Source organism: Mizuhopecten yessoensis, unplaced genomic scaffold, assembly GCF_002113885.1.
Source record: "Mizuhopecten yessoensis strain PY_sf001 unplaced genomic scaffold, ASM211388v2 scaffold11101, whole genome shotgun sequence".
NCBI lineage: Eukaryota > Metazoa > Mollusca > Bivalvia > Pectinida > Pectinidae > Mizuhopecten > Mizuhopecten yessoensis.
The window spans coordinates 633,788-753,882 of NW_018408880.1; the positions used below are offsets into that span (position 1 = coordinate 633,788).

General features: G+C 36.8%; 6 protein-coding genes and 2 long non-coding RNA genes across 22 annotated transcripts in view; 6 read left to right on the plus strand and 2 right to left on the minus strand.

Annotated features, from left to right (window-relative positions):
• The window catches only part of LOC110465790, an 8,091-nt gene extending 5,888 nt beyond the window's left edge, over window positions 1–2,203 (plus strand). Inside the window, exons 6-7 of the mRNA XM_021521883.1 lie at window positions 830–978; window positions 1,832–2,203. Coding sequence (XP_021377558.1) covers window positions 830–978; window positions 1,832–1,976 — 294 coding nt within the window. The 3' untranslated portion in view covers window positions 1,977–2,203. The remainder of the gene's footprint in view (window positions 1–829; window positions 979–1,831) is intronic.
• A 2,996-nt stretch (window positions 2,204–5,199) lies between these two features.
• Window positions 5,200–10,567, plus strand: LOC110465818 (C-type lectin lectoxin-Lio3-like). The gene is made up of 4 exons (XM_021521921.1): window positions 5,200–5,218; window positions 5,841–6,095; window positions 8,584–8,757; window positions 10,320–10,567. The coding sequence occupies exons 1-4, from the start codon at window positions 5,200–5,202 to the stop codon at window positions 10,565–10,567; spliced, it is 696 nt and encodes a 231-aa protein (XP_021377596.1).
• Window positions 10,568–16,865: 6,298 nt separating this feature from the next.
• On the minus strand, window positions 16,866–25,662 carry LOC110465773 (retinol dehydrogenase 2-like). Its single transcript, XM_021521847.1, has 5 exons — window positions 25,578–25,662; window positions 24,271–24,590; window positions 21,955–22,216; window positions 20,594–20,757; window positions 16,866–19,208 (listed from the first exon to the last, which is right to left on the minus strand). The coding sequence occupies exons 1-5, from the start codon at window positions 25,622–25,624 to the stop codon at window positions 18,988–18,990; spliced, it is 1,014 nt and encodes a 337-aa protein (XP_021377522.1). The 5' UTR covers window positions 25,625–25,662; the 3' UTR covers window positions 16,866–18,987.
• Window positions 25,230–36,723, plus strand: LOC110465771 (BTB/POZ domain-containing protein 2-like). Of its 2 annotated transcripts, XM_021521846.1 has the most exons (5): window positions 25,230–25,289; window positions 30,700–30,777; window positions 31,094–31,195; window positions 32,991–33,336; window positions 34,245–36,723. In XM_021521846.1, exons 4-5 carry the CDS (start codon window positions 33,065–33,067, stop codon window positions 35,425–35,427), a joined length of 1,455 nt encoding a protein of 484 aa, XP_021377521.1. In that variant the 5' UTR covers window positions 25,230–25,289; window positions 30,700–30,777; window positions 31,094–31,195; window positions 32,991–33,064; the 3' UTR covers window positions 35,428–36,723. The 2 variants fall into 2 exon arrangements, with proteins under 2 accessions (XP_021377521.1, XP_021377520.1); XM_021521845.1 differs by lacking the exon at window positions 25,230–25,289 and having other exon boundaries at window positions 30,690–30,777.
• Window positions 36,724–42,094: 5,371 nt separating this feature from the next.
• Window positions 42,095–64,116, minus strand: LOC110465828 (solute carrier family 13 member 5-like). 2 transcript variants are annotated; one of them, XM_021521936.1, is made up of 12 exons: window positions 63,807–64,116; window positions 59,151–59,300; window positions 53,093–53,208; window positions 52,066–52,314; window positions 50,706–50,837; window positions 50,147–50,230; window positions 47,830–47,940; window positions 47,460–47,563; window positions 46,512–46,648; window positions 45,692–45,853; window positions 43,836–43,973; window positions 42,095–42,840 (listed from the first exon to the last, which is right to left on the minus strand). In XM_021521936.1, exons 1-12 carry the CDS (start codon window positions 63,948–63,950, stop codon window positions 42,643–42,645), a joined length of 1,725 nt encoding a protein of 574 aa, XP_021377611.1. In that variant the 5' UTR covers window positions 63,951–64,116; the 3' UTR covers window positions 42,095–42,642. The 2 variants fall into 2 exon arrangements, with proteins under 2 accessions (XP_021377611.1, XP_021377610.1); XM_021521935.1 differs by having other exon boundaries at window positions 46,512–46,654.
• On the plus strand, window positions 56,461–58,121 carry LOC110465833. Its single transcript, XR_002464671.1, has 3 exons — window positions 56,461–56,597; window positions 57,098–57,390; window positions 57,975–58,121. It is a non-coding gene; the product is annotated as an uncharacterized LOC110465833 (long non-coding RNA).
• Window positions 64,117–76,422: 12,306 nt separating the features above from the next.
• LOC110465826 (solute carrier family 13 member 2-like) lies at window positions 76,423–109,056 on the plus strand. 2 transcript variants are annotated; one of them, XM_021521932.1, is made up of 14 exons: window positions 76,423–76,880; window positions 90,679–90,828; window positions 93,017–93,132; window positions 94,283–94,434; window positions 95,576–95,678; window positions 98,105–98,236; window positions 98,854–98,985; window positions 99,568–99,651; window positions 100,788–100,898; window positions 101,623–101,726; window positions 102,743–102,867; window positions 104,164–104,325; window positions 105,371–105,508; window positions 106,182–109,056. In XM_021521932.1, exons 1-14 carry the CDS (start codon window positions 76,767–76,769, stop codon window positions 106,392–106,394), a joined length of 1,836 nt encoding a protein of 611 aa, XP_021377607.1. In that variant the 5' UTR covers window positions 76,423–76,766; the 3' UTR covers window positions 106,395–109,056. The 2 variants fall into 2 exon arrangements, with proteins under 2 accessions (XP_021377607.1, XP_021377608.1); XM_021521933.1 differs by having other exon boundaries at window positions 94,283–94,416.
• Window positions 109,057–117,370: 8,314 nt separating this feature from the next.
• Window positions 117,371–120,095, plus strand: part of LOC110465832 — a 15,343-nt gene continuing 12,618 nt past the window's right edge. For all 12 annotated transcript variants that reach the window (XR_002464661.1, XR_002464658.1, XR_002464666.1 and 9 more), the window contains exon 1: window positions 117,371–117,408. This is a non-coding gene — a long non-coding RNA (uncharacterized LOC110465832). The remainder of the gene's footprint in view (window positions 117,409–120,095) is intronic.

Consider the following 120,095-nt stretch of genomic DNA (forward strand, 5'->3'; position numbering starts at 1 on the left):
TTAGAATCGTGCATATTTAATGACAATTCAATATTTTATATCAATGACAAAGGATCATGTTCTGGAAGTTGCGCACACACTTGTACCTTCGATGGGCGGAAGTATGCAAGCTTGGCCGGTACTGGCGGAGCGGTGGGATGCATAGTCGACGATAACATTCTATGTGACTCCAACGACCCCTATCGTCACCAGGCCAACATGCTCGTGCACGAGTTTGCCCACACTGTTAAACTTTATGGTATACCATCTTCTATCAAATCACAGGTAAGAAAATGCTCAGGCGTACCGACATGTCATCAAATAGTTTACTTCATAAAACATTTGTTTTGTAAAAAAAAAAAAATATAAAAAAAAGGAATTCTGAAATTCTAATGTTTACCTATGAAGTGATTTCAGACAGACTTCTTGTCTTTAATTTTTATCCATGATTTATATATTATCACACTGTGTGTTCATGGTTTTTCGTGAGAATAATGTTCTCATCGCGAAAACGTGAACATTTACACTAATAAATGGTGTTGTTGTTCTCACAATATTTTTAGTAGCATCATATTGATTTGTTTGTAACGGACTGTTTTCTTACGCTCATCACTTTTTTGTGGATACTATTTCCGGTTCAGGACACCACCTGGCGCGATCAGACGGTTTTATTTTGAGAAAATATGTGCCAAAATGGGAAAATCCGTTCTAAAGTTCTTTTCAAGTCGCTCTCAACTACTTCTGGAGTTTACTCATACTAACAACCCATGATAATGAATGTATCCTGCTACAGGTAGGTGGTATAAGGTAGTATATAGATGATAAAGTTAAATATATGCTCCTGCTTTAGATCACGGCCGCCTACAACCACGCAAGATCTAACCGAATTTGGGACCTAAGTGTATACGCAATGTCGACGGAGGAAGAATATTGGGCGGAGTCCTCTCAGGTCTACTTTAACGTGGAGAAGCTCACCTACACAACCGGAGGAATGAACACGTAAGTATTTAATGTCGCCGAACAAAACACGTGCCTACGTGACGTCAGAAAATACTATAAAACGCTAAATGCGAAGTAGGAGTTGTATATTGCTTAAGATAAGGGATAGAAGGAAGTTGAATAATATTAAAGCTGCAGAGACACTTTTGTGAAACACTCGTTTAAAACCATTTAAAGAAAGAATTATTTTATAAAAATCACATGTTGCCATGCTTTTGACAGAATTGTGAGAGTTGAAAAGTCGAATGTTTGAAAAACAAGAAACTGCAGAGGTCGGAATTCTTATATTTCAAAACCTACATTTTACGAATGTTTCTATACAGGAATGATACAAGCAGAGAATCAAAGTGGGTGTCCAATTTATGTGCTTCAAAGCATATAAAAACTGATAGGGAAAGTTACTCCAAGACAAAAAAAGCATCTCCCATTTTGAAGGGGGGATATTCCAAGTAACAAAACAAAAAAAAACAAAAAAAAAAACTAAAAAACTTTGTCGCGATTATATTAAATGTAGTTTTACCCTTTATCCTTATTGCTCATTTTCATTATTACACCAATGAGTTAATACAAATACAAAAATATGATGTCAAGTTGTACTGCTTATTCGTTTGCTATTTGGATTTTTGCATTTTAGTTTAAAGTTTGTTGTATTCCTTTGTGAACGTTTAGTTGCAGTTTTGTTTGAACCTAAATGACCCAAAACCCAAGAGTACAATCAATAAAACAAAACCCACAAGTACAACAATAAAAACAAAACCCACAAGTGCAACAATAAAACAAAACCCGCAAGTACAAACAATGAAAAAAGATGTTCTAGGAAACAAATGAATTTTTATTTTTTTTCAATTTTCAGTTGTGGACACAGTGGCTTTTGTACCAATGAGCAGGACTCTCGTTATTACTTGTACACAAAGGACGTACAACTGTATAACGCGCTAACTACCGTGTACACAAACAATCACCCTGAGCGACACAGCAATCTCGCCACCTGCATGTAAATCAGCACCTAGTGCTCGTATTCGTGAAGCATTGAACTGTGTAAAAAACTTTTGTTTGCAGCCGGCGACAACCGTGTGACAAAATAAAATAAATGTAAATTGTATACAGTAAAATTTTTATTCGGCATCACGACTCTTTAAATCACCGGAACAAGAATCCATAATCACCAAAAAGTCTTGCCACTTCTGTAAAATAAACGTGTTTGGCTTTCCTATAATGCTTTCTTTCCACTCAATATTAAACAAATTTTTAAGTATTGATCGTACTACCTTTATATCTGTGTATTTGTTAGCTAATATTTTTAAAGAAGAACCTCTTTCAATTGTATATTTTAATTTCGATTTTATACCACCAAACAATAGGAAATTGAACAAAGAAATTTAGGTTTTATTTGGTTAAGTGTCTGATTAACAGCTAAGGTCATTATAAATGTAGGTACTCACATAAATAAACCTATTTTTCCCTTGGAAAAATGTCTCCCTTGGCACCCCTTCTTCATTTGACCTTATATATACTTGTTCCGTCGAGGTTAAACACCGATACAAAAAGCATACACTATTGTGTTTTTATAGGAGAGAGATTATAAGAAACGTTTGTGTATTAATGGCTTTCAGATAAAACAATAAGTCATCGCCAGTGGCACTCTGGCCATCCATTTAAACCACGTTTCAGCTTAATATGCTCTGTAGATTTTGCTTGTTTTTTGTTTTGTATGTTTGCTCATCCTCGACACCCCAGGGGTTACGCTCACTTTCGCCTCTGCACCCCTGTAGTATGTCATAGCAAAATTGAGGGCTCAGTGTGCGTCACCTTGTTGATGAAACAAGAAGACTAATTCGATCCTTTGATGTACATCAAAAGAATCGCGGTCACGAAACGGTAAAAACTGACAGGCTTTGAAGTCGGGTGTCGCTCCTATGTAATCTGCAAATGACGGGTATCGGCCTCGCGATTGGTAAGTGGTTTTTGTTTTTACCTGAGACCAATCAATCAGCTATCTTCATGCATTCGATTTTGCTATGACATGTCCCAGGGGTGCCAAAACAATAACATTCTGTTACTACGAACGGCGATGTTTAATAGACAGGATCGTACGGGTCCCTATGGAGACACCAGCGGAAGACAGAAGAAAGTGAGGAAAGATAGGAACCATGTCCCCTTCGTAGAAGACACGGAAATAAACCCCGAATCTGATACAGCAGTCTATTCTTGTTTTTTTGATATCCCTTAACAACCGAGCAAGAAGAAATCGTCCCCTATTCTGAAAAGGGGCCCGACATTAGTCGCCTGTAACGGTCATGCAGTGGTATGCAACAGGCCTTTTCTTTCCACAAACCTGCAGGGGTTAAGTGAGTGTCTACTAAGTATATTGGATTGTGAAACTGCTTCACAATAACTGAAATTGATTTTGAATGGAGTCCACAATAAATTTCAAATTAGATCTTGTCTATTAAGCAGTGTTACAAATACGTTACTGCCTACACTAACAAACACACAAACAAAAAAGCCACCAAACGAAAGAAAATAATGACTTAAGTTGTACAAATGATTGTAGATCGACAGGAAAATGTAAAAGAGTGTTTTGTTTGTCGGGGTATAAAGTAATCGTAAGCGAAAATGTTCATATGAAGATAGTTGCCTAGGGACGCCATCGACAGGATCATAGCCAAAAATATCCCCACCCATGAAGTTAGATTCCTAAATGTTTTGCCCGTCAACTTACCGAGGGCAGACGGTTAAGGATTTTGTTTCAGGGGTTGAGATTTTTTTGTCTTTCTCCCAAAGTTGGAAATGATTATCCCCCACCACCTCACCTCAAATACAAGAACGGTAAAATGAAACACAAGCGTTGATTTCAAGGTCTTCCAGCAAACCCAATGAGTTTTCTGCTGTATTCAGCAGTTGTTGGTTTGACGTCATTGCAATGTTGACGTGACGTCATGCGATTGCTATGACAAAAACAAATCCCTCGTTTTTACCCCAGGGAAAGACAGAAATACCGTTAAAGTGGGGGTTTTGCGGTGTTGATATATTCTTAATTTTCACGTTTAATTAAATAAGCGCGAAAATTGCCACACGCAAATATTTATTTAAGTTTTATTTAGATTACCTATATACAATATATTTATTTCGGAAACATTATCAATGCGATATATAAGTTCGACACTGCCAACAGTTTGAAGACGAATAAGTTTGGGAAGAGGGTATATAAAATAGAAGAGATATTGCAGATTCAACGTTTTGCAGTTGGATACGGCAGGTTTATTATTTCCCCAAACCTGCGATCTACTTCATAACAAGTTATAAAAACATAATTGATGTAGGCTGATTTGCATATTATCACATTCGGTGCTGTGCTACAAACTTGTATATCGAGCATGCATAAAGCTCAGAATGAATGTATGGAAGTCAATACAGACAATTAAGAATAAATATGATAAATTTCAGGTAAACAGGCTGTGTACTTAACTAAGTGTTAAACTAATAGGAAACTACAGTCCGATCCCATTTTTAGTCACATATGGGCAGCTGTTAAGAACATGTACAATTATTTTATACGTGATACTCGGGTCCGCCGTTACGTCCCGACATTCTGACATATTTAGGAAAAAGCGTAGTTGACGTTTATTTTCATCATAATTATATCAGAAATAAGAAACATGTCAGCATTTAACTTAGTGAGGCAGAAAACGAGGTAAAATCGTTTGAAAATATTTAATGAATGTTTACAGCCAGAGTAAATTGCTTTTGAAACATTTTCTAATTCCGAAAGGCTAGCGAAAGTCATCGGAGTCATCTCTGAGAGGATAATTATAAATTGCTGAACTTTTGTTTTTTTATTTCTTCATATTAATGAAATTAATGAAATAAAATATCTATATCTTTTCTTCTCTCACTCCCCTTCCTTTTTTCTCAGCGGGGTCTACTTAGCCACCCGACTTCATATGACCCTGGCTGTTGCCATGACGTCTAACTTTATACAGACAGACAAACATCTCTATATAGATTCTATATACGGAGTCCCAATGCAAGTTGTATCTCTCAATTATGTATGTTTCGTATTGTGTTTTACATAAACAGAGCTATTTACATACCCGCTGCGGATAGCCTGTGCGGGATTTTATAAGGGAACCAGTACATTTGTTTTGAACGGCAGAACAACTGCGAAAGACATTCGCGCAACTCGTCTAAGTGAATATTTCATTAAAAAGAACAACCATCATGGCCACGGGACTTGCAAGTAAGTATCAATAAGATGTGAGCTTAACCTTTGCATCATTCGAAATTAAATAGTATTTGAAATACGACGAAGTGAAGCAGTGATCACGAATGCCAACTGGAATGTGAAAATTATTCCGTTAAAGCGCAAATAAATATGTCAATGGGAAGCTGGTCATCTCTTATATTACGCTTTTGAACAAAACAATAGAACACTACGTTTATAAAACAAAATGTAGCATTTGATTCAAATTAGTGGATTAATCGTGTATTATTGTTTAGTTAATTGACAAACCATCTTGATGGGAGGGTCAGCGGTATATAGTGCAAAAACTCTTCTGTCATCATTATGATGACATCAACACAGGACATGCATAGCTGATATGAATGCCATCTGAACTTGGGAGTGTTATAAAGTAGATTTGCCATAGAGTGGCAGTTGTATATTGTTGTGTCCAATGGTGTGTGAAACGTCTTATATCATTGTTTGCTTGATTGGGGTGAAATTCACCCATTAATGGGAAATGTTGAATGTTGTTAAATGTTGCTGCAGTTTAACAAAAGATAGTTAACGGATACAACATTCAAGACTGTAACTTATTGAAGGCATATTGGTTTCACCTTATCCGTGATTGTATTTTCAGATAACACAATCGTCCAGGGCACTTTCACTATGTTCCCGGGATACGCCAACAAGTTTCCATCTACTGGCGCATTCGATAAAATAACAAACAGTTTTCTCAAGTGCTTGGGTTTCTGTTTGTTGCATGTTAGCTGCAATGTAGTTTTCTATGATGAGGGGACACACAATTGCTCCGGGACAAGCGACATTGAGATGATGACATTCCTTGGATCTCTCACTGTTAAAAACGGACTGAAGGGTTACCGTCCGTTTTCAGGTAATTTACTCATTAACTATCAGGTTCAATCCCATGCCTAAATGTGACATTTATGAGTGTGTGGTGAAGACGGTATGTCGGTGTATTGGCCTCCTTCTGATAGCGCTAATCCTGTCGTTCAGGGCTTGAAAAATAAACCATGAACATGCAGTTACTTACTGCATCATGTAAAAGTAAATTACTGCAGAAGTCCCCTGCAGAACTAAAGATATTTCGTGTGAAACCACATTTTATTCCCCGGAACCATCGCAACAATTGGGAACTTGATGCGTTTTAAACGACATTTCCTTACGCCTGTCTTAGCAATACATCTCTTTTGGCCTTAATGTCGAACGTTCGCCTTAGTTAGAAAGGAATGGTTCTGCACCACAACATACCAAAATCTTTTAAAATAGTCGTTGTTATTTCCCACTAGACGTTGAGCATTTAAAGGAAACACAAGAACTAGTTAACCCGTTTTTAAGTGTAATGTGACCAGATCAATTTGCAACAGAATGAATATCCTCCTGTTGTTAATTCAGAATTTTGCAACTCAATCTGCTTTTTCATTTGCAGTTATTCTGACATGACAGGACACGCCAAGAATACATTAAAGTCCTGTTAATACGAAGGACAATGTTCTGTATGAGAATATTATTGGAGAAGACAAATACTCCAACAGTCTGCCTCCATACACATACGCGCATGAATTACACACATGGCGGCGCGTTTTGTGAAGGGACTATTTTCCCCGTACACATTCGGGTAACGACAACATGTACATTGTAGATTTATTATCCCTCTTCTGAGTTTTCCCTTTAGGAAAGCAATAAGATAAATTCTCCTAGTACCCTAAAATCACTTGAATCTCTTCATCTGAGGGTTAATCACTCCGAAAAATATGACTACTTCATGCAAGACAGAAGACTTCTCTCTCAGGAGATTGTGTAGGCGGTGTTAATTATATTTCAACCAATAAAAAACATTTGGTAGACGGGGCGTTTTCCGTTACGCGTAGTGACGTAACATATTTAGAACCAAATACAAACAGTGGAAATGGCCGCCGATGTTTTTCACAGCGATGTGATACTTTTCCCCGTTCGAATTCAAGGGATCATACAATTCCCATATCCCTCATACCCATGAATATTACTGTATACTGCTGTATCCCATTGTGTGTCGTAATAAGCGATCTTTCCATGGGACCCCCTGTGCTATATATCTTCTTTTTTCACTTTCTCTCTTTCTTTTTGATGGTATCTCCCTAAGCGTTATAGATCTGCACTTCGTCCGTCCATTAGAAGAGTTGTCCGGAGCATATCTTCTAATTTGGTATGCAAATACATCTTGGAATGGCAAATTGCAGAGTATGAGTAAATAGGTCGGTGTGAGTTATGATTGATCTTTGACCTCAACCATTAAAAACGTTTGCCAGGAGCATATATACTATTGAACCAGGTCAACCATATTTAGTATGAAAGATTATCATATGAAGGCGACGAAATGAAGGTCACTGTAATATATGTTTTACCTTTGACCTCAGTCATTGACAAAGTTTGTCCAAAGCTTATGTTATATAGTAGTTTTACGTGAGCAAACACATTTGGTGTGTAAGTATATCCGGGGATGATAGATTATCCTTTACTTAAGGCAAGTGCATTTAAACTTTGACCTCAGACCCCAATCACTGGAAAAATCCTCTATTAGTATCAGCACCGGGATTTGTGTTACATAAGGTTGATAGTGGGAAGGTCTACAGCTCGGAAAACAAAGACATCCTTGTAGGGATGTGCCTTGTTATATGTCCTTTAAGAAGACAAAGAAGAAAACCCCTATAAGTCGCCAACATGCGCCTCTAGCTCACACGTATATAGTTCACATAACTCTTTACCTTGCTGTCATAAAACCCCAAGCAAACAAACGTATCGAATGGTTAAATAGTTAAACAATTTTAATTCATTTGAGATTTAATATTTTTTCTGATTTGCCAATCAAAATACTTTGCGAGTGTTTAGCCTCGATATACCGTCCGCAAATGTATCATTTGCATATGAATTGCGATAGTTAATGACGCCAATGACACCGACACGTCACGGCATCGATTATTAATAACATCACGAATAATAGCATGAGCCCGAAAGGTCAATGTAATTCCGCCTAACTTTTCATATTTCTGACATCACCAATGCAGTTGCTTGGTTGTTCGTTAACGTCAAAGATTCATCCATTGTGCTCTGTGAAGCAAGACAACTCTATGAATTAATAACACTAGTACGACGTTGTGGAAACGTGCTCACAATATTGTATTCCTACATCAGATCTTAATAGTTGCAACAAGGGAGATAATTATTTACAAAATTAAATATAGGTCGCGCGACACTAATATGTTCTATAATGTGTTTGGGATGAAAAGACGAAACAACGGCAAAGCACAAACTATCTATCCATCGTTGTTTGTTGTAGCAAGTGTGTTGTGAATGAGTAAAACGTAACGATTACTGATTTTCAGCATGTGACAGCGCCGGGTACGCACTGAATAGGAAAACAGGTCAATGTCTGAAGATAGTGACAGAGAACAAAAACTGGGAGGATGCAAGACAACATTGTATGAACGACGGAGGTGTGCTGGTTAAAGTGGATACCACAGAAAGGATAGCAGGGGCGACCCACGTCTCACGCATTTGTAAGACGTTTACTTGTTTTACATAAAGATATTCCTTAAAGATATATATGAAACTAAGCAGGACGCTTAATCCAAAACCCGACATCATATGAAAATATGGCGTTAACTTCGTGCATAATAATAGGTCATGACATGTAAAAATATAAACACACTTGAACCCTAACGCAAATAGGCGTTTCAATTTGGTTTGGTTTCAGTTGGTTAAGCGTTCTTTTAACATCTAAGGTCATTGAAAGACGTGTCTCCGTGTGAAATGTATGCATGTGTGCTGGGACTGGTTTGTTGGTGTATCCCCTTCCTTGCGATAGCGCTCACCTATTTCCGACTTAAGCGTGCTACCTCAATGCAACAGGAACTGTATCGCACCCGATTACATTTAGTATTTAGTATAAGACGGGACTGAACCAATAACTTTCCAAAAAATGGGGTATTGCCCAAAAAGTGCATACACACAATCGGTCAGGACGCAAATAGATAATATCTTAATTTCAAATGTTTCAATGATCGAAGCATTTTCCTTTTTGTCGCTTTTGTGTCCACAAGTAACTCGCTCAAAGTAAATTCCGCAATTCCGCAGGGGAGTTCCCTCATTGGTTACCTATTGCAACATGGAATAACACTGACCTGCAGGGATTGTAAATTATCGTTGTTCAGCATGTTTAATAGATTATTTAATAGAAAGTTATTTTTGGCATTTATAAAAAAATACACTTACCCCTGCAGGTTCGGGGGAAAACTAGGCCTGCTGTATCCAAATGCATGATCGTGAGACGCGACTCATGTGTCCTCCCTGCAAAAGCGAGGGTTGGATGGTTTATTCTTTGTCTTCTGTTTAGAGGACACTAAAGTAAGCAATAATATTCCACTGCTATATCCCACTTTATTACATACTTACTAATAAATACAGGTCTTTTGTATATGTGATACGACACAATTGCTCTAACCCATATCAGCCATCGCCGTATCATACTCAAAATCCGTATCAGCCCTCTCCGTATCACACCTCTTTCAGATAGTTTTTAGTTTTTCCAATATTTCAGAAGAGAAATATATCATCAGATCTATCCGTATTTTATCATAAAGTATGTAATAAACAGAACAAAACATGCATTTTTCCATATCACACCCAGTATCAACCCTCGACAAATATCAGCCCGAGGGCCGAATATTGGACTCTCGGGTTGAAAGTGGGTGCGATATGGAAAAATGCATGTATTGCTATCTATGTATGTGTATAGTAAAAATGGACTAATATGGTGTTCCCTCTAGAATCTTGACTTTTCTCTAATAGGACAATGAAGAGAATGGATCTAACCCTCTTCCCCCCATCAGAACACTTGGGATAATTTTCGTTTCCTATCTTTCTTTGTTCCTATTTTATATATTTTATCTTGCTGACGATGTCTTCCTAGGCACTCGTCCTTATATTACCCTGGCTGTCGCGAGGACGTTAAAAACCAAGCAAGCAAACAAACAAACTTGTAACAGTAAAGCTTCCTATTTTGTAAACGATAATCTTTGTATTTCATACATGTCTCACATTTTGATCCATTTGAAACTAGATCTTAGCGCTTTCGGATCGTTCCACGTTGGAGCCTCTGACATAGCATCAGAAGGCGAATGGAAATGGCTGGATGGCACATACGTTACCGGTATCCCAGGAACCTTTGACAATAACGACCCGACGTTCACTCCCGCACCACCGGCCAACTGTGCTCGTCTCTCTACGTCGCTTCAAGAAGTGTACGACGACAGGTGCGGCGGATTGAAATACTTCATCTGCGAACGAAGAGAGCTTGAAACACTGTAAATAGTCATCCACTCATTTCAGATGCGTTCTCACCGTTTTTAAACATTGTTATCAGGTTATTCCTGTTGTGTTATTGGAATTGGTAAATAAATCAAAGAGATGATGACAGCTACGGTATGTCGTTAAGATGGATTCTCGTCGTTGTGTGTTGAAGGCTATGCCGCACGATTTGTTTATAATCACAACGCTGTAAAATCTGCATACGACTTGCATGTATCGATACGGAAACTGTCCCTTTAAACGTTTAGTAGATTTTTTTTTTTAACATCCTGGACGTCAACAGTAAACAAACGGGTAGTACATACATTTTGCTGTGTGTTAACTATATAAACGGATAAAACTATGAATGATTTACGAACGCTATTTCAAATGGACTGAATCATAACCAAAAGTACAAAAATTCATTATTCAAGGAAGTATCTGATGGACGTCGATAGGGTACATTGTTATGTAATGGAAAATTAAGGCTTTCGTTGATACTTGCTAAATAAACAAAATAATTGTCGTTTTTTTCGAAAATAAAATATTGTCACTAACTTAATGGAACCAATGTTTAACAGGAGTTGAACACTTAATTCATATCCAGTGGTATGTATGTTTCCTAAGTGTTTTTTTTTTAATCTGTTCTGTTGTAATATATTTTCTTGTTTAGAGTTTCATTACATAAATGCAGGAAACGTATTGTTCTCCTTTTAATAGACAAGAATTCCATATAAAACATAACATGAATTACACCAATCAAATATCATTAAGATGGGGTCACCTGCCCGACCACGTGGGTTTTATCCGGTACTCCGGTTTCCTCCCACAATAAGATCTACCGCGCGCTAACATCTGGGCAATCAAGAGTGATTAATATAAATGGAAATATTTTGCTTCATAATTGTTGTAAAATGAATGTTACTTTTTTTTTTAGAAACATCATCATTGTTTAGTATGTTATGCTGTGAAACAATATACCAATTATTAAAATACCGTGTTATCATTTCAAAAATTGTATTTAAGTTTTCTTTCCTGACTACCTCGCAGTTTCGTTTTGGTGTATCTCACTAGGGACGCGTCTTCAATTGGCCCTGGCTATTACCAGGACATTAAACCTTATGTAAACAAATAAACAGTTTTTGACGGGACGTTCATGTGTTATGGTATGGGAGCGTCACCAGTAAAACCGGATCTCAAGTTCAAAACTACACTCAAATAGGACGACGATTACGGCACCATAACTTACTGGAACATGATCAAATGCAGATGAACGAATTCTATCTATCTAAATATTTATCTTTTTAAAACGACAAAGGCAAAGTTCGAAGTGAGCAAAATCTGTGTATAATCAATAAGTTTACTGCCATCTGATTGGTCAGTCAATGAGTATCAAACAAATACTTGCCCCAATCAAACCAGATTATAAGAAATTGTCAATAGATATGAAGTAAAAACAAAAACTGAGTTTAAAATTAAGCCAAATCTGAGCAAAATAAATGTGCGTTCTCCACTCTAACTGATCTGTGGTTTCCGCACAAGGACTTTATGTAATATGATAAAATGTTGCTGAAACTTTGATCGATGTTGAGAAAGATCTATCAAGTACGTCTTGAGAAATAGCGATAACAAACTAGAACCGTCAAACCCAAATAAGGCGGACTGGCGGCCATTGATTTTTCTGATCTGTCTCAAAATAAAACATGCATATTTTGGAACCAAGAGGTGCCTACATTTAAAATATCAGAAAGATCTGTCAAGTTCTCCTATAGAAATAGCGATAACAAACATGAACTGTCAAAACAAACGATGGCTGCTTTGTGGCAATCTTGTTTTTTTATTTGAACAGAGCTGAAATGAAACGTGCACAAATATGGACAAAGAGAAACAAACTGTCGAAATCAAAGATTGTTTCTTTATCAATATCAATAAAAAAAACCATGCACATCTTTTGACTACGGGAACCTTCATATAAAATTTAAGAAAGATCCGTTAATTACTTTTAAGAAATAGTGACATAAACAAGACTGTTTAAGGACAAATGGACCACAGACGGATGACAATTTGATCATCCAATGGCGTCTTTGGATGTAAATATAATGCTCAATCTAATTAACCAAACCAAAGTTATACTTTTTCTTAGACGAATTCGTTGTCTTTCCTTATTTCCATGATGCGACAGCACAGGCTACAACTTAAATAGTCAGACAGGACATTGTCTAAAGATTGTAATGGACGAAAAATCGTAAGATGGTGCTAGAAAGTACTGTGAGAACGATTGAGGAGTGCTGGTCAAGCTGGACACCACGGAGAGGGTTAGCGGGGCAATTCATATCACGCGCATATGTAAGACTTCTTTAAAGTATAGTGACAGTGTTTTAGAGTGGAAAATAGAATTGTAATACTAGCGATACCTTAGTTATAGAAATCAGCTGATCGACGCTGCTAATACGGCTGCCTACGTGAACTAAGCACTATAAAACGTATGGTCTGGTGAGAAATTCGCTACATTTTGTTTTTGTCATAATATCACTGCATGTAGCTAGCAGTGCGTGAAAGTTAACGGCTTTTGACACCGATCATTTGAGACCATTCATAGTGTGTTTAGGATGTTTGTTAATGGGTTTAGCGTCCTTTTAACATATAAGGTCTCTTTTACAACAATGTCATTTAACTTTTATTTCGGGCGAACGTGCCATTACACAGTCTGCTTCATAACATAATTCATGAACACGAACGCCATTTTATTAGCATGTTAATGACTTTTTGGCTATGTTCAAAAAATATCTTTGCATCATGAATATGCATAAGCACATATAAATAGAATTAAAAAGAGAAACATTTAATAATTCACGTTAACAAGAATTTAAATGCATGTTACAGAGCCTTTGTGTACCAAACCAAGTGTGAAATTATTTCCGAACACTAGTAGATGTTGAGATAAGATAAGGATTACAGGATTTTAATTGTTGCCAGATAACGAAGTTAAGGTCTTCATCTTCTTAAGTCACGAACTCGTCGTGAAGTCTAGACATTTTGGCATGTTTATTAATAAGTATCAGTGGCGTTGTTTCGTGCTCCGTACATTATTACTTCGCAAAGAAAGGTATAAAGTAAACACTAAACCTTTCCGGAAAACTAAGTTTCATCTACGGATCATCCCTGCAGGTCAGGGTTTGGGTTTTATTTTGTTTAACAGCTAAGGTCATTTAAGGACGTATCTCCATGCGTGTTGTGTAAGCATGCATTTGTGTATGCGTGCCGACGACAGGGTAGCCTGGATTGGTGCCCTTTTTCTTCCTGTGATAGGTGATAGTGCGAATCTGTTGCCGACTTTATAGTGCTATCTCACTGAAATACACATGCCGAAAGAATCCAGCAACGCATTCCGCCCTGTCAAATTATACTAACAACGGGTGAACCAGTTGTTGACATTACTACAAATGCTGAACGTTAAGCAAGAAATAACAACAACCATTTTTTTACTTTTGGTATGACCCGGCCTGGAGACAGAACCTTCCTTGCCAGGACGAACGTTCAACATAAAGGATTTTGGCCACGATTTTTCATAATTTCATATTTTACGGACATTTGATGCAATAATACGTGTAGTGACGGATACCCAGTTTCTCTCGGTACTCAGATGATAGACAGGCCATGTGACGCCCCATCGATATCAGCCTAGTGAATATGCATATTTTGAACTCAGTACGAGGTCACGTGATGTGTGACGTCACAGTGGCACGACTTATCCATTCTGACACGCCCCCTTTACATACACAAGAAACTTTATTTTTGTCATATTTATATAGTATCTGCATAACAGAGTAAGTAATGACATCAACCAATATATGTTATACGGTCGAACCATTTATTTCCATTCCCCTTAATGCTGAATATTAAGCAGGGAATATCAACTACCATTTTTAAGGACTTTGGTATGTCCCGGCCTGGGGACAGAACCCATTGCCTTCCTCACATGGACGAACGCTCAACATTCAAGCCAAAAGTAAGGCGTTGCAAAGCAATGCGATATGAAATAAAAGGTAGGTAGAAGTAGAAAGAAAGCAAGAAAAAGATCCCAAATATTGCAAAGGGCGCAGCAGATTTATTTTGGTCATTTTTGCCCCATAAAAGAGGGCACGAAAGCAAATTATGCAGAGGGTTCACACAATAGTCGCCTCCTACATGCATCGGATAACAACAGGTGTGGTTTTGAAGAATACATAGAAGCTGTTACCTAATGCATGTTGTAAACGACAACTTATGTGAAAACCTCCAGAAGAATTAGAGATTTGCTTCAGTGCTCTCTTCTTGGGGACACACACATACCGACACAACAGCAATATAGTTGCTGCATATTTTCCAACAATTGGGACCTGTTAATCAGCTTTATGTTTTTCTTCGTTAAAATTCCCTTTCTTGATAGCAACATCCCTGCTCCCTTTCCTTCGCATTCATGATCTCGCAAAGAAGTATGTTATATTTTTTTCTGCGTGTAATATGAAGGTCAATATTTTTGCATAATGCTCATTAGAGTGCCATGCAGTTTTGTTGTCACTTCCCGAGTTCTCGATGTGAGAACGTGACATTACTTGAACTCGACTCAAATTGGTATGGCGGGTGACATCGATGAAGCAGAAGAACCTTACCCTTCCGGAACACCTGGTCCTATTCTCCTATTACATTTTCAGGTGTTTCCATGTTTAGCTTTCTATTGTTCATATTTTGCCCTAGGGTTATCGATTTTGAGTTCAAATCCTCATTATCTTGTTTTTTTTAGACTTTAAATGACCTCAGCACTTAATAGGATGTTAACTCTATCAAACCGATATTTGGTTTGGTTTGGTTTTATAATATGAAGCGTCCTTCTAGCAGTTTATGTTATTTAAGGACGAGTGTTATGTATGCCTGCATATATACAAATGTATGTGTACTAGAGGCGGTATATTGATGTATTTGCTTAATTGCGGTTGCGCTGATCTGAGGACGACTTAATAGTGCTAACTTACTGAATACCATGCTGAAAGGCACCTAAATTTGTAGCATCGCATTCCACTTGTTTGGGCCTATTACAAACCATCCAAAAATAATTAGTTTATGACTGTAAGGTGATGGCACCCCAACAGAAACCTGAAATCGAGGATGAATTTTGTGTCATTTTTTCTTCTGTGAACATTGGTGAAAGAGAAAAGACCTGCTGTATCCCTGCATGCGTGTCGTAAGAGGCGACTAATGTGCCCCCTGCAAAATCTGGAGGTTCCTTGCAATGACATTAACCCTCCCCCTAACAAGAAGACAATGAAGCTAAAACACCTGTAAAATAGAGGCTTATTTATGGCGTCAATGACAACTAAATCACCATCCGGTTTGACGCCAGTCTTGATCTTATGGTTGAAAAAATCTGTAGGTTAAATTATATATAAAAAAAAAGATGATCAAGTCTGTACATTGGTCCTTGATAAAAAAAGTCGGTTATTTGACCCTCTGTGAAATCAAAAAGGCCAGCAATTTAGCATACAACTAATTACGTTGTGATTGACACAAGGATTGCCAATAGTATTCCCTGTGTACGTTTAAAGATTAATATATAATCTATTCCTGGTTTAAATCCCAACGTTTTGTAGCTATGGACCAAGTTCATCCTTGACGTTACTCTAGCTCATGAATAACTTATCTTGTTTAAAATCCCTTAACAGTCTATGCTTCGGTAGGCGGATAAACTTTTCAAAGGTCAACTCCCAGCAGATGTATATTTAAGTATGACGGCTACTCCACTCTGTATCATACAGTATATATGTCTACTATGTTAAAATAATCGAAAGTATTGTCATACAATGGTAAAGGCTGGTGGTCTACCTGTGCTAGCTCTCTTAACTCATTCACCCCCAAATACACAATTGCGTTCTTCCAATTAAAAGGTTGGAATAGTCCATTCTAAAATTTCAGGAGTGAATGAGTTAATGTCATCTGATAAAAAACAGCTGTCATGTTTTCTCATAAGGATTTAAGGTTGCCACCCAAGTGGTATATTTTTCATTACCAGTAAATGTTCAGAGCCCTTTGTGAAATTGCCCAGAATATCAGGTTAAGGGTCCTCGTTCCATTTTACAGTGATTCTTCGTAACAAACAACAGCAACAAACATCCTCCTCACCCACTAATGACTGACTACCATGATAGTTGGACGCCCTGTAAACAGCTATGACTTTCACAGTGTCAACGTAGAATTTCCAGATTATGTGCAAAGGTAGAAGCCAAGCGAGAAATGTGTCACTTAATGCTTCATATGATTATCAAAATACAAAATAAGTAACGCACAATGAATATGTGTTATTCTTATATTTTCAAACAAATATTATACTATAGTCAAATACATCGAACTACAACCACAAACTCAACCATTTCAGTATATGACACCAGTTTGTAACCATTACTAGTCCCCGTCAACATTTAAACCACTCGGTATGTCGCTTTACACCTCACTTTGAAGTTGAGGGGTACTGTAACCCCCGGGCGAAATAGTTATCTGAAGCACTTACAAATGTATATCTGGCATATTTTTTTCTACGAAACTGTACAATGTCAAGATGATCTTGAACTTAAATCGAACAATAATGGATAAGAAAGACATTGAAACAGAAATAAGACGTCATGTTACTGTACCATATCGTAAAGCATTGGTGCAAAACGGTTTACGGTAGAGCTACAAATGTAGGTGATACAATATTCCGGTTAGTACACAGACATGTAATAAAAAATCCGTATAAATAAATAGCCATTGTATATTTCATAATAACATTATATATGTATGAATATAGACAAACTGATAAGATATGCGTACGCGTTATATAATACAGAACATTATGTTTCTTGAGGTATCCATATGTAATGGGACGAAGACGTGAAGCATAGTTGTTAGGGCGCCGGCATAATAATCAATGGATCATCGGTTAGGATTCCGCAGCCGGCATTATGTTGTCCCTCAACTCGAATGCCTATAACTGAAAACAATCTAGTCATGTTCGACATATCGCAGCCTCACAAAACACACGAATACACTGCACGCATACATCTTGCACATAGTGGAGGTCGTCCTTGAATAACCACCCCAAATCATGTTCGAGTATCAAACACGGTATGTGGTTGTAGAACCGATGTCGGAAGGTAAACAGAGGTTTGTATTCAACTTCCCGAGTATAGGAGCATATGACAATGGAGATAACTAGGGTATTGGTATAGAATTGAGAATGCCCTCAAAAACGAATGATCAGCTTCAAAAATAAGGAACATGATATCGAATGTATGCTACTGACAGAGGTTCACGCCGCACGTTTTAACAAAATAAAACAGCACTGACAAACAATTCGTTAGTTGTGTTTCGAAAATGGCGGCCAGCGAAATTTGTTCCGTTTCTGTTTGCTAAAATGTATACAAGAAATATTCAATATAATACACCTCGTTTCATCGCCATCTTGCTAACCGCCAATATATTGCATTGTCCATTTTGCTCTTTATCTTAACCAGTCCTTTACATGTTTCCCTCAATTTAACGCAGAACTCCTCTATAACGCCAAATTTTTTCTGGACAAATGATGGCAGTATAACGAGGTTTTACTGTTTTTATGTAAGAACCAAATCTATCGCCAGAATGGAAGACTAATACCTACCCCGCCTGCACCAAGTACTGCAGGATTGTTCTCTGAGAACATTTTAAACAAACAAGGTAAAGCATTACAAAGCAATCCATAGTTCCTCACTGGTAATAGTGCCTGTGTACACTTACCTCAGGATATAGGTCACAGTGACTTACTTCTTGTACTCCACACTCCGTCAGTCACGACCTAATTGTATACATGTACCAGATTTGATTACTCCATTTGAAACAGTATGAAAGAAATATGCTATGCCCCAGATACAATGGTATGGAAAGGTGAGGGCGTATCATTGTAACAAGTTTAACTGTATTTCATCAGTCTAATATATATATATATCGACTCGCAGTATGTAAAACCTTTCATAAACGATTAAAAGATTTGCAGAAAAGCAGTCGGAAACGCTTTGTGCCTTTCAACAGTTCACACAACTGGAACGTTCCACTATATGGAAGCAATACTGGCATGTTTTATATGGATAATTATGTCTGCATTACAGCCATGTCCTTTTTATAAGTACATAACGGTGTTGCCTTTACCAAGCACCCTATCAATATACTAGTGTGTGTAATAGAACGCACGTTTACTTTGTTCGTGTGTACTACGTCATCCAAATATGTGAACGCGATGTACATTTACTGAATAAACAAGATTGCCACAGGCTTTTGTCTCTGCATTGTTCATACAATTATGTTTGCGATGTCAGCCAACAGACCAAGGCAAAGTACATATCGTCGGAGACTTCCTGTCATCCTTTTTTCAAGACGCTTTACCAACGAGATAAGACCTAGATTCGTCCCTTTGGGGTCGGAGACGTTGCACAAAGTAAAAAGTCCACCAACCACTCGGGGAAATATGTATTAAGAAAAATCAACGAGTTGGAATCATACCCAACAACGTATCTCATCAGTGGGTATCTGGCGGTCACAGCATGTTCATATGAATCGACGACTTTGTATAGTTTGGGCGACTCGAACGTCTTGATCATGTCTCTAAATGCTTCGTTAACTGAAATCAATAACAATGGTTTCGTGTTAGTATGATAGGTAAGCGGTAAACTGGCCAATTAACCATACGCGATGATATAATTAATTGTTCCCTAGGCATCCAGGCAGTGTAACAGTCTATAACACGTTCAAATTGTACTGGCCGTCATAACAAAGGTCTACAAAACGGCGATACAACATAAAACAACTACTGTACAACCAAAGTTGATCAAAATCGTCAATGTCTAAATTTTGACCATGCAGAGGCTGCAGCGGCCACCTTGGATAAGCAGTTGCCAAAATAAAGATGTCTTGCACATTTGTGCATGTTGAGCAATACTCATACTCAGGTTCACTTTAACTCGACTTATAGTTTCTAAGACACCACGTGAACAAGTTCACAGTGGAGGAAAGAGAAATAATACGAGGGTTTTTCCAATAAAAGAATCACCGCACAGCTCCCGTAACATAGGTAAAACAGCAAGCGCCTCGTCAAACTGCAAGCGCATTTAAAGAACAATGTACGTGCAAATTTTCGACATCATCCGACAACAATTTAGCAAGTTGTCTGTTGTTGAATGGAGTGTACTCATGACAATTGTAATGATGCTAAGTGAAGGTTGAGAATAAAGGGCAAAATACGCTTCTATATTTAAGCATGGTGTGTTTTACAGATACCTGCATACAGATACATGCAGAGTTGTGAAGCATAAAAGGCATCTATTTTGCCTTATTGACGCACGGTCAGGCATTTCAGTTGTTGCAGCATCAAAGAAGAATGTTGCTGCTGTGAAAGCAATAACTAATGAGGATGGACGTTATACTGAGAAAGAATGGTTCGCATATCAAAAGGCGATACACATTACATCAACTACCATTTTAAGGATTCTGTTACATGTATGTCCCAGCCTGGGGACAGCCACGATACTCCACGGGTTACGCTCACTTTCGCTCTTTGGACCTCAGTAATACATGTATATGTCATAGCAAAATCGTAGGCTACAGTGTAAGTGTGCGCCATCTTGTTGATAACTCAAGAAGACCAGTTTGATCATTTGATGTACATCAAAAGAATCTCACGTTCGCATAACAGTAACATTGATTGGCTTTGAAGTCGGGTGTCACGCCGCTGTAATTTGCAAAGAGTAGGTATCAGCCTAGCGATTGATCAGGCTTTTTTTCACCCGAGACCCATCAAAAAATCTAGCCGTGTGCCTTCCATTTTGCTATGATATATTCCAGGGGTGCAGAAAGGAAGAGTGAGCGTAATCCGCGGAGTATCGGGGAAGGCCCGGGGACAGAACCCCATTGCCTACCCTTCTTGAGCGAACTCTCAACACTAAGGCCAAAAGTGTGAGTCATTTGAGTTGAAATAAAAACACAACATTGCATAACATCTATACGTACTCTTGTCGGCGTATCCCGTGCCATAGTACTCCTTCGTATCATCATCAAGTTTCTCAAAGTTGCTTGAAACAGTTTTTGTGATAAGGGGCAGATCAGTGAAACCTGTGTTGAAGCATCCTGGCTCTATGATATGGACAGACACCCCAGTCCTGTAAAGTTCTCTCCTGTAAACAATAAACAAAAACACCGAAAGAAAATTATATTTAAGCGTAAGAAAATGTTACGGTGACTCATCGGATCATCAGTGGCTGATACAGTTGGCATCATGACAGGAGTCACATGTGGAGAAGGAAACCGATGTACTTTTGTAATCTTGCTTTTATACCGACATGAAATTGGGAAAAAACGTCGTTCAATCCTTATATTTACATTCTAAATCGTTAGCTATGATTGACCTAAACATAGATATTCCCCAATACTTTCGATATTGATGTGTCTGTGTTGTCTGTGCAAACGATATTTTTAGGAAAGTCTAACATCACCAAAGTGTTTGCTACTAACGGTTGTCTAATGCTATTCGATGCAGGAGGAGAAGCTTCAAAGTGACGCTGATCAAATTGCTTTCATAGCTCTATGAACACAATTTCTTCTGGTAATGCTTATAGAGGAACTTGCTATACAAACGTTGATAAATTTTGCATTTCCCTCTTATTTTGTATGTATGCATAATATAACTCTGAGGAATTATTGAATAAAATACTGTTTTGACTAACATCTGATTATTTGTACGATTTGAAAAATATCGGCGGCATGTTGTTATCGGTAGTGTGGCAGATATAAATAAAAATCCCTTTCCATCCATGTATAGAGACTGTGTTGACATGTTCCGTATTACACAAGGAAACATTAGTTTAAGTGTGTGACAAATCCGGTGCACTGACTTTCCGAATAGACACTGAAAAACAGTTACTGACTTACTCCGCCCTATATAAGTTATATTTACATTTTCTCTGCATTATTCCATTGCGATGCGTTGAGAAGGCAAATGCTGTTGTGATATGTTAACAACATTTGCTATTGTGACGTCATCAATCTCTTCGACTCTTAATTTGCTATTCAATGAACTGTTCGACATAACTAAATATAACCTAACTACTCTGTCAAAATGTGAATATAAATAATGAATATTTAGCAAATATTGTTATGGTCCTATAATACACATTTCTATTGCTGACAAACTTACATTGAAACTGGATTACATAAACAGAACTACTCACATGGTTACATTTGTTTGACACTATCGTCTGTATGAAATTGTTTGGTTGAGTACCTCCGGTTCGTCATATCCGGCAGATAACTTTACATATACTAGACACAAAGGGATCATTGGACGGTAAAAATATCGGCTATTTAATATTTACCTCAGAGTGTCACAATATGCTTCGGCAGCAAATTTAGAAATGCTGTACGGCCCGACGTTCGTAGCGGCTATCTTCCCGGAACCACTGGTCATATTGATGATACGCCCTCTAGATTTTAAGACAAGAGGAAGAAAAACACGTACCATCCGAACCATCCCAAACAGGTTAACCGACAGGGGGCGCTGATAATCCTCTTCTGATAACCACGTGGCTGGTCCAAAATGTCCCATGGTTCCTGCGTTATTTACTAGTGCCCAAAGCCCTATATAATAACACACAAAAAAACCTTGTACAAAGTGTACGAAACTGTTTGATGAACAATCCGTAAGTCGTTTGTCTACATATAGACACATACATATACATCTAATATAATCATAACTATCAGGAATACCAAAACATCCGCTACACTATAAATAGCAAACAAACATTAAATTCCTTGAAACTTATCTTAGGATTAATTTCTGAGGTAAAGCAAACTAGAAGAGTGATCATTCGTTCCCTGCACCCCTGGAAATATGTCATGACACAATCGAAGGCACAAATTTAAAGAAGCTAATTGATTGGTTCTAGGTAAAAACACTGACCAATAGCTAGGCTGATACCTCACCTTTGAAGATTACAGAAGAGCGACACCCAACTTCAAAGCTAGTAAATTGTACCGTTATGTTAACGCGCGATTCTTTTGATGTACATCAAAGGATCAAACTAGAGAACTTGTATCATCCACAAGTTCAGGGCCTTAGATTGCAATCATGACGTATCCAAGGGGTACAGAAAACAAAAATTTGTATCGCTATATAGCCCTAAAAATGGCAAATGCATGCATTGTACATCTTTCAGTATGACGTTACAATTCAATATGAAGCGTTATTGCATTTCATTGAATTTGGTACATTCCATTGATATTCATATTGACCATAAATACCTACTGAAAGCAGTTCAGTGCTTGATTACGGACTTGCACAATTAAATCAGCCAATCAGCAAGTGTTTCGTACGAATGAAATTCCTGTACCTAAAATTTGTTCCGGTTAAATACAGTGCCTCTAAGTATTTTAAATGGATAATTGTTGGCATACTTTTCATTGAATGAGTTCTAAAGATGTTTAACATTTCAAAATCTATAGTTTTAGGTAGATTTTAATATGTGATGGCGGATCTATATTGGATCAAAAGTGTTGGGGTGTTCCCGCCCCGCCTCACCGGTTTGGCTTGTAAACTTCCGGTTGTCAAAAACAGACGCCTGTTGCGCTCTTATATGCTATCAAACCTGCCAAAAATTCCCTTTGAAGCATTTTGCATGTATGTATCTATGAACCTAGACAGTTGTCACACGTGTTAAACTTCGAATTTTAAAGCTATCAGCTCAAGCGCTTAGTAATAAAATGTAGAAAAATGATTTAGTTGTGCGAGTCCTTTAACGTTTCCGAGACATAAGACACGATAGATATAAGAGAGGATTTTTTTTATCTATAAAACAAAATAGCAGTCCAGTTTTCATGATATATTCCTTATAATGTAGAGTTTACAACCTTTACAAGTTATAACATTAAAACACACTGTATTACAACGTCAACAAAATGTTTTTCATGCGTGAATTTTATTAAAGGTAATTTAGAATTTAAAAAAACAACGTCAAAATATAACAATATTTTCACAAAATACCATAATACCATAAATTCAACATACAAGGAGAAACTATACTTCAGCGTCAACAAAGAAAAATATATACCACACCATTCGTAGATTGACAGTGTCAACAAACTGGGAAAAAATATACCGAAAAGTTAACACAACACAAGCGGACAAATCTACCACGAAATCAACAAACAATGAAAAGTATACCACGATGTCAACACACAAGGAAAGTTATACCACGAAGTCAACAAACATGGAAAGTTATACCACAAAGTAAACATACAATGAAAGTTATACCACAAAGTCAACAAACAAGGAAAGTTATACCACGAAGTCAACAAACGAGGAACTTATACCACAAAGCCAACAAACAAGGGGGAAATATTCTTCAGCGTCATCAAATGAATTAGACAATGAGGAAATAAGCAAAAGCAATAAACAACATTGTATTAAGGGTAAAAATACAACGGGGCCAGACGTGGATTCGAACCCAGGATCCTTCGATCCAGAGACCAGATAATGTCGCTCTGACTAAGATGTATCTGGCGAGCAGTAGTGTTGTGTCAAAGTCACGCTTCAAATTTAAGGGGAGGTAGCTGTAAATGTATGTGCAAAAATCTAGTGTAACATTCTTCACGGTTTTTGCTGCAGTGAGACAGAGGGGTCTTCAATAGTTTACCTGTATTCTCGGGCAGCTTCGATTTCACAAACTGATACGCCTTTTCGATACTTTCCATGTCGGTGACGTCTAGAGCTATGGGCTCAATCGTGTTGCTTGTTTTGCGGTACTCTTCTAAGGTGTTTGTCGTAAAGCACCCGGCAAAGACGTGCACTCCTAGAGAATCGAGCCTGCTAGCCAGTAATTTCCCAAATCCTGAGTCGCACCCAGTGATGAAAACATATCTCCCCCGGATGTCTTTTAACTTGAAGCTTCTTTTGATCCATTTTAGTACGGTTATTACCAATATCACTCCGATGATCTCCAAAAACATCACTATTCTGCAATATTAAATTGAACAAAAAGATGTTATATGTGCAACTACCTTAGATACAATCTGTGAGTTTGGAAAGAAAAAATATAATGAAGTGTCATTTCTTATCACGAACAGTACCAGTGAAATACCAGGAAAATCCATTTAATAAAAACTTTTACAGTATTTTCACCAGTGAACTATAAAAAATGTATCCTTTTCATAAAACTTATGATATTACCACCATTGAAGGAACTGTCCATTTAATAATTATTTTGATAGCATATTCACCAGTGAAATATAAATAAAATATCCATTTCATAAAAACTAGTGTTACATTCTTAAATAAAAACCATACAAGAATTTTTTTCAAGTTACCTTGTTTCCATGTCATATTTTTATGCAATATGAAAAATTAAAAACTCAATATTGAAATGACCTAAACATTCATTTAACTGTACCCTAAATTATGCCAGGGGAGGGGAAAATATTACTCGGAACACGGAAGTTAATTGATTAGCGGTGGAGGGGGCGGGGGTGAAGGTGATTGTCAAGTAAGAAAGCCCATTAGACTTATAAATATGAAGGGAAAAAAGTCAACCATCCCCCAAATGAATATCTGGAAATATTCGGGGGGGGGGGGACTATCCCAATTACACTCCCGTTCCCCTCCACCGCAGACTGTTCCACCGTGTGCTACCACACTACTGGTTACCTCTGTAGACAGGTATGTAAGGAAAGTGGTTTATGTCAGATTTATGTCAGATTCAACTTAAAATGACTAGCTGTGCAAGGAGTAGCTACTGATCATGGGCGTATAGTGTCACTGATCCCATTACAGTAATAGTGTATATGCTAACTTGTTTTTTACGCATCGCTGGGCGTGCGGCTGCACTTCTACAAGTTGTAAACTTACATATGTTAAAATGCGTTTAAAACGTTTATATATTACACCTCTATGCTTTTTGCAAGAAAATTGACTACAAAAACGTAAACTGAATATATATTTACTTACTTTTTAGAGCTGTGTATGTCAACTTCCGGTAGTTTAGTAATGCACATATATTGTATACATTGTATATGTGTGTAACATGCGCAGTCTGAAGCCGTAAACACAGAAATACACGTATACAGGCCTGGTGGTGTCTATGGAGAATGTGTAGTCGTGGGTACCCATGTGTAGCATCGAATAGCGCTAGAGAAATGTGCTAGGTTTTTTAGTCATTTAAATTTTGTATAATTTTAACTATTCAGTATATACATAAACAGCTAGCATGTTCTAGTGTTGAATATCTGAACGTGACAACTGATAGGTTTATATTACATACCTCCTTTAAACATAAGAATTCAGAATATATCCTAATTTTATATCCAATTATATAGGGCCTGGAAATATGTGAAGCACCATCATGGGTTGAAACACAGGGACCTGATAGTTTGTTACAGCTATATATCGACCTCAACTGAGGTGTTCAGAGTAATTTTACATTTTTTATGGGTTCATATCAAGTTTCGGTAAAAATGGCAATACTTAAATGATTGGGGTGACGTTTATTCCGAAGCAATCATTCTTCACACAAAAGCGTATGTCAAATTATGGCTGTTACAAATTCTCAGGTCCCTGTGGGTTGGACTACTGTTCGTCGTTAATCATTCGCCGTAAAACACACAAACGTAAATTCGAATACGCTAGAAAACTGCGTGTAGAAGCACAAAGTTTGAGTTAAGATAAACATGTATCATCGGTTCACTGGGTTTTTTATGATAGCTACGGTTCACTGATTGATGAACATACATACACTTGTGAAATGTATATGTGTGAAGAAGGAAAGGGGAGCGGGGAGGGAGGATTTCTATGGAGTGAAAATTCCCATCAGTTTATTCCCCATTAAGTATTTGATAGCATACTTTTAACATCAAATGTAAAAGTACTTCTTACCAGATATAAATAATTAATAAATTAAAAATAACGATCAATGGTATCTTGGGAGCGAGTGAATGTTTGGAGGACAAGTTTTCCACATGCTCCGCTAGAGAAGTATTAAGGGCCAGATTTTCTTTCAATCGTCATTATGGCGGGGACATCAACCAACAATGTATATCAGCAGAAAAAAAACAAGAGAAATTGTGTATACGTTAAAAGTTATGTAAAATAATCACTTCAAAACGTACAGTATCAATATCACGTTTCAGAATTAGCATAAGCAAGTTCACAACGTCATTGTCTATCGTTAGCAGTAATGCACGCATTGCACTGACGCCACATATAGATCCAACAAGATTGCCTGTGCAATACAGTTATTAAATAGTTATAATCTTTAAACTTTGCTCTACGACATCCAAGAAGGCCACGAAAAGCCATGTTGTATTTGGATCTAGCAAAGTACAGTTCATATTTTTCTTTTCAGAAATTATTAACGAAAGCTGTAGTCATATCGGATGAAATAAATAATTTATGATTTTAGTACATTTGGCAGTGGTACGGGGATCAGTAACACGTGTTCCGTGTGGAGTTGCGTTCATTAAATTCAGTAACTCAAAAAGTACGGGAAAACGTAACATACAGGTATGCTCACCGGCTTAAAGCGACCCATAGAAGATATATACTGACAAAGACAATATATTCTATATGTAAACGGAGTGAAAAACAAATCAGTGGTTCGAATCCCCAGGTGCAGAGACGGTAAGAGATGGTTATTCTCGGAATATCGACGATTGGATTTCACACTCACGGGAGCTACTTAAAAGCGTCTTCAACCGACAACACTAGTACTGTTGAAGCGCCTTCAAGAGACAACGAGCGTCGCCACACAAAATCTTTCAAAATATCGAATAAAGTAAGCGAGATCAGAAGAAAGGTTGTTAGTGTGACTTTAATACACCTCTATACCACATTTCAGCTAGATATTTGAAAAAAAATGGCCGAGTTATTATGATAAATTGAATTTTTACGATCGGCGGCGTTGCACACGTGTAGAACTCTACAGATCGTGAAACGTCATCAGACTTTACCTCCAAAGTTTAACTATATATACAGTAAACGACATCAGAAGACGTGTTATTCATAGGACTATGACACAATGTCGATATTTGACAAAAAAAATCATGATTGCACGACTACGGTTGCACACCTATGTATAGAACTCTACAGATCGTGAAGCGTTTTCAGACTATATCTCTAAAATTAATCTAAAAGGTAAGCGACATCAGTAAATATATTATTCATATTACTATAACACAACTATATACCAAGTTTCCGGTCGATACAAACAGGAATTCATGTTTGGACAATTCAGTTCTAAANTTATTGATTAAACAATACATTTTTAAAATGAAATGTCTAGAAATGGAACTTAATATAACAAGTTTAAAGAATCACATTCTTTTTTAACTTAAATCTTATAAGATCTTGATAATAAAGCGTACAAACTGAAAAAATAATATAGCATTGCTTAATACAGTAGAAAAATGGCTTCTCTTATAAAATAATGTGAACAATTATAATTATCATTATACTATACAGAAAAGTTTGCATACCCCCCCCTGTGACTGTGTATGTGTATGTGTGTACAGTATATAATTGGTCTCTTGTAAAGAGGTGTCCGTTGTGAAGAGAATTGTAATCAATGTAATGTATGCTTGTTGCTTTGTGTGTAAATTTGTTGTTTATAAAAAAGAAAAATTAGATAAAAAAAAAATTAAAAAAAAGTTTCCGGTCGATATTTGAAGAAAATGACCGTGTTATTGTGAGGTAAAATTTTACGATGTACAAGTATATGGTACGTACTTCGCATAGCTAGACACGGCCAACATTTAACCCGGATTGAATTGCTGTGTTAACACTGGTATAGGTTGTATATCATTTTGTTTGTTATTTTCGGGAGAACGTTTTCACGTACGCAACTGGTTTTTTTTTAGTGTTCCGTATTGTCAACATGTCATTCGTAGAAGCATAACAGTCGGTTTTCTTGCACACATGCTTTGGGAACTTTTCAACTTTTAGAGCTTTATCAAACATTGACCATTCCCGCGCGGCCAATTTAAAGCCGCCGGTACCTACGATACGTAAATGTACATAAAGAGTACTGCGATTGTTGAATGCTGAATGAGCTCGGGAACTATGTGTTCATTGTTTTGGAATTGATGTTTTCCAAAATTGTTGTTTATCCACCTTTTAGAAATGCAGATTTGCGCAATCTCGGTTTAATCACTTTTCTAAGTACATACAAAATGTAGCATCTAATTTAATTCCGTGGTACATCATGAGTATACTGCGACTGATGAATGGCCATCCTCGATACTCCAGGGGTTACGCTCACTTTCGCTCTCTGCGTAGAGCGTAAGTGAGCGTTACCCCTGGGGTATCGAGGATGCTGAATGGTATAAAGTATCTACACCTTGAATCAGATCGGAAACTCGAGAAGTTTGAAGCTTGATGTTGTGATTCATTGTTTTGCAACCTTTTTGTAAAACACCCTACGCTTGATCGTTGGTTAAACCTTTTCTGACCAATACGTCTCTATGCGTGTTCCATTAATCTTTTGTGAGATAGTAATGAATTTTTATATATAATATTGATTCAAAAAACCTTCTTTGCGTTGTTCTGTTATTGACTACACATAAACGGCCCTTTTTAGGGCCACCATCTTCCTTAAAAAGTGCCGAGAAACCCGAAAATAACGCATCCCTCCCACTTGACTGTTTACTATACTGCTCATGAATACGTTTTCAGTAAAAAAAAAAATACGGATCATCTAACATATTGTTAAGTCTATGGCCATAAGTTATATATTAATTCTCGGAATTAGATTAGATCACAGGGGCTAGCAACGATTTAAATGGGATAAGAATCGTTGCATTGCTAGCCCCTGTGATTAGGTCGACGTCCATGATTAATTTAAGTAAAAAAATGCTATAAGTTAATTATGTATTGAATTTAAGTTAAGGTTAAAGCGTATTTCTGCTGGTGCAAATGTTTAAATATAAAGTAATAATTATAATTGTTAACGTATAACTACTTATACAATACCAGCAAATCAGTGAAACAATATGTTTATACAGCTATCCAAAGTCCTACATGTACGTACACCTAGGATAATTTTTAATAACAATAATAATAATAATTTATTTTATTCAAATGTCACATATTGATCTACATATGAAAACAAGTAAAATGTACATAAAACTAGATCAATATCTAGCCAAAGTTAATCGACTTATTAGTCACTATTTAAAAGGCAATAATATGCATTAGAATATATGACAAGCCGAGAGCTTCATACGTGTACTCATAAAACTTTACCTCACGATAACTCGGTCATTTTTATTTTTAAATATCGACCTGCAACTCTGTAGATAGGAGTGTTATAGTCATATGACAATAAGTAATATATCTTCCGTGCTAGTTGAATCAACATGTGCATATGATCAATAAATGGTTAAGTAACAATTTAAGAAACTAGCAACTGAACTGACGCCTGCCGGGAATGGTCGGTACGTGTTTCGGTACAGCGACTGTGATACAGTGTTAAAAGAAAATATATATCACGCCTTTCAACATCGAAAAATTATCGTTAAAATTTGATAATTTGTTGAACAATTAATTGTGTTGAGTGTACCTCGTATGCTGAATTGTAAGTGTACCCACAGGCACTTGGAATTAGGGAAAGGGAGAAAAGTATATAAGCATAACGAGCTATGCCGGTCCTTTTTAATACTTTTTTCATTGTTTTTAATGCTAAAGGCTAAACTCAAGTGCCTGTGCACGTGGTGAACATCACTAACTAAATGGGCTCTATTTATAGACGTACATTCTATTGATATCTAACAATACATTAAATGAAAGCCGAGACATTTGTTTTTCCATTAGAGTAAAAAAATAAAATAGGAAATGATGATGTTTTTCTTTTTGAAAACAAAAAAATGCTTCATTTTTGGTATCCTAGCTAGCTGGCTCTCGTTAACGTTTAACGTTGCTGGCTGCCTCCAATACAGACGATGTGCACTCGTCAAACATTATCCACGTGCAGGATGTATTTGGAGAAATTAGGTGTCAACATCCGGAAAATGAGAGCACGGAGGGAGCCTCTAAATTTATAATCATCATCCCGTTTCCGGTGTAATTGTTTCTTTCTCAGGTGTGCAGACGAATTTGACACCTACGACGACAATAACACCCCAGAAGCTGCTGACATAAGCTTATGTGTACATAACAGGTATGTGTATGCTGGATCTGATGCCGTGGTCGTCTTGTGATCAAACAAGGACGAGTTGCACATAATGAATTATAATTTATTCGCTCAACATTTAGCACATATACTGTAATCATAAACAGGGGGAAAATATTTAGCCACTGACAGTGACAGCAGTGAGCAGAGTAGTAGTATGACTAATGTATGTCATATTACGAAATTACGGTAGCATGTGTCATACTTCTGATTAGTGCGATAAATGGATCCTGTCTTCGGTTTTATTGATGTCAGACTTATTTTGATACTTGTGTTAATAAGGTGTTGTCATATCTATTTTTAGTGAACTCTTCGTGGATTTAAATGAAGCAAAACCCATATAATAGTTGTGCACGCATTAAAGAAATGGATCATGAAATAGGACGACAACACATCTCTATACACTGTAGGTACAGTATGAATTGACACATATTTTTAATTATAGATGTAAGCATTTTAGTAATGCTGTATTAAATGAATATGTGTGTGTAACCAGTCCATACACTATCGAAAGTGAACTGGATTAAGTTAGCCAACAGGTTCATAATGTTGAACAAGAGTTTGGAGGTCCCCAATTTGAATTCCAATCTGCCTGTTACATTTGTAACATGAGAAAGAGAAATGCAAGGCCAGACTTGGACTCCAACCCTGAACCCTGCAAACTCTAGATGGAAACTCTACCAATTTGTAGCTGCCTGATTGCCGACAATCGACCCAGCCCAGTTCTGTTATATTCCTCTCCTTTTTCTAAGTCTTTGTCCTCATGCAAAGACAACACAATTTACAAGTTATATTTGGATACATCCCCTTCCTTAGTGCTTGAAATGTCAGTGTTAGCAAGCTTGCCAATTTTGCATCAGGCGAAAGAAAAATGCATAGTCAGACAGAGATTCAAACCGGGACCCTCCAAACTCTAGATGGACATGTACGCTCTACCAATTTTGCGATCTGCTCACCGATGATTGACCCAGTCTAGTTCCTCTGCACATTCTGTTACCCTGGCTAGGGTTATTAACGGAGTAAAACACGGAAAGAGGTACATTTTGTATACCTGTCAGGGTATGATGCTTATGATACATATCACGATTCACATATCTGCTCCAAAGGTCAACTTCATAATGATCAAAGGCAGGATTTAACAGAATTTCATCATAAATTGACTGAAATAAATAGAGGATATTTAATGGTGTCTTCAGTAGTAACAAATATATTTCACTTGTGTGTCAAATATTTTGCTATTTTACACTTGTGCTGTGCCCTCGTGAAAAATATCAAAATATTAGCCACACTCGTTAAATTACTTGTTATTACTGGAGACACCATTCAATTTTCTATTTATTCCATTTTTAGAGCATAAAACAAGAAAAATGTAATGCATTAAAAAAGGGCGGGAATCAGAAGCGTAATAATGAGCGCCATATTATAATGACGTTACGCTTGACAAGACTGCGCACCATTTTGAATGGGATATTCAACGCAATTCCGAAGTTTTCTGCTATTTTCTAGCATGATTGCTTTTAAAATATTGTTAATTGTATACTTCTGCAAATACTTACGTGTACATGTGTACCAAACATTTACCATAACAACCACTTATTCTACCGACGCTTCATTTGAATCTGAACAAATAAACATTGCCTTTGAATGCAGCGAATAGAAGTTACCGTTATGACTGGTCATGCTGTGATAATATCACTTTTGATATTTGTCACAGTGTGATAGATATCAGTTTTATCAAGTTGATAGAATCCGATATTTCACTGGCAAAAATGTAATAAAAATTATATTTTTGTATGCTTTTTAGTACTTTTGCGAAATGGACCACATCTTTACTGAAGGGTTCCTGAAGAATAACTGAATAACTTAGTCCCTGGGTTATAATATTGTAACCTTTGATATCCCCTCCTTATTACAATATATACAACTGCTAAGCTTGAAGATTTGGTTACACACACATCATATGTTGCCTGTATTGACCTTAGGGACTGGCCCTACAGTATATATATATAACCCCTAGGATCTAACATTGATAATCTTTCGTACTGGTAAAATGTATATATGGTAATGGTAATTATCTATGCAGGCCCTCTGGGCCTCTTGTTTAAGAAAAGTAACGAGAAAATCAAACTTGTTTTGTTTGTCCTAACAAGGTCTTCTTGTGTTACAATGCTTTTAAACTGACCATTTCTTTTCTGTTTTAGCGAGGAGCCTGTTCAGATGTACGTCATGGGGAAAGCTTCGTGAAGACTTGCTGTAAGACCCTACATTCATTGTTATGGCAGGCTTAGATACAGGAACTGTAACGGGTGACATTTTACAGGATTCTGTGAATAAATCTTTGACAGCATTATGTTTGGATGCCAGTTTGTCGGACATCAAGTTCGTGTTTCCAGAGGAACCTGGCAAGGTTGGAATTCCTGCCCACAGGTTGATTCTGGCCATGCGCAGTGCAGTTTTCAGGACAATGTTTTACGGTAGTTTGCCAGAGAGTGGACCGGAAGTGAAAATTGTTGATATAGCCAGCGATATTTTCTCATCAATTTTGAGGTATATATAACGATCAATGCAGTTTTTGATTAAGGTAGAGCATCCTACCACTTTTCTACTGTAGAAGGCTTGGACATTTTATTTTCCTGTTAAATTTATGTTACATGTAATGTATTAGTCCCCTCCAGTTCCTGATCAGGGTGGGGGTCATATGCATGGCGACTTTAGGTTCGCAGTTCTTTCATCTGTCCATCCATCTGTCGGAAGAGTTTGTCTGGGGCTTATATTTTCAAAACTGCTTCATCTGCATGTAGTAACCAGATAGATTTGGTATGAAAGTTCATTTTGAGATGTTGGAGTTTGGAGTACAAGAAGTAAGTCACTGTTACCTATGATTTTACTTCAACTTTTGAAAAACTTTGTTTGGAACATATTATAACTTCTTACTTCACCTGGAGTAACCAGATTTGGTATGCAAATACAATTTCGGTTCAAATAAGTGCTAAGTTAAAGAAATCCTGATGTAACTTGCATTATACATGTATCTGCATCACCCAAAGAACATTTACAGTGCACAATCGTTAAGTAACTGTGACCTTGAAGCTGCCTTGACCTCAAGGGCAAAGGTCAAATAAGTGCAAAGTTTTCAGCAACATCTTGTCTGGGCCTTAACTTTTAAACCGTTATTATTTATAAAAACAATATTTTTATTTGTATTTAATTTGTTAAACATTGTTATTATTTATATTGAAACATTTTTATTATTTATATTGAAACATTATTATTATTTATATTGAAACATTATTATTAGTTGTATAAATACATTATTATAATTTATATAAATACATAATTATTTGTTATATAAAAAACCTTATTATTGTTTGTTTAAATACATAGTTATTTGTTATACATGATCATTCTTTATATAAGTACGTTATTATCATTGTTTGTATACATGATCATTTCAGGTATGTGTATTCAGATGAAGTATCTATCAATGACGAAACTGTGATTCCACTTCTCCACGCATCCCAAAAGTATGAACTGTTGACGTTGCTCCATGAGTGCGAAAACTATCTGGAAGGTGCATTGAATGTAAAAAACGTATGCACGATCCTGAATCACGCAGCCTTGTTTGGTATGGACGATCTGATCAAAGATGCTTTGAGTTTCATTGAGATCAACGCAGCAGATGTGTTCAAAGAGGAGTCTTTCACTTTTCTCACTCAAAGTAACTTTGCTATGGTGTTGAAGAGTGAGAGAATCGGAACGGCAGAGATCAACATCTTCAATGCTGCGATTCGCTGGGCTGATGAACACTGCAATAAGGAGGAAAAGGCCATAAATGGTGAAAATCGTAGGCAGGCATTAGGAAATATGTTATTGCAGATCCGGTTCAATTTGCTTTCTTTAGAAGATTTCTCCAATGTTGTCGTTCCGACAGAAGTTTTGACAGATGATAATGTTCTGAAATTTTACAAACTTTTCACGCAAAAACATTTTGATACTGACACCATTGCAAATTTTATCAAAACTCCAAGGTTAGAGTACCCTCCCTTAGAAGTAAATCTTCAGACACTGACGCAAATACCCACCTGTACATTTGTACAGTCCGGTGGAATCAAATTAGGCTTGATTGGGGAGAGAGGGGTACAGAGTTTGGAAACAGTCTCCGTTTACACTACTCAGCCAATGAAAATCAGGCAGTTAGATTTTGTTCCCACTCCAACCGGAACCCCGGATCACCCTAAAATAGGTCACAACCCCCAAGGGGAATTCCGAATAGAACAAGCCCTGGTTTACATAGATGATGTCTCCAATGATATTGTAAAACCAATTTATAAGGGTAAAATTCCCCTCGGTCAGAAAACTTCAATGAAGTTTGACCTTATTCTTCAGATTGGTGATTGGACTAAATTGGCCATTGGTGTGAGCAAAATGTGCAGTATTTGTGGCATCATGGTGGCCCCAGAATATAATAAGATTCCAGAACAGTACACAAGGAATAGACACGGAAACTCCATAAAGTCCCCCAACACTAAATCTGTGGCTGCATTTGGGGGCAGCTTCCAGATAGCCACGTCTGGTCAAAATATTATCAAGTCTATCAGGTTTGAAAAAGAATATCCCATGAATTTAAGTCTTTCTTAGATACAGTAGCTATCCTGTAAAAAGATATAGCCAAGCTAACCTTTGGTTGGAAAAGAAAATCCAATGAATTTTAGTCTTTCTCAGAATCAGTTATCTACCATGAAATAAGAGATAGCAAAAAACAACATTTTGTTGGAAAATAATATACATATGTACCATGAATTTAAGTCTTTCCTAGACATAGTAGCTATATAATGTAAAAAAAAATTACAAATCCAGCATTAGGTTGAAAAGGGGATTTACAGATCAATAACGTGATCGCAAAAATATGAGCCGCAGAATAATATGACTTATTTAACAGAATACACTTGCTTGTTGTTGCTTGATTATGCTATAATAATGACTTAAACTCATTGTTCGTATGCCGAATATCCTGTCTCTGCTCAAATTGGCTTCCAGTGTCATCATTCTAAATTTTGATTTGCAAACATTTTAGCCTGTGTCAATATCCCGTTATACAGTATAATCCGACTGGACCCTTGTTTTGATAAACCTTTCCTGTACTCGGCATATCAATCAAGCTTCCTAGCATGTGCAAACATGTTTTGATATATATGCTTTTTTGTGCATAATGCTAAAAAAATTGAACTCATTCTATCAAAATATTTATTCAAGTTTATAAGAGCCCACTGTGGAAATTTGTACTCCCTTGTAATAATTAACATATATCGATATGTAACTTTTAATATTGCACATGGGACCATTAAGCAGATCAACATATAGGAATTATGCCACATATAAACAGCTACAAAAATTGTTGTACAAATTTTAAGCGAATGCGTGCTTAAATGGAACAATTATTTTCAGAAATAACAACATGGACTTAGTGTATAGAATGTTTTTCATGTAATTGGATTCTCACCAGTTGTGATATCATAAAGGGAATTACCCCCGAGCTAAAGTTTACTTTTTAGATACATTAATCAAGCATGGGGATAACCTGCATAGAGTGCGGGGTGGGTTGTCGATAACTTTTGATGTCTGACAGCTTCAGGGCCCTCCCTGCCCTCCCCCCTCAATCCCCCACCCAATACCCTAGGTGTTACCCCTGGCCTTTAGAAAGTTTCATCCCCCCTCCCCCCATCAATAATTTGAAAGAAACCCCTACTTCTCTCTTTTGTGTTAAACCCCCCCCTTTAAGGGTCTCCCAAAATAATAAATAAGCGTTATATAACGGCCCCTTAATTTTGACTGATAATGATCTCCATGTCACAAGAATGATATTCCATCTTTTCGTATTGCAGAGTTATCTGCTCTTGTGAGCAGGTATTGATTGTTACGTCATTTGTTTGTGAGAGTAACATCATCAATTTTTAATGACATAACAATCAATACCTGCTCACAAGAGAACATAACTCTGCAATACACAAAGACGGAATAGTCTGGAGAACAATGCACCATGTATTTCCTTTCATTTTTATAACAGGGTGGTTACTTTTTTTAAAATGAAAACAGTATTGACTGGACACATTTGAGGATTGTGTGTGTGGCATTGCATTAAGACAATTTCAATCTTTTGGGTATATACATATTTTAATGTTTTGTAAATTTGTGTTTTAAAAAAGACAATTCTCAAGATGAACCTAAAACTTCCAATATCATCTAATAATATCAACATAATGAATATGTTGTATGTATGATGTATGGTTGAAGAGGTGTGTACATGTATTAACCTGCATTATCGTCAGTTGATGTACATTTTACACATTCAAAAAATCACACATGAAACTTAATGCTTATAAAGGTCGTAATTTTTTCCGTTTTTATGTTACATCTGTGTTGATGAGAAAGCTTTTAGAATAAAGTGCTGTTGTTAATAGTTTAATCCTACTACGATATTGATATCCCCACATATCAACTTGATCTATTTTACAATAATTATGAAACAAGTTTGTGGAATTATATTATTATTATTACATTACAGGATGCATGGTAGTACACAGGTGGTCTTTAAATGTAGGAGACAACTGAGTAACAATAGACTCATTACCTGTCCATGTCCGATCAGGGAATCAAACCCTGGCAGTCTTGGTAAAAGAAAAGTGCGCTATCCAGAAGCGGGGGCCCGGTAGGTGACCCTATACATTTTCATGTCTGATCGGGGGATCAAACCTGCCATGGATCGGGTGGAAGGTGAGGGGTAGGGGGTGAGGGGTGAGGGGTGAGGAAGGGGGTTAGGTTACCCCATACATTTTCATGTCTGATCAGGGGATCAAACCTGCTATGGATCGGGTTGAAGGTGAGAGGTAGGGGTAGGGGGTGAGGGGTGAGGAAGGGGGTTAGGTTACCCCATACATTTTCATGTCTGATCAGGGGATCAAACCTGCTATGGATCGGGTGGAAGGTGAGGGGTAGGGGGTGGGGGGTGAGGAAGGGGGTTAGGTTACCCCATACATTTTCATGTCCGAATCAGGGAAACAAAATCTTGGCCGTCTTGGTCACAGACGAGTGCATTATCCAGCAGGGGTCTTAATGTGGGAGGAAACAGGAGTGCCCGTAGAAATTCCACATGGTCGGGTAGTTGACTCCATACATTTTCACGTCCGATTAAGGAATCAAACCCCCATGGCTGTCTTGGTGAAAGGAGAGTGTGCTATCCACTGCACCACCTGACCACTTAATTATTGTTTGTAATTGTAAGATGTTTGCTATAAACAAACGTTTTTTCCAACATCTTTATTAATTGTTTTAGCAACAGGGTTTGTCAATTATTGTATTTTATTTTAGGATAGTGCAATAGATGTTTTATTGATTTACTTAATATTATTTACTATTTTTATTATCATTTTTTATTTTTCTTAGATGGTTACTATCTTTGATGTGTTTTTATGTACACAGCTATGTGTCTTGTGTACACAGCTATATTTGAAATGATTAAGACAGTTTATGTAATACTGTAATACTGCTTTTGTCTGTAATTTAAGGATTCTCTTGCCACTACCAAAAACTGTAACTACATGAAGTATTGGAAACTATTTAAATCATTACTGAGAAGAAAAATCATATCTTACAGGACTTGATTGAGAAATAATAGGCCTAGGTTGAAATAAACAAAATACAATCAACAGTAGTGTTTTCAGTGTCGGTGAGACAGGACTGGGATTCGAACCAGGGTCCTTAGACTATTATTCTATCACTCTGACTGATCCTGGCCCAATAGTTCTACAGTGACATTCAAACAGAAGTTAAAGGGAGATAACTGTATATAGGAATAATCACAGTACGCAGTGTCACTACACTGGGATCCTTATTATGATGATTTTACACCAGATTCTGTTTCAATTTGTATTTATAAAAGAAATCTGAGAATTTTTCAATTTTTTAGCTCACCTGCACGAAGGGCAAGTGAGCTTATGTCATGGTGCGGCATCAGTCGGTCAATTTTTCTTTTAAACAAGCTCTTCTGAAGAACGAACAGGCATAGAGCCATAAAATTTGACTGAAAGCTCCGTTGGTAGTATAGGAGCCTGACAAAGTTTAAGAACGAAAATGACCTTGACCTACTTTCAAGGTCACAGGGGTCAGGTATGTCAAACTCTTCAAATGACTTCTTCTGAAGAACTGAAAGGTATAGAATCTTTATATTTGGCTGGTGGCTTCCTGGGATAGAGCCTGACAAAGTTAGAGAATGAAAATGACTTTGACCTATTTTCAAGGACACAGCGGTCAAAAATGTCAAACGCTTCAAACAACTTCTTCTGAAGAACTAACACAAATATGTCAAATTCTTTAAATGACTTCTTCTGAAGAACTAAAAGGTATAAAACCTTAATATTTGGCTGTTGGTTTCCTGAGATAGAGCCCCACAAAGTTTGAGAATGAAAATGACCTTGACTTTCTATCAAGGTCACAGGTGTCAAATATGTCAAAAACATCCAACTGCATAAAATTATAATATTTGGCTGGTGGCTTCCTGGGATAGAGCTCACCAAAGTTTGCAAATGAAAATGACCTCAACCTACTTTAAAGGTCACAGAGGTCAACAACATTTCAAAGGATTTGTTCTGAAAAACCAAAAGGAGTGGATTCATAAGATTTGGCTGATAGCCTCTTGGGATAGAGCCAACAAAGTTTGAGAAGGAAAATGACATTGACCTATACTTATAAGGTCACAGGGAAAAATATGTCAAACAACTTCTGAAGAAGAACCAAAAAGCATAGAATCTTAAAATAATATTTGGCAGGTAGTTTCAACAGATGGAGCCGACAAAGTTTGCGAGGGAAATATTTGTAGTGCAATATAATATTTAATGAGAATATTTTGCTATGACTGCTTAAATATTCAGGTGATCCATACAGGCCATCTGGGCCTCTTGTTTTTAGCAAGATAGCCTCTGGCAAACTAAAATTTAAACCTCAAGACAAGATTTAATTAGTCTTCTGTGAATTGGAAACAAGTTTAAGATCATTTTTATCACATGATAATACTATAAACAGCTATACAAGTTGTCTCGGGTCGTTTTTTAAACCTTAAGTTTTCACTTCATGGCGTCCTTTTCTGAGATGTCATGATACATTCTTGGAGCTGGTTTAGTCATTTCAATAATATTTTATGACATCACAATGTAATGTGTGGGTGGGGGCATCCATACAACCACTGACCATATCGCCCGATGTTACTGAACTAATGTGCTCCTCACAGGGTAATACTGCATCATGAGAAAAGCTCTCTCTCTCTCTCTCTCTCTCTCTCTCTCTTTCTCTCTCTCATTCCTATGTGTTTATGACATAACTGTCCAGGGTAAAAAAGGGGTCTGAGAAATTTCTATCTTGCACCCCATCTCACTTGTGTAATGTCACAAAGGGATTTTCAGTTTTTGACCTAATTCTGGTGATTGGAATGAGAGAAAAATGTCTTTCCTGCCATGATGTATAGGATAAGGAGATTCCACCGACACTTGGTTAGTATGGGGATTTCGACAAAATTGAAAACCACTTCGGAGGAACTACCCAAATGTACACCATAGGGCATGAAAGAGTATTATAGTCACATTTTACATGTTTATACAACCAAAATACAATTATGACATTGGTGTACTCACTGAATTAATTACTTGGTAGACATATAATATCAATTTGCATTTATCTTCTGTTCAGGAATTTGCTGTTAAATGGTGCTTTATCTATTGTTTCCTCAAAAAACATGATAGTTATTTGTTAAATAGTCTCCTGTGTTGTATCATATCTCATACTTAACATGTCTTTACTCTTTATTGTAAAGACGTGGTGCAGACTATTAAACATATTCCGAAATAATGTGCTATTCTATCAATGAAAAGAATGCCACTGTCACTATTAAATGTTTGTTTAAGGATCCCTGTCTTACTACAGTATGACATGTTTGTATAAGGATCCCTGTCCCACTACAGTATGAAATGTTTGTTTAAGGATCCCTGTCTCACTACAGTATGACATGTTTGTTTAAGGATCCCTGTCCCACTACAGAATGACATGTTTGTTTAAGGATCCCTGTCCCACTACCGTATGACATGTTTGTTTAAGGATCCCTGCCCCACTACAGTATGAAAAGTTAGTTCAATGATCCCTGTCCCACTACAGTTTGACATGTTTGTTTAAGGATCCCTGTCCCACTACCGTATGACATGTTTGTTTAAGGATCCCTGCCCCACTACAGTATGACATGTTTGTTTAATGATCCCTGTCCCACTACAGTATGACATGTTTGTTAAAGGATCCCTGTCCCACTACAGTATGGAATGTTTGTTAAAGGATCCCTGTCCCACTAGAGTATGGAATGTTTGTTAAAGGATCCCTGTCCCACTACAGTATGACATGTTTGTTTAAGGATACCTGTCCCACTACAGTATGACATGTTTGTTTAAGGATACCTGTCCCACTACAGTATGACATGTTTGTTTAAGGATACCTGTCCCACTACAGTATGACATGTTTGTTTAAGGATCACTGACCCACTACAGTATGACATGTTTGTTTAAGGATCCCTGCCCCACTATAGTATGAAAAGTTAGTTTAAGGTTCCCTGTCCCACTACAGTATGACATGTTTGTTTAAGGATCCCTGTCCCACTACAGTATGACATGTTTGTTTAAGGATCCCTACCCCACTACAGTATGACATGTTTGTTCAATGATCCCTGTCTCACTACAGTATGACATGTTTGTTTAAGGATCCCTGTCCCACTACAGTATGACATGTTTGTTTAAGGATCCCTGTCCCACTACAGTATGACATGTTTGTTTAAGGATCCCTGTCCCACTACAGTATGAAATGTTAGTTTAAGGATCCCTGTCCCACTACAGTATGACATGTTTTTTTAAGGATCCCTGTCCCACTATAGTATGAAATGTTAGTTTAAGGATCCCTGTCCCACTACAGTATGAAAAGTTAGTTTAAGGATCCCTGTCTCACTACAGTATGAAGAGTCTTTTTAATGATCCCTGTTTAAATGAAGGTAAAACACAAAATAGATCCTTTGAAGTTTTTCGCTCTCTTGGGTTGAGGAACCAAGGTTTGCTTATCCCATAGAGTTTGTCGTATATTTGTCTGTCCATTAACAATTTATTGAAACCCCTTCTATTTTGAAAATTGTATCTAAAGTTGGGCATAAAAATAGCCAGTTGGGTGATACAGGCCCTCTGATCCTCTTGTTTATTACATACAGTGACCTCACGTTCATTTTGTTTTCGATATAACAGTAGTGTGTCAGATTTCTACTTTTGATCAGTTAGCTTAGGTGGTTACACGGACTGTATACTTGTGATTGAGGGTCCATAGTTGGAATGCCAGTCTGACCCTGGAGTCGCAACTATACTCTCATAATATGTTTTTGATCTTTTTTTTATTTCATCTTTTGACTTTTTTGGTCATGAATTAAGTATTATCAAATATGGTTTTGGCTTCAGAAATGATTCATTAGTTCTATTTTGATGCAGGTAAAACGTCTCCAAATCATTTGACAAGTTTTTGGCAGTGGTACAAGGATCCTTTCGGTGGAAATTGTGACGCTTAATCAAATTAAACCACGGGAGCGAGCATAGTATTTGTGCCATTTGTTTTGGTCTTAATCACAACAGCAATTGGTCTTGTTAACTTCTGTGTAGAATGACACAAATGCATTATCTACCTTGTTATTTGTTACAAGGTTGGAGGGTTTTGAGATCAAGTATCGAAGAAGTTTTAGACCTTTATGTACATAATAATAAACAGTATATAATCGTATAATCTTAGTATACTTTAAACAGTGGTGGTCAATTTTGCAAATGTCTGATTGATCAAATAATTCGACTGTGTCCCTGGACAAGATGATAACATTGTGGAATTGACGAAAATGGCGGGTAGGCTGCCCAGATCAAATATGGCGGCTCCCCATGTGTTTATAGCGGCAGTCAATACCATGACAGCCAAAACATTCATCACGCATCCTGACAGCGCCTGACAAAGAGAGAAAAAACAACTGAAATATTAACAGAACCTACCACTTCTGCAAAAGTAGACAGACAAAAATGTCGATCTGATAGCGAGGCTTTGCCGAGTGATGAACCTCAACAAATCTTATCCAAATGAATGTAATTTCTGTGGCTCCATCACGTAATTACACTAAGTGACTTTCCTAACGTAACAAGTACTCCCAAGTAATTAGTCTATTAGTAAATCCGATAAAAGGTGCCCTCATCATTTGCACGTGAAACGTGCGACAATTCTGAAGACTCGATATTATTGCGATAAACATGTGTGTGCTGTAAAAGTTTTCGCATTGTGCAAATGTCCTCGTTTTGGAGTTGAGTCAATTAGCGCGATAATATTCAAACGCGAATATTTATTTACAGATAATCATGCAGAACATTTGTTGAGGGCGAAAATGTGCACACTGAGATGAGATTAAAAGGTCACAACACGAACATTTCAACACACAAATAGTTCTACTTTTACAGCAGATACGCTATTTAAAGTGACGACAATCCCTTTGTCAAATTAACCGGACGTATGAGTTTCTTAATGTTCCAAGCAAGAACCGGAAAGCACCTGTGACGTGCGGGAAAACTCTACTTTTATCACAAGTTAGATATATACTTATTCCTCAATACATGCAATACTTAATACTTTGAATATCGATAAAACAATTCAGGGTGTTGATACAGAGTCCAGTAACTCAACACATTGTAATAACGAAATAACGTCAATTATAGTTGGTTTCGTTAACGAAAACGACATAAAACAAACCAACTCGAAAAGGGTCATGATTACAGTTTCTGGTTTGCACATCATGACACTATGTTTCATTTATGTTACAGTAACATTGCTCACACTTTTGTATGGCGATGCCTTTAACAGGACAGTATTGATCCACCCCAGTGTTTCTTATTAATTTTTAATGCAACAGATACTATAAAAAGTTTATATTTCGTTCAAATACTCATTTGCTTTACCATGTCCGGAATGGTCAAATATCCCGTGGAGAACACGATAGCGTTTGGGGGTGTGGCAACCGGCAGCATGAAGGCAAAAGAGCACGCTAAGGCCGTGGATATCATCAGGTAGAGGGGATGTATACCTGTCGTGATGGCCTAGAAAGAACAAAAATACGACGTGGATAAAAAGAGAGATTTTTTGTTTGTTTGTTTGATTTTGTTTAACGTCCTATTAACAGCTAAGGTCATTTAAGGACGGCCTCCCCTGTGTGCAAGATGCATGCGTGTAGTGTATGTGTGTGTATTTTGGGAGGCTGCGATATGTTCGTGTTTGTCTCCTTGTGATAGCGCGGAACTGATGCCGACTTTATAGTGCTACCCCACTGAAACATACTGAGACACCCAGCTGGACGCCCCACCCGGTCACATTATACTGACAACGGGCGAACCAGTCGTCCCACTCCTAACTTGCTGAGCGTTAAGCAGGAGTAGAAACTACCATTGTTAAAGACTTTGGTATGTCTCGGCCAGGGGACAGAACCCAAAGCCTTCCTCACAGGGGCGAACGCTCAACAAATGGCCAAAAGTGAGGCATTGTCAAGGGAGACATTAGGAAGAAGAAAGTTATTTAGAAAGGAGAGAAGAGATAAGGTCCCAAATTTAGTCGCCTCTTACGATCATGCAATTGGGGGCAGCAGGTACAATTCTTATGCCCTACCTGCAGGGTTCTAAAAAAGAGAGAGGATACGTGCATACGTTAATTAGGAGGCACGGTAGTCTATAGTTGTAGGACGCTGGGCTCGTGACCGAAGGGTGGCGGGTTCGAGTCACGGCACGGCACTGTGTTGTATCTTTGAGCTAGACACTTTACTCCGCTTGTTCCAGTCTACTCAGCTGTAAATGAGTTCGTGGTAAGGCAGTGCTAAAATGGTAAAATGCTAGCTGTGAGCGCCGAAATGGCAGCACCGGCTGTATGCTCCCCAGGGAGTTGAGAAAGATATTGGCTGGTTGCAAAGGCCCTATAACCACTGATAATAATTTGTGAACCGCTTTGCGACGACCTACGAACTAGGTTGTGATAAAGTGGTATATCAGAACCTCGAATCATTATTATTAATAAAGGAAGTGAGGAAGCACGCCTGCGGTGATGACAACAAAACCTGTATCACTGAAAGGTGATCAAGGTGCTCACATTTTTTGCGTTCAGTAGATTAGAGAGAGAATATCCACACGCGAATATTAATTGAACTATCATATGTAAAATACATGAATTTCCTGACCAGTTTCAACGCGAAAATACCCAAACCGCGACCGGTTTAAACAGTAGTTTACAACGCAAACATTTCCGCACGCGAAAATGTTTACTTCTACAGCTTCAACAACTCTCCAGTGGTGGGAGAAGCTAACAAAGTGAAGTAAAAAATAACATTAGGGTCCAGCTGTTCAAAAGGTGATTAGCTTAATCAGTGATTAGAGCAAATTTTAATTTTTGTATATCTTTAACACACAACCACTGAGTTAGTTACAACTTTCCAGATATAAAATATTTAGTAGAGTGAATTTACATGCACAATGGTGAGATTTTACTTTGTATATCGACAAAATTATTAAAGGTTGACAAAATGTCGTTAAACTGTGATAAAGCTAATCACCTTTTGGACAACTGGGCCCAGATCTTAGATACAACTATTTATACACAACAGACTATCTGTAATAGTGTTTTGGAGAGAGGGATTCCGTCCTAGGACGAGTACCGGAGAAGTTGTATAATTTGTTTGTTAACAAAAGCTTCACACAATGGCGTGCAATACTTTAAAGTGCAAGGCAAACATTCATTATATATACGAAATTACCGTCGGCAAAATATTACCTACCAGTTCAAACACGATTGGCATGAGGAGGGAGGCAGTAGCCGTGTTACTGGTGATCTCGGTAGCGCCCGCCACCGTCAGACATAAGATAAGGTTCATCACCCAGGGGTCAAGAGATCTTAATACGCCGAGTTCACACCCAACCAATCGTGACAGCCCCGAACTCTGTTGAAGAGGAAACCATCGCAGTTATTGAATATGTTATGTCATTATTCCAGTACAGAAAAAAAAAATCAGAAGCATTGCCAGACAAAAAAGATAGTTGAGAAATATAAACATATAGAGTGGAATAGTTCAGAGATATTTACAAACGGAGAATAATAGCTCAGAGATATTTACATACAGAGTATAGTAGTTCAAAGATATTTACATAGAGAGTATATAGTAATTAAGATATATTTACATACAGGGAAAAAAAGTTCAGAGATATTTACATACAGAGAACAATAGACCAGAGATATTTACATACGCAATGGAATAATTCTGAGATATATACATGTACATTACAAAGAAGAATATTTCAGAATTACTTACATATAGAGTGGAATAGTTCAGAGATATTAACATACAGAGTCGAATAGTTAAGAGATATTTACATATGGAATGAAATAGTTAAGATACTTTCATACTGAAAAGAATAATTCAGAGATAATTGCATGAAGAGAAGAATAGTTCAATGACAATGACAAACAGAGAAACTTACAAAGAGGAATAATTCAGGGAAGATTAACATAGAGAGAAGAATAATTCGTGGGGAATTCCGCCCAAGTAGTACAAAGGACATCCAGCATTGACTTTGACATTGAATACGGCTTTCACTTACTGTACAGGCGTCGCCAAGAGCGAACCCACCACCTAGAAGGACTAACACACCCCAGGCCACCTTTTTCTCTGCAACCTTCCATGTCAGGATGGGTTTGTACGCAGGACGGTTTTGTTCCTCTTCCTCGGTTTGTACATCTGCAACTTTAACGAAAAGCTCACAGCTTTATAAACTCTCCTGTTATAATCAGATATAGAGTTTCATCAACGCTGAGGCGACTACCCAATATCTAGGCCTCGATCCCGCGACCCAGTGGTAAAGGGCTTGTGGTAGCAGAATATCAGATGCTGAATATTGAACAGATTCAGATCTAAGCTGTAAAGCGCTTTAGAGTGGCTTATGTTAGCTAGATAGGGCGCTATATCACATGATGTATATAATCAGTATTATTATTGACGGTGGATTATCATATTTATCTAACTCATGTTAGTTTATTTTCAAATTGTATATATAAAGACACAAGGTTTACCGAGTGTCTTTTACAATTTGAAAATAAACTAAGGAGAGTATAAACGAAAGCATTAGTACAATGAGAGGGGTTTACCTTTCAGATAATATTTGTTATGTATTCAGAATAAAGACATGTTTGTGGTCAAAACATATTTCTCATTTATTATTCATATTAGCTGATGAATCCCATTCTGAACATTGATTTTGGTTTGTTTATGTTTTACGTCCTATTACAACCAATGGTCATTTAAGGACGTGCCAGGTTTTGGTGGTGGAGGAAAGACGGAGTTTCCGGAGAAAACCGCCGACCTACGGCCGGTACCTGGCTACTGCCCCACGTAGGTCTTGAACCCACGACCCAGTGGTGGAGGGCTAGTGGTAGCAGCATGTCAGACGCCTTAAAACTTCGGCCGAATACTGAACATATCATATTTAACACAAGGCTTTTGAAGAATATGTTTCTTGCCCATCTTAATGAAGTTTTAATGACGAACGTACCCGAGTAACGGCTCCAACAGAATATTTTGGGTACCTCTGAAGGCAACACAAAGAGCAGTGTTGCTACCAAGATGGCGGCAGTGGAATCACGCACCGTACTCTTCCTGTATATAAAAGGCATACACTAACTGTCAAGTAGCTGTTATATTATATATAAAAAAATAAATCCTTGTATTTTGGGCCTTGGTAAGTGTTTGTCCATAAATACAGTGTACTTATACAACAAGTGTATTCGACTTTAACAATTTACCCAGCATTTATTTTTTAATAGTTTTGACAACGTGTTGAATTCGAAATACTGTTGAAACAAAGATACCTATCTTAAACAATAAATATGATGATGCAGTGAATGGTTCTTTTCCTAACGTACCCGTCAGCATCTAAGAACCCGTTGCCCCACCCACCAACATCTGGCAGGTCCCGGAACACCCACAGCAACGCCAGTATAGACAGCAATACTAATACGACCACCTCTCCGAACCTGTAACGAGATAGGTCTTAATTTTAATATCAATATGTATTTCAATGTTGTTTTTTCAGTAGTATGATGTAGCAAGTATCTATCAGACAAATAAACACATTAAAGGGTCTTATTTATAGACAATCATGAAACAAGGTATTTCAACTGATATTAATCATTCTTGTTGGCCAGAATGAAGCGCACAAATTGTCAAAATGTGGTAGGAAACCAGAGTACACAGAGAAACCTGAGAATCCAGAGAAACCAGAGTACCCAGAGAAACCAGAGTATCCAGAGAAATCAGAGTACCCAGAGAAACCAGAGTACCCAGAGAAACCAGGGAAACCAGAGTACCAAGAGAAACCAGAGAAACTAGAGTACCCAGAGTACCCAGAGAAACCAGAGTATCCAGAGAAACCAGAGTACCCAGAGTACCCAGAGAAACCAGAGTATCCAGAGAAACCAGAGTACCCAGAGTACCCAGAGAAACCAGAGTACCCAGAGTACCCAGAGTACCCAGAGAAGTCAGAGTACCCAGAGAAACCAGAGTACCCAGAGAAACCAGAGTATCCAGAGAAACCAGAGTACCCAGAGTACCCAGAGAAACCAGAGTATCCAGAGAAACCAGAGTACCCACAGAAACCAGAGTATCCAGAGAAATCAGAGTACCCAGAGTAACCAGAGTAACCAGAGTACCCAGAGTACCCAGAGAAGCCAGAGTACCCAGAGAAGCCAGAGTACCCAGAGAAACAAGAGTACCCATAGAAACCAGAGTACCAAGAGTAACCAGAGTAACCAGAGAAATCAGAGTAACCAGAGAAATCAGAGTACCCAGAGTAACCAGAGTACCCAGAGTAACCAATGAAATCAGAGTACCCAGAGTACCCAGAGTAACCAGAGTAACCAGAGAAATTAGAGTACCCAGAGTAACCAGAGTAACCAGAGAAATCAGAGTACCCAGAGTACCCAGGGTACCCAGAGTACCCCGAGTACCCAGAGTAGCCCTAGTGGACGGACAGTTGACCACCACACATATTACTTTCCACGTCCGAGCGGGATATTGAACCTCGGACGCCTTGGTGAAAGGAGAGTGGGCTATCAGCTTGGCCATCTGACACACCCATGTTGAGCAACAAACACAGAAGATCTACGATTTGCTCCTCATTTTTATGACATGGCGTTACTTGCTGGTTTACTTTAGAAAAAAATCAAGCAAGCAATACATTCCGTAAAATGTCCTATGAAAACCCCACCTCATTTCGGGTACCCTCACATCATATATTGTACAACGATTTGTTTATAGTGTTGGAAATATTCACAAGCACATCAGGTCGGAAAACATACATCTATCGTTAGGAAGCAAATTGAGCATGATATAGTTTGAATAATATATGGAAGTAAATCTCATGAAACGCCCACTTTGATGTAACAGCCAAGGTTTCGAAATCAATGATTCCAGGTGATTCAATGATGACAGTACATAGCCATAAGAATTTCTCAGTATTATGTATTATCACACCATGTTTTCAAGGTTTGTCGTGAGAATTTCTTTCTCATTGTGAGCACGTAGATAAAATCAAGTGGTAACCACAGGTTGGCTCAAACCATGCAGACATCATATACTTTGATTGTTATAACTGGTCATAACAGTTTGAGCAAACTTTGTAAAATTATTTGCTCAAATATTATGAGCTGATTTTGTTTAACAGATAATATGTATCGTAATACAAATCGTATCGTAAGCATTATATCGCAATATGCATCGTGATACGTATCGTATCGGAAGCATTGTATCGCAATATGCATCATGATACGTACCGTATCGTAAGAATCGTTCTGCGATATGTATCGTGATACATATAGTATTGGAAGCATTGTATCGCAATATGCATCGTGATACGTATCGTATCGTAAGAATCGTACCGCAATACGTATCGAATCATGATGTATGTGTAACGTTTCAGCCCTATCTCAAACAATGAAATCTGAATATTTTTTCTGCATAAACAAGCGACTATTTAATGTAAATACCATTCGAACTTTTGCCAATTACTTCAAGAAAATGCTTGTTGGATTCGGATGAAGATTGATAATTCCTGTTTACCTGTTTTTTGTCAATAGTGTTGTATAATAATGTGTATTAATAATTTTAAACAATGTTTTGAAAACAAATATTGCAAGCTGGAACCATATAGTGCTTTAAGGGGAGATAAGTTGAACTGCTTACCTAATAGCTCCTAGTTTCTTATATTCCTGTCGGACAGCAGATTCTATAGCATTTTTTCTGCCTTCATCAACTGATTTGCAGCAACTGAAATGAAGAACAATTGATTTCGATTACTGTTACTAATTTCGAAAAGATATACATGTATGACGTTTGTCTTACGAAACGTGATGTAAATTATTGTAGAATATCACGCTTAAAGAAAATCTGTTACTGTTCAAAGCAATCATTACAAATGTTAATTCATAACAGATTCAAAATATTTGAAAAGTAAAATTTGTGTGAAGGGACCATCCTTGGAAGGTCCAAAACTTGGTCTTTTAATATATAGGTCACTGTTGGCAGCGTTGTAAAGGTTAATTTAACAACGAAATTATTACACTGAGAGAACATTTAATCGGGGTTCTCAACACAGGTGGTCTCTTAATGTAGTTGATGTCTTGATATAGGATGGACCACAAAACGCGGTCTTTTAAAACAGGTTATCTCTCTTGAATGTGGTCGCCTCAGCAGGTATGCCTATAGTTTGAATGATACCGAACATGGTATTCCCTTCACGTACCCACATCTCAGGAAGACGATCTGGAGCCAGAACCATGTGAGGAACAACATGATGAGTGACAAAGGAAACGCAAACGCCATCCAGTTGGCGTACGTTATTCCGGAGTCTGCAGCTCCAACCTTCTGAAACTGTCTACGGTAAAAATATATTGATAATGCTTTGCTTTAACAACTTGTTTTTAATATTCTTTTGATAGTATATAGTGACGCAATTAAAACTCTGATGCAATATTTGTGGTACATAAATCTCATTATCGATTGTTCCATTGATCATATTATTTACAGTAATGGTCATCAATGACATACACGAAGTATATATCCGAAATGTATAAGACGCAGGTTGACAAAGACCTTGGGCAAGTTCCATTGTCGCCATCAGGATCTTGCTTTGTGTGTGATATGAAGGTCGATGTTGTTTTATTATGTTCATTAGAGGGCCTTGTAGTTTGATTGCCACTACGCGAGTTATCGATGCGAGGATGTGGCATAACTTAGATTGGACTTAGAGTAACATGGCAAATGCCAGCAATATTTTGTGAGACACATATACGAATATATGTCTTTGAAGACATATATAGAATCCGTATGATGTTTCGTTTTCTGATTGGTCAGCAAACGTGGCGGCATTGGCCTCGGATTGATTGACACAAGTATGGTGTACCCCAAGGTGTTTCCAACGGTACCTCTCTGTCTCCTTTTGGTTTTGCTCAAACTGAGTATGTAAATGTATGCCAAGGTGATTCGAACAGTCCCTCTCCCTTTTTTGTTTTGCTCAAAGATGCAAACGGTCCCTATCTATGTCTTATTGGTTTTGCTTAAACTTAGTCCATATAAATGTACGCCAAGGTTATTCCAGAAGTCCGTTTCTGTCGTTTTGGTTTTGTTCAAACTTAGTATGTAAGTGTATGCCAAGGTGATTCGAACAGTCCCTCTCCCTTTTTTTGTTGTGCTCAAAGATTCAAACGGTCCCTATCAAACTAAGTCCATATAAGTGTACGCCAAGGTGATTCCAGCAGTCCGTCTCTGTCTTTTTGGCTTTGCTAGAACTCAGTATGTTTACGCCAAGGTGATTCCAGCAGTCCGTCTCTGCCGTTTTGGCTTTGCTAGAACTACATTGTAAGTATGTCTACGCGAAGGTGATTCCAGCGGTCTGTCTTTGTCTTCTTTGTTTCGCTCAACCAAACTTAGTATGTCACCGTACACCAATATTAATACAAATGTCCCCTTTTAGGTCTTTTTGGTTCACTAACTTGTAATTAAGCATGTAAACAGAAAGGGTGATGAATCTGCAATTGTTTTACACTATAAATATTGATATCCTAATATATTTACCCGCCATTCTGCTATCACTCCCAACTTACTTCTCTGCTTGGCCATGAAGCACCAGATTCGGCGGGGTTCCAGTTAGAGTGGCAATACCGCCTACATTGGCTGCATATGCAACGCTGAGCGTCAATCCCTTACTGAGTCTCTGGTTCTCCTTCAGCGACATATGTGCGGCTGTTTGTTCCGATACGGCAGTCAGAATGGGAAGCATCATGGCGGTCGCCGCTGTATTACTGATCCACATAGACAGGACCCACGTAGGGAGCATAAGACCAAACATCAACCTAGCAGGAGAGAAGATTCTTATTGGAATTTAAACGAGTTGGAAATACATTAGACACTCTAGTTCTGGCGTGAAATGTTTTGTGATTTGGTTCCAATATTTGAATTGTCACTTCACAGGTTAAGAAGAAGATTAAAGATCCCCGCACCACTGTCACAAAATGTACTGTAGTGATGTATTAGAAACTATTTCTGTTATGTCTCACGTTATATTCTTGCTTAAGTTTAAATATTTATACAAACACATTAAAATGCTTCATCTCTTGAAAATACCGCATCGGTATTTCAATGTCGTAAAATACCAAAGGGTAGAGGATTACCGAGTACATAAAACAGTTAAATATTTCACCGTGTAAAAACTCGCGAGCCGACGTCCTTTTCCACAAATTCCCGCGAATTCTACACAGTGCAAATATTCATTTCGTGACCAAAACGCGAAAATAATTTTGCACTAATTCGAAGCTGCATACAGTATATGGATTATAAGACTCTTGCATGTCAAAAGGTGTAGGCGTCAATGTCCCAAAACAATCGTATTCCGTCTTTTCGTATTGCAGAGTTATCTGCTCTTGTGAGCAGGTATTGATTGTTACGTCATTTGTTTGTGAGAGTAACGTAATATATTTAGAAGAAAACGACGTAATTTTCTCACACAAACTAATAACGTAACAATCAATACCTGCTCACAAGAGCAGATAACTCTGCACTACGAAAAGACGGAATACCCTTTTCTCGACCTGAACATTTCTTCAACAGAGGAAAGATTTTTAAATCACTCACGTGTTGGAACGTGATCCTAACTTCATTGTTATCCCCATTGCAATACGTCTGTGAATGTTGACCTCCTCCATAGCAACGCCAATAAGCAGTCCCCCTAGAAACAGCATACTGGTGTCCTTGAAACAAAACATAGTATACTAGTGTAACATGACAACATGCATGCAATATATTATGCTCAAATTAAATATTAGTTGCATTTACCACAGACCATGGCAATGGCCGTACTCACTTGATGTGCACAAACATGTCAAACCGTATTTAATTTGAGGTAGCTACAAACAGACCAAATAACAGTGCCTTAAGGATCCCCGTACCACTGCCAAAAACTGTTAATTCATAAAGGAAATATTTTGTTCGGTATAACTATAACATTTATAATCATTTCTGAAAAGAAAATGATACCTTTTTTATGTAAATAACAAATATATATATATATAAAATACATAAATCGTTCTCTATTCAGTGTTTTGAGTGTAATAAAGTTGCAAGATTCGAACCATGATACTACTCAGATTCGAAAATGGTCTCTTTAACTAACTGGACAACCTGGCACGGACGTCCTTTGGCCCAAATCCGCTACAGTTATATCCAAAACGAAATTAAGGGGAGGTAGCTGTATATGCGGAAATCATCTAGTGTTTTGACTGTTTAGTTGAAACATATTTTATTGCCAAGCAAATGGAATGGGCACAAGTTATTAAATTTATATTAAGCCCTTTTCCATTTCGATTAAATGTTTCTTTCGAGTTCATTTATCGCCGACTTGACCCCGTATATAATAGAAAATGCATTGCACACAAAATTGTATAACCCCCAAAAAATGTAAAGGTTTCTAAGCTTTCCATTAAACATCAATATTTTCGTTATTTCATAGACTTTTTATGCGAATCTATAAACCACATGTTAATCAATTGTGTGCGAGACGAAATTATAAATGTTGAAGATGGGTAATCGTTTAATAACAAAGATAGTGAAATGGATCATTATTCGTAGATACTTAAGGTGAACTGTTACCCAACACTGACGACATACAGATGATCCCTTTCCACGTTTTCCATATAAGGCTTCCTTCTCATATCATTAAATTACCGGATCAAGGATGTTAAACCTTTCGCTTCAATCGGGATCCGTCGGCACTTTCCGTAAACGAGAAAAGATTCGTTTACGGAAAGTGCCGACGGTTTCCAATTGCTTTATATTCGTATATTGTATAAGCTTAAATGTTGAGTATTCAAAAAAAAAAAATATGCATTCCGTTTGCTCTGTACATTATATGAGTCAAGTAGCGATTGGAGAATCAAAAACGCAGTGGGAACCCTAAAATGCTTTATCAGTTAGAACTGCCGAAAGAAGGACGGGCGAGCGTTCGAGTGAACGGAAAAGCGCCATATCAGAATGTGTGTTCTTCTATTTTTAATACGTGCTAAGTACAATGAAATCAACTTCCAACGGAACAAATATAAATGTGGTGGAGATTACCATTTGAACAACCCAACTCTTATGGGATCTTGTGAAGAAATTCACGTTACTGGCGACCAGGTCAAAGGGGGATAACTGCAAATATATATTTGTGAAACTCAAATGTGCTGCTGTTTTAATTTCAATTTGCACTTGGGTTCGATGGGACACTGCGCAAGACCTGTGTCGTTTGTTCAGATTTCAACTCCTAATAGAACAATATTTCAGGAATAACATATTTGATCCCGGCTACATCGCAGAATTTCATGTACTCTATTTTCGTTGTGTCTTCAATTTCTGACGGAAACACATACCGTGGGCCCGTATTTATGGAACCGTTCAAATGCTCAAGCATGTATTTTGTGCTCATGCCTAATTTCTTGTTCCGGTTATAGATTAATAAAAACAAACTATTTTTGTCAATGATTTGGAAACAAAGTTGAAGGCCGTATACTATTTCCGAATTTTTTCATTTTATTTCTGATCGTTTGGCATGATTTAATTGGGTTACAGGAAAACTGGTTTGAGCACATAGTCCATGCTTGACCATGAGAACAGTTTCATGAATACGGATTCAAGTGTGGCTTGTGCCGTGTTCGAATTTTAGTGGTAGTCTAAGGTAAACATATCCTGTCGCTATTAGTCCCGAATTCGACTCCTGACTAGAATCACTCACTGCCGCTTGTCCAGGGTTCGACTCATACAACAGAAGACATTTTTGTACCATACACATTGTCACCGACGTGTAACCGCTTGCACGTTTTAGGAAAAAGACAATAGCATGACGTCATGATCGGTAAAATAGAGATACCCACTTGTGACGTCACAAACCTGTTGCTAAGCTGCGTAGCAATTTGGCGAAGGCGGAGATGATCAGTCTCTCCCCTGATATTTACTTATTTTGTTTAAATCTTCGATTACCACAATGAATATCAAGTTATTCTTGATTTTTGTGGTAATGATGTGCGCCATGTGCCAAGGGCCTGCTGTATATCGCGACCTTACGTGGTAAGTTTGGACCAGACAAGGGTAGGACGAGATCTTAGATGTTATTCTTTGACTTGACATTACGAAAAGACCTAACGGCGCTCAAATAAATGTCAATATATGTTGACATTGAATGTTTGGAAATAGTAAATCTTAAGTTTGTAATTTTACCTCTGTAGCGTGGAGCCCGAGCCAGGATATGCCAAAAGATTGGTTTACTATTTCAATATTGACATTGAATGTTTGGAAATAGTAAATCTTAAAATGGTAGTTTTATCTCTGTAGCGTGGAGCCCGAGCCAGGATATGCCAAAAGATTGTTTTACCTTTTCAACGCTGGAGAAATTGAGAAAGTCTGTCCAACAGTTGCCGATCTGACATCGGTAAGGATTACATATTTGTTATTTTAATGACTGTTATGAAAACGTCAGCGCATTGTTTTTACTAATAATTAAGTAAGATCATGTTTGAGATGATGCTTATCTGGTTCTTCGTCTCACAAAGTTATTACACCTATTAATGATTATGCGGATCAAAGAACTAAACTCTACCGCGAATTAAATGAGTTCATTCCACTTAATTTGCAGCTAATACTATACTATACTATACTATACTATAATAATGAATTGTTCTATCAAGAAAACATCCTAATAGCCAAACAGACGCAGCAATTTATTCTAGATACTAACAGATTTTGAGTATATTTTTTTGTACTCCTCCATGTTTATCAACTAAATCTCTCTCTCTCAACTCCCATTGTATATAATTTACAATAAAATATGTTTAAAAAGATATAGCTGTGTGTATTTCGCAATATTTATCACCCGGCGGATATGCTATAATTGCGTCAAGTTGGCACAAACACATTGAATGATTGTATTATAGTACAATTTCCAGAAAACAACTATGATCTGATTATTTTTAGCGAATTGGGAATGAGATATTCTGTAATCTTCTGTGTGTGCTTCTAACTCTGCTGTTGGGCTATGCGCCGTCGATCGGAAAAGTAGTCGAAGAGAAATGGTCAGCCGCCGTGTCAATGTTCCAAGAATGGAGAGCTCGTAAGTAACTAGCAAAAGTTAAAAATTGAAGAAAGCAGCATTTTTCAGTTCTAGTGTTCTGTCTACCTTTTGATTAAAGAGTTTTCAAAAGTTAATGTACCTTTCTATGAACCTAGTGTTGTAAAACTACCTTAACGCGCCACCTTCCGGATGGTACACGTTTGCTAGCTTGGAAACCATTTGGTATCATGTATACTTGTGTTCTCAGACCAATTTTTTTTTATTAAATATTATTGCGAATTATTTGGTAACGTTCAGTGTAATTGTGAAATTAACAGGCTTTAATTTTGATAATCTTTGAAGTACGGGTACCAATTTCTAGCAGCCTTGTAATTGGTTAGACTTGGATGTCTGGAAACAGTCAGAAAGCTAACCAAATTTCAGTCCACGATTCCGTTCTGATAAAATCTCAGGATGCAATGGAAGTAATGTTTTGTGTGTCGAAATCGAAAACCTTGGATTTTGGAAATTTGTATTAACAAAAATATCTGTTTATGCAGGTCATTCCATCTGTCGTCACTGTGGTACTTCGCCATGTCAGGTCAAAATGAGATCCTTGTGGAAGCCCACCGGATCTCGTAAGAAAGACAAGGCGAATTTCGCAAAAAGGTCAAACGCCATGATGTTGTTTTACTATGGACTAGAGTTGTCCGTGTTACTGACCAAGGAGCTGCCATGAAATGACCTGCACTTGGAGAGGAAGTTCGTCCAGCATTTTGAGGAGGAGCATATGGTATTGTTCCCAGTGTGCATTCAGCGTCAGATCAAGTACTGGTACCCTGTCCCTCGCTAGGTATGTACTCTGCCTCTCAACAGGTACTGTATGTCTCTTGCTAAGTTGGTACTATATCTCTCCCTATGTAATTTGTCCCTCGCCAGGAATACTGTCACTCACTAGCTCTGATGTCCCTTGCTAGGTAGGTACTATTTCTCTCTAGGTACTCTGTTCCTTGCTAGCTTGGTGCTATGTCCCTCGCTAGGAACACTGTCACTCACTAGGTGCTATGTCCTTTGCTAGGTAGGTGTACTCTTCCTCTCTGTAGGTACTATGTCCCTCACTCGGTTGGTACTATATCCCTCCTCTCTAGGTAAAATGTCCTTGCTAGGTTGGTATTATGTTCCTCACTAGGTACTCATTCCTCACTATAGGTAGGTTACCTCTTCTTTGCTAGGTACGTTCCTCCCCAAAATAAAAACACAAGGATATATTTTTTTTATTTTGATTTATTAATTTAGAGCAATTATTTGAAATTAATTTCCCTTTATGTCCATACTACAATACATGACAACATTTTGTTTTGCATTGGAGAACGGACAGATTGTGTAACAAGTTAACATGAAATTTTGTAATTTATTTTACTATTTATTTCGTTGCAGAGTCGTTGCGTCGTTCAAATGGGTGGGATGTGGATGGCAGTCGGAGCTGGAATAGAAGTGTGAGGATTGACGTCACAGCCTCGATTTGGCTGTCTTTGGGTTTTTTGTCACGATTAGTTCCAAAAGGAATGTTTTTTGACCAGTGGTTCGGTGTAATTGTATTGCTTCTTATATTAATTAAAATATCCAGGTGAAGCTTTGTGAATGCAGATTGTTAGTGAGCCTATAAAGAACTTTTGAACAGTGTTATTGACCAGCAGTGGTCCAATTTATCAATTTTCGTTTTTTATTAGATTGGTCAGTTACAAACATGTTTCGTTTGAAATACCAACATGCAAAGTTCTGTCAATTTTGTACTGGTCAGTTTTGCTTTTGTGTACTTTGTGTAGTAACAATTATGCAATCAATAAAATATCTTCAAATTGATTTTCGTGTTCATATTATATTTTTGTAACCGTCATTGAAAAACATGTCATAGATTCGTAAAAACGTATGAAATGTCATACATTGAAGTGAGACCGAACTTCAATGAAACCGTTCTCATGCTCAAGCATTAGTTTGTTGCTCAAACTAACTTTCTTACTCGCTTAAACAATGTGACACGCTCAAAATTGTCAAATGAAAGAGAGGTGTCATCAGCAAAAAGTTTTGATATACTTTCTATATTGTCTGTTATGTCATTAATATATAGTATAAACAGCAACGGGCCAAGAACTGAGCCCTAAAGTACTCCTTCATTTGTTATCTGAACAGAAGATCTACTTCTTCCAATAAAAACTTATTGAAATATATTAGTAACATAATTAATGAAACAGTCCAATAACTTTGCCGATATTTCACAGCTAGCCAGTTTCATATCCAGCCCCCTATGCCTCACCCGATCAAACGCCTTCGGAAATATCACAAAAAATTAGACACGTTGGCTGCACATAGTATGATATATTTCTATAAGCTGGAGAATGACCTGGTTGAGAACCTGACTGACACTTACAAATGAGAGAATTATCTAAAATAAAGTTATGTAAATATTTAGCGACTAGTATTTCGAAAAGTTTACCCATAGTACTTTTATGCAATAGGTCTATAATTGGAGGAATATTGTTTATCTCCTTTTTCTGCAGTATGGCAGATATCATGTAGTGCAATGAAGGATTCACCTTACCAGACAGTACTCACATTAAAGTAGTTTCCACAGACCACCTTTCCGGGCTGGACAGTCAGTAAGGGCAGGAGAAACATCGGCATCATGGCTGTGGCAGTGATAGGTAACGCCTCCGTCAACCACAGGATCGCCATGGAAACCATGACGTAAGCACATCTTGACTCCTGAAAAATAATAATGAATTTCGTTTTAGTACATTGTTTCAAATTCTTATTATTATTCCACAGTAATATTTTTATAAATATCTTCAAAACTAGGAAAAATAATAACACTGCAACAAGTTTTATCACAAAGAAATGGTTCTCTTCAAGGGTGTTTTTTCAACTTTGATTTTTTCTTCCTTGTATAATTGAATATACTGCAACACATTTTTTATAACCTAGAGTTGTTACTTCCCTTGTTAATTGAATCATCGATCATTTTGCTGTGATGCGTTTATGTGATAGAAACTAGTTAAGTGTAGGGTTAGCAGTTTGTGTGTGTCGGCCCCGACTTTGATCCCTGTGCTGTGCTACACCGCTAACATGAGATTAGTTCATGGATCGTTGAAAAGAAGCCGCGTCGAATGTAAGTTCATGTGTTTGTTTTCGCACATTCAATTACCTACCCCTAACCTCCGTTCGAAGCACAGGTTGGCCAAACACTTCTGTTGAACCTGAGGTTCAATCGGTTAGAGCTTTAATATATCGATCTGAAGTCCTGAGTTCGAATTCCGGTCAGGCCCCGATGATTTTGTTTTCACATTTGGAACACTGTTGTTGATTACATTGCTTAAATTTCGTTTTCATTTCATCTTAATTATTTCTCATAAAACCCCCGCAAGATAGGATTTTCTTTTCAATGTTATTTATCAAAGCTTTAGTCATGCTTGAAACGAAACACTTCTCCACACTTAGTTACAGTTTTTGACAGTGGTAGGGACCTTTTGGCTCCCTGTACCATTGAACATTGATTATCATAACCTCCCCTTAATTTCGTGATATAACCATAGCACTATTGGACCTGTTTACGTGCGTTGATCATGCCATTCAGTTAGTATAACTATATGACGTCGAGAGCTCTATCCCGCCTGTTACAATCAGAACACTGTTGTTGATATTTTGATTTCATCTTCATTTTATATTCATAAATAGTCCCGGAAGGTACAATTTTCTTTTTAAATTAACTGATCTAAGCTTAAGGCATGTCAGAAACAAATTAATATGTATATTTTCATATTTCGACAGTGACACGAGACTCCTTAAGGTAGTGTTGTTGTAAATATTTCGCAATGCCAGTAACATTTGGTTCGTAATTCTTTACTTAACGTCATTTATGCCTACAGATATCTGAATACTGTTGGCTTGGATTTGAAATATACAATGTGAGTGTCTGTTTAGGAACGCCCAGAAAGTTTGATACGTAGAACGCATTTTTAAAACAATTGATCAACATTTACACATAAAATTGTTTCTCATGTCCATGGTCGTTTTTGTTTTAAATTTTGCGGACAACTACACTAGCGTAGTCTTCTTATTTTCGCCCGGTTTCTTTGACTCTCCAGTATGAGTATCACAGTACGGAATGTGTACATATGTACCAAGTTACTAACTGTAGTAAATATTGAGGGAAACTATTAACCGTGTTGGCATACGTGTAATAAAAACAAAATCAAAAATGGCAGTTATGTTAACCGAATGGACATGTTAATGTGATGTCTATGATCAGATTTTCAAAAGTACCAAGGGTCTTGTCAGTGTAACGACTTTCTTGGGATTTCTTACTTTCTATTTCTGCTAAATATTTTCATGGAACATAGACGTGTCTGCGTGTACCTGCTGAATCACCATTGTGGTTTGAAGGACATTCTTTACTGGTGGGCCGGTAGAAGGTTGTATAAGTCAGTGTTAATCAATGGTGTTGTAGGAAGCGGAAAATGTGACTACTCATCAACTAACATAAATACAATTCTTGTCTTACATGTAGTAGCTGGCGGAAATAATCGCGCTTGTGCCAATTGTTGAAAAGGCCAATGGCACTTTTATACAACTAAAAAAGTTGAAGACTAAAATATATCTAGGTCAATATTTGAATAAAATTCGACTGACTTGCTTATTTAAACTCGGAGTGACTTTTATTCACTGACAATTTTTTATGATAATTTTTTACCATATCATCCATTTGGTATTTTAATTAAATCAGCTAAGCTTATTCATCTCAGTATAACTTTTAGTCATTAAAATTTGTTTTATATTCTTAACTTACCATTTCTTATTCGTATTAAATTTGCCTAGCTTATTCATAAAAATCTTAATTCGTACTCAAAATCAATAAAACTGACACAAAATATGACCAATGGAAATATTACAAAGAGACCTCTGAAAAGTAAAAAGTAAAAAGGTAATAAGTCTAGGTATTCCGGAAGGGTAAGCGTCTTCTGTCCTTAGTAAAATTCAAGTAATGACACGACCCCACATTAAGAACTCGGTTCTTCGTTAGTATTAACAAACACACATGGCAAACAAATGAGCATACTCAAAAACGTTCATATCACACAAAAAGAAATAGTTTATTTCCCTATGATATTTTGATGTCGACCAACAAACCTGAGTACACAAAATTTACGAAAATACGAAAAAGTGGCTTCGAATAAGATGTTATTGATGTTCCCATCTTTACATGTGGGCATTTTCACAAAATTATCGAGCTTTTTTCCGTTTAATACCATAATTAAAAACATAATGAGAAAACATTCGTAAAGCGCGTCAGACTCCGTCGAACTCAAGCAAACATTGTGACGCCAGTCATTGAATACGATCATGAGTACTATAGAGGAGGACGGGGGCAACATTAGTCCATATGTGTAGGTACATTCTGTTTTAAAATAAACTAGTGAAACTATTCCCAGGCATATCAAATAATTATAGAGGTCATTATTGCCAATTGCTAATGTCAGATCTATTATCTAACCAATCGCCAAAGGTAAAGCTTAGTCGCACATCCACAAGCAAAGTGATAAACCAGTGCAGTGTATGTGTACACGTAAACACGTGAACACGACACCGACAAATGGGCCTTGTATTGTTAGTTCTTGCTGTGTAAGACACAATAATATTTGGGTTATTCATATGTAAGAAGGTATCTACAATGTACTTGATTATGTTAGCAATAAATACGTGTCAGGTTTTGCCATGTTGTTACCGTTCTGACAATTAGTATCTTCCTGATAGACAAAACAAAACACGCTAATATACAGCATACATGATATACAGCTTTAATAATATACAGCATTTAATATAGCGCCCTTTCTAACTAACATAAGCCACTCTAAAGCAATTTACAGTACATAGATATACAATTAATACAATTAGCATATACATTATTCAATACAATTTTGACCAATTCGCAGGAGCTGCCTTACCAGGCGCTAACTATTAGTCCTATGCCACCTGGCTAATATCTCCCTATGTATGAATGCCTGCGTGTGTGCTGGGGATTTATTATTTAACGCTACTAGACCATCAGAAAAACTAACGGCGTAGCAACATTACAGATTTATTTTTACTATAAAATTGAATTTGCAGAAATTAGGTTTTTGTTTGTTTCAGTTTTACTGGTTTGAATGTTCACATCTTTTGCAAATGGTATTTTGTCTCAGTTAGCGAATTAATAAAGTGTTACTTTAAAAGCATCTATTGACCAAATAATAATCGTACTAGTTTACATAAGTTTGCGATATATTGGCGTAATCGTACAAATAATATATAATTTTAATTTATTTTTTGAAATAAAAGGAAATGTTTTATCAAGTTATATTTTGTTGGAGAGACCCATTCGTGTAAATCAATCCAGGTCCCTGTTTGTTTATATACTCGTGTTAAAAATGAACCAATGTTTACAAACATCGCTTGCTTTATCATTTAGAAAGATTTTAATATTTGCGATTCATAGCTTTTCTTCTGTTTGTTATTTACCACAATTTGTAAAATGATATGAGTAATTCTTCAGGTCCAATACAATATTTAACCCGACAAAGGTGTATAAATGACAGATATTTGCGATTCATAGCTTTTCTTCTGTTTGTTATTTACCACAATTCGTAAAATGATATGAGTAATTCTTCAGGTCCAATACAATACTTAACCCGACAAAATTGTATAAATGACAGTTTAAGTAAGATTGTATCAAATTGCAAGCTGCCTGGCGACATATTAAAATGATATTTATTTACGAAATAAATTGTATAAAAGGTGTTTTACTCATTGTTAAAGGAGTTCTTGTTGACAGTTCTCGTTTGAAATACCAATCGCGCTTCCCATGTGACAAAAAAATAACACAATAGGATTTTTTTCATGCCAATGCAATAAATGTGATATATAATTGTCAAAGATATAATATCAACGGAAAATCGAATATAATAGGAGATCCTTACAATATTGACTGGATTTGAATTACTTAAAATGGTACATAAGGCAAGGCCATAGTTCCAAAAGTGAAGACAATATAATTTAATGCTGTCAAATTTTCAGAGTTTCGACAATTTGACAACCTGATATTGTCTACACTGTTGGAGATACTTCCTTGCCCCTGTAGAAAAACGCGTTCTGTGCACATAAAAACAAAATCAACGAAAGTAAAATATATGATGTTATTGTGAAGTTTAGATACATGAGCTATGTAGTGTAACTTACCAGAGACCCATTGAAGAGGAATCCTATAGGCGCCAGGAAAGCAATGAAAATAAAGACAATACTACGGATGGCCCATACACTTTTTAGAAAAGTAACAACTGAGCCAGCCATGTTGAATGTTGTCGCTGACTCGACGACGCACATATGTTTACACTAACACACGTGTTCACCTGAACTTGACCTCAATATGCCTAACACCAGTGCTGGCTCCTTTGTTTACGATCAGGGGTCACAAGCAAGGTTATGATATCTCACATACCATCTCCCACTATTCGAGGTCACATCAAGAGATCTATTTAAAACTTTTTGTTTTACCAGCGCATGTGTGTGAAGTTGTAATCGAGACGTTTCTAGCTGCCTGCAGTGCAGAAATTTAGGTCAGTGTGACGATGTTGATGAATCCACTCCCAGAACATTGTTGCTCACTGCAGACGCTTAAACATGTGAACAGTAAAATATTAATTTAGTTAAAGCACGTTCATTGCAAAAATATGACGTTGAACAGATTTGTTCCAACCCATCAACGTCTTTTAATACAGATTTACAGCTAAATAACAATTCTTAAAACTTACTATGAAGCTGTAAGAACTTAATCAATATAGTCGTTGTGCTTAATCCCTTTGATATGATAAACGCAACATGTTTTAATGAATACCGATATTATAATAAACAATTTCAGCATATTGCTGGATTTAATTGCCTAAAACATTTGTTGCACTGAAAGATATTTAAATTAATACCATTTATAGAAAACATTTTGATGATTCTATACAGTTCAAAATAACTATAGCCAACTTGTTTTGGAAACCTTGTCAAAACGGCAATGGAAATATGATATTGAGTGTCAGAGTGTTTATTAAAATCTTCAATCACGTTTGCCAAATACGTTATGCAAAATTTTGAAAAATACATTAAAAGCATCTGTAAAGCGAGGACAAACATTAGTGATTGTTCCTTCAAAGACTTATTTGTGATAATTAAGAAAATACATTTTTGAGAAAAAACCCAGAAAAGTGATTATTTTAACAAAAAGAAATAAGTGTAAACGAAACATTTATAAAAAAGAATTGGGTTTTTCTGTAAAGTCGATGTTATGATGACAAATATTTAATGACGTATGTCATTGTGATAAATACATTCACATTGTAAATGATAAAAGTGCAAATGTTGATAAGTGAACTTATTCCACTTATAAGTCAAGTCAATATTGTTTATTTGAGTATCATATCACAATTACATTAATACATATTAAACATTATATACAGATACATTATGTAAAAGTATAAAGTAACATAGCAGGGATCAATCATCTCATATAAACTATTGTTACAACTGTTATGATATGTCATAAGTCATGTTGAAGTGGTAATGTGCGATGATGTTTGACCCTTGTGCAGTTGAAGAACTCTCGTTAGTGCCTCAAATGTTACTCCACCCTTTCCTGACGATAACATTAAACCTTTAAAATTGTTCATATCAATTTTCTTATAACTGAAACCGGTACACACATTTAAATCTACACTACGTTAATTTTGTTGTTGAATTAAGAGGAAGAGTTTTTTTCGACGGACTCGGTATTACAAAATGGACTAATTACGCATTGTAAGCCTATTAAACATGTACGATTCATATGGGATGAAGAAGGAAAAAGGGAGAAACTCATTTTTTCCTATCATTTTATTCCACGTTCATATGTACAGGATATATTGTATTGCGCATGGTGTCTTCAAAGAGCAGGACATTCTATGCCGGGTTTAACACACCATACAAACTCCTTTTCATTCCCGTTATACCTCGCTAACGAAGACTACGGACACGTTTATGGTCGCCATCGGGATCTTGCAGGGAAACATGTTATTTCTTTGTGTGATATGACGGTAATGTTTTTCTTGTGCTCATTAAAGTACCCTGTGGTTTTGTTGTCACTGCCCGAGTTCTCCATTTGAGGACATGACATTTTTCCGATTCGACTAAGGTTTATATGACGGGTGTCATCGCAGCAAACTTTTACGGCACGATTTCTCACCCCGACACGATATCTGCACGCGCTTGCATTCCTGGTTTGTAGCAGAAATCAGGTGAGACAGCCGTCGTCTAATTGAATCTGCGAAGATTTCTTTTACTTCTGCTGCGTATTTCAAAAGTGAATGAATAGATATATTGACATATAAATAAATAAGTAAATATAAGACAAGCTGTACATTGAACTACTCGTTATTTGATAACATATTAGCTCATCTATTACATGAACACTCTCAAAGTAACTCGCATTATTCCCAGAATGAGAGATGACGTCAGAAAAAAGGGGATTAAAATAAATGAGCGTTTTTATTTTGCGAATATGTTGTTTTCTAACAGTGTCATTACATAAAAAGATGTAAAATAAAAGGTGATATTGTCTTCTTTTAAATTCGGGTTTCAAAGCTTGATAATAACTTATATTCCAAGTTCGACGTGGATGAGTAGACATTCCACACTTACTTGCAGTACGTAATCTTCTGATCATTATCAGAGTTAAGCGTTTATATGTTGTCTGGTTACACATCTATTGATGGAGACATAGTTGATAATACTTCAATTTATTAAAATTGGTTGTTGGGTCTTGGAACAATTATTTTTTAATGTGCTGCGTATAACAAGTCACTCTTCATTCTTAACTGTTTTTATTTGATTCATATGCCTATTTCAATGAAAGTAGAGAAGTTAAGGTTCTTAATAGAAAAATTAAATAAAAGTGTCGCCTTCTTAGTTACCATAAGACTTCGCTTTGGCGAAAGACTGTGTGGAACAGTTCTGCATTAAATTGGTGTACATCCGGATAACTCGTTTGACGTTTAGTTTGTACGTGCAGGGGGAATTCAACAAAACAAGGAAACTCTCAGGGGAAATATTGCTGTCTTTGTATCTTACTGAATCAGGTTTGTATTTTAAAAGTGTAACCAAACTCGTGTGCAATGTAAACTCACGCATACTCTTATATCAATAAATACAATAACAAACGTGAACTCTCACACGCGCGAAAATAAATAAAAGCATAATATTTAAGAGCCATTTTTTGACTTCGTCTCCGTTTTGTTTTTCTCGTTTTTTGTTTGTTTTATTTCTAAATTTCTTATTCATTTCAGAATGAACCCATCATTAAACAGAACAAAGAGGAAGACACTGTCAGAAATATAACTTGTATGTCCCATCCGGTAAATAAACCTCGATTAGAAGCTCAAATTATGATGTTGCAAACTAAACAATTTTGAATGACTCAAAGTGCTACAATTCCTATTTTTTCCCAAGCTTGTACCTCTTGTATTATCTTTGGTATGGGGAAAACAATATTTCTGAGATTGCGGCACGGTAACTTTAAGTGAATAAATGACAAAGTAGGATTGGCTATTGCACTCGCCTTCACCCTGTCGGCCGGGGTTCAACTCCCTGATCGGACATGGCAAGGTATTGGGTCATCTACCCGACTACGTGTGTTTTCTCCGAATGCTCAAATTTTATTCCATGGGAAGATTCCCTGTGCGCTCCCATCGGAGTCATCAAGTGTAATTTTAAAAAGTAGAGTCTACAGTCAGGTCAGTGATCAAGGCTCACCGCACCTAATGTTAATGTTCTAATTATATATAATGTCACGGTGTGGTGATACAAGATACAAGATACAATAATTTTTATTTAAAGTCGTTTATGTTATAATGGAAACATTAGCTCTGTAGCGCTATTATTACGACAAACAAAGGTATAAAAACAGGATATATAAGACAACATGCAGAAAACAAACAGGCATATAGCAAGGTTTATACACACACAGACAAGTACAAATTAAATCGCAACATGCAGTAATTAAAAACAACTTGGCACGTAAGGAACAAAGTATATATAAAAATCTATATTCAAATTGATGCTGCACAAAAGATTCATGCCACATGCTCACATACTTAAATGCAAATATGGCATGAGTTAAAAATTGACCGAATATATGCTAATAAAGCATAAATTAAAAAGATGATTTGACAAGCATTGCGTAAGTCATACAATGCGTAAATAAGAGCACTAAGCAAAAAATGAAAGAAAGTAAAAGCGTAGAAGCATGTGTATCACAAGACATGGTAAAAACTAAGTATAGAAATAATAAAAAATGTTGGAACAAACTGGCCGTCCCAAGTGTGTAGCAGTCTGCGAAAGCTCTGGAAATTTTCTACTTTCTTCAGTTCATTCGGCAAACTGTTCCACACTTGGGCAGCCTCAAAACGAAAAGGTTTTTTCCATACATTTGGAACCTTAATGGTGTTCTCTTACCTGAAATTATATTCAACATTATTTTTAACAACCCAATCATTTAAAAGTTTTCGAGCTAACCCATTTAAAATTTAAAAGACTTCTGTAGCCATAGTCTTCATTCTAACAACGTGTAAAATGTGAGGTTGTTTCTGCGTAAAATCTGTATCACATGTGAGGTAAAATCGTTTTCAATAAAACGCAGAGCTCTTTCCTGTATCTTTTCCATCTTTCGAGTGTTGTTGAGGCTATAAAAATGCCAGGCTAGGGGGCAGTAATTAAAATTAGATGAAATAAAAGATTTGAAAATGGTGATCTTTCCCTTTTTTGGTAAGACTATTTCCAATTCTTTTCAAAATAGCTAATTGTTTGGAAGCCTTTCTACAGATCTTAAATACATGGCCATCAAATTTAAATAAAGAGTCCATCTCCAAACCTAGCAGAGTAACAATATTTTTACAATCAATTACCTGGTCTCCAATAGAATAGGATTTAATGTTGTGACAGGTTTTTTTCCCTATACATATGGCTTGAAATTTACTAGGATTTGCTTTCATACCATTTGCTGAAAACCAGTTTAGTAAAAAATTACTTTCTTTTTCTAGAGTAAGTTTAAGGTTTGAAGAACAGTTGCTGATAGGGCTTAGGGCCTCGGATCCTGCTTTTAGAATTTTAGCAGAAATTCTGTCCACCCCAGTAGATTTCTTGCAGTCTAGACGTGATATACAATGTATAAGTTTCGTTACCTGTGCGTTACTGACATTGCTAAATTTAAAGGACCCCTGATCTGCCACAGGTTTCATGTTGTTTTGAATATGTACAATGCTTGGGTGATCAAAAAAATTACATTCACCATTAAGCTCTTTCCCAATATCATTTGCTATATCAGTAAAATATTCATTAAAACTATCACATACAATCTTCTGATCAGAGATTACAACATTTTCCTCAAGTACAATGCTTTGATCATTTCTACATTTGTTTGATAAAAAAGACTTTACTGTGGGCCAAAAGTCTTTAGAGCTAGGGCCGGTGCTACAACGTTCAAAAAAGTAATTACGGACTGACTTAATCTTAACAAAAAGGTTTCTCTGACACCTATAAGCTTCCCAATTTTCTGCATTTTTGAACTTATTGTATTTATTAAATAACATTCGCTTCTTGTAAATGGCTTTTCTAAGTACACTATTGAAAAAGGGGGCGTATTTACCTTTGGTTTTCTCTCCTTAATTGGTAAATGATCATCAATTACATCTTGAAGCATACATTCATGGGCCCAATAAACACCATCAACATCATCAAAAGTATAGCTACGTCCAAAGGCACATTACCTAAATCATGATTAAAACTTGCCTTGTCAAAATTTCTGTAACTACGAAATTTACATTTATCCTTGGGTTGCCTAGGGGCTGTTCCCTTAATTAATATGCCAATATAGTTATGCCAGTCGCTAATGCCACATCCAAAATTAACTGGGTAGATGTTAGGCCTGATAACTAGGGTGTCAGTTGGGAGAGGACTATACCATCTATTGGAATTAAGTTTATAGGTAAAGTGCTATTTCAAAGGTAGAGTCTATTTCATGATAGATGTACCTGTATTTTCACCTGTGGTTTCAAGTATACATGGTCACCAGGAGTGATTTATTATACCACGGACTTGGACAACAAATACTATTCAATTTAGACACAAGTAAAGCAAAGATCACTTACTTTGAACTCCAGACAATCTTACGGTACAGGATTCACCAGAATGTATCATTTGTCACTGGCAATCGATTTCCAAAAAGATTAAAGCGGCGGGTTTTTTCGCATTTTCTCGCAACATCAAAGTGCACTAGACATATTTCCTATGCCGAAGAGGCAGTTGCCTTTCCCTCTAATCTAATTCCGTGATTATACCAAATAAAAAAATATGAATTTCAAAACTTTCAAAGGCACTGAAGCACTAGCTACCTTAGAATCACTTCGTTAGGTGACTTATAGCCAATGTTTGCATAAAAGCTTGGCGTGTACATCATTTTCATTAGAATTGGTTTAAATATATACATACAAGTAATTTATTATTTGTAAGGGTGTTGCCTTTGTTCAATAAAAGACAAGCAGTTAAATCATAATTCATATTTATGACAAAATTACTCAAAATCAAATTGCCAAACTACATGTACATGTCTAGTTCAAACTCAAGCTCTTTATTGCCTAAGTCTTTCGACTCATCTGTTGTTGCAAAGTTACAAAATGCATTATATTGCAGCATTATCTACAGAAAAGCCCCCCCCCCCCCTAACTTTGAAAAGTGTCCATTTTAAGGACCTGAAACATACATCAACATTTTAACCAAATTCCACATTTTACCAATTTTTAAAAACAATTCTTTTTACAGCCATAAAATAAAAATACTATAAAAAAATAATATAAAATATATAACATGGAAACTCAGAAACTATTCTACGCTTCACTCGATCTGTTTGTTAATGGAAATGATGTCCGATAAAATTGTGCTTTTCTACATATACACACGCCAGTGCTTAAAATAGTTAAGTATTATAGCATAACAAAATATATTAGCATCGCTTCACTCGGCATTGAAAGTATAATTGTCCCAAACTTATAAAAAATGAAGTTCTAGATTTTTGTTGGCAGAAATTAGTATACATGCAGAACCGCTATTACAATTCTAATATATTAGTACCAGATAAGTGCCAAAATCTGTCTTTAAAATTTTGGGCAACACCTAATATTACTTCATGGGTAAAATTCACAGTTAATTAAAAAATGAGTTTTGTCTTCAATGCTATTAGATGAAAACAGAGCACAGAGTCGATCATGTAAAGGTGTAACTGGACGAGAATACGAACCGGTTTCGACTTTTAACTTAAGTTTACCGCAACGGAACTTTGCTAATGTTTGTCTATGGCCAAAACGCATAAAATTACTAATATAACATTGGGACCCAGAGCGTAGAAGTCGTTCAATAATCCTTGATGGAGTAATTTGTTTACACGACATTGCCAACTTCTCCGTTTTCCTTTTGACCACTGATGTATTTTATAGATTATTCTATCGTGAGTAGTTCCATTAATCCTGAACCAGAGCCTACAGACCTCCACTTTCTGTTTCACGTCACAGGAACTCCATCCAAGATCGCCACTTGTGGCGACATTGGAAGCATTGCTTACGGTACCGAAGAAGTAGCGGCACGCTTTATTATTATTTCTCTGGTCAAGGTTGTAACATCCTTATACCATTTTTTTACTAAATTGTTCAAGTAAGCTAGTTTTCAATGTATGTTTCAAAAATATATAAGTTCAGCCCGAGTTACTAATATTTTATTGATATAATGTAATCATTTAAAATGACAACGAAGGGTCGTTGTTAAGTTAACTGTACATCATATTGTACACATTATTCCATTATTTGTGCAATATAATGGTAAACACATATTCAAAGTAGTTTCATTAAAATATTACTATTCCATCTATACCACACGCCTACGGTATTATTAACCAAAACTTTATTACGGTATATGGTACGAATTGCTCTCTTCAGTTTTACCTTACAAAGTATATTCCTGAATACATGTATGAATGCTTCGTTGCATTCATTGAGACTGGAAGAAAAAGAAATGTTCCTTCAGAACAAAGACAGTGTAAGGAATATACCTCCACATATGTAAAAGATGATTTTCGCTTTCTGATTTGTAGTAAATTTGACAATATTGACATTTGTAATATTATGAAAAGTGAAAATTATAATGATTTTTCCTATCTGCAGTGTATGTCCACACAAAATCAGCTTGAGATTGAAATTCTGCAGACATTACCATTAAAAATTAAAGGAAAAATAAAAACAACATTCAGTCAACTGTTACTGTATCAGTTGAAATGTATAGACAATGCATTACAGAACTTTAGACAGTCTTTGTTCAGATTAGTTAATGATGCTTGACTTGATCAACAATAATTTAAGATTTTAATAACATGCAGGCGGCTATTACTGTACCTGTTATAATAACTGTACAGTCATTATTATTTTCATGTAAAATAAAGGTATCCTTTTTAGTTTAAAAAAAATCATATTTCATCTACTACCACGTGTCACTATAGTTCTTTACAAAAAATATCAATGGAATATTTCTCTGATTAAAGTATACATAAGTTCTTAATAATAATATGTATTACAATACCGTCTACATCATTTTGAAATAGGCTATAACCAAATTGTGACCAGGTGTGAACATTGAAATGTATGCTAGGTGAGACTAGGTATTTTAGAAATGTGTGCTAGGTGAGACTAGGTATTTTAGAATTGTATACTAGTTGAGACTAAACCTCGAACGCAACTCCAACAAGAAACACATGCTTAGTATCCGAGTACCACTGTTAAACTGACATTGTGCATTGTTAGCTTTTTTCCAACATAACTATAGCTTTGATTATAAATTTCATGAAATATCAAGCATTTTTTCTATTGACAAAATGTTTGCCCTCATGCTAGCTACGCCGAGAGCCGAACTTCATGTGGACTTCTCCAATTTACCTCCATCTGGACAAAAATCCTTAATCCCTGTGCACAAACCCTCAACCTCAATGCACTGCAAGGTCTATGGTTGTTAATATGGAGTCAGCAAACGAATTAGTACTACATGTTAATGTAGATATAAAAATAAAAATAAACGTAATATGAGATATTATTAGGTTTACAAACATACCTAGAAAAGATAAGTAATTCAATAATTTTCAACAATAGAAAATTAAAGGTGACATTAATTAACACATAAAGGGTTGTATTGAAGTTTATCGCCCAAGCTAACAGTGCTTCGTACCATCATACACATAATGTATACCTGTTCAAAGCATATTTCACGCCTTTTTTACCAATTCACTTTTTTAAGATTTTGATATTATAGATGAACGTAGCTATAAATAGACATATATTTTTATATATGTATTATATAAATTTTAGGAATAAAAGAAAAACTGAAAGTCAAACATTTTAAACTTAAATCTCCAGGCTTTAAGCTGACAAAGCTTCTCACAATTTTTTATAGGTGAATGTGTAGCAGTATTGTAGTTGGTTACTGAACTGATAAACTACACAATTTCCAGTCTGAAAAGACGTTTGTGTCCGAGCTACAGTTCATATAGGGGGTGCTTTTTGCACAGGATCTTGACAAGGGCACTAATAAAGACACTACCGTAGCATTATAGAGATTAAAGCATACAAGCTGAAAAAGTACGTCGTACTCCTAATCAGTCATAGTTTCCTTTTCCACTACATTTATACATTAATGGCATTATCTAGTGTTTTGCCTGCAGTGATAAGCGGATTCTTAATAGGAATTCATAATGTTACAGTATTATTTTGATAAATATTATATGACCCAACAAACTGAAGTGGCATTTATTGCAGTGTGAACGCGAGTGTTGTCACGTGACAAGCTAGGTGATGAGTTTTTAAGCATCCCCGTGCCACTACTGAAGACTTATTTAAGTGTTAGAAACTGGTGTTTTTTCACGGAACGACTAGGGAATAGCTTTGATATATCATTTCTGAAAGGAAAACAATATCTTACGGGACTTGATAAAGATGAAATAAACAAATCTAATCAACAGCATTGTTCAGAGTGTGAAAATTCAGCAGATTCGAACCCTTCACTTCAGATTGTTATACTGTCGCTCTAACCGATTGAGTTATCTGCTCAGCAGAGGTGTTCTGACCAAACTTTGCTACAGTTATATCCTAACGGAAGTTAAAGGGATATTACATTATATAGGGAAAACACAGTGTAGTGGAACAGGGATACTTATCAACAATGGATAGCTTTGATATAAAGCGCTCAATTGACTCAGATTGCTAGAGTGCCATTCTGCCAATATATCGCTCCATGGACGATACCGTACTAACATTATGGCATAAAAGTCAGTAATAATTAGAAAAAGATGTCGATTTAATCATCAAAAGCTGTTTAGTGTTTAGGATTTTAGTTGGCGCGATTCAAGGCGTACGCATACAAGCTTCATTAATATTACATTCTGTCACGTGAAACATATCCGACCAAAACGTTATCAGTAAAAAAAAAATGAAATGAAAATATGCAGTTTCTCCCTACCTTTTTGTGAACGAAACGATTTTTTGATACTCCTGTAGACAATAATACACTGAACAGTTTCCCCGAGAATTTCGAACCACCTGGAAGTACACGCAATATTGCCTAAAAAAAGCTTCGGACAATAGTTGCTTCGGTTGTTTGAACCTTGCGATTTGACCGAATTAACTGTTATTTGTCAGCCTTTTAAACTCACTTCACAAAAAGAGATAGAAAATAAAACCCCACCGAAGCAAAGGTATGAACAATGTACAAAGGGGGGTAATTCACTCTGATGCGGATTTGTGTATTTTCGTATATACAAGATACAAGATATCACTGTACAAGAATTTTCATTTAGAGTCGTATATGCTATAATGTGAACATTAGCTCTGTAGCGCTATTGTTACGACCTTATACAGTAACCTCCCCTTAATTTCAGTTTTCATATAACTGTAGCAACGTTGACCAAGTACATGTAGTTCGATTGGTCAGTATTCCGTCTTTTCGTATTGCAGAGTTATCTGTTCTTGTGAGCAGGTATTGATTGTTACGTCATCAGGTTATGTGAGAAAATTACGTCGTTTTCTCAAAAATGTATGACGTTACTCGCACAAACAAATGAGGTACACATGTAACAAGCAATACCTGCTTACAAGAGCAGATAACTATGAAATAAGAAAAGGCGGAAAAACATGAGATCCAGGGTTCGAATCACGGTCTTACTCATCATAATTTTCTCTCATAACACTATTGTTGATTGTATTTGGTTAATTTCACTTTTATTATTCATTAAAATCCACCAGCTTCCTTCATACACGCACTTACAAGCATGGATACACAACACACATGGAGTCGCATCCTTAAATGATATTAGCTGTTAAAAGGACGTTAAACAATGTAAAACCAAAACAATTCCTGCAAATTATGTTTTTATTTTTATTTTCAGAAATAATTCATGATATGACAGAACAAGCATGTACCAATATGAAGTTATACATATTTAGGCGGTGGTACGGGGATCCTTAAATGCTTCTTTCTCCATATACAGACATATACTGCATTGCTAGCATACTACTGGAGCGGTACACACTTTCAAACTACTTCCGTTTCTTTACCTTTATCAAACGCCTGTGTTTGTCATCATCTTATAAGTGTGCTGACAGCTTACACTTGTACAGTAAGGAGGTGGTTAGCTCTCCAAATCAGATGAATAATGTCTATACAATTCACAAGTCATTAGAACCGGCGCTACACATGTGTGATCGTACAATTTTATCACACTGGTAACGGAAACAATTCGGCTACAGTAGGCACAAAGCAAAGACATACAAAAGCATAGTAATCTGTAAATGAGACACAATCGCTGAAGTGTGACGAGAATTGGCTGGAGTGGAGCATAGGGACCTGAGAATCTGAGAATGATCATTGGGGATGGCATTTTTACCGAAAATCGATCTAAACCCCCCAAACGTGTAAAATTACTCTAAACACCTTAGTGTAGGTCCAAATATAGCTGTGACCAATTCTCAGGTCCCAGCGGAGTGGAGAATCGACAAGTACATCAACCAGAGACGTAACAACCAATCAAATGCACGAATATGATCCATACACCAACAAATCTAAGACTCATCCCGATGCTTGTGGTATTAATAATACGTATTCTTTTTGTTGTGCATTATACCGCGAGTAAAAAATGAAGAAAGTTATAAACAAGTTATCTGTTTGAATATAATCTAAATCCGTGTATGTTGTAGATCGTAACATTACTTTGGTGGTGTTCCGTGGAATAACTTGTATGTTCAAAGATGAAATAAATCGTAACATTACTTTTGTGGTGCCAAACTTTCGCTTTCGCGGTGTTTTTTTTAACTAAAACGAGATCAAAATGTACTATATAAGACTGATATAAAGCTGACATTGTGTAGATTCACGGAAATAGGTCGCTATTTAAGTCCGTGCTCATATGTAGCGGTAATTTATGACACCCATAGAAAGGAAATGAGAAATGCATTTCAGTTAGTTGACAAATACCATTTTAATGTTAGATACGTAAAATACATATCTCTCTTACTTCTGTTTGTATGTTTTACTTTTATAGTAATGAAATTGATAAAACCAGAGACGTATTATACGCTCTCGTAAAACATAATTAAAAGAAACGCCACTGACTATAGCTTATCTTCATCTCCTGGCATATCATTTTCCCAGGTAAATAGAGATCGACGTCTCCTCGCCTGAGTGAGCACAGCGAACACGGTGGATCTTGCTGACGTTTCGTGATCTTTAGCGTACCGATCGCGGCGGAACGCGATGGTTTTCCTTATCATCGCAATCTTTCGTGATTGAAATTTGAAGACCCCCCGGCATAATTGGTGATCATCAAGACTCTTGAAGATCTTTCAAGCATCGTGTAAAAGTTACACTTATTGTGCAGAGATCTGTAGCTTGTTAAAAGTTTTAATTGGGCAGTAAAGTTTACCACGCTTACCATAGTCAAGAACCCCACGGGGTGTTCACTACACATACGGTGATACAGAACAGGGGACCGAGTTCGGAGGAAACAAGGATCGACGTTATTCTGTGTCTTTAGTTGAAAGAATGGCTGGGACGTCGTGTGCAGGGTTTTTCAAGGATTTGTGGGCATTACGGAGTATATTCCTCATCCTCATCGCTTTCCTGGTCCCCATTGGTTTCCTCCTGGATGGCTCGCTGGTAAGTTAGATATTAATATAAAACATGAGTACATTGTGTTCATTATAATATATGAGTAGTTTGTACTTATCAACACGAAATCTATATTTCACGATGGACGTGTTATGCATGATATAGTTTGTGAAAAATATTTAAAACAACAATAACAACAACAACACAGACAGTATTTACGTGTGTGTGACTGTGTTTTTGCAGGTAATGTGTTTTTCAAAATACTCACAGTAACAGAAAAGTCATGATGTTATAAATAAACAACTCTCATATGACAAATTGTAGTTTACGGGTGATCGCGAACTGTTTACCCACATGTACATACAAATTGTAGTTTACGGGTGATCGCGAAGTGTTTACCCACATGTACATACAAATTGCTAAACAAAAGGAAAGAAAGCGTGTTTGTCGAATGAGGGACGGAACTTGTACGTTTTAATGAATATTAATAAACACACTGACTTTGAACGGTTATTTTCTTTATCGACAAGCCTCGATTTCCCCTTGATAATTATTCGAATATTTAATACTGTACTGTCACTTAAGGATCCCTGTGCCACTTCTGGGTAAACTCCAGACAGTTCCACTGTAGTCATTTTCATTCGTACGGGTTGCAGATGTAACTGTTCTGTGGGCTGGGTCGGGAAACTGTGGAGTGAACATATTTTGATCCGAGGTCAAGGGTTCAAATCCGGCTCTGGCACCGATGCCTACTTTAGTACATTTGTAATATATATTCAACACTTTTTAATAATGATAATAAACAAAATACTGAAAATCCACAAGGTACTGGTTTCTTACACAAATTTTGCTGGTAGAAATAGTTTAATTTATAGATACACGTTTTATTAGTGGTACGGGGATCGTTAACTTGTTGAGTATATGAATATCGTCCTGGGAAAATGACGAGGCGATTTAAGAACATGCATAAAATTAAATTAGTAATATATGTTATCATACACTTTTCCGTGAAATGAATTGATTTGCATCACATGAGTGATACTGTTTGTTCGTCTCCCGTCACGCGCCGTATCCGTTCAACACTATCACCCATATATGCCTAGCATGCGCCTTATCCATTTTACGTCTTGTTCAACACATCTCAGAAACCTGCCTCAGTGACGTCGGATTTGTGTTATTCGCCGATTAGTTTGATGTTGTACCTGAAGTAGTTAAAGCTTGTAGTATATAATGAAAACACAGTATAATAATATGACCATTTACATAAATGATATCCTTCCCCGTATCAACCCTCGCGTAATATCAGCCCTCGGGCGTCCGACCCCTCGGGGTATTGTTTATTTCAGTATCATGCATCACAATTACATGTACATTGATACATTTAAATATACAGTCATATGAAATAAAGCACTACAAAGCAGGGATCAGTAATCTTTTATGAAATATTGTTATAACAGTTTTGATACATGTATGTTAAAATCAATAAATTGACCCAAACGATCACAGATATCGGTCCAGAATAGGTGATCGGGACAGCCCCTACCTAACAAACTCTATGGATGTTGTACATAATATGACAAATTAAACGTTTGCTTCAAGATTTGCATTAAACCGGCTTAGACAAATATCAATAATACATCAAAAAATATTCTGGTTCTGCTTCGTATTATAATCAATGTTGCCGAGGGATTGGAAGAGCCCTACCAGAGAGGTATGCTAAATTCACACTTCTACATGTAAGTAGCTGATTCTAATTTAGAATGCTGCACATCTCTACACAATCCGTGATGTAAGATCATTTCCATTGGTTAGTATTTACATTTGTGTTGCAGTGCCTTTATATAACAGTACCAACTCAAAATGTTGTTACATTTTTTTGTTGTTACAATTTTTGCTAAAGGCCGCGGTTGTCAAGTGGTCAAGTGGTTAAGGCGTCTGACATTCTGCTACCACTAGCCCTCCACTACTGGGTCGCGGGTTCGAGGCTTACGTGGGGCAGTCGCTAGGTACTGGTCGTGGCTTTATAGGTCGGTGGTTTTTCTCCGGGAAATCAGGCTTTTCTCCACCACCAAAGCCTGGCACGTCCTTAAATGACCATAGCTGTTAATAGGACGTAAAACACAAACAAACCAAACCAAATTATTGAAAGCCTCTTTCTCAGTGGCGGATTTAAAGATTGTTTGGAGTTTTAAGACACCTACATCAACCTGAGAACTATAAATTATTTTTAAATTTTCAAATGCAACGATCCCCCCTTCCTCCCAACCCTGCCTTGATCCCCGGAAGTGATAATGACATCCCTCAGATAATTCTCTGAAACAGTATTGTATAATAATTTAATCTTGCTTGTTACAAGCATTTTCATTGGCTTAATAATTTATGTTATCAGCCCATAACGTAAAAAAAATGACGTCGCCGTTTGTAACGTCGCTTTTAATTGGCTGATACAGCAGCGCAATAACTTCTAAGAGAAAAAAGTCCATCAATAAAAGTGGATTTCCACAGAATTTGTGTATAGTAGATTAAATTATAAGGATTAACTAGAATATATTTTTCATGTTATGGAGCTATAACACAAACAACCGGACTGTACTCTCATTTAGGGTACACTCCGTTTTTGTGTGTTATATCTCCATAACATAACATCGTTTAGGGATTTATTAATCAAGATTCGTTTTTCACGGATGTTGCAAAACTCGGTTGGAATCAAAATATTGGCGCTTTACAATACTGTCATGCCGACATTTTGCAGTTCTTCTTCTAGGCTTACAGTTTAATATTAACCCGAGTCCATTTGTCTTAAGCCTTAGCAAGATATGTCGAAGGGAAACAGCTTAGTTTTGGTTTGGTTTGTTTGTGTTTCATGTCCTGTTAACAGCTAGGGTCATTCAAGGACGTGCCAGGTTTTGGTTGTGGAGGAAAACCGGAGAACCAGAAGACAAACCACCGACCTGCGGTTAGTGTAAACAATGGGAGATTTAAACTGTTTACGCGCTCTTTAATGACATTTGCTGTTAAAAGGACGCCAAACCCAGGTTGTTTATACCAAGCCTGTTACGCAATATGAACTATACCGTTTGTACATGTAGTAACTGATAGCTATAAAAAGATTACGAAACAATTTAACATGCGTCACAGATGAAAATTACATGACACGAAAAGTGACAAACAACATGACGACACGGAGGAAAGGTATTTACTATCACATGATATGTTTTATGCAGATTTCTTAAAAATTCTTATAAACATGTTTTCAAAATAATGACACACATGAGATGCGGAGCATAAACAACAACAAAAATAGGCAAAATCAATTTAAACTTTGACCTCTAATATGTTTGTTTATTTTCAGTGTACCTACCATATGGCCACTATTTGATTTATTTGAATGCATTTTATAAATTGAAGGTGAATAGTTCAAATGTTAAAAGTAAAATTGTTCAAGAAAATTTCACACCTTTCCACAATTAATCAGAACACTATTATATCTCAAATTTTATAACGATTACTAACAACGTAAATGTTATGCAACCCACTTTATGCTGACTCTATAGAGAGAGATAAGAGTTTCACAAAGAATGGATCATCTGGCATGTTAAACGACGCTATACAACACTGACAGATACAACAGGTACCATCTTAAAGCAGTAAACATCTAATTTTCGAAATCCGGAATATGGGATTACGATGTAAATCAACGTCAATTGAGGCCGTGAAAGGATACTGCATAGGGGAAAGAAGAAACTCTGAGAGAAACAACGTGAAAGCATTTACTGTAGAAGAGAAAGGGAGACGCCATGGAAAAGTAGGAATTACCATGAAACTCCAAGAAAAACAAAGAAAGTCCCGGAGAAAACATATAAAACACTGTGGAAACATTGGAAACATCGTGGAAATATATGAAACATCTTGGTCAATGTTTTTTTCCAATGTTCATATCACATCATATTCACCATCACAAAAAATATCCATAGTTGTGTAGCGAAACCTGACTTGTTTTGGATCATAAATCTAATATGAATGGAAACTTATGACAGATCCTCTATTTATAACATATATATCTAACAGTGTATATCGTGCTGCAAATCCATCAACTGGGTATGAAAAAATAAACAAATAACAAACAAAAACGCTGACACAGATATTCGGTATACCGCTTCTCCGGTGAAGCACAAGAAAGGTGCATGTAAGAAAATAGGTTTATATATTTTTATCACAGGTATTGCAGGTAGTACATAAAATGTATGCAAAACGAGACCAATTTACAAATAACGTAATTTTACCTTGTCAGTAGGTAGGACAAGGACGGTGACTTGGTCGTTCTGCTAAGATTTCAGGGGGATCAGTTCTGTGTCGTCTTCAAAGGGTGTTGAATTTTCGTCGTTAAACCTATCCTGTAATGACGTTACAGGTGTTTACAATTACAATATAAAATGGCTCAGAGGATAGAGATTTACGATAGCGGGACATGCAGTTAATTCCACAGGAAAGTCAGACAAACTTAAGTTAGAGATATTTGAGTTTTTGAGTAAGTTCATCATGCTATATACTGTACAACTATTTGTTTTCGCGGGCTAATATTTTGAGGTTGTCCTGGTCAGAGCAAGTTCGCGCAGATTAAGAACACGTTACAAGACTAGGTAAAAATATCGCGCTCACGAGAATACTTTAGCATTGCGTTAAGAAGATATATACTTTGCGCCGTCATCTTCCATTTCTGAAGGCAGTAGATAAATAAACACGAGACATTTAGGCCGTTAATATAAAAAGCGTGTTTTTTTCAAACCATAAATACAAAAGCATATAAGTCAATACAAACCATGGATTGATAAACGCGGGTTATTATATACCGTTAATTTAACAGCGCAAACGGTGTAATATGAAACTAAATGAAGTGAAATGTGAACATGCTACACGTAAAAACATTGTATACATAGATATAAACAAATAAATAACGTACAAATATCTTGACACAGACGATTGTTTACGAGGGTCCTTTTTCATATCGGCGATGATATTTATTGTACAAGTGATTTATATTAATAAAAAGCGAATTTGATAATTGTTATATTTTCTTTGCTCGACATTTATCAGGGAAAACATATTTTTTGTTCTTATGCATCTGTTAATATGTATTCACAGACATTATAATTTATGGTTTAAATATTCGTTACTCAGGTATTCATTTTCTTGCTATCGTTGACAACTGCGAATATAGCGAAACTAAACGCCCTTGGATATTACCAAATGTACAGCAAATATTGGATCGATAATATTTTTTGGTATTTCGCGATAGTTGTTTTTAGTAGATTCTTTATTTCGCTGGGGTTTATTTAACGAATGGCCATTTCCAGCCACGATAGAAATCGCCACAATACATTAAAGACTCTGTATATAAAAAGCCAATGTACACGATACTCCTTAAAATAGTAACACTTTACCCCTTGCCGCGACACAGACCCGGGTTTTTGTGTTACCCGTCAAACAGTTTTATAATTTTTTGTTATTTTTTTTATAAAAATAGAAGTGTTTGATCAACACTCAAGTATAGCAAACGCCTGACAGTGCGTTGTGTTCATTTTTCAATGCCGTGTCCTTACTGTCCTTTGATAAATTTAAACAATATGACGGGATGTGAAGTCGTGACATGTCCTAGTTTTTCACTTGTACCACGGAATTAGATTAGATTGCTATCTAAGTCCGTGCTTGTACATTGTACAACTGAAAACTGTAAGAATTTTGCAAGGCATTGTACAAAAAATATATGAAACGAGATTTTCTGAAAGTCAGGTGAAATGGAGAGGAGTTTGAGATATTTCAATCTTTCCAGATTATAGTATAGTTGAACATTAAACGATTAAAGCGTTTTAGAGTAATTTTACAAATGATATAGGGTGCGATACAAATGTTGTATATTATTATTATTATTATTGGGAAACCCTCAGTAAATCACCATAAGTTTTGCAACTGTCGTCAATTGTCGACGTCATCGTAAATATGAACAGAGCCTGCCATTTTCTCTAACTTGTATGACCTCGGCGCTGATTGGTCCGTTAAATTTAGAAGCCAATCAGCGTCGAGGTCCCAAAAGTTAGAGAAAATGGCAGGCTCTGTTCAGATTTCCGATCGTCAGCCTGATCAGCTTGAAAACTGGACTCGGGTGCTCGACATGATAATGTTAGGCCATGAACTATCCTACAAGTAAGTTTGTTTCCTATCCTACAAACACTGTACCGACATTGAAAAGCTAGACGGGCCCCCATCTCTAGAATATTGAATCATTCAGAAAGAAAAAAAAATAACTCTAATAATTTTTATCAACTAGATGTCTGAATCTAGAGACTGGTAAATGTGGATAAGGTTTGTAATTTGACTCCGGGGCTTGGCTGCCTGTGAAACCACAAACTCAGCAGGTCCATTAGCAACATTTCAAGATCATTGGTCGCCCTCATTACTGCGGGCTGGTCGGAACCTTATCTGGTGACTTGTTATAAGTCTCACTCTCTTTACTGACCACACATGTACACTGGCTGGAGTAAACTAGTAAATAATGGGCCTTGAAAATGAAATGATATTTTTAGATTGGTCTATTCTGTCATGTTTGTTATGACATAATGTTGATGTTAATAAAACACATGTAATGATGCTATGTTTACTATGTTTGTATTTTTAACCACATTTTCATGCAACCTACTGGATATAATAACTGATCCAAAAAGTAATTATGGCAGTTTTATTTACCCTCAGCAATCTGGTAAGAAAGGCGTTCAATGGTGACACAACAGTCCATCCGAGCAATTTGTACAGTTTATGAAAACAAGGGAGTAATCTCAAAAGTCTAGCTTTTTGAACTTCCTTTCTTGCAAAGTAAATTTTGACAACTTTTTCTTAGCTAGGTCAATTTCGGAATAATTAAGTCTTCTTAAATATTTGGTATCAGCTTCATATGGCAAGCCGTTTGGGTTTTTACCCATTCATTATATATATCTGCATTTTTAACGTAAATACAGATATCTGTTTTGATTGTATAATTAGAGATATCTGTACTTAGAATATTTAAATTACAGATATCTGCATTTTAAATAGAGAAATATCTTTTTTAAATGCAGATATCTCTCATTATGACAAAAATTTTGCAATATCAAAATGTTAAATACAGATACCTTCATTTCAAAGATTTATCTGTATTTTTAGTACAAATATCTTTATACAAATAAATACAGAAAAAATAAGATTAACGACCGATTAAAACCTAGCTGCTTTCACCCTTGACATGGCTCCTAGGGTTTATTCATATATCTATAATTGGAATACAGATATGTGTATTTTTAATAGAGATATCTTCATTTTAAATACAGATATCTATAGTTGCAAATAAATACAGACATCTATATTATAAACACAGATATCTATAATTATACAAAAAATACAGATTTTTGTTTTCTGTCAATAAATGCAGATATCTGTATGAAATGGGTTAAACCCCGAACGGCTTACATGTACCATAGCTTCATCCATTTTCAGGAGAATTCCAACGTAATAAAAACAGGCCCTGATATGTCTAGCCAAGACCATACGAACACCCCCTCCTGCCCAACTTTTACAACAACCTGTGATCCCAGGGTAATAAAACTGACCCTGGTCACATCCCAGCCACATCTTAATAACTGAATCAAATCAGCATGATCTCAGTAATGCTATATGGGCTTGACCTTTCTGGACTCACCACCATGACGAGGAGTGCTTTTCCAGATTTGACCAGACCATACGTTCTAAACTAGGGGGAGATAATTAAGCTAGTTGTAAAATGCAGCCAGGAAACCCTTCAAAAAAACTTAGGGGCTCGTAGCCAGTCTATTGAAAACCCGACATGCCGTGTTTTTTTTTTAGGTATTTGGCGTGTCATCCCGTGGACAGCACAGTGTTCGACCAACTGAAATTTGACCATTTTTCGACGTTTCATGAAGTCTACCGAAAAATTTACTGCATGAATATTTTTTTGCCGATCTCGACTGCTCCCAGCGTCATACTATGAACGGTTATGACAAAATCGCATGTTTTCTGAAACTTGGTCATTTTACTAGGGGGCCGGAGTAAGCAACCTTGATTATATTATAGATGTATTGACAGACGAGCTAGTATACCTGTGATAGCAATGTGACTTATAGGACCATAATAACATTTGCTAAAACAAAGTGATCACGTCTTTGCTTTGCTGAGTTACCGTCCTTGTTTAATCAGCAAGGGTCCCTCTGTAATCGTTTTAATGTATTACGTCATCAAAGGTAGGCAACACATAATCACGGGTCTTGTTTCAGTTGGAAGGAGAGGAGGGGGGGGGGGGGGGGGGCTAATTGCGTGTGGTGGTTTAATAAATTGAAGTGACGCGCTGTATAACCAATATTTAGATTATATAGTAGCTGACCTGTATATAGTTGACCAGCTTCCCACGGCCAGCTGGAATTCTGACCAGGGGTCACCGCGATACCAAACTGTGCGTCAGTGCGTATGTAGTGAAGTTATGTATGCGGTCAGTGTTTGGTCTAAGCAATTTGAACATATGTTGACATGACGAACTGTGTGTGATAACAGTGTTACATTAGTTACAGCTGGGTTGTCGTTGATTAACAGTTGAATGAACTTTTGATAACGTCTAAACGATCGATCGTTAATGTTTAGTAAATGGAATTCGCTAGTACGCATACAAAATATAATATCAGCAACTATCAAATACATTTAAAATCATTATTTATTGTTCTATTTGATGATATTTTGATATTTGCATATAGAATGAACAAAAACGGTAACATGGCGCATTTAATATTACATTGTATAATACACTGAAGCATGAAAGGAAAATTTAACAATGCATGTAATTAAATAGATAAATAAAAGGCTTCGGCCATGTAATTTATCAAGTGATCCCTTTTGATATACGATTTATTGTGATATCTCTAAATTAGAAATCATGTAAAGAGTAATTTCTCTTTGTCTTTTATACTATCAAAATATATGTAACAGTGCCGTCCTACTGCCAGGTTTATTAATAAGGAGCCGAATTGATATAAGTACTTATGTACTTGTTTTCGAATCCTCTTTGTTGATTTTGTATTATTTTGTCACTGCCATATATTGAATAAAATACTGTTTAAACTACTGTGTCTATTTTTAGTTTATGTTAATAAACCCAGATAAACATTGTAACAATAAAACTGATGACATTATACACAAGAACACTCGAAACTCAAAAAATCTTTTTCAGCATGAATATAGCTTCGATACATAATTTATAAAAGGAAAATTATACCATACTGAAAGTTTATGGAAAACATTGTATAGATGATGAAATTAACAAAAAGTATTTAATAAAGGAGTGCTGAGATTATAAAAAAGAAGTGTGCTTAAGTTATATCCAAAAGGGGGTGAGGTAAATAAGCAATAATTATTCTTTCAAATCTATTAATAACAGATAAGCAATTTTATTTTATTTTAATTCCTCAATTCGTAAAATGTTTACACAAACCGCTTCGCGGATTTTTATGGAGTGCTGTCGAAAACGTGTTGTGCTGGTTGACGAACTCTATATACATTTATATGTTTTATCTAAAAGTAAATATAACGAGCTGTATGAACGCTTCTGGCGTATTTACAAATGTGAATTTCTGATAACAGTTATCACCACGCTTACTGGACTGTGTTTGTCAATCTGAAATGTACATGGGGGTTTGATTTGGCTGGATACGGTTGTGGTGTTCCAATTAAAAGGTTAAGTAGGTGACACATGAAAAGAGTCAGAACATTTGATATCGCTGACATATGTACAGAAACGACCTTGATAAGAAAGTGAAACGAATTCCTTTTCCTTTCGGTTAATATGTACACCGTCTGATATTGTTTACTTTCTGGAAACCACTGCAGATGTATATCTTAACGAAACGTTCTAGATATATATATATATCGTTTCATTTTAACAAGGAAATATAAGGTTTTATGTTGAAAATAATTGATGCGTTTTTTCGTACAAAAATGCCACTTTTATGCTATTTTCACATTCAAAGAGCAGATTTATCTGTACAAAACAAGCATGCGTCTTTACCGACTGTGATGTCAACGACATCCTGATGACGTCACAGTACGAAAAACAATGATTTAACGGTAGCCACTGTCTTTATATAGCAAAACATAGCAGACAAGATATGCTTTGTTTCTTGATGAAAATAACTCACTGATTGATAAATATTTCACCCCTGCTGTGAACTATGATTGTAGTAAAACTAGCAGTTCACCCAACTCGTGAAATCAAGCTGTTCTTAATCAAGAAACAAGGGATATTCTATTTAATTAACAGGTCACTTTCACTTTAGAACGGCTACATATTTTGCAATTCTGCTACATGTACATTAAAAACGGGAGGTTTCTTCCAAAATACGGATGTAAATATGCTGAAACACATTGTTTATCGTTTCGTATCTCATATTAGGCCGGAATTTTAGGACACAAACTCATGTGCTTCAAGATCTAGTTCATAAATAAAATGCCAACTTTTATACAGGTTATATATCAATTTCAGGATCCCTGTCCCACAGCATTGTAGTTTTCCGTATGAAGTAACCTCCCCTTAGTTTCGTTTTAGATGTAACCAGAGAGGTATACATTACAAACGTAATATATATATTTACGTCTCTGATGTAACACTATCAAAGCTAAGTTTGACCAGATATCTGAGTCGGTTAGAGTGATAGTTCGAACCCTGGTGTAGCCCGCTGAATTTTTACACTCCGATGGTGTAGCCCGAGGAGTTTTTACACTCAGATGGTGTAGCCCGCTGGATTTTAACACTCAGATGGTGAAGCCCGCTGAATTTATACACTCAGATGGTGAAGCCCGCTGAATTGATACACTCAAATGGTGAAGCCCGCTGAATTTATACACTCAGATGGTGTAGCCCGCTGAATTTTTACACTCAGATGGTGTAGCCCGCTGGATTTTGACACTCCGATTCTCTAGCCCGCTGACTTTATACACTCAAATGGTGTAGCCCGCTGAATTTTTACACTCAGATGGTCTAGCCCGCTGAGGTTTTACACTCAAATGGTGTTGCCCGCTAAAATTTAACATTCAGATGGTGTAGGCCGCTGAATTTTTACACTCAGATGGTGTAGCCCGCTGAATTTATACACACAGATGGACGAGCCCGCTGGATTTTTACATTCAGATAGTGTAACCTGCTGGATTTATTCACTCGGATGGTGTAGCCCGCTGAATTTTTACATTGAGATGGTGTAGCCCGCTGAATTTTTACATTCAGATGGTGTAGCCCGCTGATTTTTTTTTACACTCAGATGGTGTAGCCCGCTGAATTTTTACACTCATATGGTGTAACCCGCTGATTTTTTTACACTCAGATGGTTTAGCCCGCTGAATTTTTTTACACTCAGATGGTGTAGCCCGCTGAATTTTTACACTCAGATGGTGTAACCCGCTGATTTTTTTTTACACTCAGATGGTTTAGCCCGCTGAATTTTTTACACTCAGATGGTGTAGCCCGCTGAATTTTTACACTCAGATGGTTTAGCCCGCTGAATTTTTTTACACTCAGATGGTGTAGCCCGCTGAAATTTTTACACTCAGATTGTCTAGTCTGCTGAATTTTTACACTTAGATGGTGTAGACCGCTGAATTTTTACACTCAGATGGTTCAGCCCGCTGAATTTTTACACTCAGATGGTGTAGCCCGCTGAATTTTTACACTCAGATGGTCTAGCCCGCTGAATGTTTACACTCAGATGGTGTAGTCCGAGGTAGTGGTACGGGGGTCCTAAATGCAATCTTAAAGTGCTGCTATCGATATCACAAATCTGCTGGCTATTTATTTATATTTTTATAGGATTTTATAGACAAGGGGGATTTATTACGGGACGAAAGTTTCCTGATATACCGTAAATGTATATTTAGAGGTGACCGTTGAAATTTGAAGATACTGTTATTGGTAATATTCGCGGTGGATTTGTTTTCGCTGTATTCACGGTCATCAACGATAGCGAAACTAAAAACCAATCGAATGGTGATACCATTAATTCTAATATCTGTGGATATATATCTAAAGACGCAGAGGGAAAAATGTATTTGTTTATCCGTTTACTGCCGAGTAAAGAAGACCCAACAACAATTCAACATCGCATTTCATTTTATTTGTATAACACACTTGCAAAGTAAATCCCATCAACGAAATGCAAAATAACTTTCGTCAGCGTTATATTTTAATTTATATTTGCAAACTATAGTTATGATCCGAACAACAGCGAAATAATAGCCCCGCAAATGTTTTACAAGTACACCTGTAAGAATATGTAACACAAAGATTCGACAGGTACGTGATCAAGGTCATGAACGATGTCTCTTCAGGTGTAAACAAATTAATATTCAAATAAACAGCCATTCGCCGATACGATCTATCACGTTGGCAGCACCCACATACATGTACATTTAAATTACCTTTAGCACTTTTACACGAGTTACAAGGTGTACCAACTATACCTGTATAGGTTTATCGCATGGAAGATTTTTTCTCCCCTTAGTACAATTTTTCTCCCTTAAATACAAATATTTTACGTGTCTGGACTTCAGATGAAAAAGTACGGCAGCCTATTAGCGATATGATTTTACCTATATCAAAGCTTCGGAATGAAAAAGATTTATCGAGAATCCAAATCCAAAATATCTTGAATTTGGAATGAGATTAGCCGGTTCAGTATGAGTGCTTCTCAAAGGAAACAGTTGTTTCCGAAATCTCGCAAAATATGTTTTCAATTACTGTTTGAGTTCAAAAAAAAATTTGTATTCATTTTCTTATATTTACCTTTCTACTGCAATTCATCTATAAGTATTGCCAGAAGAAAAAGCGTTCATAAAAAAGCTTTGAACGCAAATTGATCAGCGTCATTTTGAAGCTTCTCCTTCCGCCTCAAATAAAAAGAGACAACTGTTAGGAGCAAAACTTTTGGTGACGTTAGGCTGTTCCAGGACTTGTTTGCACTGGCGACACGGACGCTTTGATATCGAAAATATAAGGAAACATACATACTAGGATTTATGTGATTTGTATTTGACCGATTTAGTTCATGCCGGCAAGGAATTAGAAAAAAAGCCATTCAATCCTTATGTAAAGATCCGTTTTCTGATACCATACATCTTCCCATTCCTGCTTCTTTTCTGGTCAGATCAGGAATACGGTACATGTTGGTTGTGGATGTAACCTATGTTTAACGACAATGTGTTGGAATACTTTAAAACATGTAGGCACCAGGGTTCATATTCCGGAAACCGGTCTCATGCTTAAGCATGAATTGTGTGCTCAAGCCAAATTTCTGTTAACATTTAAACTCATGTAACATGGTCAAAAAGTCAGATTCAGACATTAGCAATAGCATTTGGCTGTTAGTTTCTCCCAAATTCTTCCAAGTCACTGACAAAATACATATTTCAAGGAGTTTATCTTGAGACCAAAACATTGGCGTTGAGCACGTCATTCAAATTTTAGCATGATAACTTAATTTCTGGCCCTCCATACCCTTTCATCATCATCATCATCATCATCATCAACAACAACTACGATGGCACACCCCTTTTTTGGCCACTGCGTATCAAAGATGGTCGGCTCTGGCTTTGATTTGTCGAAATTATCATGTAGCATTTTATGTCAGAGCGAACGGTACATTGACTTCAATTAGCATTATTTTGACTGCGGGTGTCGTTTTGGGGACTTCGATTACGGCTGCCGTCTCTATTGGAACTTGTATGTACTGCTTAGTTAATCGTCATTAACTTCGATTTCGTTGTCTTTCAGGAGTCAAAATGTGCCTACGTCATGGTTTCCATGGCGATCCTATGGTTTACAGAGGCGTTACCTATCACTGCCACAGCCATGATGCCGATGTTTCTCCTGCCCTTACTGGCTGTCCAGCCCGGAAAGGTGGTCTGTGGAAACTACTTCAATGTGAGTACGACACGATAAAGTTGTTTATTGTTAACACCACATAGTGCTGGTAGTCATGGGAAGTTGTGCAATATGTGTTTGATCTGACAAGGAGGCATATGGTATTTCATCAATATGACGCCATTATCCTTCATCCAGCGTGCTGCCAGCGTGAGTTTTGTACGAGATTCAATGGGTAATTTGGTTTGTTTGTATTTTGCGTCTTATCAATAGCTAAGGTCATGTAAACACGTGACAGGTTTTGCTTATGGAGAATCCAGAGTTTCCAGAGAAAATCTACCGACCTGCGGACAGTACCTTGCGACTTCCAGATGTAGGAATTTAACCCGCGACCCAGTGGTGGAGGGCTAGTGATTGATATAGATCGAAGACGGTCAGACGCCTTGACCACTCGTCCACTGCGGCTCTCATTAAGCGAACGTTTATTCTTACTAGAATACAAGTTAGCATAGACACCAGGAAGTTAATAATATCATTGTCCGTCAACGTTTCCTTTAAAACGCTATTAGCCCTGAACGGCACAGTATATTTTGATTACATTTAGCCTGGTCAAGGGCATTCAGTTTTGTATAAACGGTTGATGTGGCCCCGTGGGGCAACGGAGCGTGGCCCAATAGAGGAAGAAGAGGTAACACCTTTAAAATCCGTCGTCTACCGTAGGGATAAAGGGATTTTATCCTTATTCAGTCTGGAGCATCCTTGGGCCAAGGGCATTCAATTTTGTATAAACAATTGGCGTGCCCCCCCCCCCTCCCTGGGAGCAGAGGGGCGGGCCCCATAGGGGAAATAGAGGTTAACCTTTAAGATCCTTCCCCTACCATACGATTAAGGGAATTTATCCTAATTTGGTCTTGATTGTCTTTGAGCAAGAAGATTCTACTGTTTGTTTAATAACGATAGGTGTGTGAAACATCTTGGTGCAGTGTTGCGGAACGCAATATGGAGGGTGTGGCCCCCTTCGGAACAGTGGGGCGGGACTCAAAATGGGGATTTGAGATTTAAATTTTTAAATCCTTTTTCTTCTTTGCCATAAGTGGGGTTTTATCCAAATTTGGCCTGAAGCATCCTTGAGTAAAGGGGACTCAATGGTTTAACCAGAGGTTGTGGTCCCCTTGGGGCAGAGTAATGGGGTCCAATAGGGGAAATCAGTTACATAATGAAAATCCTTCTCCTTCAGTTTGATTGGAGAAGTTGTAACCAAATGTATCGTTCAGTAAAGGGGATTCAATTTTTTTGAGCGGGGTCCAATAGGGGAACTTAATCGTGGTAGATCCTTCCATGTACCATTGAAGGTATTTTGAGCAAATTATGCCCAGAGCATTTTTGACAAAGGCAAGTCAATTTTGTATAAACAGAGGGTGTGGCTTGGGGAGTGGGGGATTGGGTCATAGGATAAATTGTGGTTAATACCTATACTTCTCCTTTAGTATGATTGGAGTTATTTTCACCAAATTTGGTCCCGAGCATAACTTCGCAAGGGGGACTCAATATTTTTTAACAGAGAATCTAGTACCCATTGGAGCAAATGGGGAAGGGTCTAGTAGCGGAAACATAGTTAAAAATGACAGAAGGCGGGCCCACTTGAGATAATTGTTTGAAATCCTCCCCAATTCACGGTGGCAGAAAGATGGGACCTTATGATGGAAGGATGATGCCAAACGTAAGAACAAGTATTTGGAAATAGTTGCAGTATGACATGTTACAAGAATAATTTTCCATGGTTGCCTTATTATCCAGGTGAGTGATACAGGCCATCTGGACCTTTTGTTGACATATTGATTAACAAACCAATGTCCTTTGACAGTTCTATAAGTTCAGATGAAGTTTTGATGACGTTTGTGATTTGAAATGTCTCATTTAAGATGAAATATGCTCCACTAGTTATTCTAAATCTTCGCACAAAAGAGAGATCGCTCTTCCATATAGAAAGACAGACGGAAAATGAACAATGCGATTATGGCAACTGAAAACTTGAAATCAACATCCATTTAGAAAATTTTTACGTGACAATCTGGCGACCGTGCAAAAATAATGTCTACCATGTAGTATAATATATTTTAGATAAATGCACCGATTTGGTATAAATAAATTGGAAAATAGCTAAAAAAATATTTAATTTCAGTATAGATAGAACAAAAGCAGTGCATACTCTAATATATTGAAATTATTATTAATTATACTTTACCAGGACACCAGTATGCTGTTTCTAGGGGGACTGATAGTGGGCGTTGCTATGGAGGAGGTCAACCTTCACAGACGTATAGCCATGGGAATCACTATTCTTTTGGGCTCAAGTCCAAACACGTGAGTGAGACATATCGAAATCCATACTGCTGCTCATCCTCGATATTACCATCCTCGATACCCAGGGGTAACGCTCACTTTCGCTCTCTGCACCCCCGGAATATGTCATAGCAAAATTGTAGGCTCAGTGTGCACCACCTTATTAATGAGACAAGAAGACTAGTTCACGCCTGTGAATCTCTCAGTCGTGTAACGGTAACTGAAGACTTTGAAGTCGAGTGTCGCTCCTTCGCTATCTTCAAAGGACAGAGATCAGCCTGGCGATTGGTCAGGTTTTTTTTACCCGAGACCAATCAAACAGCTATCTTCGTGCCTTTGATTTTGCTATGACATATTCCAGGGGTGTAGAGAGCGAAGGTGAGCGTTACCCCTAAAACATCGAGGATGCGATACACTCACTTACGCTCTCTGCACCACTAGAATGTATCATAGTAAAATTAAAGGCACGCGGCTAGTAATTTAATTGGTTTCGGGTGATAAAAACTGACCAATCACTAGGCTTATCTCTGTCATTTAAAGATTATATAAGAGCGACATCCGACTTCAAAACCAGACGACTTCAAAGACAATCAATGCAACCGTTAGGCGATCGTGAGATTCTTTTGATATTGTTCATAGAATCGATGTAGTCTTCCTGCGTTATCCACAAGGTGGCGCAAACTGGGCCTTCGATTTTGTCATGACATATTCCAGGGGTGAAGATAACGTAAGTGAGCGTTACCATTGGAGAATAGAGGATGATTGCTGCTACATTTTAGGACATATGTGTTTCCCATTAGTTTAAATAAGTTTTGTTGCAAATAAAAGACAAATGGATTGGAAAAAAAGTTATTACAATTTACTAACTTCCTTTCCGTAACAAACAAATGTAATGTATATACAATATATGTATTTCCTAACCTATTAACATACATGTAACACATATCGTTCTTTCCCTCTGTATTAAATGTTATTTTGATCTTGCCCACAGTCTTCAACATACATATAACCGCTCCCTCTAATTGTATGCTTGATTTAATACTCCATGCAAGATTCCTGTTCTTTCCCGACGATTTGATGCCGAGACCTTTGATTTCCAAATGATTTATACAGTATCTTAAAGAATGTATTCCCTCTTGGTCGAAATAAGTTACGTATCTTTTCCCGCCAGAATGATGCTGGGTCTGATGCTCCCTACGTGGTTCCTGTCCATGTGGATCAGTAACACAGCAGCTACGTCCATGATGCTTCCCATCCTGATAGCTGTCTCCGAGCAGACGACGAAGTTTGGGGGCGACAGTGAAGGTGACGGAGCAAATACATGTATGTGAGCGTATAACTGGTGGTCGGTTGGGAAGTGATGATCACAATGCTAACTTTGTACGAGGGTCATTCCATAAAGTATGTCACTATGGACAGGAAAACCACAAGTATTCTGTAAATAGTTGAAACCTTCTGTTACATTTCTTTGAAGTATCACCCACCCTTAACAGAAACGCACTTTCGCAGTCGCGTGACGTAGAAGCAGGCGGTAGTCTCCCTTGGTATACTGGGCACTACTAGATTATGTTATAATTGAAACAGGGAGAAGTCGCTTCGGCAACAATACCTTTAATCATAATAAAAATAACATGTGATGATTATGTCTATTCTGCTACATAGTAAGGTAAGTGTTTACCTTCCTGTTTACTCCATTTAAGGCAATGTGACACTGATCAATCTTTTTTTTAAATCATGCTGTTCTTTTGCGTGATACCTCCTTTGCATGTCCCCTATGATCAGTACACAGCCGATTTCCCTGTTCTTGCAGTCAAAGAGTGGTTTATATGGGTACGATTAGATATGCACATGCACGCGTGCTTCCTCACTCCTCCATGCCAATTTGTTCAAGAAAGGAACCACTGTCTTGTTTATATTTGAAATTAGGGGGAGGCTTTTTGAAGAGCGTTGCCCGTGCATGATTTGTTGGAAAATATTACATGAACCAACATGCTTTTTTTATGTCCAGTCTTGCATTTATGTATTAAAACTATGCAAAAACAAATACAAAAACAATGATCACCATCCCCAACACAAAACAAAAGCAACAATATGTGGTGGAATTGCGTTGAATCTTCATTTCTTATCTCCCCTGAATGGCTATAGCTGAAATCAATTTAGTATTTTGTGTAATTACTCTGTGAAATAGGACCTTTTTCAGATTTGTTTTATATTCGTGATTTAGGGGATGCTTTTTTAATATTGAAAATAATTATCTTTAGATTAATGTTAAAGGAATGTTTAATCTCGTGAATGTTTCTATTTTCGAATAAATGAAGTGGTTATAAGAACCCATTATGTAGGGAATAAACCTTGATATATAAATTCTAGAATTATACTTGGGCGAATTAGCGTCAAAGTTACTCTCTCGCGATGATATGGTAATTTACAGTATTCCTCTAAAAAAAATCATGTATTTTTTCAGTCAAATCAAATGGTACCACTGATGTTCAAGATATTCAATTAACAGAAGTAGAACATGGAAATTCAAAAGTGGAACCCCCTCTGCAGTACAAAGGCGAGAAAAGGTAGGGGCGAGCAGGTGACCCTTGCAGTATACCTCTCTTACAATGTATAATTAATATTGTAATCCATTTCCGCAATTTCCACATCTCGTTTTGTTCAGCTTGCAGAGAAGTTCCTGCTAAACACGATTTAATTTGTTCTCTACCTGCAACCGAACAAAATAAGAGGAATCTTCTTCGGTAACAAAGATCGGAGAAGTGAACGTTTGAATACAGTTTTCTTGTTGTCGGTTTAAATAGATGGGGGTCAACATTCGGCCGCCAATTCCATTTCTTTTATTATTTCTCAATGTATATAGAAACATAAAAATGAACAATAATTGCATATAGGAGTATTCATTATTACTACTGATAACTGTAGTGGACCTCCTTGCATGGTTGAGTGACGGGGGTATCCCAACAAAATGACAAAAAAATGTCACAGTCTTATATAATTTCGAAAATTAATTTTGATTGTGTATAGTGATTAAATTTACTGTTATTTTTATGCTTAATATGCCATTTTGAAGTGTATGTGCTAATTTTCACAAAATTTAAAATATATCACCATTGTGAACTTGCCTATATATACATGTAGGTACAATGGTAGTCTATAATGCATTGTTCTTCTAAAACTTTCCATATATACATTGTATATTCTGTCTACAGAATCTTTTTCTTTTCTTTTTTTTTTCGTAATATCAAAACCGGTTATATATGTTTTAGCATGTTAAACATGACCAATGCACAAATCATATTTTTTTTTATTACCTATGTTAAATATGGTAAATACCGATATATTCAATGTTTTTTGTGTCATACTAATACACTTATATTATGCATGTTTTGAAGTTATGTGCAGCAGTTTTAACTCACATACTGTATATGTATTCTGCAAATGTAATCGTTTCTCTGGAGAACTACTTGAAAATTGTGTTATAAACAAATATATGCAGGTATAAAAACAACAACATTATCTACTAATGAAATACTTGATTATTATTTCATTCTGTCTTTTGTCCATTCATAAAACTAAATAAGAAGGAATATCCCATCATTTCATATCTTTAACTATAATCAAATAAAGCAAGGAAAGATATCCTTGTCTGACTCCTCAAACAAAAAATATTTTATGATGTCCTAATGTTGAAAGATAGTATTGGTAGCCAACTTTAAAGCAAGTGTGAAAAAAACTTGTTTTAGAACTATGCAAAATAACATGTTCAAAATTGGAATTCTCTTTTTATAGTTAATAAATTTCGCATACTTTTCTGTTTAAATATTCAATGAAAATAAAATTCAATAAAAAAAATCTTTTTTGAAATAGTATAATATTCGGTAGGAAAATAATAGTTGGAATATATTGCACACGAGGATGATATATAGAGAATAATACATGCCTTTTTCCATATCACACCCAGTATCAACCCGAGACTGCAATATCAGCCCTCGGGCCTTCGGCCCTTGGGCTGATATTGGTCGCGGGTTGATACTGGGTGTGATATGGAAAAAGGCGTGTTTTATTCTGTTTATTACATGCTTGCTAATAAAAACTTATATCTTATGATTTTTTTTTATTTTTGAAATATTGAAAAACGAGTTTTTTTCCAAAAGGGGTGTGATATGGGTTTTGCGGGCTGATACGGGTTTTGGGGTGTGATACGGCGGGGGCTGATACGGGTTTTGGGGTGTAATACGGCGAGGGCTGATATGGGTTAGAGCAATTGTGTCGTATCGCATATACAAAAAACCCGTATTTATTAGTAGGTATGTAATAAACTGTTATAGTAACTGTGTTATTATAATGCTCTGGGAGGAATTGTATTATCGTACCTCAACTATGCTGAAATGTTAAGGATCCAAGAATCACTACTTAAACCTGCAACTATGTATTAGAAACTGATCTTTTAAGCATGAATAAACAGTAGCAATGACGAATCATTTCCGAAACCAAATCTATGCATTTCAGGACGTTTATGAATTTTCCGAGTAGATATACTTCCGCGCAATAAACTCGTGTTTTCTGATATTTGGTAGAGATCGATACAAAGAATTTATAAACTTTGATATTTTTTTGCAAATACCGGGAACTTTTCAGTTCGCCATGACGAGGGGATTACCAAAAAAAAAATTAGTTCCGGCTAGTAGGTAAATATAACATTCCGTATTGCTTGTATTACTATAACAACATTCAACAGGTATGTGATAAATATGCATTACTCTTTAACCAATTGAGCTTTCCTGCTCAACAGAGTGCCTGGCCCTTTTGCGCTTCAACGAAACGAAACTAAGGTCAGATTGCTGTATATAACGAAAAAATTACACTCTCTAGTGTTTCAGAGCCTGCGACAGGGCAGGCATCCTTAAACAAATGTTTGATATTATGGGATGTTTATGTCATGCAAACATGTATATTTATATTATGGTGTTTTTATGATTTTTCCCCACAGCAAACCCAGTAAAGGAAGTGTGCTTCTGAATAAAGGATTTACTCTGAGCGTGGCATACGCAGCGAACGTCGGGGGAATCACAACGCTTACTGGCACGCCTCCCAACCTCGTTCTTCAGGGACAGGCTGACAAGTAAGTAAAGTTCGCTTAGTGTACATGGCGACAGGCATTTCTCCCAGATTGGACAGTGATATCTACACTTCCGGTCAGGTAAAGATATCTCTGTCTTTCCTTAGGGAATCCCCTGTCAGACAAGTTGCATTACGTCACGAGAGGAAACCGGAAGACCCGGAAAAATCCACCTGGTCGGGCAGGTGACTCCATACTTTTTCCGGATCGATCAGAGAATCTGGCCGCTTTGATGGAAGCTGAGTCAACTATCTACTGTGCCACCCAACCAGTCTGTCTTATTTTAATTAGACAGACTTTGAACAACAAAACAATTCAAGTATAACTTTATTTAATTATTTGATTAATTATTTGTCAGTACTGGTTTTGCTATATAATATTATAGTGTATGTCGGGTGTTAGGGGGCGAGGTGGATAGTGTACGTGGGTTTTCTCCGGGTACTCCGGTTTCCTCCCACATTGAGATTCCTCCCACATTGAGACCCCTGCGCGCTTACATCCGGACCAACAAGAGAGATACATGTAAATATAAGTTAGATTAACTGTATGTGAAGAAAGTTTATATTTTTTAAGGGTGTGTGTCCTCTAAACAGTTAACATCCTTACCTCTTTTTTTGTAGACGTTACCAAGACTACGGAGCTGTCGACTCCGGAATAACGTACGCCAACTGGATGGCGTTCGCTTTCCCTATGTCACTCATCATGTTGTTCCTTACATGGTTCTGGCTCCAGATCGTTTTCATTAGGTGTTGGTACGTACATGTCCAATAGCTATAGCTGAAAGTTGACATTTCACACACAGGGACCTGGGAACTTGTTGCAGCTATATTTGGACTTATACTGTTCAAATATGTTCAGAGTAATTGTATACGTTTAAGTGGATTAGAACAGTTTTCGATAAAAAAAATACTACCACCAATGTGTTTTTTTTTTTTTACCAAAAGTTGATCTAAACCCCTAAACGTATCGCTGTAACAAATTATCATGTCCCTATGATTTCACACTGCTAATATGATCACCGAATCAGTTATATTGTTTAAGTTTAAGTTACACATCCTTTATCGATCATTATGAAGCATAATTAACTAAAATCATAGACAGTGAAAATATTATTTTTGTTGATGCTCCGGTTATTTGACCCCAATTAACGCCGACGTAATCAACATTATTTTTGTCACCCTTGTGAAATTCTAGCCGCTTCCTACCCACTCGGTTAGAGAGAATATCTCTGTAGCTCATTAGGTAGAGCGTCAGACTAGTAAACCAGAGGTCTCGGGTTCGACTCCTAGCGGAGGCATCGATTCAAATAATGACCTTTGTTACATTTATTTAAGGTGCTGTAAGGCGGCTGATAAGAATAGACAAGCAGAGCTGAAGGCCGTGGTTCGCCGGGAGTACAATAAACTTGGACATATTAAGTATGGTCATTTTTTTTTAAATTGATTAATTTCTAGGAAACGATATCATATTGATAGTATGCGTATTTATACCATTAGCGCTGTTCAAGATTCTTCTATCGTCTGAAATAATGATTTAGACTAATTAGTCGTCGTAAAACCCTTTTTAATTAAGATGGCATTCATAACACCTATGAATGATATGAACCCATTGTGGTCGTCTTTAAGTTATTTGTTATTTAAGCATTAAACAGCATTCTGGTCCGTGTTATAGGACTATAACACGCAACAAAATGCTGTTTTATGTATGTATTTACTTTTTTTTTTAAATTTTCATTTCTAAGTTCACAACGTTAACACATGTTTAAATTCGAATTTCGCGGTGTTTGTTCAAGAGGTGGAACAGCCCATGGAATTGCTCACAGAACGTTGTCGCGTGACTTTTCCTGTAAACAAACATAGCTCGTGGAAATAACACAGAAAGATCGATGCTATTTCAATAATTTAATCAATCAATATATTCAATCCAGATTTTATTATTGTCTTACATAAAACGGTGAATATTATTTAATCATAGTGAGTTTTTTTGCTTATCCGCTTGCTAGTAGTTATTTAGACCCGTGGAGATATCACTACGCCTGTGTTATGGTCTCATAACACGGAACTGGCATTGGTAGTGTTATAAAGTGGCAATGTAGAGCAAATGTAAATATAATATCATAACTGTAACTGTAACTGATGACTTTCTAGCTATGATATCTGAACGTTGTGGGAGAAAGGGTTTCCAAACTCTGTTAACTTCATGTCCTTAAACAGTTTGAGAATGATCTAAATCGAGTTAGATAAACATGATTAACAACAACAACTCGTAAAGAACCTATATGTATCTTAACCTGACAAATAGGGGTGACCTACATGTAGAAGTGATATTGGCTATATTATAAATATTACATTTATAATAGCGCTTTCAACTTTCGTTTAGATTTCAGACGTTTTATAGGCTTAATATCTTGACCTGGATGAACCTTACAGAGCCTGCCATAATGGTTTAGCGATTCTAAAAAATCAGAAAAAAATGATACTCATCACACATTTTGAGATATCTAATGAAATATTTGTTTGTAATTATGTAACAATTTGTTGTTGCCGGTGTACAGGTTCGGCGAGATCATGGTCCTAGTAATGTTTATAATACTCGCTCTACTGTGGTTATTCCGTGATCTACCAGACATCGGAGGCTGGGGAGATGTTTTCCTTGATGCAGCCGGGTACGTGGTACATAGTCACTATTTATCAATTACGATGAATAAGTAGTTATATAGACCTGAGTCAGTGATATTGACCTGGACATCACCTCGTCTCGGTTAATATCGATTTATCAGGTCCATAAGTTATTATATAAGTCAGTTATCTATGGTCGTCTCGTCTCGGTTATTATCACTTTTTCAGGTCCAAAAGTTATAAGTTATTATATAATTCAGTTATCTAAAGAAAAGTAATTAGATTATTGAAAACGGGTACTGTTTAGAAATTGTGTATATAAAAAATGTTCTTAGAGGGAGACGCATGGAAAACGTATAAATGGATACGATAAAGATTCAAATAATTGAAAATGAGAACAGGAGTGCAGTTTTGGTTTTAAACTCAGGATACCAAAGACAGCACGGTTCCAAACCCATATGACATCGGTCGCCTCACATGATCATACAACGGAATACAGCAGGCTTGGTATTTTTTTGCGGACAAGGGACTAGATATGTCAAGAATCATTATATTGGTTAACATCCTCGTTACCCCAGGGGTTACGCTCACTTTCGCTCTCTGCACAGAGCGAAAGTTAGCGTAACCCCTGGGGTAACGAGTTTGATGCTTTTGTCTCATTTTCGACTCCCTTAAAATAATGCATAAATAAAGGACTATTTTAAAAATTAAATTGCATTAGTAAATGGCAACCAACATTTCTGTATACCAGGTTGTCTACATGTGTTGCAGGAAAAGTACAGTGAGAGATTCCACGGCTTCAATCCTTGTTGCAACCCTACTGTTTGTACTACCGAAAAAGTTACCAAACGTATTCTGCTGGAACGGCCCGTCAGGTACAGTTATTCATCCCCAGAAAATGTATTCATACATAGAAAAAAAACATTTTGTATATTTCTTTTTGCCAAAGAAACTACTTTAAATGTATGTACATGTAGAAGTCGTTAAAAGGGATATTTCTTATAATTAAAGGCTAAGTTTGTGTTGAACACAAACAGGGTTTGAAAACTTATCTTGCGAGCTTTCGAAAACGTCTATTTTTTTGTCAATCAAAGAATACAAATGATCGGTGTGTCGACTCAAAGGCTATTGTACAACTCCTTTCAGAGTTGAGAGTTAGCAACGGTACAGTACATGGGCACACCATTTGCAAAACTTATAGACATTAGGAACAAAATGTCATAATAACCTCTAATAGTTTCATTCCTTTATAATATAGTCTTTTTGTATGTAAAGTAAAGTTACTATTTTTTCTTTAAATCAAATCAATAGCATGTCCCCGTTTATCTAAAGGTCCTCTTTCAAATATTTGCTAGACATATTTCTCGATATAACGCGAAAACTCGGGCAATTAATGACATTATAGCGGGGTTTCACCGTATAAGACAAATGGTGGCAGTATGAAGAAGTTTCAGTTTGTTAGACAAATGCTGGCAGAATCACGGGGATTCACTTGGTTAGCCAATGATGGCAGTATAACGGGGTTTAATTTTGTTAGACAAATTATGGCAGTATAACGGGGTTTGACTTTGTTAGACAAATGATGGCAGTATAACGGGGGTTCACCGTATCAGACAAATGGTGTCAGTATGAAGAGGTTTCAGTTTGTTAGACAAATGCTGGCAGAATCACGGGGGTTCACTTTGCGAGACAAGTGATGGCAGTATATAACGGGATTTCACTTTGCGAGACAAATGATGGAAATATAACGGGGTTTCACTTTGCGAGACAAATGATGGCAGCATAATGGAGTTTTACTTGTCTAGACAACTGATGGCAGTATATAACGGGATTTTACTTTGCGAGACAAATGATGGCAGTATAACGGGGTTTCACTGCATGTTTATTTCAGACTCTGAGAAGTCAAGCAGACCAAGTTACACGCCTATCCTCACGTGGCATGTTGCCGAGAAGAAGGTCGCTTGGGGCGTTCTTGTCCTGCTCGGTGGAGGGTTTGCTTTGGCCGACGCTTGCACCGTAAGTCAAGTGAATGAACATTTGCATGATTAACGTAGAAATATATGTTTTCGTCTATTATGATATGAATTTCGCATGGAATATTATGAAAACTATTTCAACAAACCCCTATGTACGAAATAATCGAGACCAAAAAAACTATCGTTATGCTGTGCGTCTTCCGCAATAATGAAATCTCAATAAGAAAATAGAACTTGTTGAAAATCCCTTATAGAAATTTAAGGGTGCAGCAAGTTTTTTTATGTTCACCCAACTGAAAAGGTTAAGACGCACAAGTTGTATTCGATCTCATATAATGCTGAACAACGATGAGAACGCATGATAGACTGAAAATGGCGACCTGTCCGGACTAGTCAATAGCTAATTCAGCCAGCAGAGGTATCAGATATTTTGCTGGTAACGTGGTTTTCCACACAACGTGCCGTTTAAGTAGACATATATGTTGCCAGTTTCTATTGAACATTTCATAAGCAAAATTTCTTTCTTACAAATATAGATGATTTGATGCTGGTTACCTCATAAGCGATTTCAGTGATATATAATGTAACGTTTTCAAATGGTCTTTGAGTGGCTGCGTCCGCCTTTGAGGGTCTCCGTCGGTACGTTTGTGGCTTCGTTGACCTTGAGTGGTTCCATGGTCGTCATGGAATGGCTATATCGGCCCTTGATTGGCCCAATTGGCCCTTGAGTGGCTACGCCAATCCCTAAATGGCTCCGCCGGTCCTTTAGTAGCTCCGTCGGCCCTTGATTTGCTGCGCCGGCCCTTTAATGGCGGCGTAAGCCCTTAAGTAGCTCTGTCGGTCTTTGAGTGGCTGCGCCGGGCCTTTAGTAGCTCTGTCGGCCATTGACCTTTAGTAGCTCCATCGGCCCTTTAACAGCGATGCTAGCCCTTTAGTAGCTCAATCCGCCCTTTAGTGGCTGCGCCGGCCCTTTATAATTAGCTCTGTCGGCCCTTGAGCAGGCCATTGAGTCGCATCGTTGGTCCTTAAGTGGCTCCGTTGTCCCTTAGTGGTTCCGTTGGTCCTTTAGTGGCTTCGTTGTCCCTTTAGTGGCTCCGTTGGTCCTTTAGTGGATCCGTTGGCCCTTTAGTGGCTTCGTTGTCCCTTTAGTGGCTCCGTTGGTCCTTTAGTGGCTCCGTTGTCCCTTTAGTGGCTCTGTCATTGTCGTCAGATGACCATAGCTGAAGCGAGAAACCCCGCAAAAAAAATCGGTAGATATTTCTGAAATATACATGTATCAAAAAAACATCTTTTATCACGTGACCACTATATATGTATATATCTTTATATTTACCAGACTTCCGGTCTATCCCGATTGGTGGGATGTGAGCTGAGGGTGCTGAAGGGCCTGGATCCCTGGGTGATGAATATGGTTTTATGTTTTATTGTAGCAGGCGCTACCGAGATCACCAGTAACACGGCTACTGCCTCCCTCCTCATGCCCATCATGTTTGAACTGGTATGTAAAAATATTCACATGGTATTTAGTATGTAAGACAGAATATTTAGTTTCAAAAATCTTATTTGGTTCGGCTCGGTCCCAGAGAAATATACATGGGCAACACATTCAGTGCATGTCTGCATTTTCTTATTTTATTGATAGATGTAGCACCATTAGACGTCAAAACGTGTGCTTTATATTCATAGCTGATATGAATGCCATTTTAATTTACCGGCAAAATAATTCTAATAATTCATTGAAAATGTGTACATTACAAAAATATGGATACATGAAATTCAGACGATACTTGTATTGCAAATTAAGGATTGGTTCTGAAGTTAACTTCACTTTGCGTCTCAACGCTTCGTAACTTATCTTGATTCAGCAAAGACAGATAATAAAATGATATACAAAAGCAGGTCAGTATGATACATTTGACAAAGCATGCAACTAAGGCATCATTCGTAATAAAGTTGGCCCAGCCTGTTTACGTAAGTTACAAATTTATACGAAAACCATCCAACTCCGTTTGATTAAACTCGTATAGTAAATAGAAAATCAGTTGCAACTTACGCAATCTGCGGAGCGGTATTTAATTTGCTAGTGACGTTATATAGTTATCAGGTCATGATTTGGAAAAAAACACCAAATAAATGAACTGGAATTTAAAAGTTTTAAAGTATATGACGTGAAGTCCATGGAAGGTTTCTTTGTTAGTTTGAGTGGTTTTGCGTCAGTCCGCTCCACTACCGAGTTGTTCAGCTATCTAGCAGACGATCCAGGAAAGAAGCGTTTTAAAATATGTATACGTTAGTAAAGATTTCTCTACATAAGTAATCGAGTAAGTTAACAAACGAACGAGCAATTATAAAACAAAACAAAACGAAATGCTTAAACAACATATCTTTTATGACGTAGTCACGAAAATGAAACGATTTTTATGTTTTCCCCCCAACACATTGGTAACGAAGTTACAGAAACAAAGTAAACATAAAATATACGTTGTTTACTTTTATTTTTCGCAATAAAATATTGATTCTTAGGTCATGTTTTCCTATTTCAGGCAATAACTGTGGGGATACACCCTCTGTATTTGATGATGTCGGCCTGTATTGCATGTTCATTTGCCTTCATGCTTCCGGTCGCAACGCCTCCAAACGCTATTGTGTTCTCAACAGGAACTGTGAGAATACCGGATATGGTAAGGGGAAATAACTCTATATGGAAATATAATGATCCCGGATGATAAAAAAAAGTATAAACCTAGAAGTATTTGATGTTTAAAGTTGTTTGAATGCAGTAATTATTGAATTGAGTGATTATAATAAAATATATATTTTTCAAAAGTAGTTTACGTATCTTGGTGAATTGCAAATCCTCCCGAAATAAAATCAGAAAATATGAGCTTCGAAGTTAACGATCAGAAATAAATGTATTGCGTACAATATAAATCAGATCATATTATGTTCGATCAGCTACTTTCAAGTTATTGCTACTAATGTTTCTACATGTTTACAGTATTTGCTTATTCTCACGTTAACATACCAATGTTTACTCTGTCAATGTTAGTATTTTGCTAATAATGTTCATATTTACAGTAATACTGTTTACAGATTTCAAGCTAACAATGCTACTGTTTACAACTTTAATGTTGACACACTATTCATTATACATATTCCATGTTAACGATATTCCTTTGTTTACATTGCTCACAATTACTACATTCAAGACAAATACAGTGGTTTGTTTATTTTAGATTCAGATGTGTTCATTTTCCAATAAACATACATAAAATACATCAGAAAATTGGTTTATTTTAACCAGATCAATATGTAAATACAATGTTGTAATATGGAGATCATTATCTGTTATAGGCATTGGCGGGCATCGTTCTGAACATGATAGCAGTAGGAGTGCTGACGCTCGCCATCAACACATGGGGCACGGCTATATTCAAGCTGGACACTTTCCCGGAGATATTCTTAAATTCAACCAAAGCGTCGACGTGTCCTGGCGCAGCAGCGATCTCTGTTATAGATACGACCGTGTCCTTGCTTAACTCGACTTTGCCTAGTATAGCGCCATAGAAAAACAGACTTAAGAAAGGTCGATAAAGAAATGTGAATTGCGTCTATGAGACTATCACAATATTATTAAGAAGGAGGTTAGGATAGCCACGTTATTGGCAACATGGCATAGAGAGTGTGACTGGAATTGTATACTGACTGCATATAGAATCCTATTTATACGTGGTTTCCTATAGATACCAGTTTCCAAAACAAAAGCCAACCGATTTGGCAACTCGTTAGACCACTTGGGGGTATGTATATTTTCGATGTGAAATCTGTAAAATGCCAAAGTATTTCTTTTGGTAAATTTGGAGGAGAATGGCTGAAATCTCAAGTTCTTCATGACAGGTGTATCTAATGACTAGTATCCTATCGTTTTTGGGAGAAGACGTTGTTAAATTGTTATAAATTGTGCCTAATCCCTTGTCTACTTTTGGCAATAAATATGTTTAAACTAAATCCTATCGTTGGATATGCAGTCTTGATAAGCACACCAATGTTTTTTTCATATTGTTGTGTACAGCCGTCCAAATGTTTACATTTCTCCTTAGCATGTGATATTGATATCTAAAACCCGGTCGAATCGGGAGAGAAAGAACATTTCGAAAAAGACGAGTAAACACCTTATACTTCACAAAGACGTTATCATTTTAGTCGACCGAAAAACACCATGCCATTGTATTAATCCTAAAGATATGTGTTCTCATCGAGAACGTATCAGATTCAATGTTTGTTAATATTTAGTTTCAATGATAATGATGGTCAAACATGTGGATGTAAAATCGAACAAAGATGTGTCGCTAGAGTTGATTGGTTGTCTGTACACTGTAGTGACGTCATAACTTTTTTGTAATGTTCACAATCATTACGGCTGGTCATTAATTTGCACTGGAAATATGGATACTTCGGTTCACGAAAAAAAAAGCCGGTATTTTTTTCCCCCGGAACATAGAACCTCATTCCATTTTTGTTATGTTTTATTGGTATTGACTTAGGAAAATAGATGAAGTCTGGTGGATGTGTTGATTTTTGACGATTAATATTTTTTAATTGAATAAAGCTACACAATAGGAGTAGAATGGTCTACGAAGTTTAATACCTGTTTACATGTACATGGCATTGTTCAAGGGAAAGTAATCATATTTAAGACAAACGTCTTTGTTCCAGACATAATGACGGTGCTGAAAACAGATTGACGGTGTTCTAAGCAAAGACTATGTGTGTTCCAAACATACATGTATGTTGCTCAAGACAAATTGACGTTTTCAAACGAAGTGACGACCATGTTCAAGAAAATGCGTATGGTCTAGTCGGACAAAGATAATGAGTTCATGATAGTGCTAATGAAAATTGAACGTTTCAGACGAAGAAGACGATTATGATCAAGACAATTTCTGTAGTCCAGACCGACAACAAGTTCAAGGCAAGTCTCAAGACAAATTGACGTTTTCAAACGAAGTGACGAAAATGTGTTCAGGACAGAATAACCGTATTCACGACAAAATGACAGTGCTCAATTCAAAGTTACCGGGTTCAAGATAGACATCTGTGTTCAGGACAAAGTGTCTTTGATCCGGACAAAGAGTGTAAAAGACAAAGTAACCGTGCCAAAGACAATGTTTGTAACAAAGTGACAAACGTTATCATGACAAAATGCCTACGTTCTGGACAAAGTAATTGTGGTCAAGCAAATGTGACTGCTTTAAGACAGAAAAACTTATTTTGTTCAGGACAAATCAACAGTGTTCAAGAGCAAGTGATTGGTCAAAAGAATGCATTTGTGTTCAAAGACAGTCTATCAGTGTTTTCGACAAAGTTACCGTGCTCAAGCCAAAGTTTCTATGTTTAAGATTCAATAAAAAATCAAAACAAAACGTACGTTTTCATGACGAACATAATGTAATTTGAACAAAGTGATTGTTTTCCAGACAAATGGACAATGTTCAAGACAATTTGATTGCGCTCAAGATAAAGTTGTATTGTTCCTTTTTGTTTTGCAAACGTCATGCTGAATTTTTGTGATGTTAGCATGTTAGCATTGCAAATCTTATTACATTACATAGTGTAAATTTTAAATTTGATAAATATATATGAAAAATATTTTTGTTTTAATGACCAAGATTTAAATATGACAGCAGAAATATTTGTGTTACATTGCATGTGTTGAATTGATTGATCTATTGTAACACAGCTTTGTATATAATTTTTCACTGCTATTACTTTTGTCTGTTCTTTTAAAAAAATGTTATGAATCTGGTTTTTAAATGATTATATATACTAAATTCAAAAAATTATGATTGCTGTCTAATTTGTTTGAATAAGTACTTTAAATATGTGTCAAAAAAAAAAAAATATGAGAAAAGATATTGTTGAATAACTGACCTGAAATGTTCTTATGCATTACATTCGTGTACAACGACCCGGAAGTGTATTTGTGGTCTGAGGCCTGTATATTGCTGTGCATTTTGAATTTCACATTTTTGACTTTGTATCTTGTATTGTATATTAAAGACTAAGTTGTAAAAAAAGAATACAAAAATTGTTGAAAATGATATATAGAGAATAATGCATGGCTTTTCCCATATCACACCAAGTATCAACCCGACACTGCAATATCAGCCCAAGGGCCTTAGGCTGATATTGGTCGAGGGTTGATACTGGGTGTGATATGGAAAAAGGCGTGTTTTATTCTGTTTATTACATACTGACTAATAAAAACAACATGTACCATCTTATGATTTAAAAAAAAAAAAAAATGAAATATTGAAAAACGAAAAAATTCCAAAAGTAGTGTGATGCGGGTTTTGCGGGCTGATACGGGTTTTTGGGTGTGACACGGCGGGGGCTGATACGGGTTTTGGGGTGTGATACGGCGAGGGCTGATATGGGTTAGAGCAATTGTGTCGTATCGCATATACAAAAAAAAACGTATTTATTAGTAAGTATGTAATAAAAACCAATACGTTCCTACCCACGATACTGTATTCTTACTACATGTACCAAGCTGACATTGCTGTAAAAAAAAAACATTCCCTCTCCCTCCGTTTTACTTCAGACTAAAACTACATGTAACAAAGGACGAAATATTGCAATAAGTCACTATAGTATGTGTTATAAGCTCTGAGGCCATATTGCAATTGTGAAATTAAATGCATTTTTTTAACCAATCATAGAGTTATAATCAACAGTTGAAAATCATCTTTCCAATATAACTGTTGTGCATATATACGTCTATTGTGTATATGTACGTCTAATGTGTAACTGTATATCAGTTGTGTATTCCGTCTTTGCGTATTGCAGTGTTATCTTCTCTTTGGAGCAGGTATTGATTGTTACGTCATTGGTCTGTGTGAGAAAATTACGTCGTTTTCTCAAAAATTGATGACGTTATTCTCACAAACAAGTGACGTAACAATCAATACCTGTTCCCAAGAGAAGGTAACTCTGCAATACGCAAAGACGGAATATGTACGTGTGTTGTGTACCTGTCATTTGAAGATTACAAAGGAGCGACACTCGACTTCGAAGCCTGTCATAAGTTATTATGATATTATTCCTAAAAACTGGCCCTGGGATTCTTCATCGAACTTTGATTGAAATAGCACTCTATAGGCTGCATATTCAGAATCTTTGATCACGTCCAATATATAGACACTAAAAAAATGTATCATTCAAATACCAATTGAAATAAAGGACTAAAGAATCTTTTTGAAAGAAATCTTGTTGACAATCCCTTATGTTCATGTGGTCATTTTGAAGAAGACAGTTACCATTAATGGTTGTCTTGTACTCATCACATTGAATCAGGCCAAAGATACTCGACTCCTTTGCCTTACCAATTAATTAAGTGTTGATTTATTACTGTTTGGTAATTAATGTATCAAAAACGTATGATCAAAATGTAAACATTTTTATAGCTACTCAATAGTTTATCAAATCAACCAGAAGATTTACAAGCAATTATAATTGAACTACAGGTAAATTTAACTCCCCATCCAGCCGGGTAAGACTCCACCAGTTACTTTTTTATCCCTAATATCATGTTCTATCTTTTTCTCTTAACAGTTTCTTATGTACATATCTAGGCTATCACTGCAAAGTTATACATGTTTCATCAGCAAAGCCTGTTATATATGATAAGAAGGACTATGTATAAGTACAACAGTACTTGTTTCCCAATAATCTGAATGAAATGTCTATGTAGTTGTACATGTTTATTGATATGAATAAAAGATGGTTTAAACTGTACTAAATACAGGACCAAATACCATGCGATTCATAGTGTAAACGTCCGTCAAATTTGTCCACCATAAACATGTTTTAAAAACAGTGTTGATAATTGTTAAGGGTGTTGTGTTATTCATGTTAAAACAAACCCAATTATTATGGTACATTGTATAAGAAGAATGAATCAAGTAGTTTGACAGGGTATGATGAAAAACGATTGTTCCAATTTTCCATAATTTGTCTGTATACATATATTTTGTAGTAGCAGTGTCATAATAATTTAGTTGCCGAATCATTTTATACATTCAAATACATAAAAACGAATATTTTCCTTGCAAAGAGACTTTATTTGGTATTTTTTATCAACCTTTTCATCCCTATGTTATTTTTGTAAACTCTTCTATGCATTGATCTGGATGAGTCCATTATGGTCAACAATGATGAAAGGGTGAATGAGTGTACATACGAAACTTTCTATAATGCTAGAGTCGTCTTAACCTTTCAACATAATAACGAGCCAAAATTGCCATATATACAGAATGATCTTTTGTAGACAAAAATAAATATTTTTGTATGTTTCTATATGTTTTTGTTTCGTATTTTTAATGCTACATTAACTGTTCATCTATTCTTTCTGCACAAGATGAACATAAATGACATGCCTCAAACAACCAATACAATCCCTAAAAACATATTTCTTCAAACTTACTCTGTTTATCTTTGCGTTTTTGATAGCCCCGCCTTCTAATGCCATGTGACTAAAATCTCGACGGCCTACGTGATAACGTTGGGAAATACCTTCGGTAACGCGAGATCTGGGCAAGTCATGTGACATTGATAATGCCCTAATTTCCATTAAAAGCATGGGTTGGTATAGAAAACGTTGGAAAATACTGTTCGTAATGATCTTTGAAACATGTTATTCATACCACCTAGTGCATAAAGAATAGATCTTTCGATCCATGTGCCACATGTGTGTGAAAGTGACGATTTGTTTCTAAAATATCAGCTTGAAGAGCGACCCAGGCGCGGGTCGCTTATTTTCCGCATACTATAGAGGGCCGAAGTTCTGACGTTAATCGACGACAGACCGATATAAAAAAAGTCGATAAAACGTCAGAATAATTCGGACTACCCTGGAATATGTCATAGCAAAACTGAAGGCTCAGTGTGCGCCACCTTGTTGATGAGACAAGAAGACTAGTTCGATCCTTTGATGTACATCAAAAGAATCTCGCGGTCGCGTAACGGTAAAAAAATACAGGATTTGAAGTCGAGTGTCGCTCCTTTGTAATCTTCAAATGACAGGTACACAACACACGTACAGATACACAACACACGTCGGTATACACAACAGACATACAGCTACACAACAGACGTACATATACACGATATACGTATATATACACAACAGACGTACAACAGACGTACAGATACACAACAGACATTACAGATAGACAACAGACGTACAGATACACAACAGACGTACAGACAAACAACAGACATACAGATAAACAACAGACGTACAGACAAACAACAGACATACAGATACACAACAGACATACAGATACGCAACAGACGTACAACAGACGTACAGATAAACAACAGACATACAGATACACATCAGACATACAGATAAACAACAGACATACAGATACACAACAGACGTACAGATAAACAACAGACTTACAGATACACAACAGACATACAGATACACAACAGACATACAGACAAACAACAGACATACAGATAAACAACAGACATACAGATACACAACAGACGTACAGATACACAACAGACATTACAGATACACAACAGACGTACAGATACACAACACACGTACAACAGACGTACAGATACACAACAGACATACAGATACACAACAGACATACAGATACACAACAGACATACAGATACACAACAGACGTACAGATAAACAACAGACGTACAGATACACAACAGACGTACAGATACACAACAGACGTACAACAAACGTACAGATACACAACAGACATTACAGATACACAACAGACGTACAGATACACAACAGACGTACAGACAAACAATAGACATACAGATTTGCAGGTATGCAACAGACGTACAATCAGTAACAGACGTACAGAAAGATGGATATCAGACGTTCAGACTTTGAACAGACGTGCAAACATAACAGACATAACGACAGATACGCAGCATATGTACGGACATAAACACAACAGACATTCAGATACTGAACAAACGTGCAGATATATAACAGACACACAGACAGATACATAACAGATGTACATACAGATACACAATAGACGTACAGACATATACACAACAGACGTACAGACAGATGGGTTAGAGACGTACAGCCAGACAGCCAGACGACATAACTACAGACAGATATGTAACAGACATACATGTACAGACAACCACAAATTAGAGGTACATACAGCCATACAGAAGACATACAGACAGCCACACATTAGAGGTATAAACAGCCACACAGCAGATATGTAAGAGACATACAGACAGCCACACAACAACCGTACAGACAGATACGTAGCAGACGTACAGACAGCCACACAACAGACGTACAGACATATATGTTACAGACAGTCGTGTATAGAGGTACATAAGCCACACAACAGACATACATACATATTCTAACGGACTTATAGACAGCCATACATTAGAGGTGCAGACAGCCACATTAAAGACGTACAGACAGATATGTAACAGACTTACAGACAACCATACAACAGACGTACAGACGGACATGTAACAGACTTACAGACAGCTATACAACAGACATACAGACATATATGTAACCGACGTACATACAGCCACACAACAGACGTACAGACAGACATGTAACAGGCATACAGACATCAATACATTAGATGTTTGCGCAACCACACACCAGACGTACAGACAAATATGCAACAGGCATAAAGACGGCCACATAACAGACGTACAGACAGACATGTAACAGACATACAGACATCAATACATTAGATGTTTGCGCAACCACACACCAGACGTACAGACAAATATGCAACAGGCATAAAGACGGCCACATAACAGACGTACAGACAGACATGTAAAAGACATACAGACATCAATACATTAGATGTTTGTACAACCACACACCAGACGTACAGACAAATATGCAACAGGCATAAAGACGGCCACATAACAGACGTACAGACAGATATGTAACAGACATACATACATCAATACATTAGAGGTACAAACAGTCACACAACAGACATACAGACCGATATGTAACAGACGTACATACAAACACACAACAGACGTACAGACAGACATGTAACAGACACACAGACAGACACACATTAGAGGTACATACAGCCACACAATAGACGTACAGACAGATATGTAACAGACATACATACATCAATACATTAGAGGTACAAACAGTCACACAACAGACATACAGACCGATATGTAACAGACGTACATACAAACACACAACAGACGTACAGACAGACATGTAACACACATACAGACATCAATACATTAGATGTTTTCACAACCACACACCAGACGTACAGACAAATATGCAACAGGCATACAGACGGCCACATAACAGACGTACAGACAGATATGTAACAGACATACATACATCAATACATTAGAGGTACAAACAGTCACACAACAGACATACAGACCGATATGTAACAGACGTACATACAAACACACAACAGACGTACAGACAGACATGTAACAGACATACAGACTTCAATACATTAGATGTTTGCACAACCACACACCAGACGTACAGACAAATATGCAACAGGCATACAGACGGCCACATAACAGACGTACAGACAGATATGTAACAGACATACATACATCAATACATTAGAGGTACAAACAGTCACACAACAGACATACAGACCGATATGTAACAGACGTACATACAAACACACAACAGACGTACAGACAGACATGTAACAGACACACAGACAGACATACATTAGAGGTACATAAAGCCACACAACAGTCGTACAGACAGACATGTAACAGACACAGAGACAGACACACATTAGAGGTACATACAGCCACACAACAGACGTACAGACAGACATGTAACAGACGCACAGACAGACATATATTAGAGGTACATACGGCCACACAACAGACGTACATACAGACAAACAACAGACGTACAGACAGATAAGTAACAGACGTACATACAGACACACAACAGACGTACAGACAGACATGCAACAGACACACAGACAGACATACATTAGAGGTACACACAGCCACACAACAGACGCACAGACAGACATGTAACAGACACACAGACAGACACACATTAAAGGTACATACAGTCACACAACAGTCGTACAGACAGACGTGAAACAGACACACAGACAGACATACATTAGAGGTACATACAGCCACACAACAGACGTACATACAGCCACACAATAGACGTATAGACAGATAAGTAACAGACGTACATACAGCCACACAATAGACGTACAGACAGATATGTAACAGACATAGAGACAGCCACACAACAGACGTACAGACAGACATGTAACAGACTCACAGACAGACATACATTAGAGGTACATACATCCACACAACAGACGTATATACAGACACACAATAGACGTACAGACATATATGTAACAGACATAGAGACAGCCACACAACAGACGTACATACAGACATGTAACAGACACACAGACAGACACACATTAAAGGTACATGCAGCCACACAACAGACAGATATGTAACAGACAAAGAGACAGACACACAACAGACGTACAGACAGACATGTAACAGACACACAGACGGACATACATTAGAGGTACATTCAGCCACACAACAGACAGATATGTAACAGACAAAGAGACAGCCACACAACAGACGTACAGACAGATATGTAACAGACTTACAGACAGACATACATTAGAGGTACATACAGCCACACAACAGACGTACAGACAGACATGTGACAGACACACACCTTCAGACATACATTAGAGGTACATACAGTCACACAACAGTCGTACAGACAGACATATAACAGACACACAGACAGACAAACATTAGATGTACATACAGCCACACAACAGACGTACAGACAGACATGTAACAGACACACAGACAGACATACATTAGATGTACATACAGCCACACAACAGACATACATACAGACACACAACAGACGTACAGACAGACATGTAACAGACACACAGACAGACATACATTAGATGTACATACAGACACACAACAGACGTACAGACAGACATGTAACAGACACACAGACAGACAGACATTAGAGGTACATACAGCCACACAACAGACGTACATACAGCCACACAACAGACGTTCATACAGACAGATAAGTAACAGACGTACATACAGACACACAACAGACGTACAGACAGATATGTAACAGACATAGAGACAGCCACACAACAGACGTACAGGCAGACATGTAACAGACACACAGACAGACATACATTAGAGATACATTCAGCCACACAACAGACGTACAGACATACATGTAACAGACGTACATACAGACACACAACAGACGTACATACGGATATGTAACAGACGTACATACAGACACACAATAGACATACAGACAGATATGTAACAGACATAAAACAAACATACAACGATCTTGCAGAGAGCTTCAGTTTCACTTTCTTTATTTCCGAGAGCCGTTCGACTCATAGGTTAAATGTCAAACAAGTACATCATGTGATACATGTACAAGATATCATTATATAATTGAATCAATTAAGTGGAGAGTGAGCTTACAAAGTACACAAGTAGTTTTCCATATGAGACATTGATTTTTCTACGTTTTTCTCGTAGCACAATATAAATACTTTTCTAGATAACGTATTGTTTTTACATCATTACTACACACTAATTTCGTTGAAAGGGGCCTTGTAATTTGTTGGCGGTAAGCGAAGTGACAAATAAAACGAGGGGTGCTATATCGAGGTTTTACTGTACATAGATATAAGCTTGGATTTAGAACAATTTATAAGATTCAACAGACAACAAACCCTCTGTTCTCAAATCTTGTGACTGTGATTAATGAATAAATAAATAATAAAAAAATACATCTAAGTATTCGTTTCTCAGTTGTGCATTTTAGATAACATGGAAAGTGTTCTTGTGAAACCAGTCTTTTTTTTTCAATTCGATGACGAATTGTGATAATATATATTATAAAGTATATCATTCTAATATGGATAATTAAAAAACAAAATATTGCATGTATTTTCAATGATTTTGTTACCCAGTCAGTTAATTAGTAGTATGGTTATTATATACACAATTACTCGTCTAGGATAGGTCATTCATACAAACACGTACAATAAGCGCACGTGCTAGCTACGTGACTGGTTTGACGATCGCTGTATATCACGTGTATATGGCGGAAGCATACCTGTTTGGCACCAAAGAGTCCCCGTGTCAAGGTGTATTTTATTCGTTTACAACTCAGTCCGTAAAGTAAGAATTGCAGTGGAATACAATTCATTTAAAGATTATTGTATTTAGATATTATAATATAGATACTTTGATAGGAATTATGATTATGTAACACGGGACACTGAGTACAAATCACGCGCATTAATTTAGGCTACGCACGTGATCACGTTAACCAATGAAATTGTTCGAAAACATGGAAAGCCAATCGGAGTTGGTGACGGACAAAGAAAGCACATTCTCTCTCTCTATATATAGTCACATTTGACATTTCGGCGCGAGTACACCATTGCGAGAAAACTGACTGACTGAGCTGAACGTGGTAAGTGTATTTGCTGTATCTGTATTATTTCCCCTATTGTGTGCATTTACGATAATTTGGGAGCTTTTACATATAACTGTAGCATACTGTTGACGACAGTGATATCGTTATTGGTTTTTTTTTGTATCGTACCAAGGTTTGAATTTATCAGAACAGTAGTTCGTACGACAATGATTTGAATTTCTGAGGAAATAGTTTATCAATTTTGTTGATTTATACCCTTTTGTTCATCTCCTACACTAGCATTAGTTTTTTTTTTATACATTTACGAAATTAAATAAATGAATATATATATACATAAAGGGGGTACCTTGTGAACATTAGCATTGATTTTGCGTGTGCTTTATCTGAAAAGGGAATTTAAAACTTCAAATAACTTATGTTTAAATAATAATTCAGACAGATAATCACTGTTTGTGTTAGGTTATTTCATACAAGCTCATGTCGGTGGATATAGTATGAGATGGGCTCATAACTTTTCCTCAAAATGAAAAAAAAATATGGAAGTTGCTGCAATGTCAATAATGACCTTTGCAGAAATTGTTTGTCGAAAATATTTCTGATTTCAGAATTTGAATGGCGCAAAATTGCAATGAATACTGAAATTAATGAAAAAAATCTTACCTGTACATGCATTCCTGAAGCACCCATGTACACGTATTCACTATTATCGAGAAAAATGTGAGAAAATGTGTCAAATCTCCAGAATAACTGACTGAGGTTGGAAAAAAGCATGCAAAGCAAGTGTGATTTTACCTGTACACCATTCAAAACAGGTTCTCACTCTTCAAAGTAATCTTGCTTTGCCAATAGCCTTGTTAGCTTCATGAATTATTATATGTACTTAATAAAAATATGCAGAGTTATCTCCCTTGCACCATGAATAATACATATATACAGAATTTGTATCAACTTATTCAAAACATGCTTGGGTTCTATTGGCTTTTTTATTGATAGAAAAAATAAGGCATGCAACATTAAAAAGCTTAGACATTTTTTATCAATATACATTATCCCATTTAGACAGTGCCCATTATAAGAATGTGAAATGACTTGATCATGATGCAAGAACATTTGATAAACCAAAGACTTAATTAATTAAGATTATTGTTTATTTTAAGTTTTAGAGGGTTATACAACAATTCCACATATCATTGATTCAATAACAGCTCCAATACAATCACAGGGACCCGAGAACTTGCTACAGTTGGTTTGTATAGGCCTATTCTGTTGTGTAGAGAACACTATTAAACTTTTTAAGGGTTTACATCAAATCGGGGAGGCAATTTTACTTAGAATTGATCTAAACCCCTAAAACGTCTAATATTACTCTACACAACAGGATAGGTGCCTGCAAACCAACTGTAACAAGTTCTCTGGTCCCTGTGAATACACTCTGTCAATAGAGCGATATACATTGTAGCTATAAAGACCTATGTTACTTTATCAGAGATATAATACTATTGTACCATAAAACCTTTATATCTATTCTATGTAGCTGTTACTTATTCAAACCCCGTATAAGTATTTCCCTCTATTTCTGTATCAAACACTCTTCTCTTCATTAAATGGTCCAGTAAAGTCTGCCGATAGAGCAATATAGCTGTAAGTGCCTATAATATTTGTATCGACCTACACTGTATATTGTCTTTAAAATATGTCATTTGTGCTATTTTCACGTAATAATGCATTTAAAAATGATTTTGTCACTATTTTAATTACAAAAGACATAAAATAACCAAAAAAAATATAGATTTAAGAAAATCGGAATTTTTATATTTTATGAAAATTAAATGTGTTTGCTTTAGTTTTATTAAATCTTAAAATCCAAGAAAATATAACGCCATTCAGCTATAATTTAATTGTGAATATAGGTATAAAGATCTCTACGTTTATATAGCTCAATCAGCAGAGTGCACAGTTAAGTGAAACATGTTTGGATTTCAGTATTAATAAACATCCGTATTGCACTTTTTTTTTACAATATCTGTCATTATTGAGGGCTTCAGTCATGTTAAAACTTGTGTCCGGCCTTTTGCAGCTTTTAAAAGACATGGAATATGTTTTAGGACCTATGTCCCCCTGCACTGTGGCTTTTCCTAAACACAGTAACCTCCCTTTAATCATTCCCCGTCTAGGACCGCTGGCTTTTTTTTAACAATCGGAACACTTTTTTTTATTTATTTTTTTTATTATTTTTGGGTTTTCGTCTTTATTACATATCATAAAAAGTCATACAAGGTTATGGTAGTCATTTCAATTTCAAACAAAGATTTATCAAGGCTATTGTTATGCCGGGGGAAAAGTTTCCAATACTTAACTACAGTTTTAGGCAGTGGTACGGGAATCCTTGACTAATACAATATTTACCCCAAAGCTAATGAGCTCTTTGTATTTTTCTGTCTTTTCTCCTATAGACTACTTTATAACATATCCAATCCCCACCCCCACTCACCCTCGGGAGTGGTTCAAGTTTGCCATAGTTTATATAAAAAAACATAACACTTTCTGGTAAATTTTATTAATTTTACTTGGGTAATATTTCAAACAAGTTCCTGAGATGCTAACGGGGATGACCCCCCTGTCCCCCTCCCCTCAGTAAGTCAGTAGGAGTTCAAGTTTGTCCTTTATTTGCAAAAGAAAACAAGTCTTGCTTGCAAATTTTATTCATTTTTTTTAGGGGGGGG

Coding starts and splice junctions, on each gene's coding strand:
- LOC110465818 (XM_021521921.1), top strand. Junction 6,096..8,583: donor GGGTTACCGTCCGTTTTCAG/GTAATTTACTCA, acceptor ACTGATTTTCAG/CATGTGACAGCGCCGGGTAC. Junction 8,758..10,319: donor GACCCACGTCTCACGCATTT/GTAAGACGTTTA, acceptor ATTTGAAACTAG/ATCTTAGCGCTTTCGGATCG.
- LOC110465773 (XM_021521847.1), bottom strand. CDS start 25,624: ATGTGCATTACTAAACTACCGGAAGTTGACATACACAGCTCTAAAAA. Junction 22,217..24,270: donor GAAGCTGCCCGAGAATACAG/GTAAACTATTGA, acceptor GTTATTATATAG/GGCTTTGGGCACTAGTAAAT. Junction 19,209..20,593: donor CACGGGATACGCCGACAAGA/GTACGTATAGAT, acceptor TATTGATTTCAG/TTAACGAAGCATTTAGAGAC.
- LOC110465771 (XM_021521846.1), top strand. CDS start 33,065: ATGGCAGGCTTAGATACAGGAACTGTAACGGGTGACATTTTACAGGAT. Junction 33,337..34,244: donor ATTTTCTCATCAATTTTGAG/GTATATATAACG, acceptor TGATCATTTCAG/GTATGTGTATTCAGATGAAG.
- LOC110465828 (XM_021521935.1), bottom strand. CDS start 63,950: ATGTGCGTCGTCGAGTCAGCGACAACATTCAACATGGCTGGCTCAGTT. Junction 50,231..50,705: donor ATCGTCTTCCTGAGATGTGG/GTACGTGAAGGG, acceptor TCTTCATTTCAG/TTGCTGCAAATCAGTTGATG. Junction 47,564..47,829: donor GGGTTCTTAGATGCTGACGG/GTACGTTAGGAA, acceptor TTTTATATACAG/GAAGAGTACGGTGCGTGATT.
- LOC110465826 (XM_021521932.1), top strand. CDS start 76,767: ATGGCTGGGACGTCGTGTGCAGGGTTTTTCAAGGATTTGTGGGCATTA. Junction 94,435..95,575: donor AGGTGACGGAGCAAATACAT/GTATGTGAGCGT, acceptor GTATTTTTTCAG/TCAAATCAAATGGTACCACT. Junction 101,727..102,742: donor CTGCTGGAACGGCCCGTCAG/GTACAGTTATTC, acceptor TGTTTATTTCAG/ACTCTGAGAAGTCAAGCAGA.